The sequence below is a fragment of the Leuciscus leuciscus genome (genome assembly GCF_965113295.1).
Source record: "Leuciscus leuciscus genome assembly, chromosome: 1".
Classification (NCBI taxonomy): Eukaryota; Metazoa; Chordata; class Actinopteri; order Cypriniformes; family Leuciscidae; genus Leuciscus; species Leuciscus leuciscus.
In genome coordinates, this window is record NC_138725.1 from 40,083,968 (window position 1) to 40,224,763 (window position 140,796).

At 39.4% G+C, this 140,796-nt stretch overlaps 16 protein-coding genes and 1 long non-coding RNA gene across 28 annotated transcripts in view; 15 read left to right on the top strand and 2 right to left on the bottom strand.

Annotated features, from left to right (window-relative positions):
- Nucleotides 1-27,972: 27,972 nt before the first annotated feature.
- LOC309507823 (butyrophilin-like protein 3) lies at nucleotides 27,973-34,826 on the top strand. 2 transcript variants are annotated; one of them, XM_082182263.1, is made up of 9 exons: nucleotides 27,973-28,355; nucleotides 28,531-28,606; nucleotides 29,623-29,895; nucleotides 30,082-30,189; nucleotides 30,669-30,710; nucleotides 31,080-31,118; nucleotides 31,358-31,387; nucleotides 33,424-33,690; nucleotides 34,722-34,826. In XM_082182263.1, the coding sequence occupies exons 2-8, from the start codon at nucleotides 28,549-28,551 to the stop codon at nucleotides 33,525-33,527; spliced, it is 654 nt and encodes a 217-aa protein (XP_082038389.1). In that variant the 5' UTR covers nucleotides 27,973-28,355; nucleotides 28,531-28,548; the 3' UTR covers nucleotides 33,528-33,690; nucleotides 34,722-34,826. The 2 variants fall into 2 exon arrangements, with proteins under 2 accessions (XP_082038389.1, XP_082038388.1); XM_082182262.1 differs by having other exon boundaries at nucleotides 27,973-28,606.
- Nucleotides 34,827-40,888: 6,062 nt separating this feature from the next.
- pde6ga (phosphodiesterase 6G, cGMP-specific, rod, gamma, paralog a) lies at nucleotides 40,889-44,141 on the top strand. Its single transcript, XM_082182425.1, has 4 exons — nucleotides 40,889-41,436; nucleotides 42,995-43,178; nucleotides 43,291-43,331; nucleotides 43,438-44,141. Exons 2-4 carry the CDS (start codon nucleotides 43,045-43,047, stop codon nucleotides 43,512-43,514), a joined length of 252 nt encoding a protein of 83 aa, XP_082038551.1. The 5' UTR covers nucleotides 40,889-41,436; nucleotides 42,995-43,044; the 3' UTR covers nucleotides 43,515-44,141.
- A 4,064-nt stretch (nucleotides 44,142-48,205) lies between these two features.
- On the bottom strand, nucleotides 48,206-49,149 carry LOC309505523. Its single transcript, XR_014208472.1, has 3 exons — nucleotides 49,104-49,149; nucleotides 48,430-48,489; nucleotides 48,206-48,287 (listed from the first exon to the last, which is right to left on the bottom strand). It is a non-coding gene; the product is annotated as an uncharacterized lncRNA (long non-coding RNA).
- An 11,646-nt stretch (nucleotides 49,150-60,795) lies between these two features.
- On the top strand, nucleotides 60,796-61,840 carry LOC309474751 (extracellular superoxide dismutase [Cu-Zn]-like; the record flags this gene model as incomplete). Its single annotated transcript, XM_082137357.1, has 1 exon — nucleotides 60,796-61,840. A coding segment is annotated over one exon (585 nt), but the record flags the coding sequence as incomplete, so codon positions are not given.
- Nucleotides 61,841-63,994: 2,154 nt separating this feature from the next.
- Nucleotides 63,995-65,347, top strand: LOC309481885 (extracellular superoxide dismutase [Cu-Zn]-like). Of its 2 annotated transcripts, none has more exons than XM_082146983.1 (2): nucleotides 63,995-64,143; nucleotides 64,636-65,347. In XM_082146983.1, the coding sequence occupies exon 2, from the start codon at nucleotides 64,651-64,653 to the stop codon at nucleotides 65,299-65,301; it is 651 nt and encodes a 216-aa protein (XP_082003109.1). In that variant the 5' UTR covers nucleotides 63,995-64,143; nucleotides 64,636-64,650; the 3' UTR covers nucleotides 65,302-65,347. The 2 variants fall into 2 exon arrangements, with proteins under 2 accessions (XP_082003109.1, XP_082003110.1); XM_082146984.1 differs by having other exon boundaries at nucleotides 64,027-64,138.
- Nucleotides 65,348-67,445: 2,098 nt separating this feature from the next.
- Nucleotides 67,446-68,740, top strand: LOC309508226 (extracellular superoxide dismutase [Cu-Zn]-like). Of its 2 annotated transcripts, none has more exons than XM_082182743.1 (2): nucleotides 67,446-67,533; nucleotides 68,029-68,740. In XM_082182743.1, exon 2 carries the CDS (start codon nucleotides 68,044-68,046, stop codon nucleotides 68,692-68,694), a length of 651 nt encoding a protein of 216 aa, XP_082038869.1. In that variant the 5' UTR covers nucleotides 67,446-67,533; nucleotides 68,029-68,043; the 3' UTR covers nucleotides 68,695-68,740. The 2 variants fall into 2 exon arrangements, with proteins under 2 accessions (XP_082038869.1, XP_082038870.1); XM_082182744.1 differs by having other exon boundaries at nucleotides 67,470-67,528.
- A 7,593-nt stretch (nucleotides 68,741-76,333) lies between these two features.
- LOC309493815 (extracellular superoxide dismutase [Cu-Zn]-like) lies at nucleotides 76,334-77,694 on the top strand. 2 transcript variants are annotated; one of them, XM_082163074.1, is made up of 2 exons: nucleotides 76,334-76,483; nucleotides 76,983-77,694. In XM_082163074.1, exon 2 carries the CDS (start codon nucleotides 76,998-77,000, stop codon nucleotides 77,646-77,648), a length of 651 nt encoding a protein of 216 aa, XP_082019200.1. In that variant the 5' UTR covers nucleotides 76,334-76,483; nucleotides 76,983-76,997; the 3' UTR covers nucleotides 77,649-77,694. The 2 variants fall into 2 exon arrangements, with proteins under 2 accessions (XP_082019200.1, XP_082019201.1); XM_082163075.1 differs by having other exon boundaries at nucleotides 76,353-76,478.
- Nucleotides 77,695-79,734: 2,040 nt separating this feature from the next.
- On the top strand, nucleotides 79,735-81,091 carry LOC309480820 (extracellular superoxide dismutase [Cu-Zn]-like). 2 transcript variants are annotated; one of them, XM_082145465.1, is made up of 2 exons: nucleotides 79,735-79,884; nucleotides 80,380-81,091. In XM_082145465.1, exon 2 carries the CDS (start codon nucleotides 80,395-80,397, stop codon nucleotides 81,043-81,045), a length of 651 nt encoding a protein of 216 aa, XP_082001591.1. In that variant the 5' UTR covers nucleotides 79,735-79,884; nucleotides 80,380-80,394; the 3' UTR covers nucleotides 81,046-81,091. The 2 variants fall into 2 exon arrangements, with proteins under 2 accessions (XP_082001591.1, XP_082001592.1); XM_082145466.1 differs by having other exon boundaries at nucleotides 79,754-79,879.
- Nucleotides 81,092-83,154: 2,063 nt separating this feature from the next.
- On the top strand, nucleotides 83,155-84,488 carry LOC309482062 (extracellular superoxide dismutase [Cu-Zn]-like). Of its 2 annotated transcripts, none has more exons than XM_082147274.1 (2): nucleotides 83,155-83,279; nucleotides 83,777-84,488. In XM_082147274.1, the coding sequence occupies exon 2, from the start codon at nucleotides 83,792-83,794 to the stop codon at nucleotides 84,440-84,442; it is 651 nt and encodes a 216-aa protein (XP_082003400.1). In that variant the 5' UTR covers nucleotides 83,155-83,279; nucleotides 83,777-83,791; the 3' UTR covers nucleotides 84,443-84,488. The 2 variants fall into 2 exon arrangements, with proteins under 2 accessions (XP_082003400.1, XP_082003401.1); XM_082147275.1 differs by having other exon boundaries at nucleotides 83,158-83,274.
- A 2,040-nt stretch (nucleotides 84,489-86,528) lies between these two features.
- Nucleotides 86,529-103,078, top strand: LOC309514122 (extracellular superoxide dismutase [Cu-Zn]-like). Of its 2 annotated transcripts, none has more exons than XM_082190262.1 (3): nucleotides 86,529-86,678; nucleotides 87,174-87,866; nucleotides 103,037-103,078. In XM_082190262.1, the coding sequence occupies exon 2, from the start codon at nucleotides 87,189-87,191 to the stop codon at nucleotides 87,837-87,839; it is 651 nt and encodes a 216-aa protein (XP_082046388.1). In that variant the 5' UTR covers nucleotides 86,529-86,678; nucleotides 87,174-87,188; the 3' UTR covers nucleotides 87,840-87,866; nucleotides 103,037-103,078. The 2 variants fall into 2 exon arrangements, with proteins under 2 accessions (XP_082046388.1, XP_082046389.1); XM_082190263.1 differs by having other exon boundaries at nucleotides 86,547-86,673.
- Nucleotides 90,358-91,782, top strand: LOC309473953 (extracellular superoxide dismutase [Cu-Zn]-like). Of its 2 annotated transcripts, none has more exons than XM_082136245.1 (2): nucleotides 90,358-90,592; nucleotides 91,079-91,782. In XM_082136245.1, exon 2 carries the CDS (start codon nucleotides 91,094-91,096, stop codon nucleotides 91,742-91,744), a length of 651 nt encoding a protein of 216 aa, XP_081992371.1. In that variant the 5' UTR covers nucleotides 90,358-90,592; nucleotides 91,079-91,093; the 3' UTR covers nucleotides 91,745-91,782. The 2 variants fall into 2 exon arrangements, with proteins under 2 accessions (XP_081992371.1, XP_081992370.1); XM_082136244.1 differs by having other exon boundaries at nucleotides 90,365-90,597; nucleotides 91,079-91,779.
- LOC309505459 (extracellular superoxide dismutase [Cu-Zn]-like) lies at nucleotides 97,850-99,715 on the top strand. 2 transcript variants are annotated; one of them, XM_082178835.1, is made up of 2 exons: nucleotides 97,850-97,940; nucleotides 98,424-99,707. In XM_082178835.1, exon 2 carries the CDS (start codon nucleotides 98,439-98,441, stop codon nucleotides 99,087-99,089), a length of 651 nt encoding a protein of 216 aa, XP_082034961.1. In that variant the 5' UTR covers nucleotides 97,850-97,940; nucleotides 98,424-98,438; the 3' UTR covers nucleotides 99,090-99,707. The 2 variants fall into 2 exon arrangements, with proteins under 2 accessions (XP_082034961.1, XP_082034962.1); XM_082178836.1 differs by having other exon boundaries at nucleotides 97,851-97,935; nucleotides 98,424-99,715.
- On the top strand, nucleotides 101,707-103,073 carry LOC309473844 (extracellular superoxide dismutase [Cu-Zn]-like). Of its 2 annotated transcripts, none has more exons than XM_082136048.1 (2): nucleotides 101,707-101,855; nucleotides 102,362-103,073. In XM_082136048.1, the coding sequence occupies exon 2, from the start codon at nucleotides 102,377-102,379 to the stop codon at nucleotides 103,025-103,027; it is 651 nt and encodes a 216-aa protein (XP_081992174.1). In that variant the 5' UTR covers nucleotides 101,707-101,855; nucleotides 102,362-102,376; the 3' UTR covers nucleotides 103,028-103,073. The 2 variants fall into 2 exon arrangements, with proteins under 2 accessions (XP_081992174.1, XP_081992175.1); XM_082136049.1 differs by having other exon boundaries at nucleotides 101,739-101,850.
- Nucleotides 103,079-108,302: 5,224 nt separating the features above from the next.
- Nucleotides 108,303-113,406, bottom strand: tspan10 (tetraspanin 10). Its single transcript, XM_082161937.1, has 3 exons — nucleotides 113,225-113,406; nucleotides 111,820-112,442; nucleotides 108,303-110,498 (listed from the first exon to the last, which is right to left on the bottom strand). Exons 1-3 carry the CDS (start codon nucleotides 113,315-113,317, stop codon nucleotides 110,168-110,170), a joined length of 1,047 nt encoding a protein of 348 aa, XP_082018063.1. The 5' UTR covers nucleotides 113,318-113,406; the 3' UTR covers nucleotides 108,303-110,167.
- An 11,373-nt stretch (nucleotides 113,407-124,779) lies between these two features.
- On the top strand, nucleotides 124,780-128,808 carry LOC309507899 (uncharacterized protein). 2 transcript variants are annotated; one of them, XM_082182331.1, is made up of 4 exons: nucleotides 124,780-124,899; nucleotides 125,227-125,324; nucleotides 126,356-126,482; nucleotides 127,392-128,807. In XM_082182331.1, the coding sequence occupies exons 2-4, from the start codon at nucleotides 125,228-125,230 to the stop codon at nucleotides 127,660-127,662; spliced, it is 495 nt and encodes a 164-aa protein (XP_082038457.1). In that variant the 5' UTR covers nucleotides 124,780-124,899; nucleotide 125,227; the 3' UTR covers nucleotides 127,663-128,807. The 2 variants fall into 2 exon arrangements, with proteins under 2 accessions (XP_082038457.1, XP_082038458.1); XM_082182332.1 differs by having other exon boundaries at nucleotides 124,817-124,899; nucleotides 125,224-125,324; nucleotides 127,392-128,808.
- A 1,349-nt stretch (nucleotides 128,809-130,157) lies between these two features.
- antkmt (adenine nucleotide translocase lysine methyltransferase) lies at nucleotides 130,158-133,877 on the top strand. Its single transcript, XM_082182283.1, has 6 exons — nucleotides 130,158-130,220; nucleotides 130,305-130,468; nucleotides 130,556-130,660; nucleotides 131,177-131,317; nucleotides 133,168-133,218; nucleotides 133,350-133,877. The coding sequence occupies exons 2-6, from the start codon at nucleotides 130,307-130,309 to the stop codon at nucleotides 133,536-133,538; spliced, it is 648 nt and encodes a 215-aa protein (XP_082038409.1). The 5' UTR covers nucleotides 130,158-130,220; nucleotides 130,305-130,306; the 3' UTR covers nucleotides 133,539-133,877.
- Nucleotides 133,878-135,643: 1,766 nt separating this feature from the next.
- xpo6 (exportin 6) overlaps nucleotides 135,644-140,796 on the top strand; it is a 39,055-nt gene continuing 33,902 nt past the window's right edge. Inside the window, exons 1-2 of the mRNA XM_082180678.1 lie at nucleotides 135,644-136,107; nucleotides 137,119-137,209. Of these exons, the coding sequence (XP_082036804.1) occupies nucleotides 136,105-136,107; nucleotides 137,119-137,209 (94 nt within the window). The 5' untranslated portion in view covers nucleotides 135,644-136,104. The remainder of the gene's footprint in view (nucleotides 136,108-137,118; nucleotides 137,210-140,796) is intronic.

Genomic DNA, 140,796 nt, shown 5'->3' on the forward strand with positions numbered 1-140,796 from the left:
AAAATTAAAACTATTAGGCAAAAACATTAGAATTAAAACTAGTTTGAAAAAAAGATTAAAATGAAATAAGCTCAGGCTATTTTTCCAGGGATAGACCCTTAATTTTACAGCAAGCAGATAAAGGTTTTTTCTGGAACCGGGCTAGACGAACGAGCTCTGTCATTGCATCCCCAACACTATAGGTCGGACCCTCAGTCATTTCAGTATAAACAAGAAAAAGTTGGATTAATATTTAGTAGGAAAACAAAACATGCTATAAAAACACAGATAAAGTAGATACAAAAACTCCTCATATTCAAACCCTGTCCTTGTATGCCATCTCGTAACACGGATGGCTACTGCTTTTAACCCTCTGAACATATCATCATTCTTACAATGGAAAAAGAAATAAAAATAATGAAAACAATAATAATAATAAAAACAGTGAATAGAACAGTCAATCATTGACATCAAAACCAAAACAATCAAAGTTTAGAAAATCCCTTTCCTGGTCCCAGGAAGACAACAAAAAGGAAAGAAAACACATTTAACTCATGTCTGCATACACGTCATCGCTGTCATAATCATCACATTGCTCTCCATCAGTTATTGGGTACAGAGTCAGTTTCACTGCTTGGACTGACGTGCTAACCGTCCCTGCCCTGATCAATCTCTGCACTAAGCTGGAAAGGCACTTCATAATGCATGGTAAACAAAACAGAATCAGCAATCCCATACCCACAATTGGCAAGACAGTTTGAATTATTCTATAAAACCACCCTGACCATGCAGACATCAGCCACCCCACCCACTCACTACCAGTAGCTTTAGGCGGCTCTTTTACAGCTTTTCTCAGGTGCTCGATGATATTGGTTATGTTGTCACTATAATCAGGAATGTTAAAACAACATGATACCCCCAACATTTTACAAACTCCACATTTCTTTGAAGTCAAAGCTTCAGAGCACAGCTGCTTACAGCGTTTGCTCTCCTCTTTTCACTGTTTGTTTCAGGACTCTTCACAAAGTATAAAAATTTGTACTATATGCCATCAATTTCATTAAAACTGTGTTGAGACAGTATTCCTCTATCAAGAGGTTAGTCTGCAGATTCAACTTAATGTTATCAATATTTTGTCAGTCCCACTTATCTCTGCTGTTTCACAAAAAACAAAATATCATATTACTCATCTCTCAATCCCTAAATCGCACAGGCTCAGTTAACAGCTTTTAGCTGATATTGGATGAGAGAGACTCTCATAAACTTCTAAAATCAAACTTTATCTACCACTTAAACTTTTAACTCTAGCCCAGCAGTAAGGCATCTTTGCCAGAATTTACATCTATTTTCAAATAAACATAATTTTTATATTTGTCTTTTGCCCACATCAGGGAAGTTAGACATTACATTACCACTAAAATAAAATTCTTCCCCATTCTGCCTTTGTTCATTCCTCATCTTTATGCCACTTAACTTGACATAAATAGTTCCATAAATTCTATCAGAAATTTTATTTTCATAACATACATTTCACTATATTTCTTCTCATCTTTCCCTACATGCTAGTTCCTTCTGCATCCTCCAATCTTCTTACGACTTCCATCTATTAACTTTCCTTTAAACTTTCTTTTCTCCCTTATTTACTTGCACATTCTTTTCACTTTCTTTAGCACTGCATTCACATTCTTAGTTCTTTCTCAGACGAAAACTTTAATATCGTCATTTAAATACTGTTCTACTTTCAAAAAACCCCACATTAATACACGTCACTTTCACGTTATCACTTTCTTTTCTGAGTGTCCATTTACAATTACAGGCTAAATGGCCCCGCTGACCATAATTAAAACACTCTCTTTGCCTATAGTTTGATCATTGAGCTTGCAAACAGCTCCAACTTACTGCACACCCTTGAAGCAGTGTGTCCTAATCAGGAATGTAAAGAGCCACTGATAAGCAGTCCTCTGTATTCTTTTACAGTCCACCAGTGTGGATTCAATCACAACAGCCAAATCATAATCTTCATCATTATTATTGGCAGCACATTAATTTCCATAAGTTGTAAAGAAAATCATTCAACATATTCTAAAGGTTTTCACTAAACATTTTCTTTGTTAACTCCAACCACCTTGTTTGGCAGATACACAGAAGTTCCCACATTCATTAAAGCTGGATAACAGCACCCTGACCAGTCCTTTTTTGCAAACGGTGATATGATATTACCACAAACCCAAACTGCCGCCGGTGAACTTTGATACGGTTTATCGAATGGACACTTAAAGTTGATTTCTTCGTGGTTGGTTTTAATTCTGCAGTCTGACCACCCAGTTTTCAATTGTCTCGGTCTGACCTTTGCTTGTCCCCTCGTCTCTCATCCAGGCCAGCTCCTCTCCAGAGGCCCGTTCGATCTCGGGTGGCCCTGGCAGCACGAGAGGTTTCGCCGTTGTTGTTGTTTGTCGTCGGGGTTCCTCCTCCTGTTGCTCTCCTGATATGGGTGGAACTCTCCTGCAGTGATTGGCATTCACCCACGTGGCTCGCTCGCCGACCTTCACCGCCGTATGCGTGATCAGCAAGACTTGGAACGGTCCTAGCCACCGTTTCGCCCTCCAGCTCTTCCTCCTGAGGTCTCGAATCACCACGTAATCACCCGGTCTGATTTTGTGCAGGAACGTCTCTGCTACTTTGCCCCTGGTATTTCTTTCACCTGCACAGAACTGTTAGATCACAAACACGACATCTCTTTGCAGTAATTCAACATTTCATTCTCACACACATCTGTTGATGGAAGCCTCCTTCTTTCCCCCGTTATACCCATGAATGGTGGTCTACCAAAGAGGATTTCAAATGGGCTCAAATTTGTTTTGACTCTCTTTCTCATTCTCATGTACATTAACACGATGGGGAGTGCTTTCACCCACGAGAGCCCTGTTTCTTCACAGCATTTTGCCAATTTGTTCTTTACCGTCTGGTTTTCACGCTCAACAGCGCCCCCGCTGGCAGCGTGTTAGGCACAGTGTGTTCCATCGTGACCACATATCCACGACTACCAAACAATATTTCTGTTTTCCACACGGGGTTAGTTCAATGAAATCAATCATTAAATATTCAAATGGCCCGTCTGGGGCTGGCTGACTTGCCAGTGGTGTTTTAATGCCCCGTGCAATGTTATATGCGGTGCAAATCACACATCTTTTACAAAAATTCAGTATATATTGTGAAACCTTTGGTAAACCACAATTCCCTCATTTGCATAATCATCCCCTCTTTTAATGCATGGTCCCACCCATGCATTAATTTAGCGTAATGCAAGAAAAAAAACAAAAAAATGACTAGGCAGACATGGCTGTCCACCAACAGATCTCCATACATCATCAACAAGGCTGCAGCCTGCCGTCTTCCATTTGTTTTTCTCAGCTCCTGTGGAAAAAGACTGCATGCTCTGTAAACAAGGAGAAATGTCATTGTTAAGGTTATTGTCAACTTGTACGCAGGTGGCGCCACTGGTATCAGCTTCAGTCTGGTTTGTTGCCGCTGCCTTCGCAGCCATATCAGCTCTGGCGTTGCCTGTTGATATGAAACTTTTATCATTAATATGCGCTGCGCATTTACAAATTGCAATCTCGTCTGGCAGCATAATGGCCTCCAAAAGGTCAGATACTAACGTAGCGTTCAGTATTGGTCGTCCGTCTGACTTAAAACAAATTTCTGTGCTTCCACAGAGCACCAAAGTCATGCGTGACCCCAAAAGCATAACGCGAGTCTGTGTAAATCGTTACACACTTATCAGTCATCAGTTTACATGCTTCAGTCAAAGCGACTAATTCAGCTGCCTGTGCAGAGTAATGACATGGTAATTTGCCAGATCTTACAGTTTCAAATTCAGTCGTCACCGCATAACCTACGTTATTCTGTCCTGTTTGTGGATTCTTCGACGCAGATCCATCCACAAAAAGGACATTGTCACAATTATCAAGCGGAACGTCCAACAAATCTGGACGCGGTGTGCACACCTTTTAACAGTGACATTTGGCATGTCAAACAAAATTTTATGATACCTCAATCGAGCTGTAGACAAATGTGACGTTCTCTGCTCCTACAAAATCAAAGACACCAAATGTGAGACCCCTAAAGTCAGATCAGCATAGCCTACAAACTCTCGAGGCCATTGAGGGCCAGTTCAGCTGCCACCACCGCCCGGAGACAGTGTGGCAATCCCGCTGCCACGGGGTCGAGTTTTGTTGAAAATAGGCTACCTTCTCATCGGTCACCATGCGTCTACAGGAGAACAGAAGTCATAAGGTCATGCTTTTCATCAACCATCTGCACAATGGATGGTCTACAACCAGAAGGCCTAACAATCGAGATATCTCATTGTGCTTTCATGTTATCAAATGCTGCCTCAGCTTCACTTGTCCAAACAAGTCTGTCACATGACTTCAACCCTTTCCCTGTTGTCAGGGCTCGTAAAGGCTGTTCTAAAATGGCATAATTGGGAATGAATGTACGACAGTAAGCACACATCCCCAAAAATGACAGCAACTGTTTTTTGTTACAGGCTTTGGGGCTTCTTTTATGCCCTGCACCCTTTTCTGTGACAATGTTTTGCTGTTTTGTTTGATAACATGGCCCAGGAAGGTCACTTCCTGTTTCACAAACTGCAGCTTTGAAAGGCTGACCTTGTGTCCCTCCCTTTCAAGATGCTTCAGGAGAGTCACAGTGTCAGCCCTGCAAATAGACTCACCTTCTGAACAGATCAAAAGGTCATCAACATAAGATATGAGTTCGGTTAATTTCGGTTCTAACTTGTGAACCATCACAAGGCCTAATTACACCCTCTTTCAATAGAGCGTCAAACACCGGTTTTATACCCTCTATTGCTTCACGTTTCAGTGGATATTGTGCCTTATATGGTCTGAAATCAGATTTTGGTGTGATTATAACTGGCTCACAACCTTTTATCAGCCCCACATCATATTTGTTTTTTTGCCCACAAGTTTGGTGATATTTGTGCCAAAGAAATATCAATTTCTGAGGCAGAAATATCCCCCTCTCCCTGTCCTGTCACATTTTTCCCAATAGCAGTCACATTTCTCTGAACCCCCACCTCAAAGTCACATTTTGATTTAAATGCCCCCATACTCTGACTCTCTGCTGTGTGTGTGTCAACTCTCACCCAGTCTGTGGCCGATAGACACTCTCTCACAAAAAGGCCCACATCTCTCCACTGTTGGCTTATGGCCTTGGAGACAGATAAGTGGCAGGCAGTGTTCTCTGACATAAGATAACAAGCTTTCTGACTCTGTCAACACTGCAGCCAATGCGCACACACACTTTCTGTCCAGAAAATCTGGTCAAATTTCACACTTTCATTCTTCACAGAATTAAACCACATCTTTTCAAAATCTGAATCTCGCTCTGTTACGACATGTGATGTACAATGCATTTTATCATTTGTCATAAACTCTGTGTTGACTGGGTTTGTTCGAGCCTTTGCCAATTCCAAAATTTTCTCTGCCCAATCAACATCTGTCACCTGCCATTCATAAGCCCACTTCGGCTCGAATTTGGAACAAGTAATTTGTGATGTCTCCTCAATGCTAATTCCATAGGAATCAGCACAGAGGGACAAATTTAATCTACACATTAAATCACGAGCCATCAGAGGTGCGGGACAACCGGGAGACCACACAAATTCATGTTCGAAAAGGCATCCCCCCTCTGTTTCGCACTCTAACGGCTCGGTTAACCGGTCAGAAATCAAATGGCCAGAGGCCGAAGTGCTCTCAAACACTTTCCCGGTTAAAATTGGAACACATGGTAAATCACATGGTCGTAATGTGCTCAGGCTTGCACCAGAATCTACTAAAAAGTCAATAACTACCCCTTTAACTCGTAAAGGATAAATAGGCATTTCAGAAAAACCCTGTGCTTTTGTATAGTTTCACACGCTCATCACACACAGCACTGCTCAAATCATCAGTCACAGCTTTGCTCAAAGTATCATCAGACACACAAAAAGATTTGCAAGCAGTTTTTTCATTGCAGATAGCAGAAAGAAGATCAGTGTATGTGTTTGCGTGTGCGTCGTGTGTGTGTGTGTTAGTAAAGATATTTTCACTTCCCTTTGCTGCAGCCAAAGATTGGCTCCCCAAAGCCAGACTCTTTCCGTCCCGCTCTCCAGCCCCCTCGGTTCAATCCGACTTTGTGTTCGGGCACGCGTCGCTCCAATGACCGTCCTGTTTGCACAGTCTGCATTTCGTGCAGTCTCGGGTCGCGTGTGCATTCGTTGAACAAACAAAACAGTTCCATTTTCCAGCTCCAGCAGCTCTTCCTCTCTGTCCTTTTCGGTTAGCAGGTTTTGAGCAGGAAGATGCAGGTTTGTTGGGTTGTTTAGGTCGTCGTTGTTGCATAACCACCATTGTGAGGGGTTCTTTCTTCTCCTTTCTGTCCTCTTCAGCGTGAGTAGCGTGCCGCAGCGTTGCACTCAAACGCCCGTGTAACTGTGCATGAAACTGCGCTGTTAGTCTGTGTGCCACTCGCTCTGCGGCCTCTGCCCCCCCTCGCGCTGCTCTTGCATCTGCCTCTGCCTGCGCTGCTCTTTGGGCTGCCTCTGCCAGTTCAATTTGTGCTCGTGCTTCTGCAAGTCGTGCTTCTTGGGCTGTTCTCGGGGCTGGTGGAAAGCGGTCCAGATCGAGGTCCAGCCTGAGGGCCGGTATCTCTGCTACTGGGTAGTGAGCTGTATTGTAGGCAGGCGACGGAGCCGTTGCCACCTCAGTCACATGTGGAAAAGCACATACATTCGGTTCATTAGTAGCATTCTGTTCCAGTGGAACTGTTTTTACACACACAACATTCTCAACATTACATGCCAATTCTTTTTGTATAGCATTCTGTTCCACCTGTCAGCTTCTTTTACCCAACACATTATAGTCTGTTCACATTCTTTGCACTCATGTTTAACACACACACAGCAGCTACTCTGTTTTCCCTCGTTCTTTTCTACTGACTCTTTTACTATATTTAGTCTTATTTTACTCAAGGTCCCCGCTTCGGGAAAATCGTGATATTTGATCAGTTTCTGTATGTCAACCATACATTTACCACCATAATTATTTCTCATTTGACAGAAAATTGGTGTATAAAAATGATCTAATTTACTGTTAGATGACCCCATTTTGGCTGAATCTCCCTTCTGGATTTTACTCTTTCGACACGTGTCTTAGTATCTGTCAAACGTCTTCGACAGACCCGATTTTATTTCACCCAAAACCGGTCGGGTTTCAGCAAATATGCCGTGCTTTTGTAATTATGTTTTACTCAAAATCTACTATTCACCTAATTAATCCGGCGTGGCTCTTCCGTCCACCTTTGCAAGATTTCTTCGGGTTACAGAGACTTTGAGCAAAACTAATTAACCAGCACCTGTGATTACCTGAATCACCAGTGGTACTTCCGTCCACTAACGAGCTAAGTGTGGCAGAAACCGATCCGAAGCTACTTCAATTTCTTCCCCAAAAATTGTGATTAATGAATCACCTCTCGCTCGTACCCAAAGCAAACTCAGCCAATATGGTTCATGTTCACTCACAATTATCAAATCACACTTAACATCAATAAAACAATTCTGCCGTTTCTTACCCAGAGATGCTTTCTCTTTTCTTTAATTGCTGCGGATTCTTTCTTGATCCTGGTGGGAGTTCTTCCACTGGCCCTGAATGCGGGTGTTGGCTCTCTCTCTCGTAACCTGTTGAGTTTCTATCTCAAACCGTCGAGGTATGAGACGGCCACCTGGTGCTGCCGTGATTGCGCAATTTCCGTCATACCCGCTCTCAGGACCAGGAGAAGAAGAGTCCGCACAGGATCCCACGTTCTGACACCAAGTTGTAATGCCAATTTTCAGAAGTTAATATCAAACAGCATCAGAGGTGTAAGAAAACTTTCAAGAGACAAAACTGTAATAAAGAGAAAAGGTTTATTTCAATGAGGATTCTTTTCACAAAAGCCGCAGCCACCCAGCTTTGAAATAGAATACCTATTAGACATAATAAAACATAGACATTTTATACAGTTTCTTGGCAAAAACTCCTCCTTCCAGGTTTCTTGTAAATTTCCAGAAAGATACCCCCTATCTTCAGCTAGTTCGGACTGGTTTCTACCCCCTGGTGCAGGTCACACTGTTCTTTGTCCCTGAGACACCCAAAGGCCTTCATCTACAGCCTAAATTGGCCCTCGCTTCCCTGTCCTCCTTCAGCTGCTAGAAAACCTCACAGAAACATATGATTAAACAGTTTGGAAACGAATGATAATAAGAAATGCTGAATTTTCCAAAACATAGATATGACTGCAATTGAGTGGCAACAACCTTTTCCATGATTTTTGAGACATACGGTAGATTGGAGATTGGGCGATAGTTAGCGTAGTCAATTGGGTCCAGATTTGTTTTTTTAAGAATAGGTGTAACTGCGGCCGTCTTTAGTGAGACTGGAACAGAGGCAGAGAGAAGAGACATGTTTACAAGATGTGAGATAGGTGCAGAAATGACAGAGGTACGGTGTTTCAGAAGGGTTGTAGGTGAAGGATCCAGCCGGCAAGAAGAATGTCACCGGTGCAGGCCGGGGCGGACTCGGATGACCAGCCGCCCCTCACTCCAGACACCACCGTGAGGAGCCAACACCACAGGCACGCAACAGATGGACAAAAGAGGCAAGTAATTGAGTTCAAAAGTAACAATCTTTATTGAATAGCAATCAACTTGAGAAAAGAATAAGCAACTCTCCTCTTCTAGGGCTATTTGACCGGAGTAGCCGCTGGATCGATTCTTCACTGCCTTCGGGACACAATAGTGCGATAGTGACTCTAAAAGCTTACTTCACAGCGTTGCTGCACATCTACAGGACTCAGACAGTAAGTAACAGGTAATGTATTCTTCTCAGTATCAGATACGTCGTCGGGCACAATGGTGAGACAGTGACTCTAAAAGCTTACTTCGCAGCGTTGCTGCACATCTGCAGGACTCAAACGGGAAGTCACAGGTAATGTATTCTTCTCTCAACAGCAGATTCTCTTATCATGACATGAAGGGGAAATTGTGACTTTAAAACTCACTTCACAGCATTGCTGCACATCTGCAGGACTCAAACGGTAAGTAACAGGTAATGTTTCTTCTCTCAACCGCAGATTCTCTTATCATGACATGAAGGGGAAATTGTGACTTTAAAACTCACTTCACAGCGTTGCTGCACATCTGCAGGACTCAGACGGGAGGTAACAGGTAAGGTTTCTTCTCTTAACAGCAGCTTCTCTTATCAGGACGTGAGAGGGAAATTGTGACTTTAAAACTCACTTCACAGCGTTGCTGCACATCTACAAGACTCGGACGGTAGGTAACAGGTAAGGTTTCTTCTCTTAACAGCAGCTTCTCTTATCAGGACGTGAAAGGGGAATTGTGACTTTAAAACTCACTTCACAGCGTTGCTGCACATCTGCAGGACTCAGACGGTAGGTAACAGGTGAGATTTCTTCTCTTAACAGCAGCTTCTCTTATCAGGACGTGAAAGGGGAATTGTGACTTTAAAACTCACTTCACAGCGTTGCTGCACATCTGCAGGACTCAGACAGTAGGTAACAGGTAAGATTTCTTCTCTTAACATCAAACACTTTCATCAGACATTAGTGAGAGACTCGATAGGCAGCTTTACCAGCGATGTTGTACATCTTCAGAGCTCGGTCAGTAAGTATAACGATTCAGACTTTTCCACAGCCATACGGTTCTTCACGAGACTTGTACTTTCAGAGAGAGGGAGAGGATTAACAGGAGCCTTCAATGAGGAATTACTTCACGACAATATTCAATGGAAGAGAGGACAATACAAAGCATTACTCCACCAGTTCAGTTGTATCGTTCTGCGATTTAGATGGAGACCAGTAGATCATCTCACAAGAATGAAAGCAGGCGTTGGAAGACTCTTCTCAGCATAGCACACAGCACTCGTGTTCACTACAAATCCACAGCATTAATTCGACGTGCATCAGGTAAGGCAAACAACTGCAAATCACTCACACAGTAGGGCTGATCAGAAGCCTCGCTTCATCCATGCATTTCAACGGGAATATTCAACTCTCAATTCCTCTCCAATGTATCTGAAACAGATGTCCTCCTCAACAGTAAATTTCACATTCACAGTCTTTTCTTCAAGCTTTACATTTGATTCAATGATGAAATTAATTCACTTATCTTTCTTCCTTCCTCTTCCAGCGTAGATCCAAGCAGCAATTCAATCCAGTAGTATTCCACAAGCAGGTCTAAACGACAGACTCCAATAACAGTTCTCCACTTACACAAATTTCCAGGATCACAGCATCAAATGTAAGCACTCAAACAGGAGATCCTCTACCCCAAAACACAACGACTGAGACCCAGCCAAACAACTGATCAACTGAACACCGATTGACTTTTACCAGTTCCAACCTTGACCTCAACTCGACTTCGAGTGGCTCTTTTATCCTCCTCTTGTGAAGCGGAAAGCCTGTGTAAACACCGCTCCTCTCTGCCTCACACCTGTCGTGCATCGGCGGTAATTAGTTTGGATAATATCAGAGAATGTCTAATATGGCGAGAAGTTTCACTCTCACTACACTTCCGGCTTCTGAACTGGTTGCAGTTCCACTCTGATTCCATATGAGGGCGCTCACAGGACGAGTGCAGAATGAATGGAGGTCAATGGCGGTATACCCCTCAAAATCCACTTTTCTCAGGATATAATTTTTTGTCTAGTAATTTGAATGTTGTATTCGAAAGGAGATGCAAAGAAATTACACATTGCTGGGTGTTAGATTTTTTAGAGTCACTTATTTGATTTAAAAAAGTCTTTCAAAATGTCAATGACGTCAGAATGCTGACGTCATTAGCAGAATGCTAGCGTGTTATGGGCAACAACAACTCAACCTGTAAGAAATCAAAACGACATAAGTACTCGTTCATTCAACTTTCGACCTAAAACCCATGTTGAACTTGCAAAATCTACAATCACATCTGAGATTTCTCAACGGCAATCGGGTGAAAGAGACAAATTTAGCCGTCTAGCCCCATTGACTCCCATTCATTTTGCACTCATGGCGAGCGCCCCCAGTGGAACTCTGGTGGTACTACAACCAAAATTCGGTACAATAGGGCTTAATAGGGAGTGGACAGGCTCTCCGTAGACGGGCTCTGATAATATCTCCGCTACACCCGGAACCGGAGTGAGGCGTTACACCAAAATAATTCCCCTCGGGGAACATGAAAAGAAAACAAAGGTTCCGCTTTTCCCAGCATTTTGTCACCCGTGACAAGAAGAATTGGATTTCTGTATAATTTCACTAATCAAGATGGGGTTGGTCAACATAGTTATTAAGTGTTTGTATCTGAGCTTGCTCACAACTAGAAGTGGTCGGTTCATCACTAAAAGTCCCACGTAAAGCATCCAGCTTTCCCTGAAAGTGTTGCAGAAAAGAACAGCACAAGTCGTCAGATTCTTGTAGACAGGCATTGTGCGCGGGTGCCTGCACAAGCTTATTTACAATGCTAAATAGTGTTTTAGACCTGTTGTTTGCGTTATTGATGATTTTAGCGATATAGGAAGAGTGAGCTGTATTTAAGGCGGTTTTGTAAAGCTTGATATGGTCCGAAAATGCTTGAAAGTGTACAGTTAGATTGGTTTTCCGATAAAGACGTTCCAGCTGTCGGTCTCTTGCTTTCATAGCACGTAACTCAGCATTAAACCACGGCGAAGAGTGGGACAAGGGAACAGACCTAGTCCTAATTGGAGCATGCTCATCTAAAACGTCAGCAATGGCAGAATGGTACAAATCAAATATTTTGGATGGACAGGTGAAATCAAAAACATCAGAAATAGCAGAAGATGTAATAGATGCAGCAAACATACTAGCATTAATAGCATTGATCTTACGATAAGATATGTTAATATTGTCAGTACATTTAGTTGGACAAGTTAATGTAAAATCAAGGGTAATAAGCTTGTGATCGGAGATAGGAGTAACCAGACCATTGATGGAGATGTCATTCAAGCCAGATGTACAAACTAAGTCAAGTGTGTGGCCGTGGGTATGAGTTGGGAAGTTAACATTCTGATAAAGTTCAAAGCAGTCCAGAACAGTCATTAATTGAGTCCTATTTGAACAGGGAGTATCAACGTGAATGTTAAAGTCACCAAGCAAGATGACCTTGGATGATGAATCACAGGCTAACGTTAGTAGTTCACTTAGTTCAGAGAAAAAATCGTTTTGCTGTTTGGGTGGTCTATAAATCAGGATGATTGTTAGGGGACTGATCGAGGAAATTTTCAAAACCATGTATTCAAAAGTCGTAGTAGTGTGGAAGTCCAGTTGAGCAAGCGTTATGGAGTTGCGATAGATGACCGCAAGGCCACCCCCTTTAGTAGATAAACGCGGCTTAGACAGGTGCTGGTATCCATATGGTGTTAGCAGATTAAGATGCATGAAATCATTCGGTGTTTGCCAGGTCTCAGTAAGGAATATCATATCCAGGTTTTTGTCAGTAATAAGTTCATTTAGATAGGGGCCTTTGTCCGAGATAGAGCGACAGTTCAGCAGAGCAAGGTGGTTTTGCAGCATATCTGAATTATCAGCTAAATTGACATTGAAATTTGACATTTTTACGCAGACAAGCGATCACACTATGTCATAATTTCTGGTGTATTGAGTATAGGCTACTTACAACTGCCTGGGGTTCTGTTGGGACAGGAGGCTCCAAAAGACAGATATTACCATCGGAATCTGTTGGGACCAACAAAAAACCCAACCCAAAGTAAAAAAAATGGAAATATCAAAAATAGCCTATATAAAAAATAACACATATGTAAACCTCTTACATTTTATGAAGGCCCTTGGATCTTTGGGACTGGCTCTGAAGTCCGTCCAGGAATTCCCTCAGCCAAAAATGCTGCTGCACTGCTAGACACTGGATGCTATTTAGTTATTTAATATGTCAAATGTAAAGTCAGGTAGCCTACACCCATGATATGCTCAAGACTTACCTGATTGAATTATGTTTCAATCAGCTGCTGCCATGTTCTTTTAATACCTGCAGGATTGCACCTACATGAAAATTAAAATTAGGTTGAATAATACTGTTCTTCCAGTTTTACCTCAGACATTATAACAGTTGGGTAAGTTACTTGTATTACTAACTACAAATGACATCTTCAACAGTGCAATTAGATTAATGTAATAATGACTATCTTTAGAAATTATTGGTCTACTTATTACTAATTACTAAATCCCATGTCAACCTTAAACACTTGAACAATACAAGGAGAGACACAAAACAGCACTTTTAATGCTTTCAAATAAACAATATACAATTGCATGAATTATTCTTGAATTGACCAAAGTGTGTAGAGGGAGAAGGTTACATTAAAAATATACCTTTTAAAAATGTATGTTAAATATACAGAATTGTTCTATAGTCTAATGCAATTACATCAGATTTTACTTTAAATTACAGAAGAATTAAGAGTAATCCCTTTCATTAAATTACAGTATTAATGTTCTAATACTGTAAAATTACAGTAATAATGTTCGTACTGGTGAGAAATATGAAGACCTCTTTTTGTCTGGCGCTGTTGCCATGGTGACTCGCTCCATTGATAATGGCTTTTTATAGTTGTGGTGCACGCGCTTAACTCAGAGTAGGTCTACTCAGAGTTGATTGAACTAACTCATTTCAGCTGTTCTGTAACCGAAAACTCAGAGTTTCCCATCTCAGGGTAAGTCAACTCAGAGTTCAAGTTTTAACTCAGAGTTGGTTGAACCTCCTTATTGAAACAGGCCCCTGGACTTTACCAAACAAATATTTATTGGTAAACAAAATTAAGGAAATAATTTTCAACACAGCAAAATCCCCAGTGTTAAATTAACACTGCTCAGTGTTTAAATGAGTCCACACTCAGAGTGTTATAAGTAACACTGAAGCAGTGTTAAAGTTAATGAGATAATTAAGTGATTAATAGAGTGAAGATTGAGCATTATTGAAGACACCTGGGGCCTGTTTCAGAAAGGAGGTTAAGTGAAAACTCTGAGTATGTTAACCCTGAAATGAGGGAAACTCTGAGTTTTCTGTTTCAGAATGGGAGGTATGTTAAACCTGAGAAAGCAGAGTAAGTCAAGCCCGTTTCTGAAAGAGAGGTAACTTATACTCAGAGTCAGTTACCATGGTAACTTACTCTGTGAACCTAACCTGGTCGGGAGCAGGTTTTCTTCGATAAACCCAGAGTTTATTTCGGTCTCCTCCCCTTTTTTAAAGAGGAAGTGGTGTTTAAACACCTCATTCATTCTTTCAGTACATTTTTATTAATAAAAATAATAAATAAAATATTGCTATTTTTACTGCTATTTTTTATTTATTTATTTTTTTTAATAAGATGACGTCTATATAACTCCTTAACTGGCAAATGAAAATACAGTAGTAGATTAGAGTTACATAATGTAGTTCTAAACAAATTCTACAGAATTAAACTGTGGCATTTACTGAAAATCACTGAACTGTGTTCATCTGTGCACCAGAAGTGGGGGGAAGGGGGGAGGGGGGATAAGAATACCCGTTTATACTTGGATAAACTTATATTCTATAGGCTACTCCATATAAATATGTGAAAAAAATCATGTGTAGATTGTGTGATGTGTAGACACATAATATTAACATTACCTCTCTGTGGCAGCAGAAACTCTTTATCCTCATTGTCATGTGACGATGAGCATTTGGTTGAGTACACTTTATAACACTATTTATCATCATTTCTGGTGTATTGAGTAGGCTACTTACAACTGCCTGGGGTTCTGTTGGGACAGGAGGCTCCAAAAGACAGCTATTACCATCAGAATATGTTGGGACCAACGAAAAACCCAACCCAAAGTAAAATAAATGGAAATATCAAAAATAGCCTATATAAAAAATGACACATGTAAACCTCTTACATTTTATGAAGGCCCTTGGATCTTCGGGAGTGACTGGCTCTGAAGTCCCTCCAGGAATTCCCTCAGCCCAAAATGCTGCTGCACTGCTTGACACTGGATGCTATTTAGTTATTTATGTCAAATGTAAAGTCAGGTAGCCTACACCCATGTTATGCTCAAGCCTTACCTAATTGAATTATGTTTTTATATTTCATTTTCAGCTGCTGCCATGTTCTTTTAATGCCTGCAGGATTGTACCTACATGAAAATTAAAATTAGGTTGAATAACATACTATTCTTTCACCTCTGATATTATAACAGTTGGGTAAGTGACTTGTATTACTAACTACAAATGACATCTTCAACAGTGTAATTAGATTAATGTCTACTTATTAATTACTAAATCCCATATCAACCTCAACCACTTGAACAATACAAGGAGAGACAATAAACTGCACTTTTAATGCTTTCAAATAAACAATATACAATTGCATGAATTATTCTTGAATTGACCAAAGTGTGTAGAGGGAGAAGGTTAACTAAAAAATATACCTTTTAAAAATGTATGTTAAATATACACAATTGTTCTATAGTTCTATTTTACTTTAAATTACAGAAGAATTAAGAGTAATCCCTTTAATTAAATTGCAGTATTTAGATTACTTGGTAATTAATTACACCAACACTGTATAACTAATTAAAATGTAAAGGTGAGAAACGTGCAGACCTCTTTTTGTCTGGCGCTGTTGCCATGGTGACTCATAATATCTGCGCTCCATTGATAATGGCTTTTTATAGTTGTGGTGCACGCGCTTAACTCAGAGTAGGTCAACTCAGAGTTGATTGAACTAACTCATTTCAGCTGTTCTGTAACCGAAAACTCAGAGTTTCCCATCTCAGGGTAAGTCAACTCAGAGTTCAAGTTTTAACTCAGAGTTGGTTGAACCTCCTTTCTGAAACAGGCCCCAGATGTTAACAAGCAGAATCACTGAAGGAGAAAATTAATGTTAAGGTGTTTAGTTTAGTTGGGCTCTTGACCCTGACATTTTTTACTTTAGATTTAGTTTGGCTGCTGTAATTCAGTTATAACAGCCAGATAAACAAAGAGAAAAGATGATCTGATGGCATTGGTTGTGTTTTAACATAATCATTAGTAGGCCTGAATCATTGAACTCATTGAGAGCATAATCAATAATAATATACATATAAAAAATAAAAAAACTTCTTATTTCAGGTAGGCACACACAGACATCAATAATTAGCGTATGAATCTCAACAATGGTGACAAACAGATCACCTCTGAACATGAGCTCATTATTTATTCATGCAGCAATGCATGATGTGAGCCATGAATGAGTTTTGATTGGTGGCACCCAGAATGCACTGCAACATGCTTTATAATTGTCAACAATTACGGTTTTCTACTTCAGTGATTCTGCTTGTTAACATCAGGTGTCTTCAATGTTGGCAATAAAAAATAGAGAGTTCTTAATTCATCTTTGACGTCTGTCTGTTATTCAGATATTTTTGTTTTAAAAAAAATTGTTGTAAATTTTGCTCATTTTAAATGGTTAACTTTTAAGGAATTAATTTGATTAATTATTTCTCAATTCTAATTTGTTAAATTTAATTAATAATATTACTTGTAATCTTTTGCCACAATTTTATTGAGTAGATATAGCGTATTCATTTTTACAGTGTACTTTCGGGGGGACCAAAATTGACCCCCATGCCAGGGAGGCTATCACGCTTACTGCTGAAGCCAACAACCTGTTTAGACCTAAGGGAAGCGGAGGCCTCCGCAGGAAGACTCAGAGAGCAGAGGAAGCCTGCACACTTACACCAACGTGGTCTCCAGAACTTATTCTCAAAATGTGAAAAGTTCATAATGCAGAACTCGGACAGAGAGAGGCTAAAAATAACTCTCTGATATTGAGAGGGCCCTTATTCTAAACTACTGCCTGCAATGCCGTTTGCATGGAAGCCTCAGCAGGATGACTCTCGAAAGAGAGGAGGCCTGACATGCTAGAATACAGCTACTGCACTCTTTTAGGGAGTAGGGTTGGGTATTGGTTGGGTTTTATCCGATACCAGTACCTACTCGGTATTTTTCAAACGGTTCCGGTGCTTAAACAGTTCTTAAACCGGTACTTAAGAAAACGAAACCGCACACACTTTATCCAAAAAATAATATCTGTGTGTGTTTTCTGAAAAAGATTTTCTGATTTCTGATTAAATTAAAAATTGTGCCGTTTAAAAGGCTACTGATGTAGCCGAAAACACTTCAGTTAAGATAAAAATTTTGTCTTCTCATATTATTTATATATTATATATATATATATATATATATATATATATATATATATATATATATATATATATATATATATATATATTACATATTATATATTATAGACTTTTACAAAACAGAGAAATATCTGACACTGAGCAGAAATATTTAACACACATAGTATAGCCTCATATAAATATACTTGATATACTTCATACTTGATATGCAAGATTTGCAGTTGGCATTAAATACTAGACTTACCCGAAGAGGAACACTGCAGCTGAACTTGAACTTTAGTCAAGAGTGTCAGAGGTTTTGGGTTTTAATCCGCATTCGTAGTTTTTATTTTTAAATTTTATTTTTTTTTAAAATTTTAAACCGATTATGCTCATCAGTGGTTGTATATCAAGCAGGGACACTTTGTGTGCATTAGGCTATATTTTGTGATTTCACCAGAACTGATAGATATGAGGCGCCGTCTAGGGCTTAAATCGAACTTCATTCACGCACACATAAAACGCTTGCATACACATATACTAAGTAGTCACACATACATGTATACTGCTGAATGCTCCAACTATATGAAATGCACAACGTCACAAGTCGCTCACGCACACACACACAAACTCTACACACACGAGACGCGCAGAACTCTCCGCGCACATACTCATCTGAGACGCGAGCACACACACACACACACACACACACACACACACACACACACACACAAACTCGCGCACATACTCATCTGAGACGCGAGCACACACACAAACTCGCACACATACTCATCTGAGACGCGAGCACACACACACAAACTCTCCGCGCACATACTCATATAGACGGCGCCTCATAAATAGATCGATCTCTGCAACGTATTGAAGCGCGCGTCCGAGTGAAGAAAGTGCGGTGTGCGCGAGCCACAAGAGAAAACACTGTATCCGCGCCACTGATCACAGAGGCAACGAGCACTTTGATCATTTAAAAAACACAGTTCAGCGCTAGATCGTCTCTTATTTAACAAACGAACTAAATGAATGCTCTGCTGGTTAACTGGAGATGTTTTGTTATTGGATCATTCGTGCCACGAGATGTTTTATAGGGGGCGGTGAAAAAAGTCAGGCACCGAAATCAGGCACCGAAAGTTGCGTTCTTATTCGGTCTCGTTACTACCGTTTACGTCGGAACCGGTTCCCTATTGGAACCGGGTTTCGGTACCCAACCCTATTAGGGAGTGAAGCCGAATTGTATATATGGAGGCCTCAGCAGGATGACTCTCAAAGGAGAGGAAGCCTAACACATTTCTAGCAACCATAATCAAAGCTTCAGGGAGCGAAGGGCCTGAAGCACCTCCTCAGAGAGGGAGGGGCCACTTATTAAGCTCTACCTGTAATATCTCTTTGCATGGATGCCTCAGCAAGATGACTCTCAAAGGAGAGGAGGCCTAACACATATTTAGGAGAGCTAGCTCAACGATAATCAGAGCTCAGGAAGCGAAGGGCCTGAAGCACCTCCTCAGAGAGGGAGGGGCCACTTCTCAGGCTTCAACTCAAATGCTGCTTGCATGGAGGCCTCAACAGGATGACTCTCAAAGGAGAGGAGGCCTGACACATGCTAGAGTATAAACCAAAACAGCCAACTATATATATGGAGGCCTCAACAGGATGACTCTCAAAGGAGAGGAGGCCTGACACACGCTAGAATACAATGGTAATCAAAGCTACAGGGAGTAAGGGCCTAACACCGTGTCCTAACTACACGTGACGCGATACAATTCCAGCGACAGCCAGTGTGTCTGTCCACACTAGACACGACGCGACTGTGAGACGCCACAACATCAATCAAAAATCACTCCAATAGTGTGTGGGTGGAGTCTCGCGGCAAGTGCACAGCACTAGAGAGTAATCTTGACAGTACTCGCAAGAAAATGGATAAGTAGCTATAATCAAATTCACAAATATTACACCATTTTAAAACTACATAGGCTACTGAGTTACTAAAACAATCTTTGTCAAATAATACACTTGTTTGTTCACAGTTTTAACGTTCTTGTTTCCATTTGTTTAATTTCAAGATCTGAGGGGAATTATCCATTGTTGCTTTTAGTTACAGCTACAAAGCTGGAGCACTAAATGATATTCAAAGTCACATTGCATGCTTTTAACATTAAATAAAGCACATAAACAGTACCTGAGATTATCATTGCCACACTTTGTGTTTGTTGTTCCAGCGCGACGTCACAGAAAAATAGAAACCGTTTCTAAATTAGAATCGTTGCGTGTCGCTGTCGCGCCTGGTTAGGACAAAATCTCTGATTAACATGGAAAAAATACCTTTTATCGCGTGTCGCGGCGTCGCGTCGTGTGTAGTTAGGGCACGGTATAAAGCACCTCCTCAGAGAGAAAAGGGGGCCACTTCTCAAGTTCCACCTGCAAAGCTGTCTGCATGGAGGTCTCAACAGGAAAACTCTTAAAGGAGAGGAGACCTGACACATGCTAGAACACTATAAACTGTATCACAGGAGACCTCAGCAAAATGACTCTCAAAAGAGAGGAGACCTGGCACATATTATGAGAGCTAACTCCAATGCTACAAAAGCTTCAAAGAGGAAGGTAAATTCTCAAACTCTACCTGCAATGTCTGTATGCATGCACTGTAAAACCTAACAGTAATGGTGCTTTTCCATTACCAGTACCAGCTCAACTCGACTCGACTCGACTCGGCTCGCTTTTCGCTCCGTTTTCCATTGCAGATAGTACCTCCACAATAGTACCTGGTCGTCATAGCGACGCCGCAGGAAACTGCCGTGACTTAATCTTTTACGCGAGACACACACACACAGGACAATGGAGGAAATCGAGTGTATGCTGTTTTTGGATGTTTTTGTTTTTGTTTTTGCTGTTTTTTATTCAGGATACTCAGAGCCGATCCTGACCTCCCTCCCAGATAGCAACATTGTTTCGGCCCGGATACGGCCCACATCTGGCACTTGTGGAATACGGATCTGGCCCACATGCAGCGTGGAATGACGGCCCTTGTGTGGCCCACTCCTGTTTGCCAGATCTGGGCCACAAGCAGGCCATAGCAATGCCACATGTCAGCCAAGAGCAAAGAAATAAACCACAACTGGACCTTATCTGAGCCACAAAATCTGTGTATATTAAATATAGAGTCATCTCAGCCTTAATAAGCCTGTTAACAAGCAGAATCACTGAAGGAAAGAAGAGAACAGAAAAAGAGACGAGCAGAAACACAAGAACTACAACTGACTTCAGACACAGCCTCAGATGAAATCAACTGAAGAGAAAAGACGACATTAAATCTGTGAAGATCTCAGCAGAGGAGGATTAAACAACTCCACAAACAGCATTACCAGCTTCACTTATTACTAACCAGACTGACTTTATTTCTGTCAGACGTCTACAGAAGTTTTTATTGAGAATTAACAGAGGTTTAACTCTAATGTGTTTCATTTAAAGTCACCATAAGAGTGATTAGTGTTTCCATTAGTTGGGCTCTTAACTCTCAGTATAACTTATGTATTTTTTGGTCGCTGTGACAGTGTGTTTGTCAAACACATTTGCAGCAGCAGAGAAAGCTAAAGTGAACCGAGATCAGGTGATGATGGTTACCTGTTGATGATTTTATAATCATCATGAAATAGACTGATTCACTGATGATTTTGGACACATGATTTGTGTTGATCCATTAATATTGTCACATCACAAACCCTGCGTTACTGCAGCATGAGATCTAGCAATATTATAACAATCAGTTTAAAGCTTTTAACAAACATGAGATCAAATGATTAGCTTATGCTGACACACACAGATATCAACAATCAGCGTATGAATCTCAACAATGGTGACAAACAGATAAATTCAGAACATCACTGAAAAGCTACTAATTCACAACAAAAACAACAGCAAAAGATAAAAGCAAATATTTAGAATCAAACAAAATTATAGGACAATTCAGCTGCATAATTTATTCACGTTGCAATGCATTCTGGGAATTTTGCACTATGCTGGTACCCAGCATGCATTGCAGCAAAGTACTTTTGATTGTCACCATTGTTGAGATTCATACGCAGATTGTTGATGTCTGTGTGTGTCATATTAAACTTCTTTTTTGTGCTCATGTTTGATAAAGTATTCTATATTGTTATGATATTGCTGGATCTCATTCACTAGTAACACAGGGTTTGTGTTGTGACAATATTAATGCAACAACACAATTGTTAGATTCCAAAAACATCAGTGAAAAAGGTTATTTCATGATGAATATAAAATCATCAACAGGTAACCATCATCACCTGAACTCATTTCACTTTAGCTTTCTTTGCTGCTGCAAATGTGTTTGACACACACTGTCACAGCAGCCAAAGAAATACAAAAGATATAATAAGAGTTAAGAGCCCAACTAATGGAAACACTAATCACTCTTATGGTGACTTTAAATGAAACACATTAGAGTTAAACCTCTGTTAAATCTCAATAAAAACTTCTGTAGACGTCTGACAGAAATAAAGTCAGTCTGGTTAGTAATAAGTGAAGCTGGTAATGCTGTTTGTGGAGTTGTTTAATCCTCCTCTGCTGAGATCTTCACAGATTTAATGTCTTCTTTTCTCTTCAGTTGATTTCATCTGAGGCTGTGTCTGAAGTCAGTTGTAGATCTTGTGTTTCTGCTCGTCTCTTTTTCTGTTCTCTTCTTTCCTTCAGTGATTCTGCTTGTTAACAGGCTTATTAAGGCTGAGATGACTCCATATTTAATATACACAGATTTTGTGGCTCAGATAAGGTCCAGTTGTGGTTTATTTCTTTGCTCTTGGCTGACATGTGGCATTGCTATGGCCTGCTTGTGGCCCAGATCTGGCAAACAGGAGTGGGCCACACAAGGGCCGTCATTCCACGCTGCATGTGGGCCAGATCCGTATTCCACAAGTGCCAGATGTGGGCCGTATCCGGGCCGAAACAATGTTGCTATCTGGGCTGGGGCCCTAAGCAAAATTCTGTTTAGGGGCCCTCATACCTGACCCGTGAGCCATGAACCATTTGCCATTGCCACACAGTCACACCTGACACCCCAGTGTTCCCACTACAATCCCTCCTTTCACTAGTTGTAGCGAAAATGTAATTCCTGATATCAGAAGACATTGTTACTAGTAAAAAGTTCATTCTTAATATCAAGAATTCACATTTTAAATAGTACAAATTGAATTATTGATATCAAAAATGCATAATTATCCTGTGAATGAATAAAAGCTAAAATGGCGCCATAGCATGTCACTGTGTTTTAAATGATAAAAGTAATTCTTGATACTCTTGATTCTTGATGGTTATTATTTACTGAGGGATGTACATCCATATTGACCAGAATCTCCAGCCAATCAACATTTTAAATTCAATGGAGCCTATCAATAGTCAATGTCAATACATTGCTTTCCATATTGCATTTGGGCAGAGATGTAACTAAACCTTGACAGAGCGACTAGATAATCATCGTCTTGTTTTAAAACTATAATGAGGAGTGCCATCACGCCCGTATTGTACTGGTCCCGACTCACAACAGATGTTTCTGCTGGAAAGTGCGCGTTTCATTTCATGCACGTGCATATGATCGCATGTTAACGCGCGACGCGGTTATCTTTTCCGAGCTGCAGTTTATAAACAAACACCGTTGTCCTTTGTCGTTTATTAAACATAATAAATCAACTCACATCAACTTAACTTTAGCCTACTGTTCTTTGCTGACATCAAACTTTGAGAGGAGAGTCACAAGTCTGCCTGATAACTGTTCCTGCAATGAACTCTTATGGTGTTTTTTTCTCTCTCTTTTCGTGACCAGAAGGATAGTTCCGCTTCATTTTCTCATCGATATTGTAAACATTGATTGACGCGCTTTGACACGAGGGGGAGGCGGGGCCTTGAGTAATTTGCGGGGCCCTACGCACTTTGCGTAGTGTGCGTATAGGGCTGATCGGCTCTGAGGATACTCCGTCTGGCATGTGCAATGATGACGCAGTGAATAGTGACGATTCTCTCTGACCAATCAGCAGTCTGCCGTGTTTTCACGTCACATTTTAGTATCGCCTCAGCTTAGAACCTCGCCGGAGGTGGTACGAAAAAAAGTACCTGGAAGCGGGTACAGGTACAACTTTTACACAGTGGAAAACCAAACAGAGCCGAGTCGAGTCGAGGCGAGCCGAGGCGAGCTGGTACTGTGTAGTGGAAAAGTGCCATTATATGTACTAAATACAATTGAGTTCACAGCACTCAAATATTACCGAAACTTGAATGACTGAAACAGAACTCAAACTGAATGAATTATAGAAATATTATTGTTTTAGTGAACTCGATTAAAATAAGTTCAGAGTAGGGCTGTCCCCGACTATGGATTTTCATAGTCGAATCAGAATCGTCATGTCTTGCCTATAGTCGACTAATAGTCGAATCATGTGTATGGGGGTGGGGCTGGGGGCGGGGCTTTAACGTTTCAAAGCCGCGATGTACAGAAAATCACACAAAGATATAGAAGAAAATGTATAAAAACATTTTTGATCAATAAAACTAAGAAATAACATAAATAACTCCAGAAAGGCCACACTGCAGATTTGCATTTCACATGCAAATCAAATTAAATCGGCTAAATTACCTGTGCGAGCAGGCCAGCCTACAGCACAACATCGATGCACCGAAAAAATAAACAATTAATTTACTAAATTAAATTAGAACAGAATATACCTTTCTAATAAATAAAATACAAAATGAAATAAATCAGAATCAAGTCACAAGATGAGGAGCAAATGTGTGCAAAATGCCTAAAGTGCAGGGGAACATATATTCAAAACACAAGCCGCAAATAGTTAGATTAGATAACCCTGACAGATTAATAAATAAAATAAAAATAAAGAAATTATTAAAATAACGATAGTAGCCAGAATTTTCAACTTTGTCTTTTTAACTGCAGAAACAACAATAAATGCTAAACTGGAGAGGCAGTCTTTTTAGCTAAAAATGTTCACAGCATCTAAAAATAAAATTAGAACCGGCTGAAAAGTTTTGAAATCACTTGTGCCTGATCGAGAGAACAAATCCTGAAAGTCTTTCACTCTGTGTCTGTGTCCGTTGGAGTCTTTTCAAATTGTGCGCGCGGATAAAATACATTCTAACGTGAAACCCAGTCTATGCATGAAACATGTTAACGTTGGCCGGCAGAAGTGCGATCATGGTTTTCCTGATGCTAAATCCAGCCTTGGAGAATATCCTTTCTAATCGTGTACATCCACACTTTAGATTTTCTTATCCCAGACATTGTTAAAGATTTAAATCCTTGCCGCGAAGACGCTCCTCTGTCGGTCACGGATTGAAAGTGAAACTTAAATCTGTCACGGGATGTTTGGATTTATTCACGCACGTTAAAAAATATTTATTAAAAGCTTCTTTCTTTGCACATTTTTATATAGGCCTACAGCATTATCATAATAGGCTGAATATTAACGTATTTACATAAAAGCTAGTTCTATGTGAAATCAGACATTGAGCGCTCATATAGCCAAAGTGGCATGATCCTCGTTTCATAACACCTCTGCGGAGATTCGACCGTGAGATCGGTAGTCGAATCAGGCTCCTCCTATCGAAGCATCGAATCTTCGACTATTCGGGGTCACCCCTAGTTCAGAGTACTCATAACTATTGTTTTTATAAACTTAATTGAATTGAGGCAATCGGTTTCCTCAAATGAAATGAGTTAGCTTAACTTGTTGGATTTTACAGTGTGGAAGCCTCAGCAATATGACTCTTGAAGGAGAGGAGGCCTGACGCATGCTAAGTACAGGCCAACTAAACAAATGGAGGCCTCAGCAGGATGACTCTTAATGAGAGGAAGCCTGACACATATAGTTAGGAGAGCTAACTCAACTCTACCAAGCTAAATATCATAAACTGCCTCATATTGATAAAGCAGCTAGCTTGGCACGTACACAGAGAAACGAAGTAGAAACAAAATAACTCTGGAGGATGGAGGCCTCAGCATGACAGCCCTCAAATTGAAAGGAAACCTACAACATCCTTGAAACACTCCTAATTATTGGGAGCATAGAGGCTCAAACATTGTGAGGGCCTGCTAAAAACTCGACCAGAGGTTTTAGTAGGTACTCTAGCATAATGAATAGTATAACTTAAAAGTAAACTGACTCCAAAGGAGCAGAGGCCTAACAAAGAGACTCAAAGAAGAGAAGGCCTGCCATACTCATCCTAAGTGGCTAAATTAACATATATACAGCCTGCCATAGAGCGGAGGCCACATAGATAACTCTCAGATTGAGAGGCGCCTAGCCACGCTTCTAAGTAGGAAACTGCAACCTGTGTATCTTGAAGAACATTATCGCCGAAGCCCTTTAACTTACTTTCCAGAAGGGGAACGGAGGCCAAATAACCCAGAAATATATAAATATATATTTTAATCCATTTATTTATTGGGAACAGCCTGTCTACGTTCAATTTTGGTTACACACCAAAAGCCTGAGGTAGACCGTCAGAATAGATTATTATCATCGGTCCGGCTCATGGGCCTGATGTTAATGGATTAAAAAGGAAAAGAGGGAAAGAGGGAAAGCAGGGTGTGTACAGGGAAGGAGGCTATTATCTGCCTCTGCCAGGACGCTTGCGTCTGGTCTGAAAGTCTTCTTCCCTTACACCCTGCCTCTTCCTCCTGGACTTGCGCTGCCTCATTGTCCTACTCCTGCCAGGAGGAGGGGCACGAGCGGCGACTGAGTCCCGCTGGCCCTGTCTACGCTCCTCAGAGCGAGATGGGCCAGGACCCCCGGGCTGTCTGGGTGCGGACCTGGATCCGCGGTATGCAAGATTTATATGCCGCTGAGCGCACCTTCGCCTCTCTGAACCTTCCGACCACTGACAGAGGTTCCAAAAAGCTCAGAAGGCGAAACTGGGGCATCGAGGAGAAAAGTCTTCTCTTTCTCCCCGATGCCAGCCAAGTTCACCCACAGATGCCTCTCCGTGGCCACCATAGTTGCCATCGATCGCCCGATCGCTGCAGCCGTCTGCTTGGTAGCCCGGAGAGCCAGGTCTGTGGTGCGGCGCAGCTCAGCTACCGCATCAGGAGATAAACCCTGACCTTGATCCAGGCCCCTCAGCAGGTCAGCCTGGTACGCCTGCTGCAGCACAGCCATTGTGTGCAGTGCAGCACCAGCCTGACCTGCCGCCGCGTATGCCCTGCCATTTAGACGAGATGTAGTTTGAAGGGGTCTAGATGGCAGGGTTGGAGCTCTTAGTGTCGATGCCTCCCCCTGCGAGAGATAACTCACAAAGGTCTCTTCAATGGGAGGCATCGACACATACCCGTGCTCTCGCATTCCCTCTACATTAGAATAACTAGAATGTTGAAAGCGGTGAATGCGGGCAGAGTACGGGTTCTTCCATGCCTTCACGACCTCGGCGTGGAGGTCAGGAAGGAATGGAAGGCTCACTGGAACTGATGGAGTATGGCTCATCAAGCCTTCCACGAGCAACTTCCTCTCTGACGCGCTGCCATGGCAACTCAAGCCTGGCAGTAGCACGCTCCATCACCTCCATCAGTTCCGCATTCGTGGGGCAGGGAGGCTGGGCAGGTTCAAACATTTCAGTATCTTTACCTGCCTCAGCCTCCTCCTGCTCATCTTGAAAGCCAAAAGAGCACTGCCTGCCGGACCGAATGACGCTTGAGAAAGCGCGTCCACGTCCAACAGTTCGTCCTCATCACCCGCTGACGATCGGGAGAGATTCACTCCTCTCTCAAAATCGTCAGCGAGGTCTCTTTGTGATCCCCATGATCTGAGTCTCCTCTCAGCCTCAGCACGAGAGGGACCCGACCCGCGGGGCAAAGAAGACTGTCCCTCTTCCCTTGAAAAGAGAGACAAATGAGAATGGAGCATTTTCATAGGAAACCGCTCGCAGTGTGCGCACCCCGCCCTCTCGAGAGCAGAGCGCGCATGCTCTTCACCCAGACAACGAACACATAGGTCGTGAGTGTCACCAGGTGTGAGACATCACTTCCTATGATTTCCAGCCATGTTAGTTACTCACAGTTTTGTTCAGTGAAACAGTCCCTGAAGACGAAAAGAGGGATGACATATTCTCTGGGCGTCCCTTTTATACTTCCTGGACACACTAGAGCATGACGCCAATACGATTGTCGTGTTTATACAGTGTTTCAGTCATCAGTCATGCTGAGGCGTTTCCCCTATAGCGTCATCCGATGCAGTGGGAGTTCCCTTTCGAAAGGGAACACTAAGTGCAGGTGAACCCTTGACTATAGGCAATCGGTGTCCTCAAATGTAATAAGTTAGCTTAACTTATTGAATTTGACTTTGTGTGTGACATTGTGAGCTAACAGTAACTGCAAGTGCTCTGAGTTCATTTAAAGTTTGTCATTTCACTGTTTTTACTCAATAAAGTGAAGTTTCAGCTATATAAAGTATTTAAATGCAGTGTAAACACGTGAATTTCTTTACAAGATATAAGCTCTACTCTCAATAAATTTTTGAGCTGGACCCGATAATGAATGAAAAGCATCATGATGTAACATGCTCTGTGTTTTCTATGTTTTTGGTTGTATCATGTTTGCCTGTGCATCCTGCCGTCTGACTCAGCTTCCCAATATAATAAACAAGATAATTATCAGAACAGGTGAATGGGATAATTAATGAAACCATTAATTATCCCATTCACCTGTTCTGATAATTATCTTGTTGGTTCTCCTGATTATTTATGCTCTCAGCCACATTTTACTCACTCGTACAAATTCGTACGAATTGGTTGTGAGATAGCGTTTGCTGACGGACTTGTGGATTGGCCCTTCATGAAGGGATTTTGATGTACACTTTTGTTTGGAACGCCCCTAACTGTTAAATCACACACCTCCACAAATGCAAGTTATAAACCCTACAGTCAAAGCATGAAGACGTAGATTTCAGAAGCCCGGGTTATTAAGTAGTATGAGGGGAGGGACTGTGTTATCACTTGTTGTTTAGTGATATGAGAAAGTAAAACCAAACCAGGAACAAACTCTGTATGATCTCTCATATCTTATTTATTCACACTCCTCAGAACAGTGTATAAAGGTAAGAACATTTGAAAAATAAAGTTAGGTACATAACTAAGATTTTCTAAATTTAGATTTTCTGGGTATGTGTAGTAGCTAACACACACACACACACACACACACACACACACAAAAACATATGCATGTTAACACAGCATTTTGTGTTTTCTGACATAATACATGTCTTCTTTTAGCATCCGTGTCCTTCAGAGATGAAGTTCATTTGTTTGACCCTCCTGATTATTAGTGGAGCTGCAGATTCAAGATCAGGTAATTTTTTGAAGTATTGTGTTCATGTGTAAAAGAAAGAGGGAAGGAGATTTAATAAGTAACTTATGTATGGGACAATGTACATTGAGCTGGTCATTGCCTGACTGGAATAATTTTGCAATTATTACTGGTTCATTGTAAATTATCCTTATTATATGGATACCTACCAAATAAACAAACAAATGTACATCAAATATCCGAGTCGGAATTGTTTTCATATCTTGCAGAAACAGCAGACATGCAAACACATGCATGTAGAAAACGAGACTTCATGGAAAAAAATCAAATATTACAAAAAGCCATGTGACAAATAATCCAATCCATAAAAGTGCAAAAAGCAGTGCTATAAGCAAAGATTTTAGCTTATTGAAGTGAATGAATCCTGAGCTAACGCAGAGCTGAAGTATGGAAGGATATGCTTATGCTTACAGTAATCTGATGTTTTAAGAAAAGTGTGTCTTGTGTTGTTTCTAGTGCAGGATTATCACACGGGATGCAAAACGTAATATAATGAGAGTATTTTAATATAATGATAGTATTTTAACTGTTGTAAATTAGAACACACAAGTTTTATGACATGCAGTTTAGTTCTGCTTTTTTATCTCTTGTAACAGAGTAGTATGAAGTACTGGGACCTGCAGATCCTGTATTTGTATTCTCGTCAGGATGTTTTCTCTCAGAACAGAACACAAAATGACTGTTGGTCAAATTGATCCAGTTTTAACTAGTTTGGACCAAACCTTGGGTTACACTGACTCAGCTGGCTGACTGGGTGTGTGATCATAATAAATTGACCCAGCAGCTGAGTTACATAAATACTACCCAGCACCTGTGTAAAATGAACAAAAAATAACCCATTAAAATGACACAACCGGCTGAACCTTTGGGTTAAAAAAAATAACCCAGCATTTTTAGAGTGTGATATTGTTTGTTGTTCTTGTCAACAAACAATAACAAGTTTATAGGCAAAAAATAAACATGTTCATCCAATTAATGTTCTGCCTGTTGATCTGTAGTTGTTGTAGGAAGTCCTCCAGTGATCACTGTAGATGGGTTTGATCATTCAGGAGGGCTTCATCTACAGTGTGAATCTGAAGGTTGGTATCCTGAACCTGATCTTGAGTGGCTGGACAGTGAAGGAGTCAGTTTGAGTTCAGAAACTACAGAGACACACAGAAACACAGACAGATTCAGTGTCAAACACACCATCATTGTTTATCACAGTGGCAAGATTCACTGCAGAGTCAAACTGAAGCATCACATGCTGGAGACACTGATTATTAGCTCAAGTAAGTACTGACACTTTTGTTGTGCAATTTATAGTTATTTCATAGAGTTGGATAGAAAAACTGATTATCAATTCAGTGCATTACAAATGTATCATTGTTTACATTATTAACCATTTTGAATCAAACAAAAAGAAATGTTTGACTGGACACAAAGTGCTCATTGAAAGTCACTGTTTTGCTTTACAGGTAGCATGTTTAATCTTTGGAGGACAGCAGCCATCCTGTTTTCAGTTATAGTTGTGATCAGTGGTTTTGCTGGAATACTGTTAACTGTGTTCCTTAATAAATACAGAGGTATTTGAGTTATTATTTTATTATTCATTTAAAGTCTCTTTCCATTCACAAAATAACTAATAAGTAGTACTGTCACGTAAGGGAAAGTGTATATCTTAGACATAGATCATTATTTGGTAAAAGGTATTGCACTTTTTTCCTGCAATTCTGATAAATAGCGTATAAACTTGCATTTTTTAATTGCGAGATATAGCCTAAAGCTGCAATTAAATGTAATATTGTTTGATTTTGACTTTATCGCAATTCCAACTATAAATCTTGCAATTCTGAGTTTATATATTGCAATTCTATCAGAAAGTCAAAGTTGCACGGAAAAAGTCTTATCATTTTAATGATAAAAGTCTCAATTATCTTTTTTTATTAGAGATTTAATTTTTTACCCTTTTTTATCTCAGCGGAAACAAGCTCCCATTGTGATGTTTTCTATTTAATGGTGCATGTTTTCTCTTGTCTTAATTATGTTGTTTTTTTCTTTTCAGAACACAATCAACTACAGACTGAGAAAAGGAGAATAAAACATGGTCAGTTTTGCGTCGAGTGGTTCTATGCCTCAACGTCATGCATTCAAATCATCTGCAGACTTAGCTGTGGATTATCCCTTAATTAATTATAAACTGGTCTGGAAAACAAATAATACACACTGTCTATTTATTTATAAAGGAAATGAGATAGATTTTATTTTATGGCAATTTAGATAAAATGTTTACATTGTATATGCATGTGTATTTCAATTATTTAGTTACTAGATGTGCATGTGTACAATGACAATACATTCTATAATAAACACATCTCAATTATAATAATTTATCTTTAATATTTGCAGTATTGTTTATCAAAAACTATATTGTTTAAATGTTCTTTTCTCTTGCTTTATTCTGAACTTTCTTTAGAACTTGACAAACTTTTACAGAGTCAGAAGATACCAAAAGGTGAATTTGTTTTATATGGCTTTATTAAATTATGAATACATTACTATACTGCAAAACAATTAATTAATGCAGTGCATATATGAATTAATATATGAATACAATTCACTATGATTTCTGTGAGATGTAAACTGTTTTTGTTTTTTTGCTGGACTTCAAGTGGTGACTAATATTAAAAATGTATCTCATTATTGATGAATTCTGTTATGGACCCTAACTTCATACTTTCTTTCTGTTTTTAGTGATGATCACAGATTTAGAAACAGACATGGGTGAGTAAAAAAACAACAACTCTGAATCAGAGTTAAAGTTAATCATGCTGCAATGCATCCTGGGAGCCATGAGTTTTATACTATTGTGGCTGCATTGCGGCATGAAGCATGTCACCGTTGTTGAGATTCATATGCTGATTCTTGATGTCTGCGTTTAAAAAAAATAAAAAATTCCCCATAATGTATTTTAAAAATCAAAATTCAGAATGTCCGATCTGTTGCAAGAGAGTATTGTTAGTGAATTCTTGAATCTGTGAATCTTTTGAATTCACAGAATTCTCACAGAATTATGCACTTGCAATATGCAATTATGCACTTGAATCTCACAGAATTCACAATCTGTGAAGTGAATCTTTTAACATCAATTAACAACTTTTGGACAGAGATAAAGTCATTATTCTACTTTTTGTTGTTGAAAACTATATCACCTGACCATCTTTTTTCTGGCTTTCTTTGCAACAAATTATGTCTTTTGGTAAAAACTGTTACAAAAACCACAAACACACAAAAGAGTCAAGAGTCAAACTGCCCAACGAAAGGAAACACTGTTCACAATAATGGTGACCAAACATTTTCAATAAATCGTCAACATCTAAACCTCTGTTAATTCTCAATAAGAACTTCTGTAGATGTATTACAGAAATAAAGTCAAACTGTTTAGTAATAAGTGAAGCTGGTAATACTGTTTATGAAGTTGTTTAATCCTCCTCTGCTGAGATCTTGAGAAATTTTATGTATTTTGTCTTCATTTGATTTCATCTAATGCTGGGTACACACCAAAAGATTTTTTACATCTTGTAAGATTTTCAAAATGTGACAGACCACAAACATGAGGACAAAAAATCCTAGATTTAAGCGTTTTGCTCCTATAGTGTGTGGTGTGCCATGATGTGACAAAGACAGCACACCACACACAAACAGATTTTCAACCAGAGTCTCGACTATGAACACAGGAAATCTCGCAAAATATCGTGAGACTTCAGAATAAGCATGACGGACGATATGCAGGAAGAAATTGCGATAGTGTTTGGAATGATTTTCACAGAAAATTCACGTGAAAAAAACATTGTACCTACCATTATATATAACCTTTTATACAGAAATATATTCATTTTTTATTGTCTTTATTTATTCTTTATTGGATTTATTGTCTCTTTAGAAAAAGTTATTTAATCCCTCTAGTCTATAGAACTATATTTATCTATATTTTTTTTATTGATTTTAAGAATTATACAATTACAGTCAGGGGGGTACAAAGAGTAAAGCCGATAAACAAACATAAAAAGACATATACATAAACAGTGACAAACTTAAAAGTTAAACAAAAATTTGAAAATGTTTACAGATTGAAACGCACTTTGCAGCTTTCTTATTTTTCAAACCCAATATTGTGTTTAGGTATTGTAAAATTTCTGCTCTTAAAATGAAAAACAAAGGCTTGTTTCCTCGAAATTTACACTTATGAATACTAAATCTTAACATTAAGCTTCCTGCAAGTGTGTGTGTGTGTGTGTGTGTGTGTGTGTGTGTGTGTGTGTGTGTGTGTGTGTGTGTGTGTGTGTGTGTGTGTGTGTGTGTGTGTGTGTGTGTGTGTGTGTGTGTGTGTGTGTGTGTGTGTGTGTGAGAATGACCGTGTCTTCCATCATCTCGCTTTCTGATTGGATATTGTTTCGTTTCGATAATCTCCAGAGCGTGCGCGTGTTTGTCCTCGGAGTTCCCCCCACACATCAGGATTTCTGATCGTAAATATTAAACATGTTCAATATTTACGATTCGCGATCGGAGCGGCTCCGACGTTCTTCCGAGCAGGTTCGGACACTCTTAACACACCTCACACCAAGGGAAAATCTGATAAAATAATCTGTTAAACCATCAAGATAATCGGGACATAGCTAGGTTTGTCGGAAGGGGAGAAATCGGCCCAAAATCAGCCCGATTATCTTTTGGTGTGTACCCAGCATAAGGCTGTGGCTGGAAGTCAGTTGTAGTTCTTGTGTTTCTCTTTTTTCTGTTCTTCTTGTTTCTCTTTCCTTCAGTGATTCTGCTTGTTGACAGCAGGTGTTCATCTCTAATGACCAATCATCACTTAATTAATCACTTAAGTATCTCATTAACTTTAACTCTGATTCAGTTATTTTAACTCTCTGTAGAGAGGGACATTAATGTTCTCTGAGCAGAACCATTTGTGAAGAAGTTTATTTCAGCAGTGAATGTGACTCTGGATGCCGATTCAGCTAATTCATGTCTCACTGGGCCTGAAGACAAGGAAGAAGTGATAAATGACAACACAGCACCATAAGAAGGTAAATATGGAGCCAAAATTACAAATTTTATGAAAATTATCTTTATGGTGATGATTGATGGATGTTCTCCAGGGTGTATTTTACTATGAAGTGCATGTGATGAAGCAAACTGATTGGGATTTGGCAGTGGTCACACATCTGGCCAGTCTTTTAGGGCGCTTTCACACTGGCAGTTTAGTGCGGACCGGGGCACGCACGGTTCGCATGAAAAATCGCTAATGTGAACGCTGTCATCGGACCCGGGTGCGCACTAGAGTACCGAACCCGAGACTACCTGGAGGAGGTGGTCTGAGCTCGGTTGCTCCCGAACCGTGGCGCGGTTCGCGTTAATGTGCAAGCAACAAGGACTCGGGTGCGCGCTTGTTCAGGAAGTATAGTATCCCGCGCATGCGTATCACTGTTGATATCATTGTTTCCTCACACACGACAACCATGAGTGGCAGGGGAACGTTGTGAAACACGGCGTCCCCTGGATATGTGCTGAATTACACCATGTAATGAACATAAACGTAGTTGTCTCTCACTATGTTGTGCATAATAGCACCAAAAAAACAGACAAATTACAGCTATGCTCAGTCGAGTTGTATTCTCCATGCGTTTTCCGTGTGCGTTTGCGATGACGTAAGATCACTGCAAACGCACCTGGGTTCGATACAACTAATTGAGTGTGAAACCAGACCAACGCTGCGGGGGGCGCCGGGAACTAGCGCACTCGGGTTCGGACCGCAGCAAACGAACCCAGTGGAAAAACGCCCTTAAAGAGAAACTTTATCCATTTGTTAGTTTAGATCCTGATTGGTGTAAAATCTCCACAAATCTCCACTATTGATCATCTGTGATGATTTCTAATGAGATTATAATTAACATCCTTAGAAATTACTTATTTGGAAATATGTTAAATGATCAGTGCGATAGTAATATTAAGCATTTGATGTATAAACCTGAAAATGAGTGAGCAACAATTTTTGTATTAATTGTTGTGGTTTCACATTTTAAATTCATCATAATGAAATCATAAATTCTATTTACAGCTTATCCTGGCCAGGAACTTCTCAATTAGCTGAAAAGCCATCTGACCAACATGCCTTTAAGTTTGACTTCTAAAACTGATGATAATACAAAAAGCTATGCAATGCAACAAGCAATGTTTTGTAATAAACGAGTCCAAAGGAAATATGTACAATATTGAAGGTGATTCAATTACAAACAAATTTTTTTTAACAAATATCATCGAGGCAATACTTAATGCAAGTTTACGATCTTAAGTAAGTTAACTTGGAGCATGTAAATGTTTTCATCATGCATGTATTGAACAATACCTAAATGTGATAGTAAAATACACAAAAAAATACTCTATTTGATTCTGTTTTATAAAACTCAAATGAATGTTTGTCAACCATGGGTAAGTCCAACATTGTGTTATTTCTATTCTTGCCAGACGGTGGCGCTAACCTCTTACTTTTAATCGGTTAAGTTTGATTGTTTTAATCCAGTGTATTTGCTGTCCTCGCTGATTATCTATTTACAATGAAGCAATTGGTTATAAAGGTCTGATATATATTTTTTTTAACATATTGTAAAAAGATTGTATATATTGTCAGATTGTAATGAAACTAATATCTTCTGTCGTCCATATGTTAATAAGTCATCAAATGTTAACTTTTAGATTCTTAGAATAAATTCTTGGTCCATAACAAAAATGTTATGACATTTTCAAGTCCCACCTGCACCTGTATTGGGAAACAGGGGTCACACAGGGGTCAACTTGCGTCACATTAATCCCATTATTTACAACACTCATTGCGTTCGGACTGAATGCAATGATTGGACTAACAGTTTTGGTATTGACACTTCCACAGTAGATATATGTAAAAAAAATATATATATATATTTAGACTATATATATATATTATATTATTGATTGCTATCAGGATGTGAAGAGAGTTTCACCCAGTATAACTAAAAGTGTTCATGAAAACCATTGCTATCCTATACCTTTAAGTAATTGTCTTCATGCAGTTTTTAAATTTTTGTTTATAATGCTGTAAAATTACTACAAGTTTTGAATAAAACAAGGATTATGAGAAGGATCTGATCTTCTTCTGTAAGGATCTCCACTGTGATCATCTGATGATTTCTAATAGGATCAGAATTAGCATATTCAGAAATGAATTATTTGGAAATGTGTTGAAAATGTAGTGTAATAGAAATCTGAAAGTGTGTGTGCAATCATGTCTGTATTAATTGTTGTGGTCTCACATTTTGACTTAATCATTATTAAGTCGTATAAATTCTGATTTCAATTGATTCTGGCCAAGATTTTCTCAGTTAGATGAAAAGCTATGACATGGAAAGAGGTTTTGAATTTTGACTTTTGAAGTTTAGGGGTGGGTTAATCTGAAATTGATGATAATACAAAAACAGGCTGCAATGCAACAAGATGGTCATTTCACAGTCTTATCGTAGTTGACACAGTTTTATTCAATAAACGAGTCCAAAGGAAATATATGTCAAATATTCTGTGTAGGTGATTCAATTAAACTAAATTTGTATGATAAATGTCCACAAGGCTATAGGCTACAATGTAAGTTCATGATCTTAATTAAGTTTACTCATTACTTGAGCATGTACATTTATGCATGTTATGCATGCAGGTGTGCAATAATACTTACATGTGATGGTAAAATCCCCAATTAAGATTAAATTATCTTCTATTTGATAAAACCCAAATAAACATTGTGCTATTTCTATTCTTGCCACATGGTGGCGCTAGCTACTTTTAATTGGAAAACTCTTGATTGTTTGAATTCAATATATTTGGGATCAAGTCAAAGACTCCTTGCTGATGGTCTGTATTTACAATGAAGCAAGTGTTTATTTAGGCCTACTTTCTGAACATAATTAAAATATATTTTTTAAATGCCAAATTGTAATGAAACTAATGTCTTCGGTGGTCCATATTTGAACAAATCATCAAATATATGTGTCTTTTTAGATTCTGAGGATTCTTAAAAATATGGCTCATAACAAATTGTATGAATATATTTTTAAGCCCCACCTGCAAGGACAGCGGATTAGGGCCTCAACTGTTTATTAATCTCATTATTATCAATACTTTCACAATCATGTTCTGTTTAGTTGTTTCTGTCATGTCTGTATTAGTTCTAATTAGTCACTGTTGTTTCTAATTAGTTAATCCTTGTCCAGCTGTTCCTGTTTAGTGTCCTCATTTACTGTGTATTTATACTCCCTTTTCTGTTCAGTCTTTTGTCGGTTATTATTTGTGTCAAACGTGAATGTGACGGTTCTTCTAGAGTTTGTTATTAAAGACTGTGTATTTTATAATCTCCTTTGTTGTGTGCTTTTTACTGCCACATATCTATGAAAAATGAATATGTGGTGTGTGCCGAATATACATCCATCATTCATATCTCATTTTCATTGATTTGTTAATACAGTGCCCCTAAAGGTAGATGGTGATGATAAAAAAACGGGAGAAAAAACTATATGTCAGTGCTTTTGCGAGCGAATGCAAAGTTTTTTAGTGGAACACAATAGTTTTGAGAGAGAAAATAAAGTGTATCTGGGGAACATTTTCCTTCCTTTTTTATCTCCATGCCTCTTCACGGGGTCTGTAATGTAACTTGTGATGCTACATAGTAATACTTAGAGTTACTGTGCATGTGATGTAAGGGTGTACTCACACTAGTCACGGTTGCCATGAACCGGGCCCGAGTACGATTGTCCCCCCTCCCCACTCCCCCTCTGGCCTGCACTCACATAGGGTTTCAGCATTCGTGCCGGAGCAGGCTTACTTCATTATGGTGCGACGGTTTCGGGATAAACAGGAAGAGCGGCGCTCTCACTGAACACAATGGAGTCCAGCACGGTTAGCGCTCACACTGCATGCGAACCGCGCCCGAGTCCAACTGAACCGTGCTCTGGCCCACCTCTTCCAAGCGGGCCAGGGCCGGCTAATCGAGCCGCGCCCGGGCACGGTTCGGAGCACTCACACTAGTCAAACGAACCGCGCTTTGGTGGTCAAACGCACTCGGGCACGGTTCAAACTGGCTAGTGTGAGTACACCCTAAGTCTACAGAGCCCTAAAGGGACATGGTGATAGAAAAAAATTAGATGGGAGGAAAAAATATATTTTGCTCGCAAAACAACACAAAGTTTCTAGAGTTAAAACTTTAAAAAGTATTGAAAGATTTTTTTTTTTTTTCTCCTTTGCCATATTTTCCCACCATCATGTCCCTTTAGGCTCTCTGTAGCCTACTATGGTGACATGAGTGGTTGCTAAAAATAATTGTAAAAATCTATTTAAGTAAAAAATTATTTTACTTGGTATGAAGAACATTTTAATAATATAATGAATTTTTTTTTTTTTTTTACCATGAAACCTTTCCATTACAAAATGTTCTTCATAGTAAAAAAGGTTTCATTATATTATTAAAATGTTCTTCATACCAAGTAAAATAAATGGTTCTTTTAAAGGGGCTTTATGTAGAACTCAGAAACCCTTGTTATTAGCGATACCGGTGGCCGTTAAGTGAACTGCAGCCAGCTCGTGCTATTGCTCGTGCTCGAACTCGTGCACATGTAAAGTTAAAGAGACTTAACGTGATTAAATGCCCCTATAAACTCACGGCGAAGTTCTTTTTCGTGCTTTGTTAGAAGTAAAAAGAAGTTGGAAATACTTTTGCAACAATATACTTTTAATGTACATCCATTAATAAAGACTATTTTGGTTTCTCATCTCCTGCATCATACGCTTCTCTACAGCGTTGGCTACCATGACAATATGGCTCTATTGTTTTTGTTCAAGTACAAGTAATAGTCATGGCTGCCTTGCAAACACTAATTATTTTTCATTGTGATGTATCATGAAATAGAATTTTACATTTGCACAGCAAAAGCTCTCCTAGTTTATTTGACTCCACACTCAAGAGTGTTAAATTAACACTGAAGCAGTGTTAAAGTTAATGAGATAATTAAGTGATTAATAGAATGATGATTGAGCATTATTGAAGACACCTGATGTTAACAAGCAGAATTGCTGAAGGAGAAAAATCACAAGTAACCCTAACCCTAACCAGTGTTTGCTTTAGTTGGGCTCTTGACCCTTACATTTTTTACTTTAGAATTTGTTTGGCTGCTATAACTGAGTTATAACAGCCAGATGAACAAAGAGAAAAGATGATCTGATGGTGTTGGTTGTGTTTTGACGTAATCATCATGTTGTGATCGGAAACACTAAACTAGTGATGGGCAAATTAAGCTTTGGTGAAGCACTGAACCACTTAGAAGAATTGTTTTGAAAATGGGTTCATTACTCGAAGCTTCAGTAACCGCGACCTCGCCTGGTGAAGTGGCAAGGTTGCATCTAAATGATCCCGGCTAGATAGTGGACAGGAGGGTTTAGACTGTCATCACTACACTAAACTCATTTAGAGAATTAAGTTTACCTTGTTGCTTACAGCAGTCCTGTGAGTCTGCATTATCCTATTTTCAGTATTTTCAACATAATCCAGAAGATCTCTGAAAAGTTGTTCTGATCAAAAGACTTTGAAAAACTATTCTATTTAGACACACAGACATCAAGATTCAGCCTGTGAATCTTAACAATGGTGACAATAATAAAGCATGTTGCAGTGCATTCTGGGTGCCACCAATCAAAACTCATTAATGGCTCCCATCATGCATTGCGGTATAATTATGATCTGAATTGTCTTAATAATTTCCTTTTCCTGATTGAATATCCTGTTTGTCACCATTGTTGAGATTTATACACTGATTCTTGATGTCTAAAACAAAGATTTAAAAAAAAAAAATTAAATCAGAACAACACTTAAGAAATTCTTTGGATTATTTTGAAAATTCTTGATATTATGCTGTAGAATCACTGTGATGCTGTAATCAACAATATAACTCTAAGTCAGAGATAAGGCTCTGAATGAGTTTAGTGATCATCTGGTAGTTATAACAAAGTTACAACAGCCAAACAAAATCTAATGTTAACAGTTTAAGGGTCAAGAGCCCAACTAAAGCAAAGACGGATCATCATAATGGTGACTTAAAATTTCGATTTTCATCTTCAGTGATTCTGCTTGTTAACATCAGGAGTCTTCAATAATGTCAAACATCACTCTATTAATCACTTAATTATCTCATTAACTTTAACACTGCTTCAGTGTTAACAGTCATATTTTAACACTTTAACACTCCACAGTGTGGAGTCAAATAAACTCCCAGGAGAGTTAATTTAACACTGGAGTTTTTGCTGTGTATGTTCACACACACATATATATACACACACATTCACGGAATGAGTTACAACAGATTTCCAGATTTCTAGTAGCTTTGGTTCTGACTGTTAAAGGAGAGCAAATGTTGAAATTAAGTGTTATTTTATGTGTTTTGCTCAATATTAATATAGGGGAGATCTGTTTAATGTTCTATTATTTTGGAATTTAAAAGGTTTTCTGGTATGTGTGAGTTTTTGGGGTCAAATAATTAGAAAAATAAAAAAGATGCTATTACATTATATATTTCTCTATATGTTTATGCTACATGAGTAAATATATCTGCAATATATTACACATGCAGTACCATATCTGATCACATATACATCTACATATTATGAAGTGTATTACTGAATATAAAAGTATGATATATTAGTATACTGTATATAGTGTCACATTTTTCAACATACGAAAAGCGCCAATTCCTTATGTGTTATTCAACATACTGTAATATATTAACACAATAATTATACCGTATATTTTCAAATATACTGTTAAACCATTTAATATATTGATCATTGATATGGAAATATAGTCTTTTCATAAGGGGGGGCACATTGTGATTTTACATTCCAATGAGCTCTTGTTTCTAAGAGGTGTATAAAATGTACACCACAGAAATATGCCATAAGTGTATTTCCTATTTTAGTCATCCATTTTTGGCTGTGTAAGTTTAGAAGGGAATGATACCGATGCCGCAGTTGAGTTAGTGTTGTGTGTGTTTGTTCAGATTGGAGATGTTAATCTTTTCTCTGAATGGATGGAGATGTAGAGATTATCTGACAGACTGCTGATCAAACTGAAGCCAGGACTCACAGCACACACGGGACTTCTGGACAGGTGATTCAGAAAAACTGTTACATAAGTAGAAGATCAGGATCATCACACTAGACGTGTCATGTGTGTGAATATGTGAGCTGCTGACAGTTCTGTGTGCATAAACAAAATTGTTGATGTGAATATTTTTATGTGATGACTCACTCCTGTTTATCCATTTTAAAGTTAAATATCTTCAATGTCATATCTTGCCATTATTTTATGCAATATTCTATTTAATTATTCTAATTCACAACTGTTTTCAGTCCAATTGTTATGCTGATAATTTAATATGTAAAAAAAAAAAAAAAAAAAAAAAAACCCTGAAGCAAAAACATATAAAATCCTAAATTAAAATTAACCAAACCCTCTGTGCCTAATTTAATATTGCATGAACCATGGAAAACAAACAGGATTAATCTCATATCTGTGGATGTGGCCTCATCAAACCCTTCAAGGGTTGATGACAGCTGCAATGTTTCGGAAAGAGGAAGGGCCGACATGTGCAGGAATAATCATCTTATGATGCTCAGAAGTATATAAGAGCTGATGTGAGCACGTGTGTAGACAGAGAGCCGCGTCCTGACCAGCTCAACACACAGAGAGACAGAGAAAAGACCAGCAGGTGAGTACATCTGCTTTACAACATCTAGAATGGGAAAAAAAGAAAAAAGATTTGTAATGTTTTAGTTATGTGAAAGTTTCTGTTATAGCTAATGGTTATATCATATTGTGACATTAATTCTAAAGAAAGACAGCACACGCACACCGATCAAACATTTCACAAAAAATGGTGTGTAGGTTTGAAATGATAAAACAATATATTGTTCAAAAATATATATATTGTTTCTGTTTGTTTGTTGTTAGTGGAAATTTTTACAGTTAAGGCCCGTTCACATATACGATAACTATGACGACAAAGCTTTAATATTCGTTCTTGTTTGTTCACTTAAAATTTTTACAGCTAGCAAAACAGAATCCATACAAGTTTAATGATCTTAAGCATTTAAACCGGCAGACAACATAACCGTGCGTATACGCTTATAATAAAATAAATATATGTATCATCGGTTATACGCTAATTACATAGTTATCGTTATCTTTATTATCGTTCTTGGTGTGAACCAGGGAAACTCAGTTCCTGGATTTAGCTCCAACCAGCTCCAAAACATCTGTGGCCGGTTGCATAAACTGCTAAAACTAGTCTTACATTTTTTTTTTCTTCAAGACTGGCCATAACTTTTTAAAGTCAGTTACATAAAAAGGTAGATTGTTCTCATTTGAATCCGAAAAGGAAGAATGATTAGCCAGATTAGCCAGATTGGTCAGACTAGTTCTTAATGGTCAGACAGTCTTATTAACTTGCTATGTTTGTGCAACTGGTCCCTGCCTGGAAGTTTCTAATAATCCTGAAGATCTTGATTAGCTGGTTCAGGGTGTGTTTAATTGAGGTTGGAGCTAAACTCTGCAGGATAGTGGCTCTCCGGGAACTGAGTTTGACTGGTGGGAACGATCCTGATGAACTATAGTTATGTGAACTTGAAGAGAACTTTATACATCCACTTATTACCAAAACAGTGATTTAAAAAACATAAAAAGATACTGCAGCATTTGAGATGACGATGGGCACTTTTGATGTTTTTTTTTAGCAATGACATTCAGATATTTTATGCAAGTCTTACATGTCCATATATGTTTGGTGCCACTGTTTCAGCTGCAGCAGAGAAACTATTGTGATGCAAGTGATGTTTTGAACTCATTTCCTATATTATAGCACAGTAAACTCAAGCAATGTACTCTTTTGGGCTTCATCTTATAAAAGGAAGAGTCTGACATCAAGCTAATTCTGCTTATTGTGCAATGACCTTCATCTAATGAGATTAATTGAGAAACCCTCTGGACAGCAGATTAAAGGGGGCTTGATCATTGTAAGGGGGATTAAAGGAGCCTGGACACTGACAGCCTAGAGATTTATGATTATTATTATACACAGTCTATTCATCTGGTCAGACTGTTCAGAACAGAACATCTCTCTGCCGATTCTTTCTATTTTTTACATCATTGAGTATGAAGTGTGCTATATAAATAATACTGCTTCTACTGGAATAACAGAAAGTTTTGCTTGTTTATTTGCCAACTTTTGAATGCCAAACAGCAGTATCTAAACCCACAATCTCTTACAGATCATCATCAAATAAGTGCCCAGCACTTGCCATTGGTTTCTATTGTGGTTATGGAGGACTCAAAGCCTAAAGCGAGCAGCAAGGTTGTCACACGTGCCATGGCGCCTGGCACTGGCCAGACCAAGTTCAAACAGAGGTCAACGCGACAGTTCAAGAGCAAACCCCCCAAAAAGGGTGTCATTGGGTACTACTTTTAACTTAAAAAAAAAATCCTTTAAACGCCTTTAGTTTGATCTTGAATGGATCTGCAGGTTTTATTTGTCTTAATGTCTGTTATTGCTATCTGTTATTCTCAGATTTGGTGAAGATATTCCTGGAATGGAATGGTTGGGAACTGGTATGTACAATTTTTAAGTCAAAAAAGTATTATTAAATATTATTTATATTCAAGTCCTTTGAGACTTTGAGATTATGTGCATGTGTAATCATATTCTCTCTCACAGACTTTAACGTGATCTGTCCGTGGGAGGCATACAGTCACCTGGAATTACATGAGCTGGCCCAGTATGGCATTATATGAGGTCACTTCCTGTTCCCACATCCCACTGAATCAGCAACCAGTGAATGATCATGACAACATCCTGCACCTTAATATGTCATTTAAATATTCATATTAGAAATATCTTTTGTAGAAGTTTGATTAGTCATTTATGGAAAAGTTACAACAAAATCTTTAAGTAACTAAATGGAATTAGTTAATCTACCTCTTCAAACTGACGTTTCCTGTTGAACTAGATTTCACTCTGTCACCAATGCTAATTTCAGATAACTTCTTCTTATTCATATTTTTTTACTTCATTATTTTACATATTAGTGTTGTCATATTGCCATATTAACAGCGTTTTAGGTGCCACTTCTTGATTTTACTTCCAAATTACTCTGCAAACATCAATGTACAAAATGTGGCAGCAGCTGGATCTTTTTAATGATGGATGTATATGTTTTCATTTTGTCAAGTTGTAAAATTTGTGTCTTGTACAAAAATGAGTTTGGGTACTGTGGGGTCTCGGCGTCTGCCCATAGCGCGATTACTGGGAGCAGCTCTCTGTGAGAGCCCGGCCCAGTTTATTGGCCTTATGATGCTAGAGAACCATATGAGAATGAGTCCGACTCATTCCCGGCAGCACAGAAAGGGTTTGGACATCAAATAAAGCTTGATTATTTTCATACTTTTCAACAATGTGTCTGAGTAATTACTGCTTCTATAACTATAATACAAACTAAAACATTATGCACAATATGCAGTCTGTAACATGTTGCCAATAGCAGGATGTGGTTTCATGCTTGTTTTTGAGTAAATCAAAACACTTCAGTTACCCTTTAAAATGTTTCAGTGTCTAACTGCAATTCAATTAACATGACTAGTGTTTAGTTATTGGGGTTAAAGGGGTCATATAATGCAATTTTTGTACAAGTTAATATGATTCTTTAGGGTCTAAATGAAAAGTTTGTAATATACTTTAATTAAAAATTCTCATTAATATTGTAAGAAAACACTCATTTTACCTGGTCAAAAACATCTCTGTTTTCAGCATGCCATTTAAATGCATGTGTCTTTAAATGATAATGAGCTTTGCTCACCCCGCCCCTCTGTTCTGTGGGGCGTTTTGACCTGACACAACACACATGGAGTGTTGCCTTGACAACAGTTGAGGGTATATTTTGGAGAAAGAATGGCAGCGGGAGTCTCTGAGGACACATCTGTGCAAACGTATCAATTTGAACTTGAGTCGGACCCGGAACAAGATGATGGCCCCGAAAAAGTTTGACACTTAAGGCTCGAACAGGACGTTTCTGAATGGTTGGTTAACGTAATGTCACTTTGATCTATCTTTGTATGTACTGGCAGGGTAGAGTAGTGCGGTACGAACTCTATGTGTTTACTGATGTATACGCTAGTTCATTGACAGATTGATGTTACAGCTAATGGTCATGAAAAACTTTTTTTTGGTAAATGCTTGTCAGTGATGCGTAACGTTATTTATGCAGTGTTAGGTACAACTGTCAGGGCTGAAGCACTGACATAAGGTCACGGCTGGAATGTTTCTTAGCAAAACCAGCTTTATACTGACCCTCGTTTATAAAGCAGTCTGGTGAGAAATGATTCGCGCAAACATGAAAGCATTGACGTTGATCGTGGGGAATATTCCCTTCGAAAACAAAACTCAGCCACTGCGTCTTCAGCGGTTTGGATTTAGGAACATCAAAATGACTGCTGTGTTCTTTATTGCATTATTATTTTTATTATTATATGATGGTTGTATATAGGCACTGCCAACACACACTTCAGTACAATCAACTTGTAAAAGTGCATGTACCATTATATGACCCCTTTAATACAGCAGAAACACACTTTAAAAATGCAAAAGCTGGGTTATTCTGGTGGTAACAAACCAGTACTAAAGAGTGCAATAGAGCTACATTCAAATGCCTGCACTATCCTGATGTGGCGATACTCAGGTAAGTTGCAATAAACATCCGGTGAAATAATCTAATGATCGACCATGTTACTTAACTTAATATAACTTTTGATTGTAACTATGTAATTTGTGACTTCAAAAATAGCGATATTGTTTAGAACATGAGTTGTTTACAGATGGCGCATGCACTCTAGTAGCGATCTACTGCAGGTGTTGCGGGCACCTGTTGTTTTCGAAACATTAAAGATATATTTTTTAGCGTTTTTGCCTTTTATCATCATAGGACAGAATGTAGAAAGGAAGCGAAGTGGGAGAGAGAGAGAGAGAGAGAGAGAAGGAAGGGATCAGGAAAAGGTACACAAGTTGGGATTTGAACTCGGGTCACCGCAATACTTTACTAGTCAGCAAGCTGCCCAAGAGGCTATAGGGGCCAAGTAGCCTGCTTCAGTTTTGTAAATATTAGAACATCATTGTGTCAGAAACATGGGGGGAACAGAATCTGACGGCCAATAATCCAGCTGTCGGAATCCGTTCCCCCACCCATATGATGAGAGATGTTGATGTAGTGTCTTAAAAGATGCTGATTCCATTCTGTGTAGATGGAGCTTAACCAGCAACAGTTTAAAGACTTATTTTTTGGTGTTATTGCCTGTTCTCATAATAGGACAGTATGTAGAAAAGAAGTGAAGTGGGAGAGAGAGAGGAGGACGGGATCAGGAAAAGGTACATGAGTTGGGATTCAAACTTGGGTCACACAAAGCACAACTGCAATAAGTCAGCAAGCTGCCCACTAGGCTATAGGGACCAAGTAGCTTTTTTTCAGTTTGGTAAATATTAGAACCTCATTTTGTAAGAAATATGGGGGGAACAGAATCCAGCTGTCGGAATCCGTTCCCCCACCCATATGATGAGAGATGTTGACGAAATGGCTTAAAAGATGCTCATTTTGTTCCCTGTGTGGATGGAGTTTCACCAGCTTCAGTTTGATAAATATTAGAACCTCATTGTTTCAGAAACATGGGGGGAACAGAATCCGACGGCCAACAATACAGCTGTCAAAATCCGTTCCCCCACCCCCATGATGAGAGATGTTGACGTAGTGGATTAAAAGATGCCGAATCTATTTTGGGTGTAGATGGAGCTTAACCAGCAACAGTTTAAAGACTTACTTTTTTGGCGTTTTTTTTTGCCTTTTTTCATAATAGGACATATTGTAGAAAAGAAACAAAGTGGTAGAGAGAGAGGAGGACGGGATCAGGAAAAGGTGCACGAGTTGGGATTTGTACTCGGGTCACCAAAAGCACAACTTTACAGTAAGACAGCAAGCTGACCACTAGGCTATTGGGGCCACGTAGCTGTATTTTATTTTGTAAATATAAGAACCTCATTTCGTAAGAAACATGGGGGAACAGAATCCGACGGCAAACAATCCAGCTGTCGGAATCCGTTCCCCCACCCATATGATGAGAGATGTTGATGTAGTGGCTTAAAAGATGCTGATTTTGGTCTCTGTGTGGATGGAGTTTCACAAGCATCAGTTTGATAAATATTATAACCTCATTGTGTCTGAAACATGGGGGGAACCGAATCTGACGGCTCTTCCTTTTAACATCATCAGCTCCTCCTGTGGTTATTAACTTCATCTCATCTGACCAACTGAGTGTTTAAATCCAGCTAGAATTGCTATTGGTGACACTGTCCTACAGTGAAGTGTTGCGTTACATGTGTGAAACGTGTGAGACGTGCATACTGTTAATCACACTGGCTCAACACACATCTGCTCTGAACAGTTTACAGGCTATTATTTGCATTTCTCTTAGTTTCACTTCTTTATTTTAGCAGTTTCCTGCATGCCATTAAACTCTAGAAATAAAATCTTGAAATTAGTAGTGATAAAATTGGTTTGTTACTGAAAATGTTTCCACTATCCATGACTCCTGTATTATAAAACCGTTTTTAAAAGTAAAGTAATTATTAGCATCAGCTTGGTTAAAATAAAACGCATTTGCACATCAGCGTCTATAAAGCAGATATTAACTGTCTTCAGGTAGTGTTTCTACACATGGATTATAACGTTCTGCTTTACTCTCTCCAGCCTTGAGAAATATTTCAGATCCTGCTCTCGGTTATTGAAGCGGGTTCTCAACTATAACTCGCTTCAGTGGACTTTGTTACAGATACATTACGAGCTCATGAAGGGAAGTAACATATTCATAACAAACATCTCAGGAAAGGAGACATATTAAACACAATTGCAGAGGTTTTATTAAGAAAATTAGAAGCAATCATTCAAAATGAAAAAAAAAAGATGACAAAAACAGGAATGAACAGACAAGACACGAATCACCAAATCAGCTCCATCACACAGAACAGAGCGAGGATTATACAGTCTGAGTCTGTCCATTACTGTCTTTAATATTATATTTAAAGCACTGTAGGCAAATATCAATAAAATCCATATGTAAATGAAAATAAATCTGGACCTTTTTTTTTTAATCTTGGTTTTTATAAAAAAAAAAATAAATAAACATGATTATGTCACTATAAGTACTCAGAGATTTTTCCCTAGTTTTCTGAGAAGAAAATAAAACAATGAACAATCATCTGTAAGTTTTTGCCATTGTAAATATTGTTGCAGATTCGCTCTAAACTATTTTATTCTACAGTGCTATTACAGTGCTTTCCTCCCTGCAAAATAAAAGCATTGACTGACCTCTCTTATGTGTTTTTTATCATGATTGCAGATTGTTCCAGAGTGTGCATCATCAGATTGTGTGCGGCTCAAAACTCACCAGCTCTTCTTGCACAGATGATCTGAAGGAGAATCATAGTAGGAGCAGCAAACACTGCGATCTCAACAATAATCACAATCACTGCAGGAAACATGAGAGGAAGAAGAGAAACTGTACATGACTGAAGTCAATGGTATTCAATCAGCAGTTATTGATGAAGCATTTACAGACTGACTGATTGTTTAATGTTATAAAGCTGTCAGTATAAATTAACGTGTCATACCTCTGTATAATGATCCAGCAGTCACACAGACTTCAGCTTCTGATGCTGTATCAGCTGGATCTGTGGATCACGTCTGTTAGTTCAGTTCAACACATAATGCCACATATACACAACATCATCATCACATAATACTTCAGCTTCACATCACAGAAATTATGAATATGTGCATGAGTCTGTCATCTATTATCTTCTTACTTCAATCTCAAGCAGGTGGAGAATGACTATCGCCATTTACCAAAAATATATCTATTTGATGATTTATTCATTCATAGATATTCATGTTAAGTGCGGTTCTAGCACACTAGCATTTATATGTTTGCATAAACATTGAAATATGGAATATCTATTTATTGAAGGCATCTAAAACATACAACGTTTCATGTATGAAAACATTCAAATGCACAAATATTGACGAATCCTTTGAGGTTTCAATCCTAAATTGATGGAATTATCCGGCTGATTTTATTGTGGTGGGATCAAACCGCTGAAGCGAGAGACTGATGATGATGTGTGACAGTGATCATGTGATCATGAACCTTGTGTAGGAGCTGCTGCTGTAGTTCGGCTTCTGACTGGAGTCAGTGTTGGTGAATCAACTGGAGTTGCAGAAGATGCATGTTCAGACGCATCACCTGTAGGACATTAACATCATATTTTACAGTGTTGTTTCTCACCTGAATACTTGACAGTGTATCTGACTGAGGTCTTGAGTTGATTTCTCTGTTGGTTAGACAAAAATCTGGTAATATGAATGAAGTGTGTGCCATTTCGTGCAAAAGTTTGATTTTGATAATGCTATATGTAGTTTTGGTTGCAGTGCTTCATTTTGCAGGATATATTAGATATTTTGCGGTTTGGGTGTGTTGTTTTGTGAATTGTGTTAAGTATTTTGATAAAACCAGCCTAGTTTGCAAAACTGTGTTAGCAATTGGAAAAAACTGTAATACCAACAATGGATGGATGGAAACAATATAAGAGGGAGAGGAGGAAGTGGTGGTGAACAAGGAGGAAGAGGAAGAGGATGAAAAAGAGCAAGGTGTGGAGAATGTTGTCATGGCTGGATCTGGCTTTAGGGTTTTTCCCTTTGCCTGCAGAGACAACACTGGCTACGTTTACATGCAGCCAATAACCAGGGATGGGCAGTATTTCAGATACATGTATTTAAAATACGTATTTGATATACAAAATACTATTTTGTAGCCTATTTTATATTTTAAAGCCTTTGAAAAAATCAAATGTATTTTGTATTTAAATACATTTAAGATGAGTATTTTTGTATTTTCAAAATACATAAAATACTTTTTGCCATTCAACCTCTTTATCAGGCTACTGATTTTGTGCATCAACTAGTTCAGACATTCACTAGCTCAACATTGGATCAGCGATTTCTTTTGGAATAAGGTGAGAATGTCATGATCAATTCTACTTGTTGATTAAAATTAAAATAGTGCATTATTCACTTCAGTTAACATGAAAGAATAAAAGAGCGCAGACAAGTGGGAAAATAGCATTAGCCAATCAGTCTTGACCGATTGTTGATTTTGATCAACTAGCTTGTCAAATGTGTTTAAAGCATTACTGCATGTTAGGGCTGGGTGATATGACATATCATAGTGATGATATAAAGTGTGAATTGATGGAACTTTTTCTAAATCGTTTACATAGATGGGCCTATTTGTGGGGTAAGCTAATTTATCCGTGCAGTTTTTAGTGGGCAGGAATAATTGGAACGTTGGAGTGGAAAAACAAACACTGATGAATGATACACCCCAAAAATCTCCAGCTTTTACTTTTATTATACATAAATAGTGTCAAATGAATCTAAATTAATTCTAATTTAAAAATGTAGATACACTTTCTAATTTGAATAAACTTATAGAAACAAATAAACTAAAATGATTAAAAAGCATTGGACTACCTAAAAAAAAAACTCAAAAAAACTCAAAAGAGTTTGAAATTCAGTTTATGCTGTGGAATCAAAACTGATATTGAGAATTGTGAAACCATGATATTGTTACTGTGACATAAAATTGAGATTTTGGTCATACCGCCCATCCATTTACTTTGCTAGAAAGCAGAAAAGGTTCCCACAGTTTTACATACAGAATGAATTTTTTGATTGTGTTCACCACAAGTAATAGACTACATTGGAACCAGAAATAAGTATATAAATGGCTGCTATTTTGCATAAGTTTATTTGTAATTTCCAGAAAGAAAGAAAGAAAGAAAAAAAGAAAGAGAGGGCAGAGATGTGGTTAGGAATGAAAAGTCAGTAGGCCTGTGTAGTTTCTTCATTCACTGTGACCTATCCCTGCACTGGACGGCCAATTTCACATGTATTTTGTGTATTTTCAAAATACAAAATACTGTATTTGTATTTAAATACATTTTTTCACTCAGTATTTTGTATTTGTATTTAAATACATTTTTCCACACAGTATTTTGTATTTGTATTTTAAATACATTTCCATGTATTTATGCCCATCTCTGCCAATAACCCGTTCAAAACCGGGATATTAGCAATAACCCGGTCGCGCACGGCCATGTAAACACCGGCAAAAACCCGGATATGCTCATATCCCGGTTTTTAAAAACCCGGATATTATCCCTGGGGTACCCCTTTTCTAACCCGAATATTTGGTCATGTAAACGCGTATCGGCATATCCCCATCAAAAGGAACATTGACTACGTTTACATGCAGCCAATAACCCGTTCAAAACCGGGATATTAGCAATAACCCGGTCGCGCACGGCCATGTAAACACCGGCAAAAACCCGGATATGCTCATATCCCGGTTTTTAAAAACCCGGATATTATCCCTGGGGTACCCCTTTTCTAACCCGAATATTTGGTCATGTAAACGCGTATCGGCATATCCCCATCAAAAGGAACATTGATTTGTGTTCTGCGCATGTTCTATTCGCAAGGAATCTTGGTCTTTTGAGTAGAGACGGCGCATACAAAAACCTGCGTGCAGTATACCGGAAGTAAACAAGAAGTAGAGGTAAACATGGCGAGACACAGCACAGCACCACACTTTTGGAGCGAGGAGGAAAGCGCAAACAATTAGATCGCTATCTGCCCCGAACTATTCATTATCCGCGTGCTGCTGCTGTTGTTGTTGTCTTTGGATACAGGAAGAAGAATCGGAAATGACGCACATTGCGTCTTAACGTTGTCCGTACGTCCAGACGCTAACCGTGCGTCGCCGTTTACATCGGGATATTGCCAGTTGATTACAAATTCCATGTATACAGGAGTAACTCTCTCTGCTCACGCATGTAAACGGGTTATTCCTAATGTTTCAGAAACCCAAATAGTGACCTTAACCCGACCATAACCCGATATTTGACAGCATGTAAACGTAGTCATTGACAACAGCAGCAGCACGGGGATAATGAATAGTACGGGGCAGATAGCGATCGCCTTTGTTTGCGCTTTCCTCCTCGCTCCAAAAGTGTGGTGCTGTGCTGCGTCTCGCCATGTTTACCTCTACTTCTTGTTTACTTCCGGTATACTGCACGCGGGTTTTTGTATGCGCCGTCTCTCCTCAAAAGTGAGCGTGCGCGACCGGGTTATTGCTAATATCCCGGTTTTGAACGGGTTATTGGCTGCATGTAAACGTAGTCATTGATTTGTGTTCTGCGCATGTTCTATTCGCAAGGAATCTTGGTCTTTTGAGTAGAGACGGCGCATACAAAAACCCGCGTGCAGTATACCGGAAGTAAACAAGAAGTAGAGGTAAACATGGCGAGACGCAGCACAGCACCACACTTTTGGAGCGAGGAGGAAAGCGCAAACAAAGGTGATCGCTGTCTGCCCCGAACTATTCATTATCCGCCTGCTGCTGCTGTTGTTGTTGCCTTTGGATACAGGAAGAAGAATCGGAAATGACGCACATTGCGTCTTAACGTTGTCCGTGCGTCGCTGTTTACATCGGGATATTGCCAATTGATTACAAATTCCATGTATACAGGAGTAACTCTCTCTGCTCACGCATGTAAACGGGTTATTCTGAATGTTTCAGAAACCCAAATAGTGACCTTAACCCGACCATAACCCGATATTTGACAGCTTGTGATGTGGGTAAAGTCCTCCGGCCGGACCCAACATGAAGACATGATGCTGAGGCAGAATCAGTCTCTCTCACTGACCTTGATCTAGCAGTTGCACAACTCTTCTGAGTGACTGTAACATGCTTTTCATTTAGAGTTTTTTTACTGTAACCTTTTTGGCTTTTGCTGTTGAGTCACTGTATTTTCACAGTATGCAAGTGCTGAATATACAGACATTCAATACTACAATATTCAGTACAATACTGTATACAGTGCATACAGTATACAATTTGTTCACCATACTACTGTGTAAGCTGTCCATACTTTTTTATGCAATTTCAAAATGTGTTAACTTTATTACAATATCTCTTTTTTCTGTAACTGCATGCTTTGTATTATGTGTTCTCCGTTTTTTTTTATGCAGTGTCTAATGAATGATCTGTAGTGTTTATAATATTGACTGGCTGTGTGTATGATCTGAAAGCATTGTTTGATTTTGAGCACTGATGAAATGGTTTTGAGGCAATTTGATTTTGCCAAAAGAGTCAGAGGTTCACTGAATGTGGTTTAAATTTATTTATTTTTGTCTTTAAGGTTTTGACAAAGTTGAGCGATGGTTTCAAGAAATGTGTTTTAGCAATTCAGTTACACCAAATCTGTTACACCAACCAATCATGGCTTTAGAATAGGCCAAAGGTCAAGTCAAGTCAAGTTTATTTGTATAGCGCTTTTCACAATACAGATTGTATCAAAGCAGCTTCACAGTATTAAATTAAAATAATACAACAAAGTTTGTTTCAAGAGGAATTTATTGATTGATAAAATTAAATTAAATATCCCCAAAATATCCCCAAGTTATAGTTATAGCTAGAGTTATATCCCCAAGTTATAAGTTAAGGTCAAGTTATAGGTTTTTCGGACTGTGTAATACTGTATTCACAACCAAAAATGCTTACAGTAAAAAATGAAATAGTTTGGTTTCAATCTTGCTTACCGTGAATTTTTCAACATCTCTCTGCCAATTACTTTCAGTCTTGTACAGAAATGTACATAGAAACTCATGAAAGAAGAACTTCAGGTTTTGCAAAACTGTGTTTTTATGATATATCCTAAATATAAAATTATGGTGTTTGCAACCTAAGTGTAACGGTCACCAGCTGGAGTGCCCTTGAGAGCCACCAGAGGGCACTCCACATAAGACTATAACTCACTGCCCGGACTCATCATCACTGATCACATTCACCTGTACCTCATTATCCTGTTAGTCTCAGTCTATTTATACCATGTTCATTCATTCACTCACTGCGAAGTCTTGTTTAAGTGTTACACTGCAATTCTGAGCGTTTTCCCTGGTTTCTTGTCTTATGGTTTATTTGGATTTCTTGCCCTGTTCCCTGGATTACTCTTTTGCCTCTGGTCCATGCCTGTTTTGTAGCGATGGGCAGATCGAGGCTTCGTGAAGCAATGAAACAGTTGAACCAAATGGGCCATATTGTTTCGAGGCTTCGAATCAATCCGACACCCATCTCAACGGTGACACCTAGTGGTCACTTGCAGGTGTTGATCTGAAACAACCTTGACGAGCCATTAAAAAAATGTGTTGTTTTTTTATTATTGTATTTTTCTAATATGTGAAGCTTGTAACCTATAGGCTCCTCACTGTGCATAATGTTATTTTGGTCCAGCAAAATGAATATTAATAAAAGAAATCAAGCCACAATGTCTAACTTTTTTAGAGATTTTTATTAAAAAATATTAATTTTTCTGCTGTGGAAGGACTTAGCCTACTTCTTTTTTTACAGATAATTTCTCCAGCCTTTGAAAAAATCCTCTCACAAGGGACACTTGTTGCTGGCATGCAAAGATATTTTTTAGCTATAGGACATACAAATGAGGAAAGATTACTGCTCTCTCTTTCCAGTAAGTTAGTGGATCATTAGTTCTGGGCAAATTTCAAATTCTCCTCAAATGGCGCATCATGGATGATGTATTGTTCTAGTAGGCTAGCTGCCGATCACAATACACACATCTCACTTTATTTGGGGTTTCTAAACGGAAATGCTCCCACACCACAGATGTACGGCATCTCTTCTGGGGAGCCTCCATTTTATCTATCTATCCAAATCTATCTATCTATGTATCTATCTATATGAATCTATCTATGTATCTAGATATGTATCTATAATCTATCTATATACAGTATGTATCTATCTATAATCTATCTATGTATTTATATATGTAGGCTATATATAATCTATCTATATATGTATCTATCTATTAATCTAGCTGTCTATATATATTTATATCTATGTATCTATTAATGTGTCACTATATACATACTCTGTCTGTCTCTAGCCTATCAGTCAATGTGTTGTGTAAATTTAAATGTAAGCCTAAATAGCCTATAACTAATCAAATCGCACTATCACCAAAAATCCGCCATCTCAAAATCAAACTCCTCTCACAAAAACCCACAAGGTCAATATGCGTTGATTTCACTTTTATACAGATGTGCGATTGTGTGGTCTGTTCCCGACCGTGTCAATCAAACGCTGATTCGGCGGACCACACCTGATGAAACACTTAGTGAAACACTTCGAGGCTTCGTTTGGCCATAGTCACGTGACATGGGTGTTTTGAATCACGCTTCGGATCAGTGTTTCGAAACATCTGCGCTTCGGGATCTCGCAAAGCTTCGGAACGAATGTTTCGCGTCAGCCATCCCTACTGTTTTGTTTGTTTCTTTGTTGGTTTGTTTGGACTGCCTACCTGTGTTTTGACCTTTTGCCTGTACACTGGATATGCCTCTGGATTACCCACAATAAAGCTGCGTTTGGATCTTAACCCTCGTGTCTCGGAGCAGTTTTGTAACAGAAGACTTCGCCAACACTGATCCAGCAGCCAAGTAAGACCCAGACCCATCATGAATCCAGCAGCACAGATCATGCGTCTCCGTCAGGGAGACCAGCCCATTGAGGAATACGTCATGGACTTTTTGGAGCCGGCTCGCCTGACCTGTATGGACGAGTTATGTCTGATGATCTTTTTTCGTGGAGGACTATCCGAGGTGCTTAGCTCCGTAATGCCACTTTATCACCCTAGCTGGACTCTAAAACAGTATGTTGACTTGGCCCTGCAACTGAGTGGCTCAACTTTTTCTGTGGGTTTCACGTCAGTCCTGCCGAGCCAGAGCCAGAGCTTCACGTCAGTCCTGCCGAGCCAGAGCCAGAGCTTCACGTCAGTCCTGCCGAGCCAGAGCCAGAGCTTCACGTCAGTCCTGCCGAGCCAGAGCCAGAGCTTCACGTCAGTCCTGCCGAGCCAGAGCCAGAGCTTCACGTCAGTCCTGCCGAGCCAGAGCCAGAGCCTCAGGACAGTCCTGCCGAGCCAGAGCCAGAGCCTCAGGACAAGATGATCCCTGCCGAGCCAGAGCCTCAGGACAAGATCGAGCCAGAGCCTCAGGACAAGATGATCCCTGCCGAGCCAGTGTCTTCGGACAAAATGGCCGCCGCATCCTCTGAGCCCGTTCCTGTTCCTGAGCCCGTTCCTGTTCCTAAGCCCGTTCCTGTTCCTGAACCGTCGTCTCCGCCCCGGCCGCCTGAAGGGTCGTCTCCTCCCCGGCCGCCTGCTCAGCCTGCTCCGCCCCGGTCGCCTGCTCAGCCTGCTCCGCCCCGGTCGCCTGCACTGCCTGCTCCGCCCCGGTCGCCTGCACTGCCTGCCCTGCCCCGGTCGCCTGCTCCGCCCCGGTCACCTTCACAGCCTGCTCCACCCTGGTCGCCTGCACAGCCTGCATTTCCAGGTCCTCTTCCGCTCCACGGGCCTGGCCCTCCATCCCGCCCCCGGGTCCGCCTCCGCTCCACCCCCCTCCTGGACAGTTTTAGGAGCGTCTGGAATCTGCACCTTAAAGGGGGGGCTATGTAACGGTCACCAGCTGGAGTGCCCTTGAGAGCCACCAGAAGGCACTCCACATAAGACTATTATCACTCACAAACTACATTTCCCATAACTCACTGCCCGGACTCATCACTGATCACATTCACCTGTACCTCATTATCCTGTTAGTCTCAGTCTATATATTCCATATGCATTCACTCACCGCGACGTCTTGTTTAAGTCAAGTTTATTTGTATAGCGCTTTTCACAATACAGATTGTATCAAAGCAGCTTCACAGTATTAAATTAAAATAATACAACAAAGTTTTTTCAAGAGGAATTTATTGATTGATAAAATTAAATTAAATATCCCCAAAATATCCCCAACTGAGCAAGCCAAAGGCAACAGTGTTTAAGTGTTACACTGCAATTCCGAGCGTTTTCCCTGGTTTCTTGTCTTTTGGTTTATTTGGATTTCTTGCCCTGTTCCCTGGACTACTCTTTTGCCTCTGGTCCCTGCCTGATTTGTTTGTTTCTTTGTTGGTTTGTTTGGACTGCCTACCTGTGTTTTGACCTTTTGCCTGTACACTGGATTACGCCTCTGGATTACCCACAATAAAGCTGCGTTTGGATCTTAACCCTCGTGTCTCGGAGCAGTTTCGTAACAGAAAGACAAATGTTTGCTTTTGAGATGTGTTTGTGATATTTTGAATGCAGTGCTTCATTTTGCAAGAGATGTGAGGCATTTTGCATTTTTTTTGTGTGCAATTCTTGGATTTCTGTGTAAAGTTTTGAGAAAAGAGGCAAAGTTTTGAAAATGTGTACAAGCAGTTTACACAGATAAAATAGTGTTGAGGCAATTGTTTGATTTTTGCCTGATGAGGCAGAGGTTCTCTGAATGTAGTTTGAAGATTTGGTTTTGTGTTTAAGGTTTTGAGAAAGTGAGTGATGGTTCAGAGAAATGTGTTTTAGCAATTCAGAAAAACTGTAAATAACTGTATATAAAATATTGATTTGACTAAGTTTAATATTTTTTTAGCTCACCAAATGCAAAACTTCCACAAAGATAAAACGTTCCTAGCAAGCGTTTAGCGCTGCTGACTTCAGTAACCCAGATGAGCCTGTGTTACCTGTTTTCAGAGGTTGTTATGTAAGGGATAATGTAGAGTGAGGCGGTTGTTATAGCGAATACAACCCCAACAGGCTGATCGGGACTTGGGGTTGTACTGAAGGGGTTGTATTCACTATAACAACCGCCTCGCTCTACATTATCCCGCTTATTACATGGCTACCCACCAAATCAATAATTTGACACAAAATATTGATTTAAAAAGGAGTTTATTGATTTAAAAACTATTGTATTGCTTCCGCTAAAGAAAATAGTCCGTTCCGTCTCTACGGTTAGAATCCTGCGTCCATAGCAACGCTCTGTTTATCATGGCAACGGTGTGTTATCAAGAAATAACAGACCGCATTCTACATTGGAATTCAACCAAGCCATGTAATAACTGGGAATAACACACCGCTGGATGGCGCAATTTACCAATCAGAATCAAGTATTCCACAGAGCTGTGTATTAGTTTTTTTTCAATTGCTTAAGCACAATTTTGAAAACAGGGCCTGGTTTTTCAAATCCCTTCACACAATTAGCACAACACTACACCAAAGTAGCACAACACTTCAGATCATTTGCAAATGGAACACTTTAACAAAGTCTCATAAAAACCTTATTTTGTTGTCATAACAAACACAACCATCATATGGTCTGATTCTGTTTGAATCAGTTAAACAATCCTGTGCTCAACCTAAAACACATTTAGCATTTACGCAGAGAAAGTGTAAAAATAAATTCACCAACACCACATGACACCAATTGTGCAGACTAACGAAAATATTCATTTCTTTTCATGTACTCAAATCAGTCAATACTGAACATTTCAACAAAACATTCATAACAAAACATTTTCCAGCCTTCATACAGTATTACTGAACGTACCATTGTACTGTAAGCAGTAATACTATAACATAAATTACATATCAAGTTCAGTACCAAAAAAAAAAAAAAAAAAAACTCTCCGCCTTGCTGGATCTGGCCACAGGGCCTCGTCAACATCACAGGCTATATTTTCATTTGCAAGGCAACGTGGGCAGAATCTTTTGGAGTGACGAATACACCTTTGTATGAATGCTGCTTCAATTTGATCAAATTCCCTCTTCCTCTTCGGATTCCCCCTCTCATCCGCACTCTCCCTCTCTGGCCCTGTCCCAAATGGTGCTCTTCATGTGGACTTTCGGTCTTGTGGACTTAAATTGTGCGTGCTCGCTGAGTCTACGAGTCTGTAGGCCGTCCCATTCAGCATTTTAACGCTCTGAAGTGTGCTCAGCAGCGCCCCCTTTGTACCCTTGAAGCGGTCTTCCACGAAGCCCGCATAGATGCAGGCTCCACACACTTTAACTACCCAGAAATCCTTGCGAAAGGCCAATCAGACAACGGATGGGAGGAGATTTCGCTCACGGATAATTTGACATGGCTGAGAATATAATATTACAGGTTATACAAACATTATGGTCATCGACCAGTGGTTGATGTCTCAAACATAATACAGTTTTTTACAATCGCTGTGACAATTTTTTCAATACTTTTAACAAATTTCCTAAACTCTTAACGCACCAACACACCTACAACACACAATTGGCAAAACAGTTAATTTCATGCTCAAAATCACACATTGTAAACTAAACTCCAACACTAATTTTCTAAATACAATAATAAACTATGTTGTTATCTGTTCTGATATACAGTGTTAAAGCATTGGTAAATTTGGCAGTAAAAATCCAGTGTTTTGGTCTTGTTTGAGCTTGTGTGTTAAAGAAGTTCAAGCATTTTAAATTTGTGTTAATTGTATGCATTTTGTGTTAAAGCAACAAGAAATGTGTTAATAGTATAGCTTACATAGACGGATGTAGTGCTAACTGTGTTAAGAGTTTTGGAAAATTGTTAAAAGTATTGAAAAATCTGTCTAGCAATCGTAAAAAACTGCAAATAACAGTCCAATTGCATGTGTAATATAGGCTTGTCAGGCTTGGTACATCAGAGTCTGTAGAAATGGTTTCTTGAAAAAGAAGAACTGTCAGCTATTCACTTATGTTTGATGAATATGTGCTATAAGAAGTGGTGTCAAGCATGAACGTCAATTGGAATTGAATGAATGAGTCACAAATGAGCCACCAAATGAAGAGAAGAGGAATCTATAGCAGTACTTGTTTTAATAAACACAAAACACTGGAGAACACACTGTGCAATGCAAGACAAAGAACTGAATAAACTGAGCGCTATATATAAACAGGCAAACAAAGGGAGCTAAATGAAACACAGGTGAACTTAATTAGTGACTAACAGACTATCATGGTTAACTTGTAGCTCAACATGAGTTCCTATAAGAGCAGCCAAAAGTGCAATTACAAAGGAACCTTCTCTTAACCCCAGGTCAGGACTGCACACAGATTAAGCGTTGTAGTATTTTTGTGACTGCAATATTCAGGCTCCACACGGATTGAGGACAACTTTTCAGCTGTACGGTAATGCACCTTTGCTGTTTTAGGCTTGTTTTTTTTCTCCATTCCATTTTCTCCATCAACTGACTTGATTTAATACAACTAAAAAAAGTTAGTTTAAGCAAAACTTTTATTTTACCTGTCCTTTACCTGTGTGTGTGTGTGTGTATATATATCATAGGCACTTTGGCTGGCAGGTGTGACACTTATGAAAGTGTACGGTGTGTACACTTAAGTGGCTTTTTATAATTCACCAGTGTTATTATCTGCAAGTGGACCTACAGGTTTTTATTTTATTTTATTATTATTATTATTATTATTATTATTGTACTTTCAAGATACTACAGATACACATCCAATACCAATAAGCGCATTTTTATTTAAAAAAAATTTTTTCACAAGGGTACATAGCAATTAAAAAATTATAGAGTTTTCCAGACAGCAACATGGTGTCGGCCCACATCTGGTACACATGGATTACACACGGCCCAGATGTGGGCCGGATCTGGGCCGACACTATGTTGCTGTCTGGGTTCTTGTATGGTTTTTCGTTGCAAACTAATCTGGGGTGCGTTTCCCGAAAGCATCGTTGGCCAACTATGGTCGCAAGTTCATCGCAATGTCCATTGAACTCTATTGGCAACGAGGGAACTTGCGACCATAGTTGGCTAACGATGCTTTCGGGAAACGCACCCCTGGTTGTGCTATTTTACCTAATGCAACTTCCATTCTCAAAGCTCCCTGCAACAAAGCTTTGACTTTTTATCAAAAATATTACATTCTTAAACCAAATGGCATGATTTCACTGAATCCACTCTCCATTGTAGGCTTTAAAGATCAACATGGAGAAAATCATCCTAATATTCCCTCTGATATTGCTGGTGCTGCATATCTCCAGTTTGTTTGCCTGAAGCTCCACAGCCGGAAGTCGTGGAGTTCGACAGCACAATCTATGCCACTTGTGAAGTAACTCCCAGCCCCAATTTGCCACGTAACCAGCCAAAGATCTTTGGGCAAATCCTCTTCAAGCAGGTCTTCCCCAATGGAGATTTAGAAGTGAAAATCAACCTCCGTGGTTTGCCTGCCATCGATCAAGAGCGTGCCATGCACATCCATCAGTATGGAGACCTCAGTCAAGGCTGCATCACTGTTGGTCCTCATTATAATCCAAACGGCGTTGACCACCCTCATCATCCTGGAGACCTGGGCAACTTTGCTTCCAAGAAAGGAGTTATAAGGCAGTTCCTGACGCTTCCAGACGCCAAGCTCTTTGGGCCTTATTCCATTCTGGGACGTGCGGTGGTGGTTCATGAGAAGGAGGATGATCTGGGAATGGGTTCAGATGAGGAGAGTAAACTCAGTGGGAATGCTGGAGAGATAATTGCTCTCGGTGTGATTGGTATTACTACTCCAAGTCTGTGGCAGAAGACTGAAGTGCCCCCCAAGAAAAGCTGTGGAGGAAGGAAGTGAGAGTCAAAGATGAGGGAGTCGGATATGGTGGAAGGGCAGATTCAAATAGGATAATCATGATTTTCCTTGTGTATTCTTTGTATGTGTCCTACATTAAAGTATATTTCATAACCTGAACATTCCCATGTTTTTTTTCTTGGTCTTTTCAGAGGCTTTTTGGCCGTAGCTTCCAATAGTAAATGCACTCTTAAAAATAAATGTAGGGTGAATGCAGGCAAAGTGGGCCGTTTAGTTTGATTTACTGTGCTCAATGGGTTAACACTTTAAGAGCATGACAATGGCCTTTAATTAAAGATACACTATTTCTTTAAATGATACAATGGTTTTGGTTGATGCAATATGACACTGGAGGGTGTGGCTACATCTCAAGGGAGGACACCCTTATTGTTGAAGGTAGACATAACCTCTGACATAAGATTTTATTTTCTAAATGATAAGGTTTCTCGCTAAATGTCAACAAATGGGTATATTATTCTGACAGTTTGTTACTACAGTTAACAGGGAATCAAAATGCAAAAAAAAAAAAGATTTTAAAATGTGTTTTGTTTCTTGTAAGGTGTTTAAAGCTACAATATGTAAGATTTTTGTAATAAAATAACCAAAAATCACTTGCAAAGTGTGATATATTTCCTGCAGTTGTGTACTTCCAGTATCCCAAAAGTTCCCAAAGATTTTTAATTTCAGAGAAATTCCAAATTAAAGCTGCAAGCAGCATTTATCGGGGTTCAAGCATTTAAGGCCTTCAAGCACAAATGCATAAAAAGACATTACGTTTTATTTGGCAACCATTTAACCACTGACATCATACATGGAAAAGACCATTTCCAGCCAATTTAACATAGGAAATATATGGTTTTCAAAGCTTTTTAACAGTTATAGCGCCACCTATGGTCCGATCTCCATAAAATTGTGCATGCTTGTTTACAATGTTATTTCACATATGCTCACCAATTTTCGTGAAGTTCTGAGTTTTCGTTTAGGATATATAGGCTTTCGAGTTAATTTTGCCACGCCCATTTTCTAAATGACCCTGTTATAGCCATTCAAATGCAAAAGTTCAACTTTTTGGGGGGATAATTATTGATCTAGAGAGTCCAGAGAATTTTCCTAGACTGGTTTGGTTGCGATCGGGCGAAAACGCCTAGGACTAGTTCGCAAAAGTAGGTTTTTGGCATAATCATGAATATTCAATGAACGGTTTGATTGACAGCAGTGGTTCTCGAGGCAAAGTTGTTCAGGATGAGGAGATCTATCAAATGATATGCATATTGTGTGGATGTGTGTAACACCACGTGATTACAGAGGGCGTAAACCTCGTTAGCGCCAACTAGTGGCCGATTTCTTTCAAAATTCTTGGAGACCTCTAGGACCATGAGTTGAACATGCCCACCGAGTCAAACTTCATTGGCCGATGGCGGCCATGCTTTTTGAGATACGCCAATGTCCTCATATACATACGTGGCACCTTGGACCAAGACACTGCATACCAATTTTCAAGTCAATCGGACTAACGGTCAGGTGGTCATAGCCCTTTTTAGGGTTTTTTCATGTTATAGCGCCAACTAGTGTTCAATCGGCGCGATTTTTTTTTTACTTTGACCAAATATTGAGCCCTTACATATGTGTACCGAATTTGGTGAAGCTATCTCATTTGCTTCTCGGGTTATAGCCATTTTAGTAAAAGTGGCTCCGCCCACAGCGTACGTTTTGGCCCCCCTTAGCGACCGTGAATGTAAATTTCAACTGTTTTTCGATAATTATTGATATTCAGTCTACAGAGAATCTTTCTGCACTGGTTTGGTTCCGGTCGGGCAAAAAACCTGGGACTAGTTCGCAGAAGTAGGTTTTGGACAAAATTCAAGATGGCAGAATTTTTTGGGGATAATCTTCCTGCCGGAATCGAAACCAGAAATATACGTTATGTCCGGCTTGAGCCAAGGATCACAGGGATATAAGACGCTTGAGTCTAGGACAAACCGTCTAGGGGTTATGAGCAATTTCATACTTTTGCTTGCTGTAGCGCCACCTATTGGCCAATCGGGGTCATACTTTGATAGGTTCTCCCCAAATTGAGGACTACCATTTGGCCAAGTTTCAAGACTCCAGCATTTACGGTTTGGGCTGCACGATCAGTTTTACGGCGGAATAATAATAATAAAACCCCTAACAATTACAATAGGGTTTCAGCACTTCGTGCTTGAACCCCTAATAATGGCTCGTCCATGTTCACTTGCCGCCTGTCAATGACGTAATATCCGCGTTATCACTGGTTTCCGCTCGTACTGCCATAGTAACCATGGCGACAACTGCGTTACGTCTAGCGGCACGCTCATGGAGTTGTTTCGTTCAAACATTATGGACCATGGCAAGCAGACTTTGGGACAAAAGGAGAACTAAAATGAGAATGAGCCACCAAATGAAGAGAAGAGGAATCTATAGCAGTACTTGTTTTAATAAACACAAAACACTGGAGAACACATTGTGCAATGCAAGACAAAGAACTGAATAAACTGAGCGCTATACATAAACAGGCAAACAAAGGGAGCTAAATGAAACACAGGTGAACTTAATTAGTGACTAACAGACTATCATGGTTAACTTGTAGCTCAACATGAGTTCCTATAAGAGCAGCCAAAAGTGCAATTGCAAAGGAACCTTCTCTCAACCCCAGGTCAGGACTGCACACGGATTAAGCGTTGTAGTATTTTTTTGACTGCAATATTCAGGCTCCACACGGATTGAGGACAACTTTTCAGCTGTACGGTAATGCACCTTTGCTGTTTTAGGCTTGTTTTTTTTCTCCATTCCATTTTCTCCATCAACTGACCTGATTTAGTACAACTAAAAAAAGTTAGTTTAAGCAAAAGTATAGATCTTGTCTTTTATCTTACCTGTCCTTTACCTGTGTGTGTGTGTGTGTATATATATCATAGGCACTTTGGCTTAATTTTTTTTTCACAAGGGTACATAGCATTTCAAAAATTATAGAGTTTTCCAGACCGCAACATGGTGTCGGCCCACATCTGGTACACATGGATTACACACGGCCCAGATGTGGGCCGGATCTGGGCCGACACTATGTTGCTGTCTGGGTTCTTGTATGGTTTTTCGTTGCAAACTAATCTGGTTGTGCTATTTTACCTAATGCAACTTCCATTCTCAAAGCTCCCTGCAACAAAGCTTTGACTTTTTATCAAAAATATTACATTCTTAAACCAAATGGCATGATTTCACTGAATCCACTCTCCATTGTAGGCTTTAAAGATCAACATGGAGAAAATCATCCTAATATTCCCTCTGATATTGCTGGTGCTGCATATACAAGGAGGAGAGTTCCACAAACCTCCAGTTTGTTTGCCTGAAGCTCCACAGCCGGAAGTCGTGGAGTTCGACAGCACAATCTATGCCACTTGTGAAGTAACTCCCAGCCCCAATTTGCCACGTAACCAGCCAAAGATCTTTGGGCAAATCCTCTTCAAGCAGGTCTTCCCCAATGGAGATTTAGAAGTGAAAATCAACCTCCGTGGTTTGCCTGCCATCGATCAAGAGCGTGCCATGCACATCCATCAGTATGGAGACCTCAGTCAAGGCTGCATCACTGTTGGTCCTCATTATAATCCAAACGGCGTTGACCACCCTCATCATCCTGGAGACCTGGGCAACTTTGCTTCCAAGAAAGGAGTTATAAGGCAGTTCCTGACGCTTCCAGACGCCAAGCTCTTTGGGCCTTATTCCATTCTGGGACGTGCGGTGGTGGTTCATGAGAAGGAGGATGATCTGGGAATGGGTTCAGATGAGGAGAGTAAACTCAGTGGGAATGCTGGAGAGATAATTGCTCTCGGTGTGATTGGTATTACTACTCCAAGTCTGTGGCAGAAGACTGAAGTGCCCCCCAAGAAAAGCTGTGGAGGAAGGAAGTGAGAGTCAAAGATGAGGGAGTCGGATATGGTGGAAGGGCAGATTCAAATAGGATAATCATGATTTTCTGTGTATTCTTTGTATGTGTCCTACATTAAAGTATATTTCATAACCTGAACATTCCCATGTTTTTTTTCTTGGTCTTTTCAGAGGCTTTTTGGCCGTAGCTTCCAATAGTAAATGCACTCTTAAATAAATGTAGGGTGAATGCAGGCAAAGTGTGCCGTTTAGTTTGATTTACTGTGCTCAATGGGTTAACACTTAAGAGCATGACAATGGCCTTTAATTAAAGATACACTATTTCTTTAAATGATACAATGGTTTTGGTTGATGCAATATTACACTGGAGGGTGTGGCTACATCTCAAGGGAGGACACCCTTATTGTTGAAGGTAGACATAACCTCTGACATAAGATTTTATTTTCTAAATGATAAGGTTTCTCGCTAAATGTCAACAAATGGGTATATTATTCTGACAGTTTGTTACTACAGTTAACAGGGAATCAAAATGCAAAAAAAAAAAAGATTTTAAAATGTGTTTTGTTTCTTGTAAGGTGTTTAAAGCTACAATATGTAAGATTTTTGTAATAAAATGACCAAAAATCACTTGCAAAGTGTGATATATTTCCTGCAGTTGTGTACTTCCAGTATCCCAAAAGTTCCCAAAGATTTTTAATTTCAGAGAAATTCCAAATTAAAGCTGCAAGCAGCATTTATCGGGGTTCAAGCATTTAAGGCCTTCAAGCACAAATGCATAAAAAGACATTACGTTTTATTTGGCAACCATTTAACCACTGACATCATACATGGAAAAGACCATTTCCAGCCAATTTAACATAGGAAATATATGGTTTTCAAAGCTTTTTAACAGTTATAGTGCCACCTATGGTCCGATCTCCATAAAATTGTGCATGCTTGTTTACAATGTTATTTCACATATGCTCACCAATTTTCGTGAAGTTCTGAGTTTTCGTTTAGGATATATAGGCTTTCGAGTTAATTTTGCCACGCCCATTTTCTAAATGAGCCTGTTATAGCCATCCAAATGCAAAAGTTCAACTTTTTTGGGGGATAATTATTGATCTAGAGAGTCCAGAGAATTTTCCTAGACTGGTTTGGTTGCGATCGGGCGAAAACGCCTAGGACTAGTTCGCAAAAGTAGGTTTTTGGCATAATCATGAATATTCAATGAACGGTTTGATTGACAGCAGTGGTTCTCGAGGCAAAGTTGTTCAGGATGAGGAGATCTATCAAATGATATGCATATTGTGTGGATGTGTGTAACACCACGTGATTACAGAGGGCGTAAACCTCGTTAGCGCCAACTAGTGGCCGATTTCTTTCAAAATTCTTGGAGACCTCTAGGACCATGAGTTGAACATGCCCACCGAGTCAAACTTCATTGGCCGATGGCGGCCATGCTTTTTGAGATACGCCAATGTCCTCATATACATACGTGGCACCTTGGACCAAGACACTGCATACCAATTTTCAAGTCAATCGGACTAACGGTCAGGTGGTCATAGCCCTTTTTAGGGTTTTTTCATGTTATAGCGCCAACTAGTGTTCAATCGGCGCGATTTTTTTTTACTTTGACCAAATATTGAGCCCGTACATTTGTGTACCGAATTTGGTGAAGCTATCTCATTTGCTTCTCGGGTTATAGCCATTTTAGTAAAAGTGGCTCCGCCCACAGCGTACGTTTTGGCCCCCCTTAGCGACCGTGAATGTAAATTTCAACTGTTTTTCGATAATTATTGATATTCAGTCTACAGAGAATCTTTCTGCACTGGTTTGGTTCCGGTCGGGCAAAAAACCTGGGACTAGTTCGCAGAAGTAGGTTTTGGACAAAATTCAAGATGGCAGAATTTTTGGGGGATAATCTTCCTGCCGGAATCGAAACCAGAAATATACGTTATGTCCGGCTTGAGCCAAGGATCACAGGGATATAAGACGCTCGAGTCTAGGACAAACTGAATAAACTGAGCGCTATACATAAACAGGCAAACAAAGGGAGCTAAATGAAACACAGGTGAACTTAATTAGTGACTAACAGACTATCATGGTTAACTTGTAGCTCAACATGAGTTCCTATAAGAGCAGCCAAAAGTGCAATTGCAAAGGAACCTTCTCTCAACCCCAGGTCAGGACTGCACACGGATTAAGCGTTGTAGTATTTTTGTGACTGCAATATTCAGGTTCCACACGGATTGAGGACAACTTTTCAGCTGTACGGTAATGCACCTTTGCTGTTTTAGGCTTGTTTTTTTTTCTCCATTCCATTTTCTCCATCAACTGACCTGATTTAGTACAACTAAAAAAAGTTAGTTTAAGCAAAAGTATAGATCTTGTCTTTTATCTTACCTGTCCTTTACCTGTGTGTGTGTGTGTGTGTATATATATCATAGGCACTTTGGCTTAATTTTTTTTTCACAAGGGTACATAGCATTTAAAAAATTATAGAGTTTTCCAGACCGCAACATGGTGTCGGCCCACATCTGGTACACATGGATTACACACGGCCCAGATGTGGGCCGGATCTGGGCCGACACTATGTTGCTGTCTGGGTTCTTGTATGGTTTTTCGTTGCAAACTAATCTGGTTGTGCTATTTTACCTAATGCAACTTCCATTCTCAAAGCTCCCTGCAACAAAGCTTTGACTTTTTATCAAAAATATTACATTCTTAAACCAAATGGCATGATTTCACTGAATCCACTCTCCATTGTAGGCTTTAAAGATCAACATGGAGAAAATCATCCTAATATTCCCTCTGATATTGCTGGTGCTGCATATACAAGGAGGAGAGTTCCACAAACCTCCAGTTTGTTTGCCTGAAGCTCCACAGCCGGAAGTCGTGGAGTTCGACAGCACAATCTATGCCACTTGTGAAGTAACTCCCAGCCCCAATTTGCCACGTAACCAGCCAAAGATCTTTGGGCAAATCCTCTTCAAGCAGGTCTTCCCCAATGGAGATTTAGAAGTGAAAATCAACCTCCGTGGTTTGCCTGCCATCGATCAAGAGCGTGCCATGCACATCCATCAGTATGGAGACCTCAGTCAAGGCTGCATCACTGTTGGTCCTCATTATAATCCAAACGGCGTTGACCACCCTCATCATCCTGGAGACCTGGGCAACTTTGCTTCCAAGAAAGGAGTTATAAGGCAGTTCCTGACGCTTCCAGACGCCAAGCTCTTTGGGCCTTATTCCATTCTGGGACGTGCGGTGGTGGTTCATGAGAAGGAGGATGATCTGGGAATGGGTTCAGATGAGGAGAGTAAACTCAGTGGGAATGCTGGAGAGATAATTGCTCTCGGTGTGATTGGTATTACTACTCCAAGTCTGTGGCAGAAGACTGAAGTGCCCCCCAAGAAAAGCTGTGGAGGAAGGAAGTGAGAGTCAAAGATGAGGGAGTCGGATATGGTGGAAGGGCAGATTCAAATAGGATAATCATGATTTTCTCTGTGTATTCTTTGTATGTGTCCTACATTAAAGTATATTTCATAACCTGAACATTCCCATGTTTTTTTTCTTGGTCTTTTCAGAGGCTTTTTGGCCGTAGCTTCCAATAGTAAATGCACTCTTAAATAAATGTAGGGTGAATGCAGGCAAAGTGTGCCGTTTAGTTTGATTTACTGACTAAATTTTATACTGCTCCGCGCTTTGCTCTATCGCTTTTATATTTTATCTTCTATATTTTTATATTTTAGCTCCTTTTATCACCTAATTTTAACTTCAGCAAGTTGAGCACTTCCTGCTCAACTCAGCTACCGTTCGGACGCTCTTGCTTACTGCTCCGCGCTTTGCTCTATCGCTTTTATATTTTATCTTCTATATTTTTATATTTTAGCTCCTTTTATCACCTAATTTTAACTTCAGCAAATCAGCACAGTGCTCAAACGACAAAGTTTGGATTACCACAAAAACGCAGAATTCTTCTACCCGACCAGCTTACATTCCGGGGAAAGGAAAACACAACTGCCTACAAGGATAAGAGAGAAAATGCCTCTTCTGGAATCTACTTGCTGCACTAACTGCCACAGACTTTTACAAAGGATTGCAGTTCTTGAAACAAAGTTATTTACGGGACCACCAAACCAGACGGAACACACAATAGAGCTTCGTCATGGACACCCTCAGCATATAGCCGGTGAGTCCCATGAAACTAGTGCTCCTCGACAGGTAGAGAAACAAGCCGATCGACTTACAAATCGATGGCACAAACAGGGAGCGAGACCCAAAGGCACTCGAGACATCAGATTGTCACGAGCCCCACATATTGCCGCAGTAGCATCCTCTACCCCAGATACAGCTCTGACAAGGATGGCAAACACTGGTCTCCCACCAACACCTATACATCTTGAGAACAGATTTGAAGTACTAATGAATGTAAATGAGGAATCCCCAAACGTGATGAATGTGATCGAACACAGACTGTATCAGCCAGTAGCTAACACTGATGCTAACTGGCGCTCAAGGTCGAGCAGACAGCGGCACTCAGCTCAGAGCACAGCCGAGCCCAGGACTCTGATAGTGGGGGACTCCATAATCAGAAACATTAGCAGCAGGGATACAACTACATGCTGCCTTCCAAAAGCAACAACTTCTGATATAAACAGGGAACTTCAGAACATTCTGATGAAACATAAGACTGCAAATCGACTCATAATTCATGTGGGGAAGAATGATATTCATAAAGAGCAGTCAGAACTCCTTAAGAAGGATTTCAACGAACTTTTTGAAACACTTAAAAGACTGAAAGTTCAAACATTCATCAGTGGACCACTCCCAGCAAGAGGAACAAACAGGTTTTCTCGGCTGCTTGGGATTAATACATGGCTGCAAAAAACCTGCAATATAAAAGGAGTAAACTTCATTGACAACTTCAATCTTTTCTGGAGTCAGAGACAACTATTTCATCGGGATGGCCATCACCCAAACAAACTTGGTTCAAGAGTGTTAAAGGACAATATCGACTTCTCCCTCAATCATCCTTCTGCAGTGTGTGTCAATCTGAACGACACACACACACCTGGAAACAGTATGAATGAACACGGGACTTCACTTCAGCAACAAGATGGACATGCGGTTGACATATCACACAAGGACAATGATAACACCACTGAGCCACAACAACCTCTGCTCACGGACACAATCTCAGCTGAGCCATGCCCACAGAGCTCACCACAGACAGACACATTAGAACTGCTCCAAGATTCAGCACCCAAGGACGACTTCCTGGAAAACAGCCAGGGAAGCCAGGACAGCATATCACAGCCTCCTATAACACCTGAGCAACAGCCCCTTTCACCAGATACTTTCTCACTCTCGCCAGCGACTCCACTCCTGTGCTTCTCACAGAAAATGGAAGAATTAGTGCATGCTGGAACCAGACTATCCCACTCTTTTGCTGCAAGCCCCCAGATACCAACCAAAAATCGTCAGGCACCTCAAACACCGAAGCCTGCGCGCCGAGCTCGCCCGCCCCCTCCTCCTGTGAGAGCTCTTCGGCCTCTTCGGCCAAAACGCCAGGGCCCACACCCTCCTCCATCTGCTCGAGGTGAACCAAAAACAACTGATACCAGCTCTCAGTGATGTGTTTTGGGTTCCTGTTATGATAACAGTAACTTTCTCAAATGTTTACAGAACAAGCGGGAACCCAGTGTGCCTGTATCTTTCTCTATTGCTGTTCTATTACAAGATAGAAAGTCTAAGGCCTTCAATAGCCGTACAGCAAACCCAACTAATCTGGTGCCTATTACATGTCAAACTAAGATTGCTGTGGGGACAAAAAGTAAGACTGTTAAGTTAGCACTTTTAAACATTCGCTCACTTAAAAATAAATCACTTCTAGTCAACGACTTAATAACCACAAACAACCTGGACTTTATGTTTCTAAATGAAACCTGGCTAGAATACAGCTGCAGTGCAACAATCCTCAATGAAACAGCCCCTCCTAACTTTACTTTTATGAGTGTCTGCAGAGCTGTTAAGAGAGGTGGGGGTCTAGCTGCTCTTTTTAAAGATATCTATCAATGTAAGCAAATATCATTTGGGAATTACCCGTCTTTCGAATATCTGGGTACTGTGTTAAAAGGTGCTCCTCGCATTTTACTTATCATTATTTACAGGCCTCCAAAATATTCTCCAGCCTTTGCTGAGGACTTTACAGAACTGTTATCAACAATTACCTCAGAGTTTGACTGTTTTGCCATTGCTGGAGATTTTAACATTCACATAGATAATGCAGAAAACAATATGGCAAAAGAAATCAAAACTGTTTTAAAAACTTTTGATCTGACTCAGCATGTACATGGACCCACACACAATCATGGACACACTCTAGATTTACTTATCAGTAAGGGTCTAAACATTTCATCGATTTTTATTAAGGATGTAGCACTGTCTGATCATTTCTGTATTTTCTTTGATATATTGATCTCTCCTGCCACTGAAGCTAAATCTGTGTCTGTCAAGAAGAGATGCTTAAATGAGAACACTAGTGTACTATTTATGAAGGCTATATCCTTAACACCAAGCATATCTGCTGACTCTGTTGATTTTCTCCTTGATTCTTTTAACTCAAAAGTTAAAAATATAATTGATGATATTGCTCCTGTTAAAGTCAGGAAGAAGAGTGGCAGACAAAAAGCACCTTGGAGAAACTCAACAGCAGTGCAACATATGAAAAGACAATGCAGAAAAGCAGAGCGCATGTGGCGGAAGACAAAACTTGTAGTCCATTATAACATCTACAAAGACAGCCTTCATGCTTTCAATATGGAACTAGGCAAAGCTAGACAGACTTTCTTCTCAAATATTATAAACAGCAATTTAAACAACACACGCACTCTTTTTGCTACTGTAGAGAGACTGACAAACCCCCCAAGCCAGATTCCTAGTGAAATGCTCTCAAACAGCAAGTGCAGTGAGTTTGCTTCTTTCTTCTCTGAGAAAATCAATAATATCAGAAAGGTGATCAGCACATCCTTGAGTTGCACTGAGGTCAGACAGATCAGACCACCTGAGAAAGTAGTTACTATGTCTGACTTCAAAGAAATTGATGGCAAAATTTTGGAAGAAACCGTACAACACCTTAAAACATCAACATGCGCCCTTGACACACTTCCCACATCTTTCTTCAAAATTGTGCTAAACAGTTTAGAAGCAGATCTTCTAGAAGTGGTAAATGCCTCACTTCTCTCTGGGAGTTTTCCAAACTCCCTGAAAACTGCAGTTGTCAAGCCCCTCCTGAAAAAGAGCAATCTGGATAAGACCATATTAAGCAACTATAGACCGATCTCAAATCTTCCTTTCATAGGCAAGATCATTGAAAAAGTTGTCTTCAATCAGCTGAACAAATTCTTAAGCTCGAATGGATACTTTGATAATTTTCAATCTGGTTTCCGACCGCATCACAGCACAGAGACAGCGCTCATAAAGATAATAAACGATATTCGCTTAAATACTGATTCAGGCAAATTATCAGTGCTGGTACTACTCGACCTCAGTGCTGCATTTGACACTGTCGATCACAACATACTTCTTGACAGGCTGGAAAACTGGGTGGGGCTTTCTGGGATAGTCCTAAAATGGTTCAGGTCATACTTAGATGGGAGAGGTTATTATGTGAGTATAGGAGACCATAAGTCTGAGTGGACATCCATGACATGCGGAGTCCCTCAAGGCTCAATTCTTGCGCCACTCCTGTTCAACCTGTATATGCTCCCAATGAGCCAAATAATGAGAAATAACCAAATTGCTTACCACAGCTATGCAGACGACACACAGCTGTACTTAGCCCTATCGCCTAACGATTACAGCCCCATTGACTCCCTGTGCCGATGCATTGACGAAGTCAACAGTTGGATGTGTCAAAACTTTCTTCAATTAAACAAAGACAAAACTGAAGTTATTGCGTTTGGAAACAAAGATGAAGTTCTCAAAGTGAACGCATACCTTCACTCTAGGGGTAAAACAACTAAACATCAAGTCAGGAATCTTGGTGTGACACTAGAGTCAGACCTTAGTTTCAGTAGTCATGTCAAAGCAATAACTAAATCTGCATACTATCATCTGAAAAATATTGCAAGAATTAGATGCTTTGTTTCCAGACAAGACTTAGAGAAACTTGTGCATGCTTTCATCACCAGCAGGGTGGATTATTGTAATGGACTCCTCACTGGCCTTCCCAAAAAGACCATAAGACAGTTGCAGCTCATACAGAACGCTGCCGCCAGGATTCTGAGCAGAACCAGAAAATATGAACATATCACACCAGTCCTCAGGTCTTTACACTGGCTCCCAGTTAGATTTAGGATTGATTTCAAAGTATTATTACTGGTATATAAATCATTCAATGGCCTAGGACCTCAATACATTGCAGATATGCTCACTGAATATAAACCCAACAGATCACTCAGATCATTAGGATCATATCAGCTAGAAATACCAAGGGTTCACTCTAAGCATGGTGAGTCTGCTTTTAGCTATTATGCCAGCCACAGCTGGAACCAGCTTCCAGAAGAGATCAGATGTGCTCCTACAGTGGTCACATTCAAATCCAGACTCAAAACACTTCTGTTTAGCTGTGCATTTACTGAATGAGCACTGTGCCGCTGTTCGTCCGACTGTTTGTACTGTACTGTATTTTACTCTATTTTTCTAAACTGTTTTAATTATTCTTATTTCTTTTAATTATTTTAATTTCTCCTATGTCAGCAGGGCATTTAGCCCGAAACTGTAAATGCCCACTCAGAAGGTGATAATGTGAAAGTGATTAATGTGGGTTTGAAAGTAGAACAGTATTTAAATGACGATATTAAAGTTTTCGTCTGAGAAAGAATGTGAACGCAGTGCTAAAGTGCTAAAGAAAGTGAAAAGAACGTGTGAGTAAATGAGGGAGAAAAGAAAGTTAAAGGAAAGTTGATAGATGGAAGTCGTAAGAAGATTGAAGGTTAAAAGAAGGTTGAAAGATTTAAGTCTTAAGGGAATCCTTTGAAAGAAAGATCTATAATAAATATTCTTTTTTATTTTTTAAAAGTACTGTATTTTATTTTATTTTTCTAAACTGTTTTAATTATTCTTATTTCTTTTCATTATTTTAATTTCTTCTATGTAAAGCACTTTGAATTGCCATTGTGTATGAAATGTGCTATATAAATAAACTTGCCTTGCCTTGCCTTGCCTACTGTGCTCAATGGGTTAACACTTTAAGAGCATGACAATGGCCTTTAATTAAAGATACACTATTTCTTTAAATGATACAATGGTTTTGGTTGATGCAATATGACACTGGAGGGTGTGGCTACATCTCAAGGGAGGACACCCTTATTGTTGAAGGTAGACATAACCTCTGACATAAGATTTTATTTTCTAAATGATAAGGTTTCTCGCTAAATGTCAACAAATGGGTATATTATTCTGACAGTTTGTTACTACAGTTAACAGGGAATCAATGCAAAAAAAAAAAAGATTTTAAAATGTGTTTTGTTTCTTGTAAGGTGTTTAAAGCTACAATATGTAAGATTTTTGTAATAAAATAACCAAAAATCACTTGCAAAGTGTGATATATTTCCTGCAGTTGTGTACTTCCAGTATCCCAAAAGTTCCCAAAGATTTTTAATTTCAGAGAAATTCCAAATTAAAGCTGCAAGCAGCATTTATCGGGGTTCAAGCATTTAAGGCCTTCAAGCACAAATGCATAAAAAGACATTACGTTTTATTTGGCAACCATTTAACCACTGACATCATACATGGAAAAGACCATTTCCAGCCAATTTAACATAGGAAATATATGGTTTTCAAAGCTTTTTAACAGTTATAGCGCCACCTATGGTCCGATCTCCATAAAATTGTGCATGCTTGTTTACAATGTTATTTCACATATGCTCACCAATTTTCGTGAAGTTCTGAGTTTTCGTTTAGGATATATAGGCTTTCGAGTTAATTTTGCCACGCCCATTTTCTAAATGACCCTGTTATAGCCATCCAAATGCAAAAGTTCAACTTTTTGGGGGGATAATTATTGATCTAGAGAGTCCAGAGAATTTTCCTAGACTGGTTTGGTTGCGATCGGGCGAAAACGCCTAGGACTAGTTCGCAAAAGTAGGTTTTTGGCATAATCATGAATATTCAATGAACGGTTTGATTGACAGCAGTGGTTCTCGAGGCAAAGTTGTTCAGGATGAGGAGATCTATCAAATGATATGCATATTGTGTGGATGTGTGTAACACCACGTGATTACAGAGGGCGTAAACCTCGTTAGCGCCAACTAGTGGCCGATTTCTTTCAAAATTCTTGGAGACCTCTAGGACCATGAGTTGAACATGCCCACCGAGTCAAACTTCATTGGCCGATGGCGGCCATGCTTTTTGAGATACGCCAATGTCCTCATATACATACGTGGCACCTTGGACCAAGACACTGCATACCAATTTTCAAGTCAATCGGACTAACGGTCAGGTGGTCATAGCCCTTTTTAGGGTTTTTTCATGTTATAGCGCCAACTAGTGTTCAATCGGCGCGATTTTTTTTTTACTTTGACCAAATATTGAGCCCGTACATATGTGTACCGAATTTGGTGAAGCTATCTCATTTGCTTCTCGGGTTATAGCCATTTTAGTAAAAGTGGCTCCGCCCACAGCGTACGTTTTGGCCCCCCTTAGCGACCGTGAATGTAAATTTCAACTGTTTTTCGATAATTATTGATATTCAGTCTACAGAGAATCTTTCTGCACTGGTTTGGTTCCGGTCGGGCAAAAAACCTGGGACTAGTTCGCAGAAGTAGGTTTTGGACAAAATTCAAGATGGCAGAATTTTTGGGGGATAATCTTCCTGCCGGAATCGAAACCAGAAATATACGTTATGTCCGGCTTGAGCCAAGGATCACAGGGATATAAGACGCTCGAGTCTAGGACAAACTGAATAAACTGAGCGCTATACATAAACAGGCAAACAAAGGGAGCTAAATGAAACACAGGTGAACTTAATTAGTGACTAACAGACTATCATGGTTAACTTGTAGCTCAACATGAGTTCCTATAAGAGCAGCCAAAAGTGCAATTGCAAAGGAACCTTCTCTCAACCCCAGGTCAGGACTGCACACGGATTAAGCGTTGTAGTATTTTTGTGACTGCAATATTCAGGCTCCACACGGATTGAGGACAACTTTTCAGCTGTACGGTAATGCACCTTTGCTGTTTTAGGCTTGTTTTTTTTTCTCCATTCCATTTTCTCCATCAACTGACCTGATTTAGTACAACTAAAAAAAGTTAGTTTAAGCAAAAGTATAGATCTTGTCTTTTATCTTACCTGTCCTTTACCTGTGTGTGTGTGTGTGTGTGTGTATATATATCATAGGCACTTTGGCTTAATTTTTTTTTCACAAGGGTACATAGCATTTAAAAAATTATAGAGTTTTCCAGACCGCAACATGGTGTCGGCCCACATCTGGTACACATGGATTACACACGGCCCAGATGTGGGCCGGATCTGGGCCGACACTATGTTGCTGTCTGGGTTCTTGTATGGTTTTTCGTTGCAAACTAATCTGGTTGTGCTATTTTACCTAATGCAACTTCCATTCTCAAAGCTCCCTGCAACAAAGCTTTGACTTTTAATCAAAAATATTACATTCTTAAACCAAATGGCATGATTTCACTGAATCCACTCTCCATTGTAGGCTTTAAAGATCAACATGGAGAAAATCATCCTAATATTCCCTCTGATATTGCTGGTGCTGCATATACAAGGAGGAGAGTTCCACAAACCTCCAGTTTGTTTGCCTGAAGCTCCACAGCCGGAAGTCGTGGAGTTCGACAGCACAATCTATGCCACTTGTGAAGTAACTCCCAGCCCCAATTTGCCACGTAACCAGCCAAAGATCTTTGGGCAAATCCTCTTCAAGCAGGTCTTCCCCAATGGAGATTTAGAAGTGAAAATCAACCTCCGTGGTTTGCCTGCCATCGATCAAGAGCGTGCCATGCACATCCATCAGTATGGAGACCTCAGTCAAGGCTGCATCACTGTTGGTCCTCATTATAATCCAAACGGCGTTGACCACCCTCATCATCCTGGAGACCTGGGCAACTTTGCTTCCAAGAAAGGAGTTATAAGGCAGTTCCTGACGCTTCCAGACGCCAAGCTCTTTGGGCCTTATTCCATTCTGGGACGTGCGGTGGTGGTTCATGAGAAGGAGGATGATCTGGGAATGGGTTCAGATGAGGAGAGTAAACTCAGTGGGAATGCTGGAGAGATAATTGCTCTCGGTGTGATTGGTATTACTACTCCAAGTCTGTGGCAGAAGACTGAAGTGCCCCCCAAGAAAAGCTGTGGAGGAAGGAAGTGAGAGTCAAAGATGAGGGAGTCGGATATGGTGGAAGGGCAGATTCAAATAGGATAATCATGATTTTCTCTGTGTATTCTTTGTATGTGTCCTACATTAAAGTATATTTCATAACCTGAACATTCCCATGTTTTTTTTCTTGGTCTTTTCAGAGGCTTTTTGGCCGTAGCTTCCAATAGTAAATGCACTCTTAAATAAATGTAGGGTGAATGCAGGCAAAGTGTGCCGTTTAGTTTGATTTACTGTGCTCAATGGGTTAACACTTTAAGAGCATGACAATGGCCTTTAATTAAAGATACACTATTTCTTTAAATGATACAATGGTTTTGGTTGATGCAATATGACACTGGAGGGTGTGGCTACATCTCAAGGGAGGACACCCTTATTGTTGAAGGTAGACATAACCTCTGACATAAGATTTTATTTTCTAAATGATAAGGTTTCTCGCTAAATGTCAACAAATGGGTATATTATTCTGACAGTTTGTTACTACAGTTAACAGGGAATCAAAATGCAAAAAAAAAAAAGATTTTAAAATGTGTTTTGTTTCTTGTAAGGTGTTTAAAGCTACAATATGTAAGATTTTTGTAATAAAATAACCAAAAATCACTTGCAAAGTGTGATATATTTCCTGCAGTTGTGTACTTCCAGTATCCCAAAAGTTCCCAAAGATTTTTAATTTCAGAGAAATTCCAAATTAAAGCTGCAAGCAGCATTTATCGGGGTTCTAGCATTTAAGGCCTTCAAGCACAAATGCATAAAAAGACATTACGTTTTATTTGGCAACCATTTAACCACTGACATCATACATGGAAAAGACCATTTCCAGCCAATTTAACATAGGAAATATATGGTTTTCAAAGCTTTTTAACAGTTATAGCGCCACCTATGGTCCGATCTCCATAAAATTGTGCATGCTTGTTTACAATGTTATTTCACATATGCTCACCAATTTTCGTGAAGTTCTGAGTTTTCGTTTAGGATATATAGGCTTTCGAGTTAATTTTGCCACGCCCATTTTCTAAATGACCCTGTTATAGCCATCCAAATGCAAAAGTTCAACTTTTTGGGGGGATAATTATTGATCTAGAGAGTCCAGAGAATTTTCCTAGACTGGTTTGGTTGCGATCGGGCGAAAACGCCTAGGACTAGTTCGCAAAAGTAGGTTTTTGGCATAATCATGAATATTCAATGAACGGTTTGATTGACAGCAGTGTTTCTCGAGGCAAAGTTGTTCAGGATGAGGAGATCTATCAAATGATATGCATATTGTGTGGATGTGTGTAACACCACGTGATTACAGAGGGCGTAAACCTCGTTAGCGCCAACTAGTGGCCGATTTCTTTCAAAATTCTTGGAGACCTCTAGGACCATGAGTTGAACATGCCCACCGAGTCAAACTTCATTGGCCGATGGCGGCCATGCTTTTTGAGATACGCCAATGTCCTCATATACATACGTGGCACCTTGGACCAAGACACTGCATACCAATTTTCAAGTCAATCGGACTAACGGTCAGGTGGTCATAGCCCTTTTTAGGGTTTTTTCATGTTATAGCGCCAACTAGTGTTCAATCGGCGCGATTTTTTTTTTACTTTGACCAAATATTGAGCCCGTACATATGTGTACCGAATTTGGTGAAGCTATCTCATTTGCTTCTCGGGTTATAGCCATTTTAGTAAAAGTGGCTCCGCCCACAGCGTACGTTTTGGCCCCCCTTAGTGACCGTGAATGTAAATTTCAACTGTTTTTCGATAATTATTGATATTCAGTCTACAGAGAATCTTTCTGCACTGGTTTGGTTCCGGTCGGGCAAAAAACCTGGGACTAGTTCGCAGAAGTAGGTTTTGGACAAAATTCAAGATGGCAGAATTTTTGGGGGATAATCTTCCTGCCGGAATCGAAACCAGAAATATACGTTATGTCCGGCTTGAGCCAAGGATCACAGGGATATAAGACGCTCGAGTCTAGGACAAACTGAATAAACTGAGCGCTATACATAAACAGGCAAACAAAGGGAGCTAAATGAAACACAGGTGAACTTAATTAGTGACTAACAGACTATCATGGTTAACTTGTAGCTCAACATGAGTTCCTATAAGAGCAGCCAAAAGTGCAATTGCAAAGGAACCTTCTCTCAACCCCAGGTCAGGACTGCACACGGATTAAGCGTTGTAGTATTTTTGTGACTGCAATATTCAGGCTCCACACGGATTGAGGACAACTTTTCAGCTGTACGGTAATGCACCTTTGCTGTTTTAGGCTTGTTTTTTTTTCTCCATTCCATTTTCTCCATCAACTGACCTGATTTAGTACAACTAAAAAAAGTTAGTTTAAGCAAAAGTATAGATCTTGTCTTTTATCTTACCTGTCCTTTACCTGTGTGTGTGTGTGTGTGTATATATATCATAGGCACTTTGGCTTAATTTTTTTTTCACAAGGGTACATAGCATTTAAAAAATTATAGAGTTTTCCAGACCGCAACATGGTGTCGGCCCACATCTGGTACACATGGATTACACACGGCCCAGATGTGGGCCGGATCTGGGCCGACACTATGTTGCTGTCTGGGTTCTTGTATGGTTTTTCGTTGCAAACTAATCTGGTTGTGCTATTTTACCTAATGCAACTTCCATTCTCAAAGCTCCCTGCAACAAAGCTTTGACTTTTTATCAAAAATATTACATTCTTAAACCAAATGGCATGATTTCACTGAATCCACTCTCCATTGTAGGCTTTAAAGATCAACATGGAGAAAATCATCCTAATATTCCCTCTGATATTGCTGGTGCTGCATATACAAGGAGGAGAGTTCCACAAACCTCCAGTTTGTTTGCCTGAAGCTCCACAGCCGGAAGTCGTGGAGTTCGACAGCACAATCTATGCCACTTGTGAAGTAACTCCCAGCCCCAATTTGCCACGTAACCAGCCAAAGATCTTTGGGCAAATCCTCTTCAAGCAGGTCTTCCCCAATGGAGATTTAGAAGTGAAAATCAACCTCCGTGGTTTGCCTGCCATCGATCAAGAGCGTGCCATGCACATCCATCAGTATGGAGACCTCAGTCAAGGCTGCATCACTGTTGGTCCTCATTATAATCCAAACGGCGTTGACCACCCTCATCATCCTGGAGACCTGGGCAACTTTGCTTCCAAGAAAGGAGTTATAAGGCAGTTCCTGACGCTTCCAGACGCCAAGCTCTTTGGGCCTTATTCCATTCTGGGACGTGCGGTGGTGGTTCATGAGAAGGAGGATGATCTGGGAATGGGTTCAGATGAGGAGAGTAAACTCAGTGGGAATGCTGGAGAGATAATTGCTCTCGGTGTGATTGGTATTACTACTCCAAGTCTGTGGCAGAAGACTGAAGTGCCCCCCAAGAAAAGCTGTGGAGGAAGGAAGTGAGAGTCAAAGATGAGGGAGTCGGATATGGTGGAAGGGCAGATTCAAATAGGATAATCATGATTTTCTCTGTGTATTCTTTGTATGTGTCCTACATTAAAGTATATTTCATAACCTGAACATTCCCATGTTTTTTTTCTTGGTCTTTTCAGAGGCTTTTTGGCCGTAGCTTCCAATAGTAAATGCACTCTTAAATAAATGTAGGGTGAATGCAGGCAAAGTGTGCCGTTTAGTTTGATTTACTGTGCTCAATGGGTTAACACTTTAAGAGCATGACAATGGCCTTTAATTAAAGATACACTATTTCTTTAAATGATACAATGGTTTTGGTTGATGCAATATGACACTGGAGGGTGTGGCTACATCTCAAGGGAGGACACCCTTATTGTTGAAGGTAGACATAACCTCTGACATAAGATTTTATTTTCTAAATGATAAGGTTTCTCGCTAAATGTCAACAAATGGGTATATTATTCTGACAGTTTGTTACTACAGTTAACAGGGAATCAATGCAAAAAAAAAAAAGATTTTAAAATGTGTTTTGTTTCTTGTAAGGTGTTTAAAGCTACAATATGTAAGATTTTTGTAATAAAATAACCAAAAATCACTTGCAAAGTGTGATATATTTCCTGCAGTTGTGTACTTCCAGTATCCCAAAAGTTCCCAAAGATTTTTAATTTCAGAGAAATTCCAAATTAAAGCTGCAAGCAGCATTTATCGGGGTTCAAGCATTTAAGGCCTTCAAGCACAAATGCATAAAAAGACATTACGTTTTATTTGGCAACCATTTAACCACTGACATCATACATGGAAAAGACCATTTCCAGCCAATTTAACATAGGAAATATATGGTTTTCAAAGCTTTTTAACAGTTATAGCGCCACCTATGGTCCGATCTCCATAAAATTGTGCATGCTTGTTTACAATGTTATTTCACATATGCTCACCAATTTTCGTGAAGTTCTGAGTTTTCGTTTAGGATATATAGGCTTTCGAGTTAATTTTGCCACGCCCATTTTCTAAATGACCCTGTTATAGCCATCCAAATGCAAAAGTTCAACTTTTTGGGGGGATAATTATTGATCTAGAGAGTCCAGAGAATTTTCCTAGACTGGTTTGGTTGCGATCGGGCGAAAACGCCTAGGACTAGTTCGCAAAAGTAGGTTTTTGGCATAATCATGAATATTCAATGAACGGTTTGATTGACAGCAGTGGTTCTCGAGGCAAAGTTGTTCAGGATGAGGAGATCTATCAAATGATATGCATATTGTGTGGATGTGTGTAACACCACGTGATTACAGAGGGCGTAAACCTCGTTAGCGCCAACTAGTGGCCGATTTCTTTCAAAATTCTTGGAGACCTCTAGGACCATGAGTTGAACATGCCCACCGAGTCAAACTTCATTGGCCGATGGCGGCCATGCTTTTTGAGATACGCCAATGTCCTCATATACATACGTGGCACCTTGGACCAAGACACTGCATACCAATTTTCAAGTCAATCGGACTAACGGTCAGGTGGTCATAGCCCTTTTTAGGGTTTTTTCATGTTATAGCGCCAACTAGTGTTCAATCGGCGCGATTTTTTTTTTACTTTGACCAAATATTGAGCCCGTACATATGTGTACCGAATTTGGTGAAGCTATCTCATTTGCTTCTCGGGTTATAGCCATTTTAGTAAAAGTGGCTCCGCCCACAGCGTACGTTTTGGCCCCCCTTAGCGACCGTGAATGTAAATTTCAACTGTTTTTCGATAATTATTGATATTCAGTCTACAGAGAATCTTTCTGCACTGGTTTGGTTCCGGTCGGGCAAAAAACCTGGGACTAGTTCGCAGAAGTAGGTTTTGGACAAAATTCAAGATGGCAGAATTTTTGGGGGATAATCTTCCTGCCGGAATCGAAACCAGAAATATACGTTATGTCCGGCTTGAGCCAAGGATCACAGGGATATAAGACGCTCGAGTCTAGGACAAACTGAATAAACTGAGCGCTATACATAAACAGGCAAACAAAGGGAGCTAAATGAAACACAGGTGAACTTAATTAGTGACTAACAGACTATCATGGTTAACTTGTAGCTCAACATGAGTTCCTATAAGAGCAGCCAAAAGTGCAATTGCAAAGGAACCTTCTCTCAACCCCAGGTCAGGACTGCACACGGATTAAGCGTTGTAGTATTTTTGTGACTGCAATATTCAGGCTCCACACGGATTGAGGACAACTTTTCAGCTGTACGGTAATGCACCTTTGCTGTTTTAGGCTTGTTTTTTTTTCTCCATTCCATTTTCTCCATCAACTGACCTGATTTAGTACAACTAAAAAAAGTTAGTTTAAGCAAAAGTATAGATCTTGTCTTTTATCTTACCTGTCCTTTACCTGTGTGTGTGTGTGTGTGTGTATATATATCATAGGCACTTTGGCTTAATTTTTTTTTCACAAGGGTACATAGCATTTAAAAAATTATAGAGTTTTCCAGACCGCAACATGGTGTCGGCCCACATCTGGTACACATGGATTACACACGGCCCAGATGTGGGCCGGATCTGGGCCGACACTATGTTGCTGTCTGGGTTCTTGTATGGTTTTTCGTTGCAAACTAATCTGGTTGTGCTATTTTACCTAATGCAACTTCCATTCTCAAAGCTCCCTGCAACAAAGCTTTGACTTTTAATCAAAAATATTACATTCTTAAACCAAATGGCATGATTTCACTGAATCCACTCTCCATTGTAGGCTTTAAAGATCAACATGGAGAAAATCATCCTAATATTCCCTCTGATATTGCTGGTGCTGCATATACAAGGAGGAGAGTTCCACAAACCTCCAGTTTATTTGCCTGAAGCTCCACAGCCGGAAGTCGTGGAGTTCGACAGCACAATCTATGCCACTTGTGAAGTAACTCCCAGCCCCAATTTGCCACGTAACCAGCCAAAGATCTTTGGGCAAATCCTCTTCAAGCAGGTCTTCCCCAATGGAGATTTAGAAGTGAAAATCAACCTCCGTGGTTTGCCTGCCATCGATCAAGAGCGTGCCATGCACATCCATCAGTATGGAGACCTCAGTCAAGGCTGCATCACTGTTGGTCCTCATTATAATCCAAACGGCGTTGACCACCCTCATCATCCTGGAGACCTGGGCAACTTTGCTTCCAAGAAAGGAGTTATAAGGCAGTTCCTGACGCTTCCAGACGCCAAGCTCTTTGGGCCTTATTCCATTCTGGGACGTGCGGTGGTGGTTCATGAGAAGGAGGATGATCTGGGAATGGGTTCAGATGAGGAGAGTAAACTCAGTGGGAATGCTGGAGAGATAATTGCTCTCGGTGTGATTGGTATTACTACTCCAAGTCTGTGGCAGAAGACTGAAGTGCCCCCCAAGAAAAGCTGTGGAGGAAGGAAGTGAGAGTCAAAGATGAGGGAGTCGGATATGGTGGAAGGGCAGATTCAAATAGGATAATCATGATTTTCTCTGTGTATTCTTTGTATGTGTCCTACATTAAAGTATATTTCATAACCTGAACATTCCCATGTTTTTTTTCTTGGTCTTTTCAGAGGCTTTTTGGCCGTAGCTTCCAATAGTAAATGCACTCTTAAATAAATGTAGGGTGAATGCAGGCAAAGTGTGCCGTTTAGTTTGATTTACTGTGCTCAATGGGTTAACACTTTAAGAGCATGACAATGGCCTTTAATTAAAGATACACTATTTCTTTAAATGATACAATGGTTTTGGTTGATGCAATATGACACTGGAGGGTGTGGCTACATCTCAAGGGAGGACACCCTTATTGTTGAAGGTAGACATAACCTCTGACATAAGATTTTATTTTCTAAATGATAAGGTTTCTCGCTAAATGTCAACAAATGGGTATATTATTCTGACAGTTTGTTACTACAGTTAACAGGGAATCAAAATGCAAAAAAAAAAAAGATTTTAAAATGTGTTTTGTTTCTTGTAAGGTGTTTAAAGCTACAATATGTAAGATTTTTGTAATAAAATAACCAAAAATCACTTGCAAAGTGTGATATATTTCCTGCAGTTGTGTACTTCCAGTATCCCAAAAGTTCCCAAAGATTTTTAATTTCAGAGAAATTCCAAATTAAAGCTGCAAGCAGCATTTATCGGGGTTCAAGCATTTAAGGCCTTCAAGCACAAATGCATAAAAAGACATTACGTTTTATTTGGCAACCATTTAACCACTGACATCATACATGGAAAAGACCATTTCCAGCCAATTTAACATAGGAAATATATGGTTTTCAAAGCTTTTTAACAGTTATAGCGCCACCTATGGTCCGATCTCCATAAAATTGTGCATGCTTGTTTACAATGTTATTTCACATATGCTCACCAATTTTCGTGAAGTTCTGAGTTTTCGTTTAGGATATATAGGCTTTCGAGTTAATTTTGCCACGCCCATTTTCTAAATGACCCTGTTATAGCCATCCAAATGCAAAAGTTCAACTTTTTGGGGGGATAATTATTGATCTAGAGAGTCCAGAGAATTTTCCTAGACTGGTTTGGTTGCGATCGGGCGAAAACGCCTAGGACTAGTTCGCAAAAGTAGGTTTTTGGCATAATCATGAATATTCAATGAACGGTTTGATTGACAGCAGTGTTTCTCGAGGCAAAGTTGTTCAGGATGAGGAGATCTATCAAATGATATGCATATTGTGTGGATGTGTGTAACACCACGTGATTACAGAGGGCGTAAACCTCGTTAGCGCCAACTAGTGGCCGATTTCTTTCAAAATTCTTGGAGACCTCTAGGACCATGAGTTGAACATGCCCACCGAGTCAAACTTCATTGGCCGATGGCGGCCATGCTTTTTGAGATACGCCAATGTCCTCATATACATACGTGGCACCTTGGACCAAGACACTGCATACCAATTTTCAAGTCAATCGGACTAACGGTCAGGTGGTCATAGCCCTTTTTAGGGTTTTTTCATGTTATAGCGCCAACTAGTGTTCAATCGGCGCGATTTTTTTTTTACTTTGACCAAATATTGAGCCCGTACATATGTGTACCGAATTTGGTGAAGCTATCTCATTTGCTTCTCGGGTTATAGCCATTTTAGTAAAAGTGGCTCCGCCCACAGCGTACGTTTTGGCCCCCCTTAGTGACCGTGAATGTAAATTTCAACTGTTTTTCGATAATTATTGATATTCAGTCTACAGAGAATCTTTCTGCACTGGTTTGGTTCCGGTCGGGCAAAAAACCTGGGACTAGTTCGCAGAAGTAGGTTTTGGACAAAATTCAAGATGGCAGAATTTTTGGGGGATAATCTTCCTGCCGGAATCGAAACCAGAAATATACGTTATGTCCGGCTTGAGCCAAGGATCACAGGGATATAAGACGCTCGAGTCTAGGACAAACTGAATAAACTGAGCGCTATACATAAACAGGCAAACAAAGGGAGCTAAATGAAACACAGGTGAACTTAATTAGTGACTAACAGACTATCATGGTTAACTTGTAGCTCAACATGAGTTCCTATAAGAGCAGCCAAAAGTGCAATTGCAAAGGAACCTTCTCTCAACCCCAGGTCAGGACTGCACACGGATTAAGCGTTGTAGTATTTTTGTGACTGCAATATTCAGGCTCCACACGGATTGAGGACAACTTTTCAGCTGTACGGTAATGCACCTTTGCTGTTTTAGGCTTGTTTTTTTTTCTCCATTCCATTTTCTCCATCAACTGACCTGATTTAGTACAACTAAAAAAAGTTAGTTTAAGCAAAAGTATAGATCTTGTCTTTTATCTTACCTGTCCTTTACCTGTGTGTGTGTGTGTGTGTATATATATCATAGGCACTTTGGCTTAATTTTTTTTTCACAAGGGTACATAGCATTTAAAAAATTATAGAGTTTTCCAGACCGCAACATGGTGTCGGCCCACATCTGGTACACATGGATTACACACGGCCCAGATGTGGGCCGGATCTGGGCCGACACTATGTTGCTGTCTGGGTTCTTGTATGGTTTTTCGTTGCAAACTAATCTGGTTGTGCTATTTTACCTAATGCAACTTCCATTCTCAAAGCTCCCTGCAACAAAGCTTTGACTTTTTATCAAAAATATTACATTCTTAAACCAAATGGCATGATTTCACTGAATCCACTCTCCATTGTAGGCTTTAAAGATCAACATGGAGAAAATCATCCTAATATTCCCTCTGATATTGCTGGTGCTGCATATACAAGGAGGAGAGTTCCACAAACCTCCAGTTTGTTTGCCTGAAGCTCCACAGCCGGAAGTCGTGGAGTTCGACAGCACAATCTATGCCACTTGTGAAGTAACTCCCAGCCCCAATTTGCCACGTAACCAGCCAAAGATCTTTGGGCAAATCCTCTTCAAGCAGGTCTTCCCCAATGGAGATTTAGAAGTGAAAATCAACCTCCGTGGTTTGCCTGCCATCGATCAAGAGCGTGCCATGCACATCCATCAGTATGGAGACCTCAGTCAAGGCTGCATCACTGTTGGTCCTCATTATAATCCAAACGGCGTTGACCACCCTCATCATCCTGGAGACCTGGGCAACTTTGCTTCCAAGAAAGGAGTTATAAGGCAGTTCCTGACTCTTCCAGACGCCAAGCTCTTTGGGCCTTATTCCATTCTGGGACGTGCGGTGGTGGTTCATGAGAAGGAGGATGATCTGGGAATGGGTTCAGATGAGGAGAGTAAACTCAGTGGGAATGCTGGAGAGATAATTGCTCTCGGTGTGATTGGTATTACTACTCCAAGTCTGTGGCAGAAGACTGAAGTGCCCCCCAAGAAAAGCTGTGGAGGAAGGAAGTGAGAGTCAAAGATGAGGGAGTCGGATATGGTGGAAGGGCAGATTCAAATAGGATAATCATGATTTTCTCTGTGTATTCTTTGTATGTGTCCTACATTAAAGTATATTTCATAACCTGAACATTCCCATGTTTTTTTTCTTGGTCTTTTCAGAGGCTTTTTGGCCGTAGCTTCCAATAGTAAATGCACTCTTAAATAAATGTAGGGTGAATGCAGGCAAAGTGTGCCGTTTAGTTTGATTTACTGTGCTCAATGGGTTAACACTTTAAGAGCATGACAATGGCCTTTAATTAAAGATACACTATTTCTTTAAATGATACAATGGTTTTGGTTGATGCAATATGACACTGGAGGGTGTGGCTACATCTCAAGGGAGGACACCCTTATTGTTGAAGGTAGACATAACCTCTGACATAAGATTTTATTTTCTAAATGATAAGGTTTCTCGCTAAATGTCAACCAATGGGTATATTATTCTGACAGTTTGTTACTACAGTTAACAGGGAATCAAAATGCAAAAAAAAAAAGATTTTAAAATGTGTTTTGTTTCTTGTAAGGTGTTTAAAGCTACAATATGTAAGATTTTTGTAATAAAATAACCAAAAATCACTTGCAAAGTGTGATATTTCCTGCAGTTGTGTACTTCCAGTATCCCAAAAGTTCCCAAAGATTTTTAATTTCAGAGAAATTCCAAATTAAAGCTGCAAGCAGCATTTATCGGGGTTCAAGCATTTAAGGCCTTCAAGCACAAATGCATAAAAAGACATTACGTTTTATTTGGCAACCATTTAACCACTGACATCATACATGGAAAAGACCATTTCCAGCCAATTTAACATAGGAAATATATGGTTTTCAAAGCTTTTTAACAGTTATAGCGCCACCTATGGTCCGATCTCCATAAAATTGTGCATGCTTGTTTACAATGTTATTTCACATATGCTCACCAATTTTCGTGAAGTTCTGAGTTTTCGTTTAGGATATATAGGCTTTCGAGTTAATTTTGCCACGCCCATTTTCTAAATGACCCTGTTATAGCCATCCAAATGCAAAAGTTCAACTTTTTTGGGGGATAATTATTGATCTAGAGAGTCCAGAGAATTTTCCTAGACTGGTTTGGTTGCGATCGGGCGAAAACGCCTAGGACTAGTTCGCAAAAGTAGGTTTTTGGCATAATCATGAATATTCAATGAACGGTTTGATTGACAGCAGTAGTTCTCGAGGCAAAGTTGTTCAGGATGAGGAGATCTATCAAATGATATGCATATTGTGTGGATGTGTGTAACACCACGTGATTACAGAGGGCGTAAACCTCGTTAGCGCCAACTAGTGGCCGATTTCTTTCAAAATTCTTGGAGACCTCTAGGACCATGAGTTGAACATGCCCACCGAGTCAAACTTCATTGGCCGATGGCGGCCATGCTTTTTGAGATACGCCAATGTCCTCATATACATACGTGGCACCTTGGACCAAGACACTGCATACCAATTTTCAAGTCAATCGGACTAACGGTCAGGTGGTCATAGCCCTTTTTAGGGTTTTTTCATGTTATAGCGCCAACTAGTGTTCAATCGGCGCGATTTTTTTTTTACTTTGACCAAATATTGAGCCCGTACATATGTGTACCGAATTTGGTGAAGCTATCTCATTTGCTTCTCGGGTTATAGCCATTTTAGTAAAAGTGGCTCCGCCCACAGCGTACGTTTTGGCCCCCCTTAGCGACCGTGAATGTAAATTTCAACTGTTTTTCGATAATTATTGATATTCAGTCTACAGAGAATCTTTCTGCACTGGTTTGGTTCCGGTCGGGCAAAAAACCAGGGACTAGTTCGCAGAAGTAGGTTTTGGACAAAATTCAAGATGGCAGAATTTTTGGGGGATAATCTTCCTGCCGGAATCGAAACCAGAAATATACGTTATGTCCGGCTTGAGCCAAGGATCACAGGGATATAAGACGCTTGAGTCTAGGACAAACCGTCTAGGGGTTATGAGCAATTTCATACTTTTGCTTGCTGTAGCGCCACCTATTGGCCAATCGGGGTCATACTTTGATAGGTTCTCCCCAAATTGAGGACTACCATTTGGCCAAGTTTCAAGACTCCAGCATTTACGGTTTGGGCTGCACGATCAGTTTTACGGCGGAATAATAATAATAAAACCCCTAACAATTACAATAGGGTTTCAGCACTTCGTGCTTGAACCCCTAATAATGGCTCGTCCATGTTCACTTGCCGCCTGTCAATGACGTAATATCCGCGTTATCACTGGTTTCCGCTCGTACTGCCATAGTAACCATGGCGACAACTGCGTTACGTCTAGCGGCACGCTCATGGAGTTGTTTCGTTCAAACATTATGGACCATGGCAAGCAGACTTTGGGACAAAAGGAGAACTAAAATGAGAATGAGCCACCAAATGAAGAGAAGAGGAATCTATAGCAGTACTTGTTTTAATAAACACAAAACACTGGAGAACACATTGTGCAATGCAAGACAAAGAACTGAATAAACTGAGCGCTATACATAAACAGGCAAACAAAGGGAGCTAAATGAAACACAGGTGAACTTAATTAGTGACTAACAGACTATCATGGTTAACTTGTAGCTCAACATGAGTTCCTATAAGAGCAGCCAAAAGTGCAATTGCAAAGGAACCTTCTCTCAACCCCAGGTCAGGACTGCACACGGATTAAGCGTTGTAGTATTTTTTTGACTGCAATATTCAGGCTCCACACGGATTGAGGACAACTTTTCAGCTGTACGGTAATGCACCTTTGCTGTTTTAGGCTTGTTTTTTTTCTCCATTCCATTTTCTCCATCAACTGACCTGATTTAGTACAACTAAAAAAAGTTCGTTTAAGCAAAAGTATAGATCTTGTCTTTTATCTTACCTGTCCTTTACCTGTGTGTGTGTGTATATATATCATAGGCACTTTGGCTTAATTTTTTTTTCACAAGGGTACATAGCAATTAAATTATAGTTTTCCAGACCGCAACATGGTGTCGGCCCACATCTGGTACACATGGATTACACACGGCCCAGATGTGGGCCGGATCTGGGCCAACACTATGTTGCTGTCTGGGTTCTTGTATGGTTTTTCGTTGCAAACTAATCTGGTTGTGCTATTTTACCTAATGCAACTTCCATTCTCAAAGCTCCCTGCAACAAAGCTTTGACTTTTTATCAAAAATATTACATTCTTAAACAATGGCATGATTTCACTGAATCCACTCTCCATTGTAGGCTTTAAAGATCAACATGGAGAAAATCATCCTAATATTCCCTCTGATATTGCTGGTGCTGCATATACAAGGAGGAGAGTTCCACAAACCTCCAGTTTGTTTGCCTGAAGCTCCACAGCCGGAAGTCGTGGAGTTCGACAGCACAATCTATGCCACTTGTGAAGTAACTCCCAGCCCCAATTTGCCACGTAACCAGCCAAAGATCTTTGGGCAAATCCTCTTCAAGCAGGTCTTCCCCAATGGAGATTTAGAAGTGAAAATCAACCTCCGTGGTTTGCTTGCCATCGATCAAGAGCGTGCCATGCACATCCATCAGTATGGAGACCTCAGTCAAGGCTGCATCACTGTTGGTCCTCATTATAATCCAAACGGCGTTGACCACCCTCATCATCCTGGAGACCTGGGCAACTTTGCTTCCAAGAAAGGAGTTATAAGGCAGTTCCTGACGCTTCCAGACGCCAAGCTCTTTGGGCCTTATTCCATTCTGGGACGTGCGGTGGTGGTTCATGAGAAGGAGGATGATCTGGGAATGGGTTCAGATGAGGAGAGTAAACTCAGTGGGAATGCTGGAGAGATAATTGCTCTCGGTGTGATTGGTATTACTACTCCAAGTCTGTGGCAGAAGACTGAAGTGCCCCCCAAGAAAAGCTGTGGAGGAAGGAAGTGAGAGTCAAAGATGAGGGAGTCGGATGTGGTGGAAGGGCAGATTCAAATAGGATAATCATGATTTTCCTTGTGTATTCTTTGTATGTGTCCTACATTAAAGTATATTTCATAACCTGAACATTCCCATGTTTTTTTTCTTGGTCTTTTCAGAGGCTTTTTGGCCGTAGCTTCCAATAGTAAATGCACTCTTAAAAATAAATGTAGGGTGCATGCAGGCAAAGTGGGCCGTTTAGTTTGATTTACTGTGCTCAATGGGTTAACACTTTAAGAGCATGACAATGGCCTTTATATCTTTGATATCCAAGATGGCGCCGCGGATGGCTGCCTCGGTGTGGAGCTCTCCAGTTATTGTGTTGTTTTTGTTGGTTTGTTCTGCGTTTAGTCATTCTTTTCCTATCAGTTTCACCAAAGACGAACTACTGGACATTAGGAAACACACACCAGACAACTTTTTTACAGATTTTGATTACTCAGACGTTTTACTGGACATTCTCGTCGGAGGGGCAGCGGTGTTGTTCAAACGCGCGGTCAGACGCAAACGCGGGAAGCGCGCTGGCGCGCTGGTTAAACTCCGCGAGCGCGGCCTCCGTACTGCACTCCCCAGTATTCATCTTGCGAATCTCCGATCTCTTCCTAACAAAATGGACGAACTTCTTCTCCTCACCCGCACTAACAAGGATTTTTTAAACTCCGCTGCTCTGTGCTTCACTGAAACCTGGCTGAGTGAAGCCATACCGGACAACGCACTACATCTGCCGGGCTTTCAGCTGTTCCGAGCGGATCGCATCGCGGAACTAACGGGGAAAACGAGAGGTGGTGGATTGTGTTTCTACATTAACGAAAGTTGGTGTTCAGATGTAACAACACTGAAGAAGATGTGCTCTCCTAATTTAGAGGCACATTTCATAAACTGTAAACCTTTCTACTCGCCGCGGGAGTTTTCCTCATTCATTCTCGCGAATGTTTACATTCCTCCAGACGCGTGTGTGAGCGCGGCGATACAACAGCTGGCTGAACATATAGCTGAAATGGAACAAAGGTACCCAGACTCTCTTTTAATCATTCTTGGGGATTTTAACAAAGCAAATCTCTCCCGTGAACTGCCAAAATACAGACAGCATGTTACATGTCCTACCAGAGACAGTAATATATTGGACCACTGTTACACCACGATAAAGAATGCGTATCACTCCGTCCCACGGGCAGCTTTGGGGCTCTCTGATCATTGTTTGGTTCATCTTATACCGACCTACAGGCAGAAACTGAAATCAGCTAAACCCGTAATAAGGACTGTAAAAAGATGGACCACCGAAGCAGAGCAGGATCTACAGGCCTGCTTCGATTGCACTGATTGGACTGTTTTTGAAGCTGCAGCCACCGATCTGGATGAGCTCACAGATACTGTAACATCATATATCAGTTTCTGTGAGGATACATGCATTCCTACCAGGACATTCTTATCATTCACTAATGATAAACCATGGTTTACTGGGAAACTCAAACAGCTTCGTCATGCCAAAGAGGATGCTTACAGAAGTGGGGATAAAATCTTGTATAACCAGGCCAGAAACAGACTGACAAAGGAGATCAGAGTTGCTAAAAGAAGCTACTCTGAAAAGCTGAAAAACCAGTTTTCAGCCAACGACCCGGCATCAGTCTGGAGAGGCCTGAGGAACATCACCAACTACAAATCACCATCCCCCCGATCTGTGGAGAATCAACAACTGGCTGACACTCTCAATGCATTCTATTGCAGGTTTGAGAAGCCCAGACTCACACCTCACACCCGCTCTGATGTGCACTTCACACATCCACCATCACCTCCTGCAACCCCTCTCCTCCCCCCTTCTGCCATCCAACCTGAGCTTAAGGTCTGTGTGGAGGACGTGAGCCGAGTCTTCAAAAAACAGAAGACTAGGAAAGCTTCAGGCCCAGACGGCATCTCATCTGCTTGTCTAAAAGCCTGCGCTGACCAACTGGCCCCAGTCTTCACGCAGATCTTCAACAGATCATTGGAGCAGTGTGAAGTTCCCTGCTGCTTCAAACGCTCCACTATCATTCCGGTTCCCAAAAAACCTAAAATCACTGGACTTAATGACTACAGACCTGTCGCTCTCACGTCTGTGGTCATGAAGTCGTTTGAAAGACTGGTGTTGGCCTATCTGAAGGACATCACTGGACCCCTTCTGGATCCCTTTCAGTTTGCTTACAGAGCAAACAGGTCTGTGGATGATGCAGTCAACATGGGACTGCACTATATCCTGCAACATCTTGACAGACCTGGGACTTATGCACGGATCTTATTTGTGGACTTCAGTTCGGCCTTCAATACCATCATCCCTGATCTTCTCACAGCCAAACTGACTCAGCTCTCCATGCCATCCTCAATCTGTCAGTGGATCTCCAGCTTCCTGACAGACCGGCAGCAGCGAGTGAGACTGGGGAAGCTCACATCCAGGACCCTCACCATCAGCACTGGCGCCCCCCAAGGGTGCGTTCTCTCCCCACTGCTCTTCTCCCTGTACACTAATGACTGCACTTCTAAAGACCCCTCTGTCAAGCTCCTGAAATTTGCAGACGACACCACCGTCATCGGTCTCATCCAAAATGGTGACGAGTCTGCTTACAGACTGGGGGTTGAACAGCTGGCTGTCTGGTGCAGCTATAACAACCTTGAGCTGAACACGCTCAAAACAGTGGAGATGATTGTGGATTTCAGGAGAAAATCCCCAGCACTCCCCCCTCTCACCATCATGAACAGCACTGTGGAAGCAGTGGAGTCATTCAGGTTCCTGGGCTCTACCATCTCTCAGGACCTGAAGTGGGCAAATCACATTGACTCCATTGTGAAAAAGGCCCAGCAGAGACTGTACTTCCTTCGCCAGCTGAAGAAGTTCAATCTGCCACAGGAGCTGCTGATCCAGTTCTACTCAGCCGTCATTGAGTCTGTTTTAAGCACTTCCATCACTGTCTGGTTTGGTTCAGCTACCAAATCGGACATCAGGAGACTACAACGGACAGTCCGGACAGCAGAGAGGATTATTGGTGCCCCCCTGCCAACCCTCCAGGACCTGTACTCTTCCAGAGTGAGGAAGAGAGCAGGTAAAATCATCACAGACTCCACTCACCCTGGACACCCCCTGTTTGAACTGTTACCGTCAGGACGGCGACACAGATCACTGGCCACAAGAACATCCAGGCACAGGAACAGTTTCTTTCCACAGGCCATTTCCCTTCTGAACACTTAACATGCCCCCCAAGGCATATGCCTGCAAGTGCAATACTCCCACTGTCTAGTGCAATATTCTCTTAACTCAGGTGATATTTATATTTATATTTATATTATTCATACTACTCAAAATACTGTAAATATGTTCATAATCTGTAACATGCACTAGACTCCCACTGTCTAGTGTAATATTCTCTAACTCAGGTGATATTTATATTATTCATACTTCTCAAAATACTGTAAATATGTTCATAATCTGTAAATGTTTATTCAGACTAAACCCAACTGTGACCCCTTTTTTTTACTTTTTATACTATTTTATTTTATTTTATTTTTTTATATATTTTATTCTTAGAATTTGTATTACTATGTTTCTTGTTGTATTTGTATTTGTATATGTGCACTGGAAGCTTCAGTACCAAGAAAAATTCCTTGTGGGTGCAAGCACACTTGGCAATAAAGCTCTTTCTGATTCTGATTCTGATTCTGATTTAATTAAAGATACACTATTTCTTTAAATGATACAATGGTTTTGGTTGATGCAATATGACACTGGAGGGTGTGGCTACATCTCAAGGGAGGACACCCTTATTGTTGAAGGTAGACATAACCTCTGACATAAGATTTTATTTTCTAAATGATAAGGTTTCTCGCTAAATGTCAACAAATGGGTATATTATTCTGACAGTTTGTTACTACAGTTAACGGAATCAAAATGCAAAAAAAAAAAAGATTTTAAAATGTGTTTTGTTTCTTGTAAGGTGTTTAAAGCTACAATATGTAAGATTTTTGTAATAAAATAACCAAAAATCACTTGCAAAGTGTGATATATTTCCTGCAGTTGTGTACTTCCAGTATCCCAAAAGTTCCCAAAGATTTTTAATTTCAGAGAAATTCCAAATTAAAGCTGCAAGCAGCATTTATCGGGGTTCAAGCATTTAAGGCCTTCAAGCACAAATGCATAAAAAGACATTACGTTTTATTTGGCAACCATTTAACCACTGACATCATACATGGAAAAGACCATTTCCAGCCAATTTAACATAGGAAATATATGGTTTTCAAAGCTTTTTAACAGTTATAGCGCCACCTATGGTCCGATCTCCATAAAATTGTGCATGCTTGTTTACAATGTTATTTCACATATGCTCACCAATTTTCGTGAAGTTCTGAGTTTTCGTTTAGGATATATAGGCTTTCGAGTTAATTTTGCCACGCCCATTTTCTAAATGACCCTGTTATAGCCATCCAAATGCAAAAGTTCAACTTTTTTGGGGGATAATTATTGATCTAGAGAGTCCAGAGAATTTTCCTAGACTGGTTTGGTTGCGATCGGGCGAAAACGCCTAGGACTAGTTCGCAAAAGTAGGTTTTTGGCATAATCATGAATATTCAATGAACGGTTTGATTGACAGCAGTGGTTCTCGAGGCAAAGTTGTTCAGGATGAGGAGATCTATCAAATGATATGCATATTGTGTGGATGTGTGTAACACCACGTGATTACAGAGGGCGTAAACCTCGTTAGCGCCAACTAGTGGCCGATTTCTTTCAAAATTCTTGGAGACCTCTAGGACCATGAGTTGAACATGCCCACCGAGTCAAACTTCATTGGCCGATGGCGGCCATGCTTTTTGAGATACGCCAATGTCCTCATATACATACGTGGCACCTTGGACCAAGACACTGCATACCAATTTTCAAGTCAATCGGACTAACGGTCAGGTGGTCATAGCCCTTTTTAGGGTTTTTTCATGTTATAGCGCCAACTAGTGTTCAATCGGCGCGATTTTTTTTTTACTTTGACCAAATATTGAGCCCGTACATATGTGTACCGAATTTGGTGAAGCTATCTCATTTGCTTCTCGGGTTATAGCCATTTTAGTAAAAGTGGCTCCGCCCACAGCGTACGTTTTGGCCCCCCTTAGCGACCGTGAATGTAAATTTCAACTGTTTTTCGATAATTATTGATATTCAGTCTACAGAGAATCTTTCTGCACTGGTTTGGTTCCGGTCGGGCAAAAAACCTGGGACTAGTTCGCAGAAGTAGGTTTTGGACAAAATTCAAGATGGCAGAATTTTTTGGGGATAATCTTCCTGCCGGAATCGAAACCAGAAATATACGTTATGTCCGGCTTGAGCCAAGGATCACAGGGATATAAGACGCTTGAGTCTAGGACAAACCGTCTAGGGGTTATGAGCAATTTCATACTTTTGCTTGCTGTAGCGCCACCTATTGGCCAATCGGGGTCATACTTTGATAGGTTCTCCCCAAATTGAGGACTACCATTTGGCCAAGTTTCAAGACTCCAGCATTTACGGTTTGGGCTGCACGATCAGTTTTACGGCGGAATAATAATAATAAAACCCCTAACAATTACAATAGGGTTTCAGCACTTCGTGCTTGAACCCCTAATAATGGCTCGTCCATGTTCACTTGCCGCCTGTCAATGACGTAATATCCGCGTTATCACTGGTTTCCGCTCGTACTGCCATAGTAACCATGGCGACAACTGCGTTACGTCTAGCGGCACGCTCATGGAGTTGTTTCGTTCAAACATTATGGACCATGGCAAGCAGACTTTGGGACAAAAGGAGAACTAAAATGAGAATGAGCCACCAAATGAAGAGAAGAGGAATCTATAGCAGTACTTGTTTTAATAAACACAAAACACTGGAGAACACATTGTGCAATGCAAGACAAAGAACTGAATAAACTGAGCGCTATACATAAACAGGCAAACAAAGGGAGCTAAATGAAACACAGGTGAACTTAATTAGTGACTAACAGACTATCATGGTTAACTTGTAGCTCAACATGAGTTCCTATAAGAGCAGCCAAAAGTGCAATTGCAAAGGAACCTTCTCTCAACCCCAGATCAGGACTGCACACGGATTAAGCGTTGTAGTATTTTTTTGACTGCAATATTCAGGCTCCACACGGATTGAGGACAACTTTTCAGCTGTACGGTAATGCACCTTTGCTGTTTTAGGCTTGTTTTTTTTCTCCATTCCATTTTCTCCATCAACTGACCTGATTTAGTACAACTAAAAAAAGTTCGTTTAAGCAAAAGTATAGATCTTGTCTTTTATCTTACCTGTCCTTTACCTGTGTGTGTGTGTATATATATCATAGGCACTTTGGCTTAATTTTTTTTTCACAAGGGTACATAGCAATTAAATTATAGTTTTCCAGACCGCAACATGGTGTCGGCCCACATCTGGTACACATGGATTACACACGGCCCAGATGTGGGCCGGATCTGGGCCAACACTATGTTGCTGTCTGGGTTCTTGTATGGTTTTTCGTTGCAAACTAATCTGGTTGTGCTATTTTACCTAATGCAACTTCCATTCTCAAAGCTCCCTGCAACAAAGCTTTGACTTTTTATCAAAAATATTACATTCTTAAACCAAATGGCATGATTTCACAGAATCCACTCTCCATTGTAGGCTTTAAAGATCAACATGGAGAAAATCATCCTAATATTCCCTCTGATATTGCTGGTGCTGCATATACAAGGAGGAGAGTTCCACAAACCTCCAGTTTGTTTGCCTGAAGCTCCACAGCCGGAAGTCGTGGAGTTCGACAGCACAATCTATGCCACTTGTGAAGTAACTCCCAGCCCCAATTTGCCACGTAACCAGCCAAAGATCTTTGGGCAAATCCTCTTCAAGCAGGTCTTCCCCAATGGAGATTTAGAAGTGAAAATCAACCTCCGTGGTTTGCCTGCCATCGATCAAGAGCGTGCCATGCACATCCATCAGTATGGAGACCTCAGTCAAGGCTGCATCACTGTTGGTCCTCATTATAATCCAAATGGCGTTGACCACCCTCATCATCCTGGAGACCTGGGCAACTTTGCTTCCAAGAAAGGAGTTATAAGGCAGTTCCTGACGCTTCCAGACGCCAAGCTCTTTGGGCCTTATTCCATTCTGGGACGTGCGGTGGTGGTTCATGAGAAGGAGGATGATCTGGGAATGGGTTCAGATGAGGAGAGTAAACTCAGTGGGAATGCTGGAGAGATAATTTCTCTCGGTGTGATTGGTATTACTACTCCAAGTCTGTGGCAGAAGACTGAAGTGCCCCCCAAGAAAAGCTGTGGAGGAAGGAAGTGAGAGTCAAAGATGAGGGAGTCGGATGTGGTGGAAGGGCAGATTCAAATAGGATAATCATGATTTTCCTTGTGTATTCTTTGTATGTGTCCTACATTAAAGTATATTTCATAACCTGAACATTCCCATGTTTTTTTTCTTGGTCTTTTCAGAGGCTTTTTGGCCGTAGCTTCCAATAGTAAATGCACTCTTAAAAATAAATGTAGGGTGAATGCAGGCAAAGTGGGCCGTTTAGTTTGATTTACTGTGCTCAATGGGTTAACACTTTAAGAGCATGACAATGGCCTTTAATTAAAGATACACTATTTCTTTAAATGATACAATGGTTTTGGTTGATGCAATATGACACTGGAGGGTGTGGCTACATCTCAAGGGAGGACACCCTTATTGTTGAAGGTAGACATAACCTCTGACATAAGATTTTATTTTCTAAATGATAAGGTTTCTCGCTAAATGTCAACAAATGGGTATATTATTCTGACAGTTTGTTACTACAGTTAACAGGGAATCAAAATGCAAAAAAAAAAAAGATTTTAAAATGTGTTTTGTTTCTTGTAAGGTGTTTAAAGCTACAATATGTAAGATTTTTGTAATAAAATAACCAAAAATCACTTGCAAAGTGTGATATATTTCCTGCAGTTGTGTACTTCCAGTATCCCAAAAGTTCCCAAAGATTTTTAATTTCAGAGAAATTCCAAATTAAAGCTGCAAGCAGCATTTATCGGGGTTCAAGCATTTTAAGGCCTACAAGCACAAATGCATAAAAAGACATTACGTTTTATTTGGCAACCATTTAACCACTGACATCATACATGGAAAAGACCATTTCCAGCCAATTTAACATAGGAAATATATGGTTTTCAAAGCTTTTTAACAGTTATAGCGCCACCTATGGTCCGATCTCCATAAAATTGTGCATGCTTGTTTACAATGTTATTTCACATATGCTCACCAATTTTCGTGAAGTTCTGAGTTTTCGTTTAGGATATATAGGCTTTCGAGTAAATTTTGCCACGCCCATTTTCTAAATGACCCTGTTATAGCCATCCAAATGCAAAAGTTCAACTTTTTGGGGGGATAATTATTGATCTAGAGAGTCCAGAGAATTTTCCTAGACTGGTTTGGTTGCGATCGGGCGAAAACGCCTAGGACTAGTTCGCAAAAGTAGGTTTTTGGCATAATCATGAATATTCAATGAACGGTTTGATTGACAGCAGTGGTTCTCGAGGCAAAGTTGTTCAGGATGAGGAGATCTATCAAATGATATGCATATTGTGTGGATGTGTGTAACACCACGTGATTACAGAGGGCGTAAACCTCGTTAGCGCCAACTAGTGGCCGATTTCTTTCAAAATTCTTGGAGACCTCTAGGACCATGAGTTGAACATGCCCACCGAGTCAAACTTCATTGGCCGATGGCGGCCATGCTTTTTGAGATACGCCAATGTCCTCATATACATACGTGGCACCTTGGACCAAGACACTGCATACCAATTTTCAAGTCAATCGGACTAACGGTCAGGTGGTCATAGCCCTTTTTAGGGTTTTTTCATGTTATAGCGCCAACTAGTGTTCAATCGGCGCGATTTTTTTTTTACTTTGACCAAATATTGAGCCCGTACATATGTGTACCGAATTTGGTGAAGCTATCTCATTTGCTTCTCGGGTTATAGCCATTTTAGTAAAAGTGGCTCCGCCCACAGCGTACGTTTTGGCCCCCCTTAGCGACCGTGAATGTAAATTTCAACTGTTTTTCGATAATTATTGATATTCAGTCTACAGGGAATCTTTCTGCACTGGTTTGGTTCCGGTCGGGCAAAAAACCTGGGACTAGTTCGCAGAAGTAGGTTTTGGACAAAATTCAAGATGGCAGAATTTTTTGGGGATAATCTTCCTGCCGGAATCGAAACCAGAAATATATACGTTATGTCCGGCTTGAGCCAAGGATCACAGGGATATAAGACGCTTGAGTCTAGGACAAACCGTCTAGGGGTTATGAGCAATTTCATACTTTTGCTTGCTGTAGCGCCACCTATTGGCCAATCGGGGTCATACTTTGATAGGTTCTCCCCAAATTGAGGACTACCATTTGGCCAAGTTTCAAGACTCCAGCATTTACGGTTTGGGCTGCACGATCAGTTTTACGGCGGAATAATAATAATAAAACCCCTAACAATTACAATAGGGTTTCAGCACTTCGTGCTTGAACCCCTAATAATGGCTCGTCCATGTTCACTTGCCGCCTGTCAATGACGTAATATCCGCGTTATCACTGGTTTCCGCTCGTACTGCCATAGTAACCATGGCGACAACTGCGTTACGTCTAGCGGCACGCTCATGGAGTTGTTTCGTTCAAACATTATGGACCATGGCAAGCAGACTTTGGGACAAAAGGAGAACTAAAATGAGAATGAGCCACCAAATGAAGAGAAGAGGAATCTATAGCAGTACTTGTTTTAATAAACACAAAACACTGGAGAACACATTGTGCAATGCAAGACAAAGAACTGAATAAACTGAGCGCTATACATAAACAGGCAAACAAAGGGAGCTAAATGAAACACAGGTGAACTTAATTAGTGACTAACAGACTATCATGGTTAACTTGTAGCTCAACATGAGTTCCTATAAGAGCAGCCAAAAGTGCAATTGCAAAGGAACCTTCTCTCAACCCCAGGTCAGGACTGCACACGGATTAAGCGTTGTAGTATTTTTTTGACTGCAATATTCAGGCTCCACACGGATTGAGGACAACTTTTCAGCTGTACGGTAATGCACCTTTGCTGTTTTAGGCTTGTTTTTTTTCTCCATTCCATTTTCTCCATCAACTGACCTGATTTAGTACAACTAAAAAAAGTTCGTTTAAGCAAAAGTATAGATCTTGTCTTTTATCTTACCTGTCCTTTACCTGTGTGTGTGTGTGTGTGTGTGTGTGTGTATATATATATCATAGGCACTTTGGCTTAATTTTTTTTTCACAAGGGTACATACCAATTAAAAAATTATAGAGTTTTCCAGACCGCAACATGGTGTCGGCCCACATCTGGTACACATGGATTACACACGGCCCAGATGTGGGCCGGATCTGGGCCGACACTATGTTGCTGTCTGGGTTCTTGTATGGTTTTTCGTTGCAAACTAATCTGGTTGTGCTATTTTACCTAATGCAACTTCCATTCTCAAAGCTCCCTGCAACAAAGCTTTGACTTTTTATCAAAAATATTACATTCTTAAACCAAATGGCATGATTTCACTGAATCCACTCTCCATTGTAGGCTTTAAAGATCAACATGGAGAAAATCATCCTAATATTCCCTCTGATATTGCTGGTGCTGCATATACAAGGAGGAGAGTTCCACAAACCTCCAGTTTGTTTGCCTGAAGCTCCACAGCCGGAAGTCGTGGAGTTCGACAGCACAATCTATGCCACTTGTGAAGTAACTCCCAGCCCCAATTTGCCACGTAACCAGCCAAAGATCTTTGGGCAAATCCTCTTCAAGCAGGTCTTCCCCAATGGAGATTTAGAAGTGAAAATCAACCTCCGTGGTTTGCCTGCCATCGATCAAGAGCGTGCCATGCACATCCATCAGTATGGAGACCTCAGTCAAGGCTGCATCACTGTTGGTCCTCATTATAATCCAAACGGCGTTGACCACCCTCATCATCCTGGAGACCTGGGCAACTTTGCTTCCAAGAAAGGAGTTATAAGGCAGTTCCTGACGCTTCCAGACGCCAAGCTCTTTGGGCCTTATTCCATTCTGGGACGTGCGGTGGTGGTTCATGAGAAGGAGGATGATCTGGGAATGGGTTCAGATGAGGAGAGTAAACTCAGTGGGAATGCTGGAGAGATAATTGCTCTCGGTGTGATTGGTATTACTACTCCAAGTCTGTGGCAGAAGACTGAAGTGCCCCCCAAGAAAAGCTGTGGAGGAAGGAAGTGAGAGTCAAAGATGAGGGAGTCGGATATGGTGGAAGGGCAGATTCAAATAGGATAATCATGATTTTCTCTGTGTATTCTTTGTATGTGTCCTACATTAAAGTATATTTCATAACCTGAACATTCCCATGTTTTTTTTCTTGGTCTTTTCAGAGGCTTTTTGGCCGTAGCTTCCAATAGTAAATGCACTCTTAAATAAATGTAGGGTGAATGCAGGCAAAGTGTGCCGTTTAGTTTGATTTACTGTGCTCAATGGGTTAACACTTTAAGAGCATGACAATGGCCTTTAATTAAAGATACACTATTTCTTTAAATGATACAATGGTTTTGGTTGATGCAATATGACACTGGAGGGTGTGGCTACATCTCAAGGGAGGACACCCTTATTGTTGAAGGTAGACATAACCTCTGACATAAGATTTTATTTTCTAAATGATAAGGTTTCTCGCTAAATGTCAACAAATGGGTATATTATTCTGACAGTTTGTTACTACAGTTAACAGGGAATCAAAATGCAAAAAAAAAAAAGATTTTAAAATGTGTTTTGTTTCTTGTAAGGTGTTTAAAGCTACAATATGTAAGATTTTTGTAATAAAATAACCAAAAATCACTTGCAAAGTGTGATATATTTCCTGCAGTTGTGTACTTCCAGTATCCCAAAAGTTCCCAAAGATTTTTAATTTCAGAGAAATTCCAAATTAAAGCTGCAAGCAGCATTTATCGGGGTTCAAGCATTTAAGGCCTTCAAGCACAAATGCATAAAAAGACATTACGTTTTATTTGGCAACCATTTAACCACTGACATCATACATGGAAAAGACCATTTCCAGCCAATTTAACATAGGAAATATATGGTTTTCAAAGCTTTTTAACAGTTATAGCGCCACCTATGGTCCGATCTCCATAAAATTGTGCATGCTTGTTTACAATGTTATTTCACATATGCTCACCAATTTTCGTGAAGTTCTGAGTTTTCGTTTAGGATATATAGGCTTTCGAGTTAATTTTGCCACGCCCATTTTCTAAATGACCCTGTTATAGCCATCCAAATGCAAAAGTTCAACTTTTTTGGGGGATAATTATTGATCTAGAGAGTCCAGAGAATTTTCCTAGACTGGTTTGGTTGCGATCGGGCGAAAACGCCTAGGACTAGTTCGCAAAAGTAGGTTTTTGGCATAATCATGAATATTCAATGAACGGTTTGATTGACAGCAGTGGTTCTCGAGGCAAAGTTGTTCAGGATGAGGAGATCTATCAAATGATATGCATATTGTGTGGATGTGTGTAACACCACGTGATTACAGAGGGCGTAAACCTCGTTAGCGCCAACTAGTGGCCGATTTCTTTCAAAATTCTTGGAGACCTCTAGGACCATGAGTTGAACATGCCCACCGAGTCAAACTTCATTGGCCGATGGCGGCCATGCTTTTTGAGATACGCCAATGTCCTCATATACATACGTGGCACCTTGGACCAAGACACTGCATACCAATTTTCAAGTCAATCGGACTAACGGTCAGGTGGTCATAGCCCTTTTTAGGGTTTTTTCATGTTATAGCGCCAACTAGTGTTCAATCGGCGCGATTTTTTTTTTACTTTGACCAAATATTGAGCCCGTACATATGTGTACCGAATTTGGTGAAGCTATCTCATTTGCTTCTCGGGTTATAGCCATTTTAGTAAAAGTGGCTCCGCCCACAGCGTACGTTTTGGCCCCCCTTAGCGACCGTGAATGTAAATTTCAACTGTTTTTCGATAATTATTGATATTCAGTCTACAGAGAATCTTTCTGCACTGGTTTGGTTCCGGTCGGGCAAAAAACCTGGGACTAGTTCGCAGAAGTAGGTTTTGGACAAAATTCAAGATGGCAGAATTTTTTGGGGATAATCTTCCTGCCGGAATCGAAACCAGAAATATACGTTATGTCCGGCTTGAGCCAAGGATCACAGGGATATAAGACGCTTGAGTCTAGGACAAACCGTCTAGGGGTTATGAGCAATTTCATACTTTTGCTTGCTGTAGCGCCACCTATTGGCCAATCGGGGTCATACTTTGATAGGTTCTCCCCAAATTGAGGACTACCATTTGGCCAAGTTTCAAGACTCCAGCATTTACGGTTTGGGCTGCACGATCAGTTTTACGGCGGAATAATAATAATAAAACCCCTAACAATTACAATAGGGTTTCAGCACTTCGTGCTTGAACCCCTAATAATGGCTCGTCCATGTTCACTTGCCGCCTGTCAATGACGTGATATCCGCGTTATCCCTGGTTTCCGCTTGTACTGCCATAGTAACCATGGCGACAACTGCGTTACGTCTAGCGGCACGCTCATGGAGTTGTTTCGTTCAAACATTATGGACCATGGCAAGCAGACTTTGGGACAAAAGGAAAACTAAAACGAGGATCAATATCGGCGTGGTGTTTTCGAGATGCCGAGAGCTCCACGTCCGTGACAAACTTCGACTTGACAGAGACGTCTTGCATGTACTTTATTAGACAGTTGAGCAAATGTACATAAAACTAATCAATGTCATATAGCTCAACATGATGAAATGTTAGAATATGATCAGTATGTTATTCTAATCTTCATCTAGTTTACTGCTAGTCTCATACAGACAAACAAACGCATAGAATAACATTATAACTTTCAACACACTCAAATGCAGTTTAGTGTGATAGTGTAGACCAAGTGAAACAGCGCTGCGTTACCTCACAAGTTTAATTCGCCAAATAAACTCACTTGTTAACCCTTTTCCACCAAGGCAGTGCTGGTGCTGGTTCGGAGCTAGAGCTTAGCTTCAAATCGGTTCTTTGTTTTTCGACACCCAAAGCACCAGCTCTGAACCAGGAAAAGTGGTTCTTAAGTAGCACCAAAACATTGCTGGTCTAGAAGTAAGAACCGCTTGCGTCAGGGGCTGGGGGCGGGGTTACCGTGACAACGGTGACATGAGATGTATACAGTGACCTTGTGGAAAGGCAAACCGGATCTTAGAGAGCTCGTCAGTCGAACCAACTCCGGACGGGCAATAGCTCTGGCTCTGAACTGGCACCTGGTTCATGCTGGTGGAAAAGGGCTATGTGTGAGTATTAATTCAGCACTTGCGGGTTGATCGGTAGAATGAAATGTCCTCATTCCTTTATAGCCGCGGGACTCGCATGTGGCTCTGACATCTGTCTCTCATTAGCAATCGCGACCTGCTTCATACCGCAGTCATGTTAAAAACATCAATGTATTCACTCATCCATAAACATTATTAGATCCTTCGGCATGACGACAAGTTCCATAATTCCGCTTATGCGTCATCAACCTACACCTTTGTTATTGTAAGAGGTTAGCAAGCCTGGTTAGTACCTGGATGGGAGACCTCCTGAGAAAACCAGGTTGCTGCTGGAAGGGGTGTTAGTGAGGCCAGCAGGGGGTGCTCACCCGTGGTCTATGTGGGACCGAACGCTCCAGTGTAGTGATCGGGACACTATACTGTCAAAGAGCACCATCCTTCCAATGAGACGTTAAACCGAGGTCCTGACTCTCTGTGCTCATTAAAAATCCCAGGATGTCCTTCGAAAAAGAGTAGGGGTGTAACCCCGGCATCCTGGCCAAATTTGCCCATTGGCCTCTGTCCGTCATGGCCTCCTAATCATCCCCATATACTGATTGGCTTCATCACTGTCTCCTCTCCACCATTAAGCTGGTGTGTGGTGGGCGTTCTGGCCCAATATGGCTGCCGTCGCATCATCCAGGTGGATGCTGCACATTGGTGGTGGTTGAGGATATTCCCCCTTCCATGTAAAGTGCTTTTGGTACCCAGAAAAGCGCTATATAAATGTAACGAATTATTATTATTATTATTAAAATGTAGATGCAGAATATAACGCTTTAAAATATGGACACAATTTTAGTTCATCTACAGTGTTTAGAGAAAACAGACAGAAAAAAAGTTTTACAATATGGTTACCATTTAAAATTGTCCTCTTATTTAATTTTTTGTTAGCCTATTTGTTGTTGCATGTGTTGTACTTCCATTTGTAATATGTTGTAGAGTTCATTAAGATATCTGATATTCAAATTCCATAAAATGTCATGTCAACATAACATGTTCTAGTTGTTTTGAACTTTACACATGCATTGAGTGAACTGATGAGTATTACTCATCATAGCCTATCTATGTGCTTTTGGGTCTGTTAAATATGCTGTAGATTCGGAATATGTTTGTGTGATGTATTAATAAATCATGTGTTTTTAAGATCCAGGATCATTTTTGATAAATTAGGGATGGGTCACATTACCTGAAAAGAAATTTGTCTGGAGTGCATGATCTCAAAATGTTTATTGGTATATACCTTGCAAATAACACATATCAACTGTATTCAAAATGAAATATTAAAGTCGGACCTTAAAGTTAACAAAAGTAATAAAAAGAAATAAACATCTAGGTACTGTATCTAAATGACGAGTGTCCCACCTTACCTGCATTCAATCTACTAAAAGGGGATTTTAACATCGATGCCATAGAAGAATCATTCCCTCAGAAATGTTTACTTCTGCCTTCAAAGACAAGTATAGTTTTTTACAATCGCTATGACAATTTTTTCAATACTTTTAACAAATTTCCTAAACTCTTAAAGCACCAACACACCTACAACACACAATTGGCACAACAGTTAATTTCATGCTCAAAATCATACATTGTAAACTAAACTCCAACACTAATTTTCAAAATACAATAATACACTAGCAACAATACACTATATGTCTACCAAAACACTGCAAACATGTCTCAAAATCAAATAATTTTTTAAAACACTAACATATGTAACATAGCCGTCCAACAGGAAGATTTAGTCAATCATAGCACAGTGTCATAAAAACACTAACATCAGATGGAATTACAGAAACTGCATTTTTGTATGTGTCAGGTATGCCCTTATACAACAGACAGTATATTGTATTGCCCTGGCGCAATATGGCTGCCGTCGCATCATCCAAGTGGATGCTGCACATTGGTGGTGGTTGAGGAGATTTCCCCATCTATGTAAAGCGCTTTGAGGTCTCAGAAAAAGCGCTATATAAATGTAACGAATTATTATTAATTATTATTATCATAGATTGTGTTTTGCACTGCAGTTTCTTTTGAAGCCTCTCTACATTTTGTTTTGTTGGGATTAGGCCTTTTGCTGCAGAAATTCAATAAAAAAAGATCTCAGAGTGCTTTATAGAATGTACAGTTACAGTATACCATATGGTCATGCGATTGAAAGAACCTCAACACCTGAGTGTGTGTCCTAGATGGGAATCAGCTGTGTTTTTATTTTAGTATGTAAGCAATTGAAAAAAAGAGTTCTCAATAAGAACTTTTGAGTGAAAGAAATAAAGTCTGGATTGTAATAAGTGAAGATGCTGATGCTGATCGTTAGTGTTTAATGTTCTGTTGGGATTAAAAGGGTTTCTGTATCGTCTGTTTTGTGGGTCACCATTGTGCTGAAGAGTAGAGCCTGTGCTTCAGTCCAGGATGGGCCAGAAAACTTGACCTGATAATGTTCACTATAGAGAGCGGCTTAGAGTCCCTTACTTTTACGTTATGAATTGCACTTTAAGAATGTGATTATATACAAAAAACTTGTGTAAAAGTGTATGTGTTTGTGTACGTACGTAGAGTATGATTTTGTCATTTAAACAACCAACTAAGAATAGGTATTTTATGAAAAAAATTACAAACTATGAAAACCAATAAGTAGCCTGCCTTTAATGCCTTTAAAGGGCACCTATTATGCAAAATTCACTTTTACATGGTGTTTGAACATAAATGTGTGTTGGCAGTGTGTGAGCAAAACCACCCTAGAATGATAAAAATCCACCCAGTGTTTTTTTTACAATCTCAATAAATCATTAAGCACTGTCTCAGAATGAGCTGTTCTCAGATTCGGCGCAATGTGACGTAGAATTGAGCAGGCCCCTCCCACGACTGTTGAGTGACACTTCAGTTTGAGCATAGACCCGCCCTGAGTGAGCTGGACACAGAGTCCGCCATTGTTCGACGCTTGAGCAGCTGTAGACAAGAAAAGCGATTGAGGTGTGTTGTTGATGGATGTAAGAATGAACATATCAGTCTTCATTTACTCCCATTGTTACTCAAGGATGGATCTGTACTGTTCGTGATCAGGCTTACACTCTCCGGAGCAACAGGCCTAACGTGACTGGACACGGAAGAAATGAAAGTGCGAGTGCAATCTTTATGACAGCTCTTCGAGTCATTTTACGGATATAAGGTTTACCAGTTTATTTAGCACCCACTGAAAAGGTGTGTATATTTGTTTACTGTTAGTTGTAACAAGTGTTTTGTTTACTTCGCTGTGTATGTTGTTGATAATGAAAGGGAGAGAGAGAGAGAGTTTATGGATAAGACTTTAATGCGCACTTCTTATACTATGTTTATTCAGCTCTTACAGAGATTCTCTGGAGTAAAACAAACGCTCATCTTTTGTGTGATGTACAATAAACTTCACTGAACTCGTCAGTATATTTTGGTCATCATTCGGACGGGTTTTGCTACAGCAGGCTTGTATTAGTGGATAAAAGCAGATGACAAATAAGTTATAAGTTATAACCATAATTAAACTAAACTATACCTGTTCTATGTCCATACAGCATATATTCTCTGGCTCTGTGGGCATTATTGTCCGACTCCGAGTCGAAATGAACACCGCAACTGAGAGTTTCTGTTTTGATATTATCAGATGAGATTGTCCTGACTCTGAGCGCGAGCTCGTGAGGCTCCGCCCCCTGGGCCGGCAGCAGCAGTTAATTTGCATTTAAAGGGATACACACTAAAACAGCGCGTTTTTCTGAGCCCCAAAAAATTACAATTTAAACATGCTGTAAAAAATGATCTGTTGGGTATTTTGAGCTAAAACTTCACATACATACTCTGGGGACACCAGAGACTTATTTTACATCTTGTAAAAAGAGTCATAATAGGTGCCCTTTAAGATTTTACATGTTATCATAAAATTCCTAGACTATTTGTCTCCAGACTAAACAGCTTAACTTCTCCAGATGCCAGATGCAATGAATTAATTTAATCCAGGCTGGTTCAGAATCCCAATGGCACAATATTGTGTTATTGAAAACATCTTAGTCCATTCATTGCAGTGATTGTAAGTACACATCATGCTGAGCTCTGCTCCACCGTATCTTCTGCAGCAGATGAGCCGTTATGAACAGAGTGAGTATCTGGACCCCCAACAGAATTATGACTACCGTGACAATCACTCCACTGTTGTGCTCAATCCAGCGGGAGATGCTGCCCAAACAGCCGCCCAGGAAGATCACGCTCTGAGCGGAGAACTCGTCCAGCTGTTGGGCACCCAGTCCACACTGGGTGTTCCACACCGTCCCGTTCTCTAGGGGATCCACACAGCATGAAGGGGGCACTCCGCAAGCCTGGACCCCTGGAGCCGAACAGTTGAAATACCTGTGCCAGAGAAATAGAGACCGGTGAGACTCACTCAACTGGATTTGCTACAATGCTTTTTGAGTTCTAAGGTAGCCTAGGTCAAGGGTGAAGTGTCATATCTGCCCCCACTTGTGGCACCAAGAACTAATGCAAAAAATAAGAAGGCCTACGTTTTTACATTTTGGAAATTGTTAGTGATACATGCCGGTTCTTAACCGATAGGATGTTGTGATTTCTATTTGGTTGTGTGTTTGGTTGATTGTATGTCCCAATTGGCACACTTCATATGCACTTACGGTCTTGTGGACTGACAATGGCCGCCTCGTGTGCGTCCATCGTGAAGTCCAAGAGACTGAAGGGTGTTCCATTTGTCATTTTAGGATTCAGTCAATATACACCCTCGATGCACATGATTGCTGATCCTGCACTGAAATGAGCTCCGTAGCAGACTTCTTCCCGACAGTCAAAGCGCCATTACTTCACAAAAGTGTGGACGCGTAGGAAGACCGTGAGTGTTTAGGGTGCCATTTGGCAAAATTGATATTATGATGCTAGGTCGTTGCTAAGGGGCTGTGATTGCTAGGGTGGTCTAGGTGGTTGCTTACTAGAAAAGGCCAAAAAGATTCATGCAAAACCATGATTGATGCCATGATGCTAGGGGGTTGCTAGGAAGTTGCTAAGTGATTCTAAATTTGATTTTAGTGTATTTCTGGGTAGTTTCTAGATGATTGCTTACCAGCCCAGGTCAAAAAGGTTCATGCAAAACGGGTGTTGCTATGTGGTTGCTAAGGAATTCAGAGTAGTTTTTAGTGTATTTCTAGGTGGTTGCTTACTAGACTAGGTAAAAAAGGTTAATGCAAAACTTGATGCCATAATGCTAGGGTGTTGTGGTTGCTAAGGGGTTTTAGGATGTTTTAGTGTTTCTAGATTATTGTTTTCCAGGCCAGGTCAAAAGGGTTCGGAATTCTGAAGGGTTTTTAGGGCGTTGCATGTGGTTGCTAGATAATAAATAATAAATAGAAATGGAAAATAATACACACTTTAACTTTAAACTCCCTTCAATAGAGCCTTACTTTGTTAAAAATGGGTAATCGTAATTGGAATTGCTAAATAAGGATTGTGGTGTGATCAAGTGAAATATATTGGAAGCAAGAATGGGAAAATTATGAGAAAGCCAACTCCAAACTATGAGTTCAGAATGCATTAAATGCTGGAGACACTCTTTATTGCAAATTAGGTTTTATAATCTGTGTATTTAACTTTGGACTACTGCAGTGTTGGAAACTGTAATGATGTCAACCCCTCTCTTGATTTCCACTAATTTTGCTCATGCACTCACACATTGATTTCCCAGTCTCTGTAGGTATCCGCCCCGCAGCACTGCAGGCCCGTCTGGATCTCATCAGTGATGAACCTCAGGTCCAGGTCGTCCTGGTACCGCACCATGGCGGCCAGCATACCCGAGCGCAAAACCTCCACGATCTGGCCCTGCAGGCTGTAAACCAGGACCGCCGCCAGAACCTGCGCCACCAAAAGGAGCAGCACAGCAGCCGAGAAGGTCCGAAGAAGGCACATGTTCTCCCGCAACACCCCCACGCATCCCGTCAGGCTCAGCAGGGCGAGAACCAAACCGAGAAACGTGAAGAGCAGCATGGGGTCTGTGCCGATACCGCTGATCTTCTCCTGAGCAAAGGACTCTTTGTTAATCAGCCCCCAAAGGCCCAATACTAGCGTGACCAGACCGAGAACAGTGAAGAGCAGGTTGCTCGTGATGAGGAGGTACTTCAGAACATAGTCGCTCCAACTGGACGAACTGAGACCCCGTGAAGTGAAGACGTTCCATGACGAAGCTCCGGTTGACTCTTCATGGCTGGATAAACTCGAGCTGGTCTGACTTCCTGAACTGTCGTGCGTTCCCAGAAACTTGGCCGCTGAGGTACCCTCTGATTTTTTAAAGTCTCCCTGATGATGGTATAAGAAGTAGAAAGTTCATGAATTTGGTCAGACGAAAACCCTAAGAGCTCTTGGGCCAGATTCACGAAACAGTGTCAGTGCATTCATAATAATAATAATAAGTTATTATTATTATTAACTATTATTTCCAAATAGTTTAATCAAACATTCTTGTTCAGTTGAATATTCTTAGATTGTTTGAATCAAATTTACAGTTTCATTGCACTAATAATATTTATAATAATAATAATTATTATTATTATTATTATTATTGTTGTTGTTGTTGTTGTTGTTTTTGTTATTGTTGTTGTTCAATCATTTAAATTATTATTATTATTATTATTATTATAATTTGTGTAATAATAATGATAATTCATTTTTCTTCTTCTTTTTCATTTATTAATGGTAATAAATAAGTATAATGCATAGCTGCATTTGTTATTATTATAATAATAAATAAAAGTAATAATAATGATAAAAAATAATAATCATTATTATTTATATTTTAAAGTTATTAATATTAATATTAATTATTATATCCAAATAGTTTCATCAAACATTCTTTCCTCTCTCAGTTTGAGGTAATCCTGCCTTAAACTCACATTATAAGTTGTACCAGAAGTTATGTTACTTAAATGAGCAGAAATAATAAATTTTCACTCTTTGATTTCCATAATGTCTTTTGTGAATTGGCTGCTAAAACAACGCTTAGCAGGCACAAAAGTACAATCAACTGACAAATATAGCAATACAAAAATGTAAAGAAAATAAACAGAAAGGAGTCACACTACCTTTGGTATAAGAGGTTTGTTCTCTCCATTCTGGAAGTGATTCCTCCGCTCCCAGAAAAAGAAAAATCTCCCAAAAGATGGAAACCGCCCCATACCTCCCAAATACCAAATACCCAAAGAGCGCTCAGAGAGGGATGCTGGTCGGCTGAGGGGTAGAGGAGACAGAAGGGAGCGAGTGCGAGTGCGAGTGGGCCACGGCACAGCATTCCAACATCATGTGAGAGTCACAGTACTGAGGATTAGAGGGTCAGCGTTTCAACCGGCCCTTAAGGCTCAACCAGACAGTGTGCAGCTCACAAACACTGAATACGCTAGCAAGACGGTTCACTGCTCCACTACTCTGACATAATAAAGCTTATAAGCACAATCAAGTTTATGCATGAGTTTATGGTCACAGGGACAGTTGTTATTAACTAAAACTGTTAAAAATCGTTAATTGAAGTAAAGCTGAAATAAAATATTTAAACTTTAAATATTTAAAACTTTTAAATAAAATAGAAAATTGAATGACAATTGGAAATATTGCCTTGGCAACTAACGGAAATAAAATTGAAGTACTAAAATTACTAAAAACTAAAACTGAAATAAAAAAAGAAATTGAAGCTAAATGTAAATATAAAATAAAGTATTTAAAAAAAAAAGAGACAAGTTTGTGTTCAATCAAATGGTTTTGAAATTACATGAAAATATAACATTACATTTTTGATTTTTTTTTACTATTATAATATTTGTTACAGATGCCTTGTTTAAAAATTGTGTTTAAATACATCACAAATGTAAAATACTGACTTTCAGTGAAAATCACTTTTGGAAAAAGGCAGTGGCCTAAACTAGCTTTTCACTGGAAAGGGGAAACCTGCAGCTACTGAAAACATTTGCAGTCCTCTGGAATTACACAAAACATAAAATTATCGTGATGCATGCATACATCTCATCGTAACTTTTCCTGTGGTTGCTTGTGCAGATGTGCTCGCTGTGAATGCTCCTGGATCTTTTCCTGACCTTGGCTTCGGGTCTTCATTTGAAGAGGAGAGCGCAGCACAGTAGGTATTCCAGGAATGAACAGAGCAGATTTTTCCTTCTCACTGCTCCATCCAGAGCCAAATCATCTCACACCACCTGAGTCCAAAAATATTACTCATACAGACACTGCTGTCTGTGCAAACTCCATAAAACTGTGCTCCCTTTGCCATGTCTGGAGGTTTACTGATGCTTACGTTTGCATTATCTAAGTTCATTTTATGCCCCTATTTTGTTATTTTAAAAGTTACTAATTTTGTTTTGGGGGTCTCCTACATTAGGTGTACATGTATCCAATGTAAAAAAAACAAAAAAAAAAACACTCATAATATGCATTGCAGTATCACCTCTTTTCTCACAGATTTTCAGAACTTCATTTCTCGATATGGTTCGATAAAAGATCTAGTCTCTCTAAACCCCTCATTTCCAAGAGCTTACTCTGCTCTGATTGGTCAGATGACCCAGTCTGTTGTGATTGGTCTACTCTGCTCTAATTGGTCAGATGACCCAATCTGTTGTGATCGGTCTACTCTGCTCTGATTGGTCAGATGGCTCAGTCTGTTGTGATCGGTCTACTCTGCTCTGATTGGGCAGATGGCTCAGTCTGTTGTGATTGGTCTACTCTGCTCTGATTGGTCAGATGGCTCAGTCTGTTGTGATTGGTCTACTCTGATTGGTCAGATTGCTCAATCTGTTGTGATTGGTCTACTCTGCTCTGATTGGTCAGATTGTTCAGCTTGTTGGAAATGAAATGTAGATTTGTTTGAAAAAAAATTGTGCAGAAAACAGCGTCTTCTTGACATGTGGACAACATGAACCAAACTCTTCCAGTCCTCAGTTACAACTACAGTGTTTGAGGGTCAAAGTAGACATTGTTCACTGGCAGCCAATGAAGTCCATAGACATTATGCATTTTTTTTTACACACTTACATAGGTTTGTGCAGGAAGTAAGGATGAAATGACTGACTTGTTTCGGTACTCCATTTATTGTGCACTTTGACCTTTAAAACTTTGTAAACCTTTTACAGTACATTCACGAACAAAATAGCATAATAGGAGCACTTTAAAGATTCCCTGATAACTAATTGATGTTGTGAAGGTTTTGAAGCATCACTATTACTATACTTTTAGTTAGAGATGAACCGGATGAGAGACTTGGGGGTTCTTATGCAAACTTTATACTGCAAACCTTGTGTGAAAAATAATGGAGGATCTGAACTATAGTCTATATAATATGTATATCACTCCTCGGTGTATTCTTTCTCTTGACATTTTGCCTCTCAGTAAATTGATAATCGCTCAGACAGAATAACTGTTAGTCTGGAATTTTTGTGGAAATCTATGATTTTTCCTTCATTGTTATGTTGATAAATGAAATCCACCTGTTAAATCTGGCTGTGGCTTATAACTGTGTGCCAATCTGAACACATCAGAGATTCTATGGTGCAGGCTGTAAATTTAAAAAAAACATATGCATCACCTCAGTTCTGCAGTTGCTTTGATGCTTATTTAGAAGTAGGCTATATAATTAGCAAAGTTTTTAAAAAATAAATTAAACACTCTCCAACGATCCAGACAATACAAATTTAAACGTGCAAATTCAATATATCTGAAACTAAAGGTTTCTAAAGTTCTTTATTTGTCTTGCTTCTGCTTACTTTCTGGCATTAAAAAGATTTCCACAAAAAATTATTGTTTGCTCCTCCACTTTTTCACTGGCTTGCCACATTCTCCTTCACCAGAAATATTCTCTAATTGGAGATATATATATTGAAAATACTGTGTCCTTATGATGTGATGACTGCTGTGAAACACAGTATCTAGAGCTATACTTGACACTTTTTCATCACCGCTAATAGGAATCAATGACTCGCGCTGTAAAGCTGATGAAATCAGGTCACAATCTTTGTTTTCTCTGTTGTCATTTTTCTTCTAAGAGATGTGGCAGGCATGTGCATTTATTTATTTATTTACATACTTTTGTCATTTAATAGGCAATAATCATGGGTTTTTCGATGGCTGATTATTAAGGCCTGTTCACACTAAAGATGATAACTATAACGATAAAGATAGTTCTGAAAATCGTTGTAAATATAAATGAATAGCATTGTCCACACCACAACTATAATGATGACATCGTTGGTATCACTTTCAGAATGATTTTTTTCCGAGCTGATAAACGATTAAAAAATGTATAGCCAATTTGTTTGATTTAAATCTGAATTAAATTTAGAATTTAAGTTGAATACATAACAAAGTCTCCTAGTCTCATTCTTTGTGCCTTGCAATAAGCCACTTTTATAAATGGGGAAGAAAAAACTTAATAGCCCATGACATTTCTCTTCAAAACTTGTTTTACCACTCCAAAAATATGCAGTCAGTATTTTTGTACATTGTGCCAAGAACAATATTTTTCTCTAACAAAATTGATCACTATGATTTTTCCCATAAAAGTTGAGCTTTGCAAGTCCAATGCAATTGTAAACAATGAAGTGCTGTTAAAGACTTACTTCTGTTTGAACCATGTGGTCATTTTTATGATGTCACCGCCTTAAATATGATGCTAAAAAAGATCAAGAAATTGCTTTACAGGAGAAAAATTATACAACATAAAAGGGTTGAGCAAAAAATGCTCGCGCAGAGCTAAAACATACCAAAATTTTATTTCAAAGTGAACTATCCCTTTAAACAACAAATGCATTTGCGCCCATTTGTGTGCCCATGGGTATGCTGGTCTGAAAACGAGGTGTGTTCGGGCGCATTGATTGTGAGTTGCTATTTTGAGGCAACTGAAATAGACTGTGCCATTGAACAACTGAAACCTGGTCTAAAGTCAATAGTCAAAGACTATTTATTTTTTTGTTATTTAAAGGGCGCATTGGTAATATGCGCCTATAGGCGGGTGCATAACTCTTGTACACTCTGCTTATTACACACACAGGGACGCGCAGTGCACACAAACATTTTTAAATATGAAAAATGAAAGGCTTACAATGCAAAAAGATTATTATTGTGTACATAAAGATATGGTGGAATCCGGCTTGTCCCGTAGATGATCTGCTTACGCTTTAACCTCGCGCACGAGCAGATCCGTTTCCTCGCTAGAGAAGCGTTCAGTCTTTCCGCTTGCAAATTCCGTCATATAAATACCGAAGTGTGCTTAGACCATGAGCTTAAATCGTTAAAATAGAGCCTCTCTTCAGAAAATTTGGACAAAACCGTTCGATTAATATGGATTCGTTTTACAATCTCTTTATGAATTTTTTGAAAGAGTCAAAAAGAAAGAGTTTCAAAGAGTTTCAAAGTGGTAGTTGCGTGGACCGTCAATGGAGAGACAGAAATCTTTCAGATTTCGTTAAAATATCTTCATTTGTGTTTCAAAGATGAACAATAGTCTTACGGGTTTTGGAACAACATGAGGGCGAGTATTTTTTTCAGTTTTGGTTGAACTAACCGTTAGAGTGTGTGACTGCTGTTACCATCACAGCTGTGTCTCAGTATAGGAGAATGGCACAAGGCAAGAAAGAGAGCGAGAAGTCGTTGAAAAACAAAGCGAGTGGGCCAGATTTTTCATTCTGGCACCCGGATCTCAGTGTGGTGTCATTATTTCCATAAGTCCACGCTGGCCTGTTCTGTAGAGCGCTGCTGGCCAGGCCTGTGCATTGGATCAAAGCTCATGGCTGTTAATTAGTCCAGGACCTGAGCCCAGATTCAGGATCCAGAGCTTCAGCTGGGTCAGAGCTGGAACCTTATCCTGCGTTCTGGTTTAACTCTAATAATTTTTTAGTAGCATTTGCTGGACAACAGATTTGACAGGTTGTTTTCAAGAGTTTACAGATATCAGGTATTTTAATGGCCAAAATTGTGGTCAACCTTAAAATTGAATAAACATAAATCTAGAGCTTCCTTCCTATTCCCATTTGTGTTTCCTCTGTGGCTTTGTTGTCAGACTGTTTCATGTTAAATTACATCCGTGAGCTGTACTGATGCTTTTTGCCCAGACAGGTTGAGACCTCCGGGAGGAATTTATAACCAGAATGTCCACAAAGCTGCATAAGTCCATAACATTTGAAAGTCAATCTCATGAAAACATTTCCAGGTTATATTTCACCCCAGCAATTTAAAGAAAAACTAAAGAAAATATGTTTTGCAAATAGAAAATGAAGCATAAAGCCTGGACTTCTATGAAATATCTATCTATCCATCCATCCTTCTATTAGTCTATCTGTCTATCTATCCATCTGTCTGTCTATCTATCTATCTATCTATCTATTGATTATCCATCCATTGTTCATCTATACATCTATCCGTCCATCTATCCGTCCATCCATGGCAAAACATTTACTGTAATATGGTGAAATATTTGCAAGTTGTTTTGCTTAAAAAGCCTTCAAAGGAGAAAGGTGATTTTTTTTTTTTTTTTTTTACCATTATAATGCAGATTGAGATTTTCTATAACAACCAAATCTTCTAATCTCTAATCTCATTACATCTGTTGCAGAAGTACTGCGTTCCTGGAGAGCATCCAGTTATTTTCCTAAACTCATTCATCTCTCCTGCATTCTCACTTTGACAGGATTCTATTGGATTAGCAGAGCCTGTTTGTTTATAGAGGATCTCTTTCAAAACAGTTGGAAATTCAACTCTACCTCTCGCTTTCTGTTTTATAAATTTCTCAAGACTGACCTTGGATGAATCTGAGGGGGTTTTGTATTTAGTATTGCTTTTAGTATTGCATTAGGCCTAGTGCATGCACAAAGACTAGTCCTTAGAGCTATTCTGCAGAATTTATGAGATTACTATTTTTTGTTGTTTAGGGGGAAACCTGAAAGCTCCATTGCACTTTGTCCAGTCTATGTAATTTGTTCTAGCTGTGGGATTTGTGGATGCCGCTATACGTTCTGCATAATGAATCTTATTCTCTTTCTGGTCCATATGTAGTAAAGTTCATTTTATCTGTCAATAACACTTTATAAAAGCTTTTCTGAAGCAGTTGAGGATATTTCCATGTGTTTGAGCAATAGTGAATAGTGAATCCCTGGAAAAGAATCCCTGAGACATAGCAGCGGGATATCGAAGAGACTTGATAGTGGACTCGTCACCCAGAATCTCTTAGCAACTGCATAGCTGTCACGCAGCAGTTTAACTTTTATTAAAACAAAGAACTCAGGGCACTAGAAAACAATAACTGAACAACCAAACATAACGCAAAGTAGAACTGACAACAAACTGAAACACAGGGCTTAAATAGACAGAACAAACCAATCAAAGAAACGTGAAACACCTGTAACTTACTCAAACCATATGTAACCTAGACAACCAATAAGGAACGGGATCATGGGAAATTGGATCAAACTAAACAGTCAGTTTAATTACGGTAATTAACTGAAAAACCAACTAGAAACACAGACGTGAACAGAACAGAGGCCTGTTGCATGAACAAACTCTGAGTTTCAGAGCAGGTTTGGAGTTGACAAATCCATAAAAATCCAACCTGGTTTAGATCAGATTAAGAAAAAAAAATCTGAATATATCAATGCATGTGAAGCAAGCAAATAGACCTAATAATTTATATAGTTTCACAAAGAGCTCAAAAGAATACACGTAAGCTTAATCTTGTTTTAAAGCTTTATATATTGATGCATGTATTATATTTATTTTAATTTAAAATCAAAGTTTATTGTCAATTAATAGAATAATTGAATATATTATATACATTAAACATAATTATAATTCATATAATATAAATAATTAGCAGCAAAAGATTAGCAATGTTGTCTCTAAAATGTTTTCATTATAAACTGCTTGGAGTTACGGGGGAGTGGCTTTATTGCATCTTTACTCCAAGCTGATTTGTTGAATTTTGGTCTGCGATCTCTAACCCAGAATATGAAACAGGCTAAAAACCAATCCTTCTCCTTGAGCCTGAAAAACCAGAGTTTGCTCAAACTAATCTTGAACTTACCTAGAAACTGAAACCGGCTGTGCAACACAGATCAAGAACAATCTCAAAATGTGACAATAGCAATGCTCTGCCATCATGGCAGAAAGGTAAGCAACACTTATAGCACACATTCTTCAGATAAGTTTTATATTAATGGAAATAACATAGGCATACGTAAGGCATACCATGTTTTTGAGTCCAATGGCCTTCAAAATCACTCAAAGCTGTTTGGATCTTTGATGTTTGTCACACCTCACAGTTCTCACAAACACTGGAGATGCACGTGATTGATTCTGGGAACATGCAGTAGTTTTTTTTATTGTGGCACTCGGTCTGGCATTGTCATGCTGATGAATGAGTTAATACTGATACGGAAAGAGGCGAAGCCAAGCTGTTATTTGTTGCAAATGCTGAATTACGTAATGCTCTCATGACTCTTGGGAATTGCCTTGGCCAGATCATTTCTGCACATTTTCAGAACATGCAGTTTATGTAATGAAAGCTCAAAAGTTCAGTGAGGAACATTCACATTCTCACAAGGGTCCACGAAATATGATCCAGAGCATCTATTTTCGCCTCTCGTTTGAAAACGTGACATGATGTCACATGATTTCACATGATTTCTGTGCACAATGAAGTCAAGTTATCGCGGCTTTTGGGGAAAAAGAGCACTCCCATCAAAAACACCCACAAAGCACATACGGAACTGTTTTGGAAATCCTTGGATCTAATGGGAATTGCTTTACTAGGCTACGATCGGTTTTCATTTTTCCAAAAGTATTTTCTGAACAACAGGTGCAGGTCACGCTCTTAAAGGGATAGTTGCAACTTTTCTTTTTTTATAATGAAAGTCAATGGTGTCCAAAACAACATTAATCCCCATTCAGTTTCATTGTATGCAAAAAAACAAAAACAAAAAAAAAAACACTGCATGGCATTTTTCATTTTTCCTCAGAAGAAAGAAAGTAGGCTAATACAGGTTTAGAATGATATGAAGGTGAGTAAATAATGACAAAAACTTATTTTTTGGGTGGACGATCCCTTTAACCGTAACTATAAATAGCCTATAGGCTATAATAGCCTATATATTATCGTCCACACCAACAGACAACGTTCTGTTTTATTAGGCTATAAGCGCACACGCAGTTATCTTGTCTACTAATGCGCGCACTTTTTAAACTCGGGCAGGTTCAGCTGATTCCAATGGTATTGTTCCTCTGTGTCATTATTGTTAGGCTATCTGTAGTGTGACTCGCGCATTTGACACTGTTCTCACGCTCTCACGCACGCCACACATCCATTTTCTCACGGAGTGAAAAACATTGCGGAGCAAAGGCGACACATACAAGTACAACGCACCGACAGATAAGAAAGAGAAGGTTACTTTTGATATGAAACAAAGGCCCTGTGTAGGGGAGAGCGGGGCACAAAGTAACGCTTTTTGACTTTCTCAGTTTGTGTAAATCTACTTATGGTTTAGAGTTTTTTTTTTTTTTTTTTTTTACATACATTTTTCACATGTCTAGTACAATTATGTGGTTTTGTTTTATTAATAGAGTATAGCCTATACTTTTTTCTTGACATTCCCCGAAAGAATGGAAGTGAAATGTGACAACATGCTCCATAGGTGGGGTACATTGTAACATGTGAGGGGCACATTGTAACATGACCATATGACAGCTTAAAATGTTATCTGATCTAATAAAAAAAATATACAAGACACACTAAAATATTTTCTAAATAAAATACAATTATTAACTTTTTCATATAAAATAATGGCATTTTTTAATAATTTAATATAACTCATTTTTGAGTTTTGACTATGAACACATGAAAACAGCTAGTTAAAAACAAATAAATAAATAAATAGTAATTTCTGAACATTGACTCTCAGTCTTATTCACCTTTTTCTCAATAGAATTAATAAAAGTATAGAATATAATAGCATATTTCTAATAGGGGCACATTGTAACGCAGTGTTACAACATACCCCACCTGCACAACTGGGATTTAAACCCGGCTAGTGTCTTGTGCTAGCGAAGCATTAAAGAACTATCTCAACTGTTAAATAACATATTGGAGATTTAAAATAATATCAGATTTGTCTCATTTTAAATTAACACAAAAATAGAGATGAAAAACTTTAACTTAAGTAAGAAATGTACTTTTGCTATGGTTTAAATGTCTATAGATATCTTCCCAAAAAAGAATTATTTTGGCACAATTTTTTCTCTATATAGTGTTGATATGGCAACTAGTAAATACACCAAGTTTGGTCATGCTAGCATGTGTGGAAGTATTTAAAACAAGTGTGTTACAACTATCCCTGTGTTACGTTGTGCCCCGCGCTCCCCTACACCTTGTATTAAGGTGTGTTTTTGTCGATCGGATCACAAGTGGACGACGCTAAATACATGTGTAAACGGGGACTGTCAATTTTATTATAAAATTCAAATAATAGGATAACGCTTTGGCGCTCTTAATGTGCCGTGACTTCTTTATTACTATAGCACCAAATAAACACGAATGAACATCAGAAGGTATACTGAAAGATACAGTAGGCTACAGCTTAGCTTGTCCATGTAACCCTCCCTCCCCATCCATAATTCTCTCTCCTAGCTAAACTCAAAAGTTTACAGCCCTGATACTATTATTAAAACTTAAGTCAGAAATGTGCGCATTTAATAAATAAATAAAAACTATGTGAAAGCTACCTGAACACACTCAAGAAGGATAACTGATATCAAAGAAGCAAAAAGCTGCCGTAATCCTTACAAAGGGATCATCTGCTGTTGAAGCATGTTTTTCCTTTTCCTCCCCTGCATACTTTTTCGCCAGGCCAGATTATGATGAAATATTTCATTCTTCCCTATTACAGCCTGCTAAAGATGTTGTAGTTTACTACAGAATGTCAGCAAATGCAGGTTCTGCTTGTGTGTTGGTGTCACTTCCATGATCCGTCAGGTCCAGATGTTGAGCAGACCTTTGCAGGGAGGGGCAGGAATGCTGTGATATCAAACACTTCTCCGCTGGCGGTGATCCCAGATCTGGAAGTGATGCGGCAAGAGTTATGCTGATAACTATCGTCCCCTCAGTCACAGTGACTGGAAAAGGTCTGGACAAGGGAGATCCTCGATTCTGTTTGGCTAGTGTCTGGAAGAGAGTAAATATGAGCTCCTTAGCCATAAAGAGAAGCGATTTGTGGTTGAAAGAAATCATTTGCAAAGAGGACATCTGTTTAAACAGAGCTTTAAATAGTGATGTTTGCTAAATCAAGTGATTAGTCTTAAACGGACAGTTCACCCAACAATTCTGTCACTTTCTCATCCTTATGTCGTTCAAACTCTTTTTCTTCTGTGGAAGACATCAGAAGATATGTTGACAAATGTCATTGTGTTTTTTGCTCATGCAATATTCTATATTCAAGATCCCTTAAACTTTTTTTTTTTTAAGTCTTATGTTCACCAAGGCTGCATTTATTTGGTCAAAAATGCAGCTAAACAGTAATATTGTAAAATAGTATTACAGTTTAAAATATTTTTTTCTTTTCTTTTTTGAATGTATTGTAAAATATAATTTATTCCTGTGATCTTAGCTGAATTTTCAGCATCATTACTCCAGTCTTGTCACATGATCCTTCAGAATTTTTTTTTTGAAAATTATTGGAAACCATAATAAAAAAAATTTCAGGACAAGATTTTAAGGATAGAAAGTTCAAAAGAATAGCATTTACTTGAATTTAAAAATATTTTGTAACAAATGTCTTTACTGTCCTTTTTGATTAATGACAATAAAGGTAATTGATTACTGTCATGTACAGTATGTCGAAGTATCATCAACAAAAAAAACTAAAACTTTTTTTAGTCTTTAAGAGACAGGAGAGAATTTCATTAATCTAATGAAAAGTGAACTTAGAAGTTTCTTCTATAATTCTGACTACATAAAATACACTCAAATTAGTCAATAGTTGTCATACAGTAAGATTATAGAGTGGCTAAATTAATGTGGGCAGCAGCCCAGATCATTTAATCTTGCAAGAATTTGATGAGAAATGCTTGAGTTCATATTGAGATATCCGATGTTTAATTGCAGTTGGTGGAGACAAATGTGAGCCAGGGTTATTATAACTAACAAAAAAAAAAAATATATATATATATATATATACACATATATACACATATAAACATACATACATAGCTTATATATATAATTAGCTTCCAAAGAAACTAAAAGAAAGTAAAACTGATATAAAAATGATATAAACATATTACAAAATAAAAAAACTCATCAAAATGACAAAAACACAACAAAGTGACTAAACTAAAAATTTTAATAATTTAAAAAAGAAAATGCAAAAATATAAATTATTTAAAATATTAAAAAATAAATAAATAAACTCACTGATGTGAGTTTACTCTCTAGGTTTTTTTTTTTTTTTTGGAGAAACATCTAGCCATCTGGAAACAATAAGGATATTAAAGAAATCTCCGATTTGTTGCAATGAAACTCATGATGAGAGCGGTGATGTCATATATCTGTTTGTCTCTGTTGAGGGGGAGGGAACAGGTTGAGGGAAGGATTTTGGAGCGTGGTATTGCTATAAACCAGCAGACGCAGTTATGTTCCTTCACTTGAATCTCAGTAACAGGGATTATTTCATGCAAGCAACTCCGCTGACCACTAGAACAAACTCCCAGCACACGAACTGAGGTATTTACCCTGGACTACAACTTGGATATTATTCCAACACTCAATATGACCTTTAACTACTCCAGTGAGATCTCGTTTGGAGCATTTTTAGACTTTACAGATGCTCTGCGTTTTCTGCATCTGCTCAGTATTTACAACAATCTGTTTACCAGACAGTCAATGAAGCCCTTCATCAGATTTTATTTAACTCTTTCCAATAGTGATGTGTTAAGCATATGCTGAAAATCATGAACTCGTATAAAAGCCTGAGATCATGTCAGATTCTCAGCACTAGATGCTGTAGCTTTGCACTGTCCTGAATGACGTGATTGTTGTTTCTCTGAGGAGGATGAAGATGAAGAGCGCTCTGAACCTGCTGTCGCTGCTGTGTCTGTGTGCGGCCCAGAAGAAACTGACCCAGGACACGTCTGAGTGGGACCACCGAGGTAAGATCTCCTCAACTTTTTTTTTTTTTTTTTTTATCAGTAGAAACAGGTGATGTGAGGAAAAATCCTGACCGATCTTAATAATTTCACTCTTAAAGAGCAGTTGTGCTGATATAATGCAAATGTTTGTAGAATATCTCCAAAATAGTTTAGAGGATAAATATTTTTTACCAGTAGCGTTCAAAATAGATCTCAAAAAGCATGATGTGTTCTATTCTATTCTATTCTATTCTATTCTATTCTATTCTATTCTATTCTTTTTTTTTTTTTTTTTTAAGTATCAGTGAAAGATTATAAACTTTCAGAAAATATTGTTTATCCGCCTTATACAAAAATGCCACTGGGGCAGAACTCTTAAATGGAATTTTTTTTTCTGACAGTGCATGTCGTTGAAATAAAAGATTATATGTGCTGTTTTACATTTATTTCACATGAGGGTTGTACATTTTACAACCCTTTTCACCTATACTTTGGACATGACAGTTTAAAACACTGATTTGTGTATTTTATAATGTTAACCAAAACTAAAACTAAAAACATAAAAATCTTTTTTTTACCTGAAATAAAATAAACTTTAACAATAATAAATATATTGTTAAAGTATGATGATAATAATAATAATATATTCAAATATAAATATATAAAAAATTAAATGTAATAGTTAATAATAATAAAAAAATAAACGTGAAGTTTTATTTCAGCTATAAGGCAATAATTAATTTAGTTAAATCAAGATTTTATTAGTTTCACTTGCTGTACTAATAAACTTAAAACTAATACTGAAATAAAAAACATATAAAATAACAGAAACACACAACAAAATGAATAAAACTTAAAAAATTAGCATCTCAATGATATTAGATGTAGAATAAATTCAATATTCAAAGTAAGAACATTCTCAAAAAGGTTTAGCCTCCTCTTAAACAAACGTCCTTCAGCACAAATGATGGATCACTGTGACATTTAAGTATCTTTGAATGAGTTTTCATATAACCAGAAGCTCAATATGAAGTTGTGTTCACTTGTCACAGACAAACCGAATGGCAAGAGCTGTTCAAACCTGACGCAGGTCCTGGACAACTGGAAATACGCCATCATGTACCAGGTCAAAGACATGCTGGTCAACGATCATGCGTCCATCTTACCCGAATATACCAGGTAGGATGTGAAATCTGTTGTTGTTGTAACTTTTGTAGTTTGGTTTCATGAAATGAGGTATTTTCTGTGACTACCTAATGGAAACCAAAGCTATCTGTCCATGGCACACATACGTAGTCCACTCCAGTCTGAGGCCATCTGGCCATTTTCTCTGTGACATTTTCCTTTCTGTTTCTTTTTTTCACTGCAACTGGAGAAAATTAGGATCACATGCCATAAAAGGAAATGATTATTAATTCAAAAATGCTTTGACTGAAACGAACCATTTAATCTGCTCAATATGCTGCATTCTCAAGGTGCAGGACCTTTGATCCTAAGCCTAAAATCTGTGCAGCAGCTTCATGCACCGTTAGTCATGTACGAAAGACTTCATGTGCATAATTACTACATCATTTCTAACTATTTCTGCTACAGATAATCACTTACTTTTATAGCCTGACCTCTGAGCGAATAAAATATGGATGGATGGAGGGATGGGATGGAAGGATGGATGGATGGATGGATGGATGGATGGATGATTAATCTATGATTAATTAATTGTTAACATTATAATTAATTGTAAAATTAATATGATGTCAAAAACAGCATGTATAGTATAAATAAAAGATTTGATTTTTACAATTTCTGAAGATAAATTCAGCCTGTGCAAAACTCACCATCACTGTGTTATTGTGTTGTAGGTCGTTGCTATGGGGTTGCTAAGATGTTCTAAAAAAATTAGTGTGTTGCTAGAATGGGTGGTTTCCAGGTCATTACTTACTTTCCCAAGTCAAAAATGTCATGCAAACCACATGATTTAAGGAATTATTTATGCAGGACTAGTTATGTTTTTAAATTTAATAATTGGGTTTGGTTTTTTTTCTTTTTGCATGTTTTTTATGTATTTGATGTTGTTTATGTTGTGCACAGGATCCAGCCCCTGTCGGATGCAGTGGGAGATCTCTATAAGCAGTTCGACACTCTGAAGAACAACCTGGCCAAGCTAACCAACAAGTTTGACAAAGTGGAAAGCTTTGTGGACGAGATCCAAGCAGGAAAATTTCCCAAGCCAAAACTCTGGACGTCCCCGAGACTCTCTGTCAGGAGAATCCCACAACAGATCCCAGCAAAAAGTCCTGTCAAAGTCCCGGGTAAAGCCATGTGGGCTCAGAGGAGAGCCAGAAGAGGTCCTGGCACTTAGCAGGAGAGGGCAGCAGATCTGGACACATAATCATGATGCTTTTCCAGTGATGAGCCTGTCAGAATTCTATACAGAGCAAAATTCTGGGATTTACAATGTTTTATATTACAAAATATACAGACTTAGTCAAGTCATAAACTGACTGTATGGAACATGCCGCATATGAAAGGTTATTTGTATAGTGTGATGGAGTTTGACTTTTATGTATGCGTTTAGAAATATTAACTAAAATGTATATTAGTTCATATCACAAATACATTAATCTTTTAATATTAGAGCTATACTAGTGGAAAATATGAGGTCATTGTGAGTTAAAAAAAAAAAAGTTCACATCATCTTAAAGGTATGATGCATTAAATATTGAAATGTTTACTTTTCCCCTCTTTTACCGGTTCACTGGAGCTTAGAATGTATATGTAAATACTGTATTACAAACACCCACAAATATATGCATATGTTTTAGCATGTTTATCAGGGCACATTACTCAAATAATAAGCTTATCAGTCTGTTGTTTAGCATCTCATTGTTGCATGCTATAATAATAAGCTACTCATTTGGAAACAACGGCTCATATTATTATGGGAAAATATTCACCAGTATACTAAAGAACTGAAAATAATAAAATTATAAAATGTTTCTGATGGACAGTGTCTGTCCTCTTCTGGACGATCATTGTAAGAGATCTGAACATCTGAAGTGATGATTTTGTTGAATCTCTGCCTAAATCTGAACATTAATTTGGCTTTCACCATCATGAAAGCAGATGTGCTGGATGGGGAAAAAACAGTCAATCATTCTGTTTCTTATATTATATATGATGCATTTTACTGAACTAGCAAAACAATATTCTTGTATTTTGACCTAAACATGATTTTGGTGCTGCATAAAATTAACAGTATTTAACATATGTTGACATTATAGGAATATGTTGACATTAAAACTTGTCTGAATCAGGATCATGTTTATATAATAATGTTTTTTCTTAGCAAATTCATGCAATAAATGTATTGATGTCTGATGCATTCTTTGTAATGATTGTTTGTTGAAATGAAAGTAAATGGTCAGTGTCAGTTTGGTCAGCTGTGACTTCCTCTCCCTTAATAAGAGCGCCATCATCTGAACACTGTAAAAACCGATGCCGTAATCAATGCAGTCAGGAGGCTATTGTTCATAGAACAGTTTTATTATTTTATATTATTCATTAAACAGTTTTCATCGAGAAATATGTCATGATGTAACTCGATTTTTTTGCCAGATTATGTAAAATAAGCACCTTTTTATGACTTCTTGTTTAAGAGACAGTTCCAAATTATCTTGAAGGAACGTTTTAATGAGGGACAACTAATAAATGTTTTTTTTTAATGTATTTATTTTGATGCTTTTCTTAAATTATAATTCATGAATATAACCCGTGAGTAGATTTTTTTTATTATTATTATAATTTTTTTATTTAAATCGCCGGACCTTTATTTTGAATCATCCAAAACCGGAAGTCGTACAGCTTTAGTGTAAATATGTTCTGACAGCGTACAGTGAAGGTTAGTTGGATGTTTTTGAATGTTTGTTCAAAGGTTGTATATTGTTTCCGTATTCCACTTTATAAAATAATGCGTTTAACACGTTCAGTGTATGACTTTGATGTGTCTGTGCTGTAAATATTTAGTAAAACAAAACTGACTGACCTCCAGAGATGTGAATGTTTCTCTTTTTTACAAATATCTTCATATTTAGGAATCGTGCGTTTTTAATGCACAGAGCCGTTTCTGATCATAATTAGCCTTTTAGACATAATATGTGTGGAAAAAGGTATCTAAATTAACACAACACAACACACACAGTGGGTTTACTGTACAACTCAGAAGAGGTGTCAATAAAATAACTTGCATGTCAATATAATGGCTTTATTGGACATTGGGGGTATTTTATTGTGGTAAAAGAGGTTTAAAGTATTAAATTATTAAAAGTGAATTATGCCCACATTGTCAATATCCCCATGCCAAAATCACACTAAGTGTTTATTATAAGCATATAATGATTTTTGTGATCTTGTCAAGTCAAGTCACCTTTATTTATACAGCACTTTTTACATCACAGATTGTTTCAAAGCAGCTTTACAGTGATAACAGGAAAATAATGCAACACACTTTGTTTCAGCTGTACAGTAGATCTAGAAGAAAATAGCGTCGTAGTCAAGCATAAGTAAGTTCAGTGATGATTCATTTTTGTTGTAAAAAAGTTATTTCTGAAGTTTATTTATCTATACAACCACTCTGTAGAAAACCGAGATGTCATCGTCCAGTTCAGTTCAATTATCAACCATCTGTTAAAACTAGTTTTCATGAACTAACAATGTAACAACACATTCCTAGAAGAACCGAGCAGCCAAATTGTTCAGTTCCTCTAATATAAGGGATAGATGGTGCAATTAAAATCTGCAATTTAACCTCATCACTCAAAAATAAACTCAATTAAAGTGAATTTCTTCACGCTGCAACTTCAGGTCCAAGCCTGGACCTCAAACCACTAAGCAACTTTTAGGCATCAACCCATTGCTCAGGTATGTGTGCAGTCTGAAAATGTAAAACGATATAAAATCTGATGTATAAAATCTGATATAGTCATACAGTGTTCATCTCTATAGCTATGGAAGACGATATACAGGAGGAGATGCTGTCCGAGTTCAGAGAGAGGCGTCTGGGCGGCTGGCAGATCCTGCAGCTGACGGCCGGCACGGGTCTGGCGCTCTATGCCGTCTGGGCAGGAATTCTGATGCCGGGGTTTCGTCGTGTGCCACTCAAATTACAGGTGAGGTTTGAGGAGTGTGTCTGTATTAATGCTGCACATGATGAGGGATTTATCAGCCCAATAACTGCTGCTGTGTTTGTGTTCCAGGTGCCTTACATGCCAGCGAGCAGAGCTCAAGTGTGTAACGTCATGACTCTTCTGAAGGGCAGATCTGGAGGCATCGCTGACCTGGGATCAGGGGACGGCAGGATTGTAAGTGATCCTCATACTTTTTCATTTAGTTTGGGGTCGGTAAGATTTATAAATGTTTTTGAAAGGAGTCTCTTATGCTCACCAAGACTCCATTTATTTGATCAGACATACAGTGAACGAAGTAATATTGTGAAATATTATTACTATTCAAAATAGTTGTTTTCTGTTATAATATATTGTAAAATGTAATTTATTCCTGTGATCAAAGCTGAATTTTCAGCATCATTACTCCAGTCTTCAGTGTCACATGATCCTTCAGAAATCATTCTAATATGATGATTTGCTGCTCAAGAAATATTTCTGATTATTGCAAATGTTAAAAACAGTTGTGCTGCTTCATTTTTTGTGTGGAAACTGTGATACATTTTCTCAGGATTCTTTGATGAAGTTCAAAAGAACAGCATTTATTTGAAATAGAAATCTTTTGTAACATTACAATTGCCTTTACTGTCACTTTTGATTACATTTTTTGAATGTTAGTATATGTGCTTATGTGTTTGTTGTAAATGTGTGCAGGTGTTAGAAGCGTGTCGTCAGGGTTTCTCTCCAGCAGTTGGTTTTGAGCTCAATCCTTGGCTTGTTCGTCTTGCACGCTTTCATGCGTGGAGAGCTGGACACCACAGAAGTGTTTCATATCAGCGAGAGGACCTGTGGAAGGTATTGTGAACATCGAACAATGTGCTGTCAATCATCTGTAAAACATGTGCCAAATCGGCTGTGCTGTGGCGACCCCAAAAAAACGTGAGCAAGCCGAAAGAGAGAGTGCTGTCAATCTATTAAAAAACTCATTAATCACACATTTTTCTGTAATTAATCAAGATAAATTCCATATTAACATAATATTTTTATATTGTAATAATTTCACATTGAATCTCCAAATTGATGTAGAAACAACATATAATAAATATATTTTACCCTAAGTGCTATAAATGAAAGCTAGTATCACTGATACCAGTACTGATACTGCTGTAATCTAATTGTTTTCCTCAATTTTAGCCATTAATTGTTGTCATTCAAAATTACAGTAGAACTAAAAAGGTATTATTTTTAACATTTAATAAGATTTAAAAATATAACAACTTTTAATTGACCTTAAAGGGTTAGTTCACCCAAAAATGAAAATTATGTGAGTAATCACTCACCCTCATGTTGTTCCAACCCCCGTAAGACTTTCATTCATCTTCGAAACACAAATTAAGATATTTTTGATTAAATCTGAGAGCTGTCTCACTTCTTCATAGGCTTCTATGTTATTGAAACTTAACAAAAAATAAATAAATAATGACTTTATTCAACTCTTCATTTTCTTCTGTGTGGGCCTCTGAGTGAGTTCACGTAGTGTAACAGCGCAGAACTTCTGGGTTGTACGTCACACGCATCACACACATGACCAGCGTCGGCCAATAGTGAGCCTACGTTCTGACCTACAACCCAGAAGCGCTGCGCTGTTACACAACGTGAACTCACTCAAGAGGCCCACACAGAAGAAAAGGATTAGTTGAATAAAGTCTCTTTTTTTTTTTTTTTTTTCGCACAAAAAGTATTCTCGTCGCTTGATAAACTTATGGTTGAGCCACTGTGGTCACTTGGACTATTTTAACAATGTCTTTACTAACTTTCTGGGCCGGCAAGTTTCAATAACATAGAAGCCTATGAAGAAGTGAGACAGCTCTCAGATTTCATCCAAAATATCTTCATTTGTGTTCCGAAGATGAACGAAAGTCTTACGGGCTTGGAACAACATGAGGGTGAGTGATTACTGACAGAATTTAAATTTGAGCAGTTAGTGATTTTGTCTTTTGTTCTTTGATTAACATTAATGACATTAACATTAACAGAAGACCTGATGCACATGGCACGGATCTAAAATGCATCCAATTTTCTCAAAGCACATTGCGTTAATTTAAGGCTTTTTAAAATCATTTAAGACTGTGCTTACGAGGATACTCGACAAAAACGGGCGTTTTCACAGTTGTGCTCTTCGGGTCAGTCGGGTTTTTGTTCACAGAGAGCCGCTTCACACAGAGCACACCAGTACAGTTCTCTGTTGTGTCTTTTCATGCTTGAATGGTTTAAAAGCACTTGAATTTAAAATTTTAAGAGAGCGTGGTCATGTAATATAACGCAGCCATATTTTTAAAGCATTAAACTGAAAAAAGCGTTCATTTTGACAGCACTAATATTGAAAGAAAAAAAAATATATACACAAATAATTTACCCAGACATTATACAGCCATATTATAAATATTTTGTTATACATAATATATATATATATATATATATATACAAATATTTTACCCAGTTATTAAACACCCATATTATACCCCAAACAAAATACCTGTGGAAGGTATTTTGAACATCTAAACACCTAAAATACTATATTATACTAAAACAGATTGTCTCATATAAATACACTGTCCTAAATTCTCATACACATTTCTCATACAGAAGCAAGATATGATTTCTAAACAATATTGTGTGTAATATATGTGCATGTGTATTTGCAGGTTGATCTCTCAGCGTATAAAAATGTCACAGTATTTCTAGCCCCTAGTGTGGTAAGTCCCACAGCGGTTCCTAAATCATTTAATAAGATGCAATACAATAGACTTTATTCAATCAGTTTGTGCATTTGCATCATGTTATTGAGCCTAAAGGCCTCATATACCATGTATTGTGTGTTTATCAGTTAAGTCTTTTACAAAAGAAGCTACTGGCTGAGCTCCCTGAAGACGCTTTGATTGTGGCGGGACGTTTCCCGTTTCCTGATTGGACGGCGTGCAAACTAGAGGGTGAAGGTGCGGACAGAGCGTGGGCCTATCGCATACAAGAACTGAGACGCCGCTACCAGTCACAAGATACAAATGTCTCCAGATGACAAAATTATTATTTTTTAAAATCTGCTTTCTTATTTTAGCTTGGTTTTTGTTTTATCGTGTTTTACAGAATTGTCTTATGCACAGAAAGTTTTAAAAATCTTTTAAATATGAATTATATATAATATTTATTGTGCTTTCACTCTTAAGCGAAACAACACATAAGATGTCGAAAAACAAAGTCGGTGTCTGTGGGAGTTCCTTAAAGGGTTCAAACCCATGGATGACTTCCTGTTTCTTAATGTGACCTAGATAATGTCATGTGTACAGTCTCTTTAAGTGTTTCTCTTTTTCAGGAAAAAGGAAATAAACCACATTTATTGTGAGTCATCTTTAATTAATATATTGTGTGAGAAGTGTATGTTTCTGAATGTTTACTACGCACTCTGCAGTCTTACTCAACATGCATTTGAGCTGATGGGTTGCATAATGTGAAGTCGTTGAGCAAACCACATGAAACGATGAGCAAGAGAAGTTCAGAAATGACAGGCTGACACAGACTGATTCTCACAGATCAAAAGTACATCTAACTGCTGAAACAAAAGGTACCAAAGCTTTATGGTATTGGCCATTTGGTATAGGCTGATATTTACAAAAGTCAGTGAATTATACAATGCACACACATATACAATGCTCAAACTACATTTATTCAAAATCACAAATTTTCACACACAAAAAGAAAAAAAACTGGTATCCATTGAGAAAGCCATTTGTATGTGATGGAGCTTATGTCAAACGAAATCACTTCGTATTGACCATTGGAAAGAACAATAGCGGAATACCAGACGATTAAGAAAATTCAACAAATAAACAATACAACTTTTTTTTTTTTAAACAAACATCTAACAGTACAGTTCTATAATAAAAACTAATGTAACTGGAAATAAAATAAATGTATCGTATAAATGGGGTCCTTATACAAGAAACTACATAGATGCCTTTTTAGGACGAGCTTAGATTGAGAAGCTCTGCATTAGAGGATGCATTTGTGCAATAATGAGGCAATACCTGCACACATAGTGAATACTGTACTCAACATGTGTCTTGTTGCGGCAGGTTTCATCCGGCCCGAGATTAAGATTTCACTTCCGGTAGTTTTAATGGTTTGAGTGAAAGCACCTAATAACTAGTTCCTAATTACAGTTTTCTGTAGAGCGCATTAGTGTCTTCCTCCAGGGGCGCTTGACGGCTCACGACGCCGAATCCCCTATCGAGACACTTCAAATCTCAGAACGTTTCAGGTCTTATTGGAGATATTTTCATCATTTAAAGTATAATAATTTAATTAAAATGATTATAAATATACATGCTTGACATGCGAATTGAAATTTTCATCTGAATCAACTATGAAAGTATTTAAAGTATAAGCCGGATTAGCAACCACAAACGACTGTGACTGGGGCATTCTGACCAGCGCTTAGAAAAGTAACACGTACCACGTGACGTCTAAAGCGAAAGAAAACGGTGTTTAAAATGAAACTCCTTTTTAAATGTTTTCTTATACTTTTTAAAAAGTCATCTAATGTCCTGCAAAACATTTTACAACGTTTAAGTATATTTTGGTATGATCATGTGAGCTGTGTAGGTTGATATTTTTTGTTCTAAAATAAATAAACAAACAAACAGAAAAACAAAATAAATAAATGCAAATCGTACACATAAATTCAAAAATGAACTTAAAGTTTCGGTTCAAAGTATTTATAAAGTATTGTTGTTGTTTTACAGTATTGTTGTTATTATTATTATTATTATTATAATTACCGGTTAGGGTACAACGTTAGCTGCCAAACTAAAAAAAGTTGCATACAATTTGTTACATTTCATTTTTTCGGACCTTTTTTGTTTGTTGTTTGTCCAAAAAACCTTTATGTATAATTTTAAGTGTTTTACCATTTATAAAATCGAAGAAATTTTGGTTTGCAAAGAGTCCACTTCTTCTCAGAATGTTTTTTTCGAAGAAAAAAAAAGAAAAAAAACCTGACTAAAGACCCATCGCTCCTGACCAATTAGAGACGACTTCGACACTTTAAGCCCCGCCCATCTAAGTATGCACTCTTCCACACTGTTTTCCGTTCTACCCTTTCATTTCTAATTCTGTGAGGAAGATGTCATTTCCGGTAGGTTAATGGGCAGAGGAGAGGAAGCTACGAGAGGCCTGCACGGAAAGAGAGATCCCACTAACCCAAGGAGTGGCACTGTCAGACTTCTGAGGGCTCAAATTAAAGCTCCGAGTCCCACACAGCGCTAACACCACCCGAGGCGTGAAGAATAGAGTCCCGGCACATTTTCAAGACCGCTGTTTTGTTGATCTTCTCTCTGTTTCGCAGTAGTTTTATGCGCGTTGTCTCCGTGTATCCGGGCAGCGTCAGTTCTAGTCTCGCGCTAGATCAACAATAATAACAAGTGTCCCGGAGCCCGAACCCGGGGGTCCACCGGGCGTGTGCGGGACAGTGATGCGGGGTTTCGGTGCTTCCAGAAGGTGAAACACAAAGGCCCCAAAGGAAGCATGAGCGAGCAGATCCAGATTCATCTCATATCATAGCCGCATAAAAGCTCAAGAACCCGGGCATGGTGAGTCAATATTAAAGCAAAAATATGTATATGTATGACAATAACTTGTATATTTGATCCAAAATTTCTCTTATGTAATCGTGAACTTTCGATATGTGCACCAATGCCTGGAGGTTGCATTGCTTTTGAAGCGTTTGTGCTTCTTTGTTCATCTGTAAATTATCATACGACATTGTGTTAGAAGCACTGATTTGATTTAAGCACCTGTCAGAAGCACTTACATTTATGTGCGTATTTCCGTAATATGATTTCTTATAATAGATTTTGAGACCTATAGCAGACATAGATCTGTCAGATAAGAAGGGAAATCAAATGCATAAGTTATTCTGTCTTTAAGGGATGAAACCAGATGATAGTCTTATAAATGAAAGCGAGCACTATTTCTTCTGCGTGTGAATGTAACGGTGTCCTCTCGAGTTATTGACAGTCTGATGAGTATGAGGAAATCAGAGGCATTCTTCTGCTATCCTGTGACGTCACACACTGGAGCAGTGCAACATGTTGTGACTCATACGAAGAATTCAAAACCCTGAGCATCATCATCGTCATCTTCATCATCATCAGCCCACTTCCTGCATTCGTCTTTCATGACATCCTTTTACTTTTCAGTGCATTCTCACTTTTTTTTGTAGTTTTTTTTTTTTAAAGTATTTTGCACTGAAAAAGGGAACTGTTAAGAAAAAACAACATGATGCTTCTCGCTTAGTCTTTAAGGGTTAATAATGCAGAACTAAAAATAGAACAAATAACCCAATAAAATAAATTATATATTATATATTAACAGTAATTCACAGTGTCCTTGATAGAAGAAAAAAATCATTGTATTGTGGATTCACAGTTCAATTATATGCGATTAGAGTATTTGATGCATTGCATGGTTGCATTAAAAGTTCAGACTGAAATGCCTTATCTTTTCATATCTCATCTTTCTCTTCTGCCCTTCCCCCCATCTCTCTCTCTCTCTCTCTCTCTCTCTCTCTCTCTCTCTCTCTCTCTCTCTCTCGTCTGCAGGCGTCAGAGGAGTCCTCCTTACGGGCCCTGGAGAGTCTTATGACAGAGTTTTTTCACAGCTGCACCACTAATGACCGCAAGAGAGAGATCGGTGAGCATACGCCTGACACCGGCCTTCACACCCTCATCATTTCCTGATTTGCAGAGTCATCCTTTGTGCTGTTATTAGCTGAATAGGCTTGTTATGTCTGTCTCGTATCAAACGTCCTATTTTCTCTTCTGAAACACAAACATACTGAAATGTTAACATGTGATCGCCTACATTCACTTTAATGATGCCTATTCAGTGTTTGAAAAAAATTGTCTAGTGTGGTGCGCTAGGAGGAGGACAGTTGCTGTTAAATCTAAACGGCAAGACAAGTAACGACAAGTGTTAAATGTGAAGTCTGTCAAACTTTCCACTGTTTCTGTCTGTGTGTAGCACCTACCGCTCTGCAGATCTATCTGAAGAACCAGTGTTAGAAACCAGCAGCTGAAGTTTATTTTGAACTGGATAGTTGATCATTTCAGTCTGATCTGAACAGTTTGAGCGGCTCATTTCATATGAAATGATGGCCTTTACATGAAAGTTTTTAAAATGACCAATATGCTATTTTTACATGCTCAACTTTCTTTAATGTGAAATGTTTCTGTTTAAGCATGAAAAAGGTCTGCAAAGTTAGGGCCGGTTCACACAGACTCAGTTTTTAGAAAGCCGTGCTATGCTTGAGATGCTGCAAAAGTGTCTAGACACAAGCGCTACGGTTAAAGACATCAGTCTAGCGCAAGTTTACATTGAAAAACAATGAAAAAGTAGTGCAGTGGAATAGAAAAACGCATTCTGTGTGAATGGTCCCTTAGAAAGCACACATTTCCTCCAGAGGGAGTTATTCTCTATATCAGTAACACTGTTTCTGAACTCCCTGAAACGCCTCTATTGTAGTCTTGAGATTCTTCTGGGAACGAACACGTCACAATATTCCTCATTTAAATAATTCCCGCCCAAGGCATACGCAAGAATAAAGGGGGGCGAGACCTAAAGCCCTGCATTTCAGCCCGAGCCCGACGGGCCCCGACTTTTTTACGCCCCTAAGGCCGGGCTTCGGGCCAATTTTCACGTCATAGTTCACATGCGGGCCGGGCCTCGGGCCTTTTTTGGGTTATCCTTCTTTTTATATTTTTAGACATTAATTAAAAAAATATGAGAAGTTGACGTCGACGATAGAAAAACAAACATAGAAAGACTTTTAATAACCTTATAACTTTCATAATCGTAAAATTACACTGACATATGATTGACATGACAGTCTCACGCACGCACACACACACACACACACACAGAAGGTTTCCCGTCAGCGCAACCAACGATTCACCTCATGTGCAAATAATGGAGAATATTAAGAGAAAAATCGCAGAGTGATAGAAGAGAGGACTGGGTTAAAATCTTCCACTGTGGATGCTATTCTTTTTCATCTTCACTCGTGAAAAATCCTCTCACCGGCCCCCGCTCCCTCTAGTGAAGATATTACTGCGCCAAGTCGAAGTGCTTACAAGCACTTGCTATGGTATTCCGCCATACAAAATAGTTATCCATTTTACACGCTTAGAAAAGCGCAATGTTTTGTTTTGTGTCACCGTCCTAGGTCGAGTTACACTTCGCGAGTAACTGTATTTAAATAGGGAAAACGTGGAGGTGTTTGGTAGCTTCTCTGCTTGGCCCATATTAAATGAACTGGGCTAACAAAGTTTCGCCGCAAGACAGAGGGATTTAGTGCACGCACTGAGACGAGAGAGGTATGTATCAACTCGTCTTAGTTAAGGGAATAACATAGTTTAATATGAAAAAACGGTAAAGTATCCCTTTAAACGCACTATTTACACGTGGCTGGGAGCAGGTGTAGATTTCTTTCGTACCAACTAACATTTGGAAAATACGAACATTTTAATGAATCCGAAAATTTACGCCAGAACCACTTTACACACGATTTACACAAAAATTCGTTCTGCTCGTGTTTCATGAATGAGACCCAATGTGTTTATACTTGTAGTTCGGTTCTAAAAACATTTAGTCCTGGTCCGATTAGTGTTCAGATTGCCATTTTCATTGCCAAACAAAAGATACCGAACTTAAAGGCATAGTGATATTTTCACAACCTGATCGTTCGTCTTTTATGACGTATTGCCTATTTTGAAAGAGAACTTCCCGAACATCCAAAACGATGCTGTGCTGGGCTTAATGCACTCGCTGTATGTGCTTAGCTAAATATAATGGTATTTTGACCAGCTGAGAATTCGTGAAGAGTTTAAAAATGTGTAAAGGAGTCAAAACAGCGGCAGGAGTTTCAGTCCGCTTGTTTGGGGGCACCAGGGTTCAGATGGCAGCGTTCACACTTAGGCCTCATTTACACTGCAGGTCTTGATGCCCAATTCTGATTTGTTACCTTTATCCGATTTTTTTGACCGTCCGTTTACACATTCTTTCAACTGTGACCCATGTCCGATTCATGTGTTTACACTTGCCATACTATCTGAAACATTGAGCATGCTAAAAGGGTTAAATTCTCTTGCACAGATGGACGGACGCGAAATAAGCTTGATGCCACCTCTGCGATATATGCAAAGTTCGCCAAACATCACCATGATTTTGAGGCGAAGGAGGACGAAAAGTTGCGCATATGCTTCAGTTATTGTGTGCGAGAGAGGTCTCAGGACTGGTGGGAGCATATTGTGTTTAAATATTGGCTTTAACGAGGAGCAGTGGGTCCGAAATTTTGTTGTGTACAACAATATGTTGTGTCAAGGTTTGTCCACATTCCTCTCCTACGACGACACAATGTTTCGTCGGGTCATCCGTCCCTTTGCAGATGCGCGTCGGGGTTTCTCTCGTCATTAAACCGCGGAGACGTTGCCTAATGCCTCAGAAAATCTGATCTGCCTGTTTACATGACAGTCGCATTGGCACATATCTGATTGATGTCTGATATATGTCCACATATGAATGAGGCCTGAAACCGATCTCGAAATGTCCGAATGCATGCGTTTTTTTCCTGTTTACTCTGTCATAGAACACATCCGATCTGTGTCACATATGAGCAAAAACTCGGAATTGGGTCACATTTCACTGACAGTGTAAACGAGGCCTTATTCAAATGAACCGCACTCACAGAGCAATCGCACCAGGGTTTGTTTCAATCCAAACATGCCAAGTGTGAACACACACTAAGTCGCTTTGGGTAAAAGCGTCTGCTAAATGAAATGGAAAATGCTCATGAAAAAGATTTTTTTTTCTGTTTTGCTGCAACAAAGCCTGTAAAACTCACAAGTGAAACTCAAAAATAAATGATAATGAAACCCCTTTAAGGTGATATTTCGTGGTTGGAGAACACATTCATGACATTTAGTTTTGTAAAAGGCTTGGTATTTGGGTTTGTTTGGCAGCATCTGGCCAAAGATTTAGTCCAAATCCTGTGACCAAACATGGTGCTTTGAAACTCAGGACATGTAGTTCAATGTATGGTCATTGTACATTTCTCAGCAGTGACATTATTGTAGTAAATAACCCTTTGTGAAACTGGTCAAAGTAAATAGACTGTCTGTGAATCAGACCCAGAATAAGTCACGCATTGCACCGGAAATGTTCAGTTTCAAAGTCCAGGGTTGATGGTATCTAAGGTCCCAACACATGATGCCTCGTGTTAT

What these genes read in the sequence shown, in the direction of transcription:
- LOC309505459 (XM_082178835.1), top strand. Translation starts at nt 98,439, where the DNA reads ATGGAGAAAATCATCCTAATATTCCCTCTGATATTGCTGGTGCTGCAT.
- LOC309514122 (XM_082190262.1), top strand. Translation starts at nt 87,189, where the DNA reads ATGGAGAAAATCATCCTAATATTCCCTCTGATATTGCTGGTGCTGCAT.
- LOC309480820 (XM_082145465.1), top strand. Translation starts at nt 80,395, where the DNA reads ATGGAGAAAATCATCCTAATATTCCCTCTGATATTGCTGGTGCTGCAT.
- LOC309507899 (XM_082182331.1), top strand. Translation starts at nt 125,228, where the DNA reads ATGAAGATGAAGAGCGCTCTGAACCTGCTGTCGCTGCTGTGTCTGTGT. An exon ending in GTCTGAGTGGGACCACCGAG is followed by an intron (nt 125,325 to 126,355) that starts GTAAGATCTCCT and finishes CACTTGTCACAG; the next exon opens with ACAAACCGAATGGCAAGAGC. An exon ending in ATCTTACCCGAATATACCAG is followed by an intron (nt 126,483 to 127,391) that starts GTAGGATGTGAA and finishes TGTTGTGCACAG; the next exon opens with GATCCAGCCCCTGTCGGATG.
- LOC309508226 (XM_082182743.1), top strand. Translation starts at nt 68,044, where the DNA reads ATGGAGAAAATCATCCTAATATTCCCTCTGATATTGCTGGTGCTGCAT.
- LOC309482062 (XM_082147274.1), top strand. Translation starts at nt 83,792, where the DNA reads ATGGAGAAAATCATCCTAATATTCCCTCTGATATTGCTGGTGCTGCAT.
- tspan10 (XM_082161937.1), bottom strand. Translation starts at nt 113,317, where the DNA reads ATGGGGCGGTTTCCATCTTTTGGGAGATTTTTCTTTTTCTGGGAGCGG. An exon ending in ACAAACCTCTTATACCAAAG is followed by an intron (nt 112,443 to 113,224) that starts GTAGTGTGACTC and finishes TACCATCATCAG; the next exon opens with GGAGACTTTAAAAAATCAGA. An exon ending in AGAGACTGGGAAATCAATGT is followed by an intron (nt 110,499 to 111,819) that starts GTGAGTGCATGA and finishes TCTCTGGCACAG; the next exon opens with GTATTTCAACTGTTCGGCTC.
- LOC309481885 (XM_082146983.1), top strand. Translation starts at nt 64,651, where the DNA reads ATGGAGAAAATCATCCTAATATTCCCTCTGATATTGCTGGTGCTGCAT.
- antkmt (XM_082182283.1), top strand. Translation starts at nt 130,307, where the DNA reads ATGGAAGACGATATACAGGAGGAGATGCTGTCCGAGTTCAGAGAGAGG. An exon ending in GATCAGGGGACGGCAGGATT is followed by an intron (nt 130,661 to 131,176) that starts GTAAGTGATCCT and finishes AAATGTGTGCAG; the next exon opens with GTGTTAGAAGCGTGTCGTCA. An exon ending in TATTTCTAGCCCCTAGTGTG is followed by an intron (nt 133,219 to 133,349) that starts GTAAGTCCCACA and finishes TGTGTTTATCAG; the next exon opens with TTAAGTCTTTTACAAAAGAA.
- LOC309493815 (XM_082163074.1), top strand. Translation starts at nt 76,998, where the DNA reads ATGGAGAAAATCATCCTAATATTCCCTCTGATATTGCTGGTGCTGCAT.
- LOC309507823 (XM_082182262.1), top strand. Translation starts at nt 28,549, where the DNA reads ATGAAGTTCATTTGTTTGACCCTCCTGATTATTAGTGGAGCTGCAGAT. An exon ending in GACACTGATTATTAGCTCAA is followed by an intron (nt 29,896 to 30,081) that starts GTAAGTACTGAC and finishes TTTGCTTTACAG; the next exon opens with GTAGCATGTTTAATCTTTGG. An exon ending in GAAAAGGAGAATAAAACATG is followed by an intron (nt 30,711 to 31,079) that starts GTCAGTTTTGCG and finishes AACTTTCTTTAG; the next exon opens with AACTTGACAAACTTTTACAG.
- pde6ga (XM_082182425.1), top strand. Translation starts at nt 43,045, where the DNA reads ATGGAGGACTCAAAGCCTAAAGCGAGCAGCAAGGTTGTCACACGTGCC. An exon ending in CCCAAAAAGGGTGTCATTGG is followed by an intron (nt 43,179 to 43,290) that starts GTACTACTTTTA and finishes TGTTATTCTCAG; the next exon opens with ATTTGGTGAAGATATTCCTG. An exon ending in AATGGAATGGTTGGGAACTG is followed by an intron (nt 43,332 to 43,437) that starts GTATGTACAATT and finishes TCTCTCTCACAG; the next exon opens with ACTTTAACGTGATCTGTCCG.
- LOC309473953 (XM_082136245.1), top strand. Translation starts at nt 91,094, where the DNA reads ATGGAGAAAATCATCCTAATATTCCCTCTGATATTGCTGGTGCTGCAT.
- LOC309473844 (XM_082136048.1), top strand. Translation starts at nt 102,377, where the DNA reads ATGGAGAAAATCATCCTAATATTCCCTCTGATATTGCTGGTGCTGCAT.